This window comes from Carettochelys insculpta, chromosome 4 (assembly GCF_033958435.1).
Source record: "Carettochelys insculpta isolate YL-2023 chromosome 4, ASM3395843v1, whole genome shotgun sequence".
Taxonomy (NCBI): Eukaryota; Metazoa; Chordata; order Testudines; family Carettochelyidae; genus Carettochelys; species Carettochelys insculpta.
Genome location: NC_134140.1, coordinates 97,329,563 through 97,473,741, shown reverse-complemented (window position 1 = coordinate 97,473,741; position 144,179 = coordinate 97,329,563). Strand labels below are relative to the sequence as shown.

At 42.4% G+C, this 144,179-nt stretch overlaps 3 protein-coding genes across 12 annotated transcripts in view; 2 read left to right on the top strand and 1 right to left on the bottom strand.

Moving 5' to 3' along the window:
* The window catches only part of MFSD8 (major facilitator superfamily domain containing 8), a 28,647-nt gene extending 13,984 nt beyond the window's left edge, over window positions 1–14,663 (bottom strand). For both annotated transcript variants that reach the window (XM_074993317.1, XM_074993318.1), the window contains exons 1-7: window positions 14,199–14,663; window positions 7,386–7,477; window positions 6,037–6,080; window positions 3,771–4,011; window positions 3,353–3,466; window positions 1,770–1,914; window positions 1,158–1,213 (exon numbers count right to left, since the gene is read on the bottom strand). In XM_074993317.1, coding sequence (XP_074849418.1) covers window positions 1,158–1,213; window positions 1,770–1,914; window positions 3,353–3,466; window positions 3,771–4,011; window positions 6,037–6,080; window positions 7,386–7,477; window positions 14,199–14,287 — 781 coding nt within the window. In that variant the 5' untranslated portion in view covers window positions 14,288–14,663. The remainder of the gene's footprint in view (window positions 1–1,157; window positions 1,214–1,769; window positions 1,915–3,352; window positions 3,467–3,770; window positions 4,012–6,036; window positions 6,081–7,385; window positions 7,478–14,198) is intronic.
* A 55-nt stretch (window positions 14,664–14,718) lies between these two features.
* On the top strand, window positions 14,719–73,549 carry ABHD18 (abhydrolase domain containing 18). 7 transcript variants are annotated; one of them, XM_074993323.1, is made up of 14 exons: window positions 14,719–14,857; window positions 16,280–16,399; window positions 20,589–20,697; window positions 25,506–25,590; window positions 26,455–26,555; window positions 28,997–29,075; window positions 29,160–29,246; window positions 32,504–32,529; window positions 36,082–36,220; window positions 46,932–47,021; window positions 58,039–58,140; window positions 68,563–68,941; window positions 69,963–70,125; window positions 72,337–73,549. In XM_074993323.1, the coding sequence occupies exons 3-14, from the start codon at window positions 20,606–20,608 to the stop codon at window positions 72,386–72,388; spliced, it is 1,395 nt and encodes a 464-aa protein (XP_074849424.1). In that variant the 5' UTR covers window positions 14,719–14,857; window positions 16,280–16,399; window positions 20,589–20,605; the 3' UTR covers window positions 72,389–73,549. The 7 variants fall into 7 exon arrangements, with proteins under 7 accessions (XP_074849424.1, XP_074849423.1, XP_074849425.1 ...); XM_074993322.1 differs by having other exon boundaries at window positions 16,280–16,370; window positions 72,337–73,548; XM_074993324.1 differs by having other exon boundaries at window positions 14,722–14,857; window positions 16,285–16,399.
* Window positions 73,550–78,703: 5,154 nt separating this feature from the next.
* LARP1B (La ribonucleoprotein 1B) lies at window positions 78,704–143,885 on the top strand. 3 transcript variants are annotated; one of them, XM_074993315.1, is made up of 21 exons: window positions 78,704–79,500; window positions 86,485–86,546; window positions 91,469–91,528; window positions 94,431–94,596; window positions 104,636–104,779; window positions 107,148–107,291; window positions 107,556–107,724; window positions 110,383–110,527; window positions 110,996–111,064; window positions 118,358–118,532; window positions 126,007–126,179; window positions 127,703–128,077; window positions 130,052–130,175; window positions 131,831–132,000; window positions 132,410–132,516; window positions 134,250–134,407; window positions 135,092–135,236; window positions 139,624–139,733; window positions 140,150–140,277; window positions 141,829–142,054; window positions 143,253–143,885. In XM_074993315.1, the coding sequence occupies exons 1-21, from the start codon at window positions 79,200–79,202 to the stop codon at window positions 143,333–143,335; spliced, it is 3,234 nt and encodes a 1,077-aa protein (XP_074849416.1). In that variant the 5' UTR covers window positions 78,704–79,199; the 3' UTR covers window positions 143,336–143,885. The 3 variants fall into 3 exon arrangements, with proteins under 3 accessions (XP_074849416.1, XP_074849415.1, XP_074849417.1); XM_074993314.1 differs by having other exon boundaries at window positions 131,789–132,000; XM_074993316.1 differs by lacking the exon at window positions 110,996–111,064 and having other exon boundaries at window positions 78,753–79,500; window positions 131,789–132,000.
* The last annotated feature ends 294 nt before the right edge of the window (window positions 143,886–144,179 follow it).

Here is a 144,179-nt window from a genome sequence, read left to right as displayed (position 1 = left end):
GCCTGCACGGCTCTCGGTGCCATCTCCCCGGTAGCTGCAGGGCCTTGAGTGGTCGCATGCGCCACGGCTTTACCAGTGGAGGAAGCCAGCGTGTGCAGGCCCTTTGTTATACTCGTCCCGCTCCCAACAGTAAGGGGCAGGGATCAAGTAGGCGAGGCTCTTCTTTTCTTCTGCGCAGAGGAGGTCAAAGAGGCAGCCTTCCTCTTGTGTGGTCCTGAAGAGCCCTCCGCATGCGTTGCCTCTGATGAGGCAGGCTGAAGTGCTTGTCAACCAACAGCATCTTCAGCCTCATTTCTCTATCTTTTCTAGCTCTATTAGTCAACTTGGAACAATGGGAGCACTTCTGGGGAACGTGCGTCTCCCCAAGACACCGTATGCACCTGCTATGGCCATCCAAAGCAGGCATGGCCTCCAGGCAAGATTCACACTTCTTAAAGCCAGGGGATGGCATTGTTAAAACTTAACTCTGAGTCCTTAGGTGCTAATAGCACACTTAACAGTCTGTTAGGTGATGTTAATAACCGTTGGCCTTTGAAGGCCGACAAACAAAAGCAGTGGGCCCGCCCGGAGGCGGCCGCTGCGGTTTTAAGATAGTCTGTAACTTTTAACAACTTTTAACAGAGTAACTAACTATAATAACTATAGAACTGCTAACTATGAACTGTTAAAAACTATTAACACGAGAAAAAAATAAGATTTCTCTGTCTCAGGCGTTGGAGCCGGAGAGGATTCCGTCTGCAGCCGTTAGCGGTTGAGAAGGAACTGGCGGGGACCGGATCGCGCACGTGACCATAAGCGCGCGAAGAGCCGACGCGCATCGGCGCATGTGCGACCTGAAGGAGACTGCTGAAGATTTTCCGAGCTGCGGCGCCGGGACGAACCCGACACCTACTATGGAGCACCCACAGGGACCACTCGAAGAAGTTCCCCATCTATGCCCTAGATGATAACTTTCATTACCAACTTGGTCCAGATTTCAATCCATCTGGAGACAGAAGGATCTATATCTCATAACTAATTCTGACTTGCTTAATCCACCACCCTTTGTAATATTGCTAAATGAAGGCTTGACCTTAATAAAAAGGCACTCTTTATATACAAATCTGATAGTACATTAAAGTAACAAGGAATGTGCCAGTTTGCCGAGAAAATATTACCTTCTTCAAAATTGATGCTTTTGCATTGTCTTCCCATGTCATCCACTTGATGTTCTCTAAAGATTGAAAATTGTTCTCATTAACAGTTTACCCAATTCTTTTCTTTTGTACCAAGACACAGTTACATGTACCAAGCCCCACACTGCACAGGTTGGGGGATGGGGGAAGAGGACGCTCCAAGTCTTGTCACAGGCCTGATCCAGCCCAGGGGTAGGAGATTTCTCACCCCCGATCTAGGAGACAGACACAGAGACTGCCAAGTCTCTGCAAGTTATTATGATCTGGGAAGACCCCTATATGCATTTTGAATTCTATAAACTAGGTATATGCACTGAGTTATGATGCTAGCACCATAATGTTCTGCTTTTATTGTCTCTACCATATACATCACTAAGCTTTGCTTAGTGAAGAGTGAGAATGCATGTGCCATAGATGATAGTCACACTGAATAATAAATTATCTCTGCTCTTTTGACAATTCTATCCATTACTTAGTGTATCAGTGGATTTTATTCTGATAAGCAGCAGACTATTTTCAACAAAACTGAAAGTATCCACAACAGACCATCCACAATCTTCGAACAGTAACAGGTTATAGTTTCTATTTAGTTACCTGAATATAGCAAAAATTAGAATAATATTAATAATTCCTAGGAAAGCCGCCATTAGAACTGGTGCTGTGTACATGTTCACCTGGAGATGAATGATTTCCCACGTCACTCCTTTTTCTCCAATTAGAGAGAAACAAGTCTGAAAAACTTAAGACAATAAAAACCCATCACCTCAGTAAATTCCAACAAAATTATTAATGCATTTCTGTTTGGGTAATCCAGTTCACAGTCATCTGATGGGTATCAATAGAATCATAGCTATCTGGAAATAGGTGCACATATTTAGAACCTGCAATTCCTAGAAAACCATAGCAATATACTCAAACAGCAGTGTGACACTAAGAACAAGTCACTCAAGCTGCACAAAGGTCAAGAAAGGAAAATTACCCAGCCCCAGATCTACCAGCTACTAGCTGAACTTCATGTGCAAAGTATTAACCTCCTGCTATAGCAATGTCCCAGTGGCTAGTCCTTAAAGACTGTAAACTAGCTGCACCTTATTTAAGGGGAGTTGGCATTAAGTGCCTATGCAAGTTTGACCTCATTTCTTAGGCAGCTATCCTCCCACACTCGCCATATAATTATGACTCTGTAGTTGAGCTTTGTATGATAACTTCATCTACTCTTCCAGCCATAGGAATATCCTACTTTGGGACAGGGCTATCCCTTCTGCTGGGTCCAGCAGAACGAAAACAGGAAAACAAACAAACAAACAGAAACAAAAAACCCCCACTAAACAGGTGACACAAAACAAACAAAAAGACCCATTAAACAGTGGGAGCAGAATATGCATGCACATGTAAGAGCTCCTCCCCTGCCTAGCATATGATCATCAGGAAGCTGGCTGAGTTTCTATCAAAATGAAGAATGGGAAGGGAGAACGCACCCTGTATGTGTCACTCAAGGAGACTGCCTCTTCAGTTGTATGGCCTCTTTATGCTTCTTCTATGGTTGATAGACAGCCAACCAAGGAATACTCTCATCCACTGAAGTATAAGGAAATGCTCTAATCATGCTCAATGGCTATAATTTCCTATGGTAACTGAGTAAAGTGGAGCCCATAACTATATATGGAATGAGGTCAGGCTTGCGTAGCTACCAAAAACCAATACTTTCCTCTCCCTAAATGTAAGGTACAACTAGTTTGCACTCTTTATGGACCAGCTGGGAAGCATTGTGGAGATACCTTTTTCTTGAGGGATGGGGGTGAGGATCAGGGGACGCACTTAATTTTCTCAACCGCATCAATTAATTGGCAATGGAAATAAATAGTTTAAATTTACTTTATTAATCCAGTTACACCTGGTAAATTGCCACCAAAATTACACAGAATAGAAATGTACTCAAAACAATTACACTTTTTTTGAGGTAGAGTATTTTGGCTCAGTGTTATTTGAACAGCAGCTTAAGGATAAAGCACAGGAATGTGCTATTTATTCAGTTTAATATTACGACAAAATGTGCTTGTTTTTGTGTGCACTGATGCTGAGGAAATTCCCAGCCCCAAACTTAATGTCTGATTTTCTCCTAAATAATAAAAGGAGTGTTATTTATTTTGGAGGAATGAGGAAATAAAACATTGTACCAGGTCCTAGTATGAATCCTGTTGCTTGACAGGCACTGGTGTTGGCCATAGCACTAGTTCTTTCTGTCAGAGAAGTGGCACCAGCAATGTATGATCGAACTACTGCTACATTTCCTTGGGGAAAAAAGAAAAAAAATTTAAACCTCCATTCACACTTAGTTCAATTCCTCCTCCCCAGCTCCCACCATACTTTCATATCAAATCAGGCAGTTTATTAATGATACTCAATGTTTCCCTATTACATGCACCAAGAAAGTATATAATTGTGCAGCACCATACACAGTGTTAGCTAACTACTTGTGTTAATCATTTGGGAAGACATTATCTGCCTAATAATTATTTTGCTTAACATAAGCTAGAACCTGTTCTCTCTTAGATAAGACGCCATCTTCACTAGTTTAAATTCCGCTGCTATTACCTGCTCCAAATCCCACAAGGGAACGAGCAACCAGCATGTAGTATTTGTTGTGTGAAGAAGGTAAATGGACATAGGCATAAAGGCAATTAGCAGCCACAGAAATGGTAATAGAAACAACAAGCGGCTCTCTTCTTGGCCTGTGATTGGACCATAAACCAAACAATGGTGAGGCTATCATTTGTCCAAGGCTGTATGAAGCAATAATCCACCCCAAGAAACTTGCATCTGCTGTCAGATCAATCTGCAGAAACAAGTACAGTGATTTTAAGAAAATTAGCGTACTATTATCATCATATCAGCAAATTATCACAGGGGTAGCCCTGTTAGTCTGTATCTTCAAAAGCAACTAGAAGTCCTGTGGCACCTTATAGATTAACAGAAACTTTGGAGCATAAACTTTCATGGGCAAAGACCTGCTTTGCCCACAAAAGCTTATGCTCCAAAATTTCTGCTAGTCTATAAGGTGCCACAGGACTTTTTGTTGTTTTACATACCAGCAAAAACAATTTTGGAATCAGTACCCTACAACATGTAAGGTTTTGTGCTATACTTCTGAAGTGCATCGTGTACCTGATGTTCAGGGGGCACCAGGGCATCTTTAAGACATCTTTGCACATTCCTGAATCTGAAATGCTCTGGAGGCTAAAGAGGGACCCTTGCACAACTTTCACTGAGGGTCTGTCACAGTCATCTCCCCATGCTGCCCTCATTATCCTCCTACACAATACATATTCTGTCTGGGGGCTCAGAAGGGGTTTTTGGAAGGCAGTGATCTCACAGTTCCTATACTAAGGAACTTCAGCCATAGCTGAAACCAGGACTTTAAAAAGGTCCTTTTACACCATTCCAGCCCTAACACAGAGGCCAGAGTGAGGATGACACTATTCCTTCAATGTGAAAAAAAAAAAAAATGTAACATAATAGTTCTTGGCACATAGAGATTTTTAGCTTCAAAGTTTTATAGAAATATTTTTTTTTAAGTGTGGACACCTTGTCCTACATACGGATGAATAGGACTTACACAGCGGCTATGTCTACACTACAGTGACCTGTCGACAGAATTAACTGGCGGAAAAGATCTTCTGGCAAAACTTCTGTTGACAGATCACGTCCACACAGAAAAGCTGATGTGAAAAATGATCTGCTTTGTTGAGAGGGAGTGGCTAGACTGCCTGGCCACGCTCTAGACAGAGCGGCCAACCAGATAGTCAGCAAATAGGCTGCTGGGTGAACTGGAAATCCTGTATGTCAACAGAGGGCCCCCAAGGGCATCTACATGACTTTTTTTGTTGACAGAAACTGTTGATAAAGCTGTCGGACGAAGTGCTGAGTTTTGTTGACAGACTGTTCACAAACCACATTGTGTGTGTAGACACCCCATGAGTTTTGTCAATAAAACCCTCTAGTATAGACACAGACAGTATGTTCATAGTGTCACTATAAAAGTCCTTTTTTGGGAAAACAAATGATCTTAGATAGCTACAGTTTTCTCCCAAACTACAATACAACTTTAAGTGAAGTAATATTGGGAACCTAATGTTTAAAGATTGATAACATGAACCATTATTAATTTGGTAAATTAAAAGGACAAATTTTATGTTGTGTATTAAAAACTATCAGAAGTTAAGAAAGGAAGTTTACAGACTAGTCATACACTACCCCTTACTGATTTGATACAACTGTTTTGATTTGTTTGCATTTTTTATGAAGTTCACTGTTTTCCACTGCATACTTTTTAGGCACAGATCATGTCCCCATTTGTGTCTATAATGCATAGCACACTAGGATTTGAATGGAGCCTACTTCAACAAAGATAATGAAAAACAGTACATATCCTCAAATATCCTGATTTTATGCTAACACTGTTTAAACATGCAAGACAGTCACAAGTTTACAACTACATATTGCTTTGGCAGTATTTTCAAAGTAAACAGAATATCACAAATGTAATTACAAGTATGAAAAATCAGCATGCTATAGGGTAGTGCAAATTACTACTCTGGAAAAGTATCAGCCATTAAAAATAAAATACAACATTCCTACACAGTAAAGTGTGATTCAAGAATGGAAACAGAAAACTAATTAGTTTAAATATTATATATTCAGTATTTGGGGAGTTAGATAAATAAGTCCCAGATCCCTCAATGAAATCTACACAGAGTCAGCCTGTATAGAGCTTGTTGAAGGACTGGGTCATAAACTGTAAAGTAATCTCATGTTCTACTACAGCAGAAAATAAAAATTAGAATTATTGCAATTTACAAACCTTTTGCAGATATGGCCATATAGACATAATTACAATTGAAAAACCTGTGATATAATTAAAAAAAGAAAACAAAACTGGAGTTATTTTATATTGCTACATGTTATCAAATACTATGGGGCTTACATTTCTCCTTTTTAAAAATATCGAATTTTCAAACTCCCCATGGCAACCAAAACAACATTTTTGTCATGCTGAATAAAAGAGCAGTAATTTACTTATGTTAGAAAAATTCTTATTTAAAAACAAGGGTACCACGCTACACAGATGTATAAAAAGGCTTAATAGATTGCACACCTAGGTTGTGTCTACACGTGCCCCAAACTTCGAAATGGCCACGCAAATGGCCATTTCGAAGTTTACTCATGAAGCGCTGAAATGCAACTAAATACAATGTTGATATATTGTGGAAACAAAGTACTGTAACACCCCCATGAAGAAAAACCATCTGCAAATACTGTATTTTAAAATACATATATTTGTGTTCCAGCATCACAGAGAAATCCTCTTTCCTTAATACTAACAGTTACTTTTTGCTTTTACAGTCTACTAGCATTTTATACTTCATTTCATAACACGATCCTAGATCTGTCTGGTTACAAGTTACAACCTTACCTCATATGTCCTACTCAGAAATTAAAAATTAGAGTACAAAATTTTGGTCACTTTAGTGTTATGTCACTTTCTCTTTGCCAAAAATGCTGCATGAAAAAATCTGACTTCTTTGCACTAGGTTATTCATATGAAAGACAAACAAGGTGATAATTTTCCAAACTGATTTTATGAAACTTACCCTTCATTTTATCATCACTCTCAATTCACAAGTGATAATTGCATTTTATGATGTATAAAAGAAAAATAACTCTAGTATAGGTGGAACCTTACTGATTTAGCCCCTCAGGACCCTCAGTGATCCTGCAAAAGGAATTTTGCCAGGCCAAGGGAAGTTGATGTCCCCTGCTGGCCATCCTGCCATGGCTCGCCACTGCAGCCAGCCTTGCAACCCCAGTGCTCTGGCCCCAGTCCCCTGCAGTGGGGTGCTACTGTTGACTCTCTGGCCCCAGTACCCCACAAGGGGGTGGGAAAACGGCACCGTGGAGGGGAGGACTGTTGGGGGATGCCGCCTCAGGCCCAGCCTCAGCCAGCTGGTTGCCCCCCGGCTTGGCTCTCTGGTTCAGGAACATCCCTCATCCCTGCACAATGAGAGATGTTGATGGACCAGAGTGTGCCAGTTTTAGTAGGAGCAGGAATAGTTAAATACACAAGATTTCTTAGAATTTTCAAATTAAAACAGTATATCCATTGTACAAATAGAATCAAAATTCTGCTGGATGAAGATCAAGATTACTTACCTACACTGCTAAAAAACATTGTAAGATACATAACACGAATGGACCTCCACCTACTCCTATAATGCTGTTGGGTTTCCACAACATCCCCATTCCTTGAATAGTAAAAGAAAAAAATCTCATTGTTATTTATTTCTTAATTAAGAATATTTCAGTCATCAGTAGCATTTTTCACAAGTTACCTCAAATTATACAAATAGTGTATACATTATGTAGTTTACACTGGTCCTAACCATTCATTCATCAATATTAAATCAATCTAATTTACAACGTCAACATTGTTTCGGACATAAAGCTCATCTTTGCATGGAACAGCAGCAGGCTCTAAACGGTTTGCCTTTTCTAAAAAGGAACATTTACCCTGTTTTCTCTAGTTCTATTAATGATTGTTACAAGAACCTAGCACTATACACCTAATAAATGTGTCCTCCAGTATTTGTCTGAGTTGCAGCATTCTGTGATATATTTTGCTGAAATAAAAGACATCATCTATCACAGTGCATACTTGCTTTTTGATTCTAACTTACCTATTAAACCATGGTAGCACCAAAGAGAAAAAATTAGAATGTAATACGCCTTTCATTCACATGGACAATGAGGACGTAAATTAGCAAAAGAAAAAATATGCTGAAAAACTAAACTTTTGCCCACGCTGTATTTTTTTTAAATGAGTCAAGTCCACATTCATACAACTTGCCCAAGTGAAGACAGTGACTGTTGCTTGCTTATACCCAGATCCCGAATCCTACAAGCTTTTCACGTACGCAAAGTCTTTTGGGGGCACCACTTGACTTCAATGGATCTCCACATAGCCATAAGGTTTCTTTGGGCTTGTCTACACTACCACCTTCCTTCGAAGGAAGGATGGTAGTTAGGGTGTTGGGAGCTTACTAATTAAGTGCTGCCGTGCATAGGCAACACTTCATTAAGCAAATTCCCCCCGTGGCAACTTTGACGTTTTGAACTTCAAAGTACTGGCATGCGTCTAGCCATGGCTCACCCACTGGTACTTCGAAGTCTCCTTACTCCTCAAAATTTTGGAATTTTGAGGAGTAAGGGGACTTCGAAGGTGCCCCAGCACTTCAAAGTACTGGCGGGTGAGCCGCAGCTAGACACGTGCTGGTACTTCGAAGTTTAAAACTTCAAAGTTGCCGCAGGGGGGAATTTGCTTAATGAAGTGCTACCTATGCACGGCAGCACTTCATTAGTAAAATCGCAACACCCTAATTACCATCCTTCCTTCGAAGAAAGGTGGTAGTGTAGACAAGCCCTTTATGTCGTTATAAAACAGATCATAGGACTAGAGCCTAAACCATGACAGCTAAACATTCCCTTTCAGTATTACGAATTTAAAATAAACATAAAAATGAAGCCTTAGCAACTGAAAATAATGACAATAAAGAGTGAACTTGACAAGCCTATTTTCATTTTTCCTAAATTTTATGAAATGTAAAATATAAATAAACAGGTTAAATGTAAATATCGTTGGAGAGGTAGCTGTATTAGTCTGTAGCTTCACAAACCGCTATTACTGTAGCACCTTTTTCATCTGAAGAAGTGGGTGTTACCCACCAAAGCTCATAACCTAAATTTGTTAGTCTCTAAAGCTATGTCTACACTAGAGGATTTACTCAACAAAACCCATGAAGCATCCACACTAAAAATCAATAGAATCTGTACACAAAAAAGCCGTGTGGATGCTCCCAGGGGTCCTTTTGTCAACAGAACAGTCATCCATGGTTCATGCCCTATTCACAGCAATCACACCTCGATGCTCCCTGCCTCCAGCCAGTCTGAAACCTGCAGGGAGCCCCAGAAGTCCCATGGCAGAGAACCTGGAAACAGCAGAGCCACACACTGCCAGCTACATGTCCTCACAGCCATTCTCTGGGACCTAGGAATGATGGCCAAGGCTGCCTGAGACCCCCCAACCTCTGAGAAGACCTGCCTAAGGGGTTCCAGGACCCACCCAGGGTTCAAAGAAGCGGGTCTCATCCTGGACCGGGCTGGTAATCCAAGACCTCCTGGCCCTGTGGCCTGAGTAGGCCACACTGCTGGACTCCTTGGCAAAGAGGCACAACACCCTGGGGTATGCCCGTGCATCACCACAGCCCTGACTGACTGCAGACATCCCACCCACACTCCGGAGTAGATACGGCCCAAAGTAAAAGAAGTGTGCCAGGGTATGAGACACATGCCGTAAGTTGGGGGCAGGGATGGCCACCTACCCCTTCTACACAGAGATCCACCAGCTCCTGGGGGTGCAAGGCCAGCATCCCCAGCTGACAGACCATTGACACAGCTGAGGAGGCACCTGCAATGCTGATGGAGGGGCCAGGGACCCAGCCAGACCCCAACATGGACCCCAAGTCCAGCCAGGCGACCCTCATCACCACCCCTGGACTCAGGCCCCTTCAGTGAGGCAATGTCCAGGGCATTTCTGGAACTCTTTGAGGGATCCTCCAGTGAATATCCCACAGGTCATGCACCTCAGGGTGGGGGGAGCAGGTGCAGATGAGGCATTCCATGAGTCTCGCGAGGCTGGCTCTGGTGGGAACCTACACAGCGATCCCAGAATGTGCAACTATGTGTAAGGCAGCATCCCCAACCTAGACCCAGCAGGCAGCCCCTGGGCATAGGCATCAGCCCACTGACAGCCCCACAGGGGGCTCCACAAGCCTCTGGGCCCCAGGGAACATGGGGGATGGCCTGCCTGCCCCTGCCATAGCCGGAAGCAGGCCAGCCACACAGGCAATGGCCTGACCCCCAAACACACCACCAAGGAGTTTGGCTAGTGGCTCACAGGCACACCAACAGGCGAGCGGCAGCACCCACCCCATGGACAGTGCTGTGAGCCGCATGCATGTAGAGGGGCCCAAGAGAGGGCCAGGCTGCGCCCAGCACACCCACCACCCAAGCAGGGACTCGTCTGTGGCAGGACCGCCCCAGGCCACTAGCTCGTCAGGTGCGGGGGCACAGCAGTCAGCCCAGTCCCCCAGGTACCAAGGGGTCTCTGCATGGCACAGCCCACCATGCAGGGCACACAGGTGTCTGTTCTCAGGACATCCCTGTCCTTCAGCCCAGGGTTCAGAGCTGCTTCTCACAGTGGGAGGGGGGCAGGGACTTAGGGGCTGCATGGCAGGAATGAATCACCCTTTCTCCTCTCACTCCCTTACAGCTGTGCCATCTGAGGGCCAGGTCAGCCCCATCTCCCTGCCAGGGCCAGTGAGCCCCCTTCAGGGACTGGGGCCAGATAGCCCAGGAGCAGCGCCAGAGGGTAAGCACCCCATCACTGCCAGGGTGGGCCCGTGGTCAGAAGGACCATTACCCAGCAGATGATGACATCCTGTGGGCCTACATAGCCACGCTCAGGAGATAGGTTGCCCTCCTACAGCAGTGACTGTGGGAAGAATGGAAGCAGCAGATGCGAGTCCTGGGACTAACTAATCTCCTGGTGGGCTGCTGTCACCAGCACCTCATGGGACCAGCCAGCCAAACCACCCACGCCTACTGCCTCTGTTACCCCAGTCCCTTGCCCCCTCCAGCCCTGCCCCTACCAGGCAGCCTGCCAGCTGTCCTCGACCTGGCACAGTAGCTGCGCCCACCCCCTGCCATGCCTACCCCCGCTCTGAGCTCAACCCCACTGAACCCCTCCCAAACCCCCACATTTCCATCTCTCCCTGTGCTCCCAGCTCCAATTCAGCTACCTGAAACTAAGGCAGGAAGGGATCCAGGTGCCGGCACCACTTGGAGTCCCACTCCACCATGGAGTCATGACCCCCATCCCAAGCCCCCAATCTGAGTTCAGATATCCCTCAATGTATACAGTTAACTATTTACATTGCCTAATGATAGGTATTTGCACAGCTTTTATTTTGCACGTTTTGCTATTTTAAAGTAAAAGGTTTATTTGTTCACAATCCCCATGTCTCTCATAATTGGGGAGGGGTGAGTAGGAAAAGGGAGGGGTCACAGTGGGGACAGGGTAGGGCTGCAGGCCCAAGGCCCCCACCAGGGGTGCCCTGGGGAGGGTCACCGGGGGCTGTGGAAGATGTCCCTTAGGGCCTCCTGGAGCGGCACCCCATCTCTGCGGGTAGGGCAGACGGGAGCTGCACTTGGATGTTCATAAGCACAGTCAGCAGCCACCACCCCCATCCCAGGAGAAAAGCCTCTCCCTTCTCCTCCACAATGTTGTGAAGGACACCATACGCAGCCATGACTAGAGGGACATTGTGCTCCCCCATGTCCAGCCAGGTCAGGAGGCATCTGAACTGTGCCTTCAAACAGCTGAGGGCACACTGCGCCTGGTTGTGCTCCCATTAGAGGCAGCTGTTGAACAAGTCCTGACTGGAGTCCCGGTGGCTGGTGCAGGGCCTCATGAACCAGGGCATGAGGGGGGAGGTGGTGTCCCCCACCATGCAAAGTGGCATCTGCACGTCCCCAACCACCTACTCCTAGGCACAGGACAGAGTTGCAGAACACGTGGGCATCATGTGCCTGGCCTGACCATCTGATGCACATGTCGAGGAGTCATCCTCAGTGGTCAATCAGGGCCTGCAGCATGATGGACTAGTGACCCTGGTAATTGCTGTACTGGGCCACGCTTTGGTCCAGGACATGGATGCAAATGTGGGTCCCATCAATTGCTCTGAAGCAGTTTGGAAACCCCAGGGTGCTGAAGCTGGCCATGACCAGGTCCCGGTCTGCAATGCGGACAATCCTCTGGAGCAGGATGGCGTTGATGGCCGTCACTACCTGCAAGGTGTGGAGACCAAACACAGGAAGGACTAGGGGAGGGAGTCTGCCAGCTCCCCACCCCTTCCATCTCCCTTCAGCTCCCAACCCTCCGGCCCCCCACCCCTCCATGGAGCAACCCCCAGCAGCAGGTCTGTGAGGATGGGATGGCACGGTACCCTGGGAACAGGTGTCTATCCTCAACCCCATCCCTCACACCCCTGACCATGCTCCCCGAGGGTCCCCCTTGGGCAGAATTCCCTCCTGCCTCCTGCAGCCGGAGTGTGCCCTACCTGCATGAGGATAGCCCTCATGTTGGATTTCCCCATGCCAAACTGGTTCCCGACAGAGTGGTAGCTGCGGCGGGTGGCCAGCTTCCAGAGGGCGATGGTGGGCCACATCCAGGTGTCCTCCTTCCACAGAGTGGAGGTGAGCCAGGCGCCGAGCTCTAGGCAAGTGTCCTTCCTCATATGGAAATTCTGGAGCCACTGCTGTTCATGCCTCTACCCCATGACCAGCTGGTCTGATCAGTTGGAATTGGTGGTTTACCTCCAGACCCGTCTGGTCACCCTGGTGGGTAGGCACAGGTGGTGCCCTGGGGCACTGAGGGCATGCTCCTCGATACCACTGGCAGGCATGTCCCCCCTCCACCCCCCGAGAAGATAGAGGATGGCCATGATCAGCAGCTCGAGCAACTAGGAGTAGGTTCAGTACAAGCCCAGGGCCTACTCTGGCACCATGGCTGTCTGGAAAAGTCAAACTCTCACAGAAAGCACATGAGCCCTGCATTAGCTATGCTGTCCCTCATCTAAGTAGGCAAGCCTCAGCATAGGCAGAGAAGGTGGGAGGGAGCCCCTTTAAGGGGACGCCTGGCCAGGACTCCTAGAACGGCTTGCCATCCATGCGACCCTGTCTGATGAGGTTCTGGGGTCCATTCGGCTGCTCTCTGTCAACAGAGCAGATCATTTTTCCGATCCACTTTTGTGTGTGGAACCACTCTGTCAACAGAAGTTTGTCAGACAATCTCTCCTGACAGATCATTCTAGTGCAGACATAACCTGTGGCGCTACATGACTGCTTGTTACAGGTGAAAAATAAATGTAACATTCCAAGATTTAAATTATCGTTATAGTTACATGAACAAGGATTTATTTTTATATCATATACGCTGACAATATCTCTTGAGCATGTTTGTTCATTCATAAGGTTCTTCAGAGTAATTCTATTGTAGAGAGAGCATCTCTGTCATAGGTATATTGACCTAATCTATATAATCATTGTATTAACATAGCTTTCACTTAGTGAAGTTTTTATTTTGGGTGTTATGTTTTTAACTCCCATAAAACCTCATGTGGCTACAGCTATTATAAAGTTGCTTTATGCTAGCATAATTGTATGCTTTTTTCTAGCATAACTGAAACAATACTATTCATGTATACAGATAAGTCCTTAGAAAATGATTTCCAAACACAAGCACTTATTTAAGCTGCAGTCTTTTGTTGTGAGGATAGGGAACAACACACACCAGATACCACCCAAACACTATGGTACGAAGTGCTGTACAAAATACCTAAGACAGACAACTAGGGAGATAACGGAGTTAGGTGTATTATTTTAGCTAAATACCTCAGTTTGCTTGTTGATCTCCTGCCTGGCCGTATAAAATTAAATCAAAGGAGGTTGGAGTGGTCCCCCATCAAATATTACCGCCCACTCCCGGCCACTGGGCTCTGCTCGGCTCCTCGAACTCGATTACTCCTTGACTGCGTCCAAGGAGCCGGTTGCTGCAGTATCTCCCCAATGCCACTCCTAGGGGTACTGCGACCTGGAGCCGGGCCCTAACGCGTTGCCCCAGGGCTTGCCCCAGCTCGCAGAGACTCTGCGCTCGCCCGGCTGTGGCCCGCAGCCCGGCTCGCTACCTGCACGAGCCATCCCAAGGGCGCTGGGCACACCCGGACTCCAGGCGAGGCGAGGCGAAGCGAAGCGCAACGCTGCACAGCCTCTGGCCCAGCACCGCCCTTCTCTGGGGGGCGGCGGCAGCGCCCGCCAGCGCTGGCGGGGAGGTCTGACCGCGCGGCTTACCTGCTGTCGTCATCCCCTCCCGCGCCGAGCAGAGGCGCCTGTTCCTCCCCCTCAGCAGCAGGACCAGCATCGGCCGGGACCGCAGCCATGTCTGCGTCTCCGCACAAGCTTCTACCCCGCCCCCGGCCGCGCCCCAGACGCCGATTGTCCTTGCTCAGCTCCCAGCGGCCGGCGGCGTCACTGGCGCGCGCCCGAGACAGTTACACACACGCGCGCGCCCTCCTTTCCCTCCTGCTGGAGTCACGTGGACTGGCAGGGCGGTGTGAGACCAGTCACGTGTGAAAGCCGATGACAACGGCCAGTCTCCGCCCCTGTTCGCTTCATCAACTGAGCTGCGGAAGAGGCCGAGTGGTGGCACCGCCCCGGTAGCGACCTTCATTGCGTCCCCGCCCAGTACTGTCCAGGGCGGCTGGTTCCCTCGCTCTTCCCCCCATATGCTGCCGGTCCAGCGGGAGGCGGCTGCGGTGGTAGTGGGGAGCCGAAGGCCCGCCCCGTTGTGGGGCGCCGGGAGTCTCTGGCCGGTCTGAGCACCTGGCGCTCGTCCGTCCCAGACGGGGATTCGCTACCCGACGTGACTCCATGCGGGGCCTGGGTCGGGACGGTCGGCATCGTTTGCGACTGGGACCCGAGTCGAAGGAGTAGCGCCGTGTCCGCCTGTGGTCAGTAGCTCGCCGCCCGCAGCCTAAGGGTGGTGGGAAGCCGGGCTTGCCCGCCGCCCTTTCCCTGCCGGGTCACCGACCCGCCGTCCTTCCCGCTTCCTTGGCGGGAGAGCGCTCGTCCCGCGCTGGCCGATGGGTGCCCGGGTTGTGCGTTTACCCCCGCTCCCCGCGGCAGAGTTGTCTAGTGGTGCTGAAACACTTTGCATAGTGGGGTTGCTGACCCCCAAACCGGGGTGTTATTACCGTTCCAACTGAGCGCTGCTCCCCTGCCTGGCGGCTGCTTTCACGCGTGGCCATGTGTGTCCGTTTAAACTTAAATGGGCTTGTCACGTAGCGCTCACCTCCCATGTTCCAGAAACCCCCCGTGAAACTAGCCCAGTCTTATCACAGTTTTGCCTTCATTCTCCTCCACACCTGCAGTAGAAATTGGCGCCCTTCTCTTCCCCATGTGACCCATCCTCTAAAACTGTCATTGAGAAAAATATAGTGGTTTCTGCCTGTCATCCACCTGTAGAGTTCGGTTTGCGCTGTCTCTGGTACACCTACTTGCTTGAGGTTTTCTCTTTATCGGTTATTGTGCTAAATTTATGCTTCTCTTTTTGCAAGCATCTCTTTTTTTCTCCAGTTGATCTGTTTGTTTAGTTTGTACTTTGAACAGGTAAATGTTAAACTGAACTAGTGATCATGAGATATTAATCAGGACAAAGTAAAACAAGAGATCATGAATAATGTAATCAGAAAGCTACATGATAATGCTGCTGAATTATAGACTACTTTTTTAAGGACCTTGATTTCCCCACAAATATTTTTGTACCCAGTAGTGTGTAAACTGTTCCTCAAATGTAGAAAAAATAATTCTAGTGATCAGTTTAAGTTAAAAATTGAAGTACATAATCTGGAAGAGAGAAATATCTCATGTCACTTTGATGTGGTGGGTTACTTTTATTATGCTCTTGAATGATGGTGGGTATTCTGTGATGACCAGATTCTTTTGTTGGCCAGAACTGGCTGACTCTCTGTCACAGGAAACTATATTTCCATCTTTATTAAGCCTTTAGTCTCTGTATTGTGAGGTTGATTAAATAATTAAAGCTGTGTATAAAGGTAACAATAGAGTGAGCTGACTTTCATAGAGTAGGAATTTGGATAAACCTTTGTGTATAGAGAAAGTACACATGTATATTAGCAGAGATGTATTGTTAGTAGTCAATATAGTCAAAGACCTTGCTTCATATGAAGGACTCCAATAGTTGAATTTGGGGTAAACTGCATAAATTATCTTTCATTGTCAATAGGTTATAAACGAGGTTCTTTAAGTCATAAATGGGCTAGGGCTTTGGCAAAGTGCTGATTTCCTAAAACAAATGGTGAATTGTTTATAAATTTAATGATTTTAATTGGTATTAAATCTGTTTTCTTAAGTGCAGAAAAATTCCTGACACTTGCATTGGAAGATCATATGCCCTGCAACGCACATAACTAACAGCTTTAACTTCTTTGTGTGGTGTATCAGGTATGCAGAAGTGGGTCCCCATTATTTAAGTAAGTGTAACTTTAACAAAATGTCAGTAACCTACCAAATACTGATCAAACTTCCATGTAAGAAGTGCTCTTCATTGTCAACGAATTTGATGGAATAATTTTCAAATGTCACTCCTTAACCAACATAACTGTACTGGCAAAAGTCTTAATGTAGATGCAGTTATACCTTCAAATATGCCTTTTTGCCATTATACAGTAAAAGCTGTTATCCACCACTTGGATAACCAACCACAGGTCTGTTAGGGTTGACAGAGCAGGGACTGTTTTCAAAAGAACCCTTTCCTTTAAAAAAAAAAAAAAAGTGTGTGTGGTGGGGGGTTGTTTTTGAAAGACCCCTGTCTACACTGCTTTTTTTCTTTCCAAAGAATCTCTTCTAAAAAGATATGTAAATCAGCACATCATTTGCATTTCTGGCTTCCTTCATTTGCATTCCTATTTCTGACAGTGAGGAAGGTGAACGGCAAGCAGCAAATCTGGGGTGGGGAAGCTTCATTCCTTTACTGGCTCTGCCCCCAGCACAACAAAACCCAGTCATTGCCTCAAGTTATGATAAAAGGAAGCTGTATACCAAATTTGGTGGTTCTAGCTTTTATCATTTAGGAGGAGTTCTTCAAGAAGCAGACTAGATAGTTGCACAGACAAGCTGTTTCAAACGTAGAGTAGGATGCATAGTACAAGGTTGACAAAAAGTATTATGTTTAATAGATAAAAGAACTTTGAATGAAAAGAGGATTAATGATGGTGTCTTTGCTGATCTGAGAAGTATTTTTTTCCACTCAGAGTAGTTCATGTAAAATGACCTACCTTCAGTATGATAAACAAATGTGATTCCAAAAGCATGTTTGTTTCTCTTACCTCTTCATAAAAATCAAACTACTGGGATTTCATTCCTAAAACTTAGCATCTTTACTGTGGTCTGAGTAACCTTTGTGTGATCTGGGATTTTTCTAACACCATTGAGTAACCTACTTTGTGTACCCTACAGTTTTACCCCTTTATGGGACAACATAACCTAATTATAATTAAGATGCATTACTTCCAGATGATTTTCTTCATACTATTATACGGTTCCCAGCTCCCCTCTGCTTGCAGACCCAGGAAAGCTGGTCAGTTTCCTGGTGCCTTCTCCCTGCCTTCCCCCAGTGGAAGGCTTTTAGCTTATCAGGTTGACAGCCACAAGGCTGGGAGAAGGCAGGGAGAAGTGGCTGCAGAGCAGCCTTAAGTCGTGCTTAACTTGTGTTAAAGCTAGTTACGTGCAACTTGAAGGCACATATGTTGAGGGTTTACTCTACAACTAACCTTGTTTGCGGGGAAATAAGCACTTATTAGTCATGTAACTTTGGATAATTAGTAGGGCTATCAAACGATTAAAAAATTAATCGTGAGATTTAGGATTAATCACGCTGTTGATAACAGAATGCTGTATAGTTACAATTTTTGGATTTTTTTTGTGTTTTCACATGTATTAGTTTCTGTTACAATACAAAATACAATGTGCACAGTGCTTGCATTACATTTATTTTTGATGAAACATGTTTACAATGTAAAACTAAAATAGTATTTTTCAGTTCCTTGTTATAAGTATTGTTGTGCAATTTGCTTGTCACAATAGTTGAACTTAAATGTAGAATTATGTACAAAACACCTGCATTCAGTCTCCATATGTTTGGTAATTCCCTATGAGTGGCTAATGACTGGGTCTACTGCTCTATACCAATCCACATTTGCAGTGGTACTTTCATAAGTTTGTTTCTGAATTTTGCATGTTAGGGTTTAATTTCCCCCCACCATTACAGCTACTTTATTTTCTACTGTTTTGCTCGATGCTACCATCCCCTGATCTGTTTGTGGGGCATCCGACCCTTGATCCCCCTTATGTGTGCTTATGCACTTTTGTTGGGTGCCAGTATTGGGTGGATTGTGGAACCCAGGATCAGGGAGCACTCTAAAGGTAACTTTTCGGTTACAGTTAGTAGACTCCAGCAACACCGCATATGGTTCATGTGTTTCTGTGTTAAGAGTCAATCGTTTTTCAATCTGTCGTCGCACTATATCGCTCTTCTGGATGAGTACTTGCTGTGCTTGGGATCCGTCCTTTGTGTTCCATACCCAGGCCATCTCAAGGTTTAATGGGTACATGTCCACTTTTCTGTGTTCCTTGCGTTTGGCACACCATCTTCAAGGCCCTTCCAGCAGGATAAGCTTGACTGGACGCTGTAACAGTGGTGCTGTTTGCCGATATCTCAACCCATTAACTTGGGATAGTGGTGGTACCATCAAAACAACACTATGCATCATGTTGTCATTACAACCTGTTCCTGAACTTGGGTTGGAATCTACCTGGTGCTAAGCTGTTATCTATGGGGAGTGCATGGTACAAGCAGGATGTGTTCTTGTGTGTCATTGAGTGCTTAGCACTTTGGGATAATGTTCTAATCAGCCCTGTCTCTGCCAAATTCCTGTAAGCAGAATCTACCTACCTTACAGTTTTTGCTTTAATCCTTGAAGTGCTTTAGCTGGGCATTGACTTTTGTTCTAGGCCTTTAGCCTTACACCAAGCCTGATTGTCAGGCCCTCTCATTACTACACCCGCCACTGGTCAGTTTCCTGGCTCCTGCAAGCACAGGGGAGCCGGGAACCAAGCTGCCACCTGGTTCTTGACTCCTCCTAACTTGTGTGAAATTTGGGTTATGTGAGGTTGCCCGGGAACATAACCTTTGCATAACTTGGGGGTCGACTGTTATCACACAAGGACATACACTTTTTAAAAGTTTCAGAGAATCCTTGGAGCCTTTTCCTTATTTAACTAAAATTACTTGATCCCGAAATTGGTCAAGTTGAGGGCAGAACAGATGGAAGAGATTGAAATGTAGTTTCTGGAACATGAATCTGAATTTCTTCTAGCATTGAAAATTGAAGTTCCAGATCAGTGTCTCAAATCCAGTTTAGAATAGGATGTATTACAGTTGATAAAATTTCAAAATGATAGTTTTACTTCTGCAGTTTTCCTGTAGAACATGAGTGTATTTCAGGGATTGAATAGGGATAAAAAGTTTTACCTGGCTGAGCTTTCAAAATTATGCTGTACAGATTGTGCAGGCATTCTAAGTATGATCAGTTAGGTCAGTGTTTTCCAAACTAATTTGGCCACAGAACACTTTTGGGCTTGGAATATATTGACGGAACACATACACGGTAGTCAGGGAGGAGTTGGCGGGAGTGAGGAGAGTTGAAGGGTTTCTTACCAAGAAATTGCCTCACTTAACACTCAAAAGTTAATGTAAGAGTTTTTTAGGTATCTCTTAGTTACAAAGAACAAAATACAACAAGAGAACCATCTGAATGAACTAATGTCCTTCTCTTAGGAGGATGGGCAGGAACCCTATCTTTAAGTATAAAAATTAAAAATTAAGTAGAAACCCAAAACAAAACATGAATGTAACAGCCAAAAGAAGGATGGTTAGTGTTGTTCTTTTGTACGAAAATGGAAAGGATAGTATTGTTCAAAAAAGGACTGTCATTTCTTCAAGCTTTAAAAAAGAAATGTGTTAAAAAGAAATGCAAAGCAAATTAAGTATGCAAAAATATTTTTAAAGTTTGTTTTTATAGATGTTATTTTTACAGAAAACTACTGGAAAATAAAAATATGTAACATTTGATAGTTTTCTTAATGGGAAGAATGTTTTTGCATCTTTTGCTCACATATCCACTTAATATTAGGAATGATGCTGGAGAGTTGGATTCTCATATCATTCTAGTCAACTCAGATTGTTTTGGCGCAAGTCTCATAATAACTATACTATTCTGAATGTGTTAACTATTGATATACCTGCAATCTAAATACTGTTCTAATACCTTAATATTTTTATACACAAATAATTTCTTATTTAATGTTTTAGAAGTAAAAAATCATCACTAGCATTAGAATTTTTTCATGGAACACCTATTCACGTCACGTGGAACACAGTTTGGGAAACACTGAATTAGACTCTTTGCGTTTTGTTCCCCTTCACTTGGATTTGACTGGGTTCTTTGGGCTTGATTTTTTTCCCTGGGGCTGTGATGCCTTTTTAGGCTTTTTTGCCATGGGTGCCTCTGGCCTGAGAATTTAAAAAAAAAAAAGAAAAAAAAGCTACTCTTTCAAGATCATGTACTTGATACCTCATCGCTATCTGTTTTCTCCTTTTAGATGTTAGTTTCCTGCTAATGGGTCTGAGCAAACTTGATATTTTGTACCGACGGCTTCTCCTGACTAAACTTTTCATTCGAGGATGGGGAAGACCAGAAGATCTGAAAAGGTAATTATTTTTCCGCACGAAAAAATCACAGAATATTTAATGTTGTTCATCTAGTTAAATTCATTTTCAGGACTGTGAACAATTGCTTTTCCTATAGAACTAATCAACTTCAGAAATGAAATACTTTCTAATTTTTAATTAATACATTTATACACCAAATTATTTTGTTAGGGAAGAATAATGAAGCTATTAAATAGTGTTTAAAAACAGAGAACCCAATTAATAGGTAAATTGTAAATGTACTAGTAACAGAGAGAAAGCGGTGCTAGTCTATATACTATCAAAATAAAAGAGCAGTCAAGTAGCACTTTAAAGATTAACAAAATAATTTTATTAGGTGAGCTTTCCTGGGACAGACCCACTTCTTCAGACCATAGCCATACCAGAACAGACTCAATATTTAAGGCACAGAGAACCAAAAATAGTAATAAAAGTTGACAAATCAGAAAAAAATTATCAAGGTGAGCAAATCAGAGAGTAGAGGGGCAGAAGGGTTGGGCGGGGGAGTCAAGAATTAGATTAAGCCAAGTATTCAAAAGAGCCCCTATAATGACCCAGAAAATTCCCATCCAAGTTCAAACCACGTGTTAATGTGTCGAATTTGAATTTTTAACACTAATTTTGGCTGTTGAGCTGTTGTATGGCAAGTCATTTAAGAATTTTGGCTGAACACCAATTGACTTCATAGCTTCCGTTCAGCCCCATCTCTCTTGACTGAAAATAAAATAGGGGAAAACTTCAGAGCTGTTTGTTACATGTAAAATTCTATAAGAAAAGATCATACTTTTGAGACCCAAATTCACTTTAATTTGTGTGAAAGGAAAAGGGGAAACAAAAGCATTTGATGATGATATTTTCTTTGACTCTGTACCATAGTCACTTGTTCATATGGTTATAAACATATTTACAGAAAAATTGAATGGTATTTCCTAAATATGTTCAAAATAAAATTCAGGCACATAATCTGAATAAGATGCACCATATATATTGCAACACTTGTGGGAACTGCCTCTCAATACCTAATGCTCCCAGAAAATTAGTAGAGTCAGGCAAAGGCACTTGAATATTTTCCAGAAATCTGTCTAGTTATATGCGTCTGAAATAACGGGTTCAAATGAAAACTATTTTATTTTAAAAAAGCTATTATATAGAAATGTTAGCTAAAAATTAGAGATGATGTATTGACAGAAATTGGTTAAATTTTGGGATATATGGGGAGGGAAAAACAAGTTCTGTGCATGTAATAACATAGGTAAAACTAAGGAAGCAAGTGTCATTTGCAACATATCACATGTACATGTAATTACAATCACAGTTCTGACACTGCCATGTACGAGAATTTTCTTCCTGAGCAAAGATACAGAAAAAACTTGAGAGAATAAAAAGAAGTTGAGAGCGAGTCAATCACCAGTATTCTCTTTGGCTACATCTACACTAGCCCAAAACTAGTGGCCATTTCAAAGTTCACTAATTAAATACATATTCATCGCCTCATTAGAATGCTGGCAGCCGCGGCACTTCAGTAATTTCCATTTCGAATGCATGGCCATTTCGAAGTTTTGGGCTAGTTTAAACACGGCCTTTTAGAGACACGGATACTTTACATGCCAGTGGATTTATTGCCAGCTCTTATTCTTATATCCTAAGCAAAGGTCATAAGCTAGTGCTGGAGAAAATGTTAGCCCACATTCCCCTTGCCAGTGCAAGATCTGGTATATATGTAGTAGACTTAGCTCATGTTAATTTACTTTGCTCCATGCTAGAAATGTCACTTGAAGAATGTTCTGTAGTTGACTTCTCTATAGGGGCTTGTACAAGTGCTAGTATAGTATTGGAACTGCAGCTGGCAAGGGATGTGAAGAGTAACAAGAAGGGTTTCTACAGGCATGTGAACAATAAACAGGTTATCAGAGAAGGTGTGGAGCCATTACTGGAAGAGGGAGGTAACCTAGTGACAGATGATGCAGGAAAAGCTGAAGTACTCAATGCTTTTTTTGCCTCAGTCTTCACGGACAAAGTCAACTTCCTCATGACGGTCCTAGATGATGCAGTATGGGAGGGTGGAGGGCAGCCATCTGTGGGGAAGGAACAAGTTCTGAGCTATCTAGAAAAACTAGATGTGCACAAGTCCATGAGTCTGGATTTAATGCACCCCACGCTACTGAGGGAATTGGCAGAGGTCATTGCTGAACCTTTGGCCATTATCCTTGAAGACTCTTGGAAATCGGGGGAGATACCGGATAACTGGAAGAAGGCAAACGTAGTGTCCATCTTTAAGAAAGGAAAGGAGGACAATCCGGGGAACTATAGACCCGTCAGCCTTACCTCAATCCCTGGGAAAATAATGGAGGGAATCCTCAAGGAATCCATTTTGAAGCACATGGAAGAGGGGAAGGTGATCAAAAGTAGCTAACATGGATTCACCAGGGGCAAGTCCTGCCTGACCAATCTGATTAGCTTCTATGACGAGATAACAAGCTCTTTGGACATGGGGGAAGTCAGTGGATGTGATATACCTTGACTTCAGCAAGGCTTTTGGTACGGTCTCCCACAACATTCTTGTCCATCAGTTAAGGAAATGTGGACTGGATCCTTGGACTATAAGATGAATAGAAAGCTGGCTTGATGGTCAGGCCCAACGGGTAGTGGTCAATGGCTCAATATCTGGATGGAGGTCTGTTTCAAGCGGAGTGCTGCAAGGCTCGGTTCTGTGGCCGGTGTTACTCAACATCTTTATTAATGACCTGGATGAGGGACTACGTTGCACCCTCAGCAAGTTTGCGGATGACACAAAACTAGGGAGAGAGGTAGATATGGTGGAGGGTAGAGAGAGAATCCAGAGGGACCTGTATAAATTGGAGGACTGGGCCAAAAGAAATCTGATGCAGTTGAATAAAGAGAAGTGTAGAGTCCTGCACCTGGGGCGGAAGAATCCCAAACATTGTTACAGGCTGGGGACTGACTGGCTCAGCATCAGTATGATGGAAAGGGACCTAGGGGTTATGGTGGATGAAAGTCTGGATATGAGTAAACATTGTGCCCTTGTAGCCAAGAAAGCTAACGGCATACTGGGGTGCATTAGGAGGAGCATTTCAAGCAGATCTAGAGAAGTAGTTATTCCTCTTTATTCAGCACGGGTGAGGCCACATCTGGAGTATTGTGTCCAGTTTTGGGCCCCTCAGTATAAACAGGATGTGGATTTGCTAGAGCAGGTTCAGCGAAGGGCAACAAAAATGATTAAGGGTCTGGAGCACAAGACCTATGAGGATAGGCTGAGGGATTTGGGCTTGTTTAGTTTACAGAAGAGAAGACTTAGAGGTGATTTAATAGCACCCTTCAACTTCCTGATGGGGAGCTCTAAAAAGGAGGGTGAGAAACTGTTCTCAGTGGTGTCAGATGGCAGAACAAGGAGTAATGGTCAGAACTTGAAGAGGGAGAGATGTAGGTTAGATCTTAGGAAAAACTACTTCACCAGGCGGGTGGTGAAGTATTGGAATGCGTTGCCTAGAGAGGTGGTGGATTCTCCATCCCTTGAGGTTTTTAAGTCCCGGCTGGACAAGGTCCTGGCTGGGATGACTTAGTAGGGGTTGATCCTGCTTGAAGCAGGGGGCTGGACTAGATAACCTCCTGAGGTCCCTTCCAGCTCTGTGATTCTGTGATAGTATAGTATATTGGAGTGGAATTAAGTGTTTGTTCCTATACCTGTGCCTTGTGCTGCCCCCATGCTAAGTCCATAGAGCCCAAGCCCCATAGCCTGAACCTGGAAATCAACACAGCAATACAACAGCCCAAAAGCCCAAGTTGGTTAGCACTGACCAGATGCGACTATCTAGTTGTTGTGAAGGCACTTCCATTGTTGCACCTTGGCTCCTGAGCTTATTTGCTGTGGTGAGCAGACAATACCCATTTCACTCTTCTTTGGAGGCAGCATGGATCTTGTCCCTTAGCATCATAGGTCTTGCCATTAACCAGGCCTGCCAAGAAGGAAAGCAAAGGGGGCAATTGCCCCTTCCCCCAGTCCTGGTGTTTCAAAGGGGCTCTGTGCCCCTTTGAATCACTATAGCTGCGCTACTGTACCCGGCTCTGTGTGTGGGTATGTAGCAGGGGAGGCAGCACCGTGGACTGGGCTGTAATAAAGACCAAATGCTCTAGGTCCCACCTATTTTGCCATTGATGCTGCCCTTTCCAGGATGCAGAACCAGGCCTCCCTTGTCTCAGGGTATCTATTGGTGGTGGTGCAGGTCTATTGAGACATATATGGTAGTCATCCCCTCTCAGATATCTTATTCAAGAGGTCTGCAGATTCAGGAAGGTATCACTGCATCAGTTACACATGCTACACTTTTTAAGTATTTCTTTGCAACAATGAGGATGAAACTTAATTTTCCTCAAAATTAAGGGGGATAGTTTAGTGTGATCACATGACTCTGAATCTGTGATCACAAGAAAGCCTGTAATGCTTATGCCTTAGTCAGACTTGGGCTTATTTGGAAGTTGTCTTCATTTAAAAAGGTATAGTGGTTTTTAAACTTGGCAAAATGAAGCAGTGTAGTAAAATAATTCTGGACATTCTTTTTCTGAGAAAGCAAAACCAGTACAGCCCATACTAGGCTGGTTTATCCAGAAAATGAGAAGTTTGTTTCTAATTAAATAACTGCCTGTTCTTTGTGTCTCCTTTAATTTAGCCTTTATTTCGGCCAGAAAGCTGCACTAATTCAGATAAAAGCATGACATCTGATTTTGATATAAAGAAATGTTCAGTGTAAAAAAAGCTTGCTATGTTTCTTCTGTATCTTGCTTTTTAACAGAATATTTGAATTCAGAAAGATTATTGGAAACAGGGAAAAGTGCCAGAAGCTGGTTGCAAGAGATTATCCAGTGTTCATTGACAAGGTATTCAAAAGCAAATAAAAGCTCTAACTAGAATTATGTTTGCATCTAGTGTGTATGGGTGAAGTAGAATCTCTCTGTTCTGGAGAGGAAGCAAGTTAGGTTTGGTACAGTATGAATTATAGGTTTTATTGATATTTTGCCTCAGCCTAATTTCTATCAGCCTGTGTTTTTTATTGGAATCAGAATTCAGGGCATGATCATGGGCTAACAGAATGGCAGAGGGAATGTGAAAAGCAGTTGGGCTGGAAGTCACTAATAGCTCCTTTCTCTGACTGAGGGGTAGCACCGACAAATTCCAGAGCAGGGAAGGGCAGTAATCTTTTGGGGCTGGGGAGAGGGGGGGCACTCCACAAATTTTGGTAAGTTATGGCTGCACATTTCTACTATATGAATGGAGGGGATTACAGGGTCTGGCACAGGGTTTGCATGCTGGAAGAAGTTCTGGGCAGGGGGTTGGAGTGCAGGAGAGTGTGTGGGGTCTAGGAGGGAATTTAGATGACGAAATTATACTTTGAGAACTCAAGTATCCGGGGTAGCCCTGTTAGTCTGTATTTGCAAAAACAACAGGAGTCTTGTGGCATGTTTGCCCACAAAAGTTTATGCTCCAAAAGATCTGTTAGTCAAAGACCCACTTCGTCACATGCATCTAATGAAGTGGTCTTGGCCCACGAAAGCTTATCCTCCAAAAGATCTATTAGTGTATAAGGTGTCACAGGACTTCCCATTGTTTGTTCTTTCAAAACTGATTGTGGCTTTTTGTGCTAAAATTTGATTCCAGCCTAGGAACCCATATATTAATGTTCAGCCTTTGGTGCGTGTCAAGTATGCTGGTCCAACATTTTTAACTTTGAGTTATCTCCCTAGTTTGAGGAGCAGTCGGACTGTAAAGTGCTTGATGGACACTTCATTTCCCCTTTGATTCACTACATTCCTAATATCATGCCGACTGAATCCATCATAGCAAGGTAAGCTAAAGAAAATAATTTGATTCTGAAACTAGTTCCATAGAGAAGTCAAAACTATATCATAAAAATTAATTACACTACAGTCTTTATTACAGCTACAATCAGAGTACAGTAAACTCTTTAATATCTGGCATCCATGGGGCTGGGAGGTTGCCAAATAATCAAATATTCTGGATAATAGTGAGTAAATTACACTGGGTGGGAAAGCGAAGGAACCTGCCCACTGCACTCACGGGCAGCATGGAGGGACACAGGGCAGTGCTGAGTGGGCCAGCCCCCTCAAGGGGCAGGGCATTGCTCTCATGCTCTGTACACAAACCCCAGCCCTGATGCTGCTTCTCTACTCAGTGGGGTGGGGGGGGGCGGCAGCCCGCAAAGCACTGCCCTGCGTCCATTTGTGCTGTGTGAGTGCAACCTGCAGGCTCCTCCGCTCTCTCCGCACTCCTGCAACATGCCCCCTGACCAGAGTTACTTGGCTGTGAGTTATGCTGGTTGCTTGAGTGTACTGGTTATTCAGTACCAGTTAACAAGAAATTACTGTGCTCCATTTTGTTTAAAAATGGTACAAATGATGGTTTCTGTTAAATTATCTAAATATTTTTCTAATTAGAATGAAAACACAAGGCTCGGTAGCTCACGTGATACTTCTGTCCTTAAATAAATGGTTTATTTTCTAGGTGAGCTTATCTTAAATTAGAGGTGCTATTAGCAAAACATGACTTGTGTGAAAGAGGTGATTTAATTCTGGAAATGGAGATGTAAATCCATTAGGAAAAAATGACATGCTTCTTTGGTAAAGTTTTAATTAATGGAACAGCTGTAGTTTTATTTGATGCAGGAAAGACAGTGAATTCTAATTTGACTATAGTCAATTCTTAACTACCTTCTTTGTAAAGGGGAAAATGGATTCAGATATAGGCAAAAGTAGTAACAGCCTTATTTTTTTACTTTTTTAAAAAATATTCGTTTGTGAACATTCAATTCACATTGCATTTCCAAGATGCATATGAATTTTTGTAAAGGCCAACCGTTTACCCATGAAAGTAGTTTCTTATTTCTGTAGCTGAAAAATTGGTTATCTTCCTAATTATGCACTGTATGTTATTAACTTATTCCACTTAGAATTTAACAATCTATTAACTTCAGTATATATCATACACTGAATTTGGCCCACTTTTTCTGTTTGAAACCAAACAAATGCTGGTAGTGTATTAATGGGTATCCAGGTATCCAGTAAGTCCTGTTTTGGAGGTAGGGTGGGGAGCATTATTTTGAATAGGCTTCTTGCTAGCAGAAGTTTTAAGGTTTTCAAGGTTTTGCTTCAAGCATAAAAATTTACATCAGAGTAGGAGGCCTTCGTATCATGACATCAACTGCTGAGACCAGACAATACATTTTGCTTTGTTGTTACAGCTTACCTTCTCTGAAGATGTTATTCAAAAAATGCTTAATAGGCATGCATAGCATCTTCTTTTTAATCCCTGTTGTTGGCTACTTGTCACTACTTAAAACTCCAGGCTTGACTCATACCACAACTGAAAATGCAGTTTATTAAGAGTTTCTGCATACTGTCATGTAGTGGCTAATTAAGCTGTAGGAGCTATTAAAATGCTAAAATATATTATGTAAGATAAAGGGAAGTAGCTTTTCTTTCAAGTTCATAACATCATATTAAATCCTTTAATAAAAGTCATTTGAGTTTTAAGTACCCTTCATGCATGAAAGGCAGCACTGCAGGGGACTTGCTGTGCTTTTCAAATTTGGTTAGATTAGATGGTTGTGTGTGAATGCTTATCTTTAAAGAATCCATTTTTATTGCAACAGGACACCCCCTTGTGGTGAAATATACTAGTAGATCAGCAGAAGTGGTTTGCTAGCTTGCAGCTGGCCTGGGAAAAGCTTGGGAAGTAGGGGAGTAACTGGAAAAACCGAGTAATATTTTTGAGAGGTGGTAGGGAGCAAAAAGCTCTTTGCTTGACATTTTGAAACACTTGCTAGATGTGCTTTTTAACTTTATTGTTCCATTTAATTTTTCATTTCAGTTCTTCCCACTTCAGGAGAAAAGTGTGCGCTGTTTTGCGGGTTATCTAGCTAAGCTTGCCTAAACTCAGGTTCTACTTCTCTGTTTGACAAAGTTCAGAATACAGTAATGAAATGGTAATCTCATTTAGAGGATATCTTTTTAACTCATAACTCTGTCTCTTCTTGGTGCTTGTGACTTTCTAAAGGTGAAATCAACTTTTGGATGTGTTCTTAATTTCATTCATTGCTAGACTCATGGCAGTTTGCCTGAGCATAGAACAAAACAGTTTATTCAAGATGTAGTTTGTTGGTTTAACTTCCCTGGGTATGAATGCCATGCTATGTTACCCTGCTATATTAAATAGTTGTGTGTGTGTGTGTGTGTGTGTGTGTGTGTGTGTTTTTTTTTTTTTTAATAGATTTCAATTAATACTACCTAAGAGGTGGAACAGCAAATACAAACCTGTGTGCATTCATCTAGCAGGCACTGGAGATCATGTAAGTATATCAACGTTAAAGTATTTGTGAGAAATTAAAGTTTTAACAGTAATTTTTGAACTGTATTCTTATTTAAATTTTCAGTACTATTGGAGAAGACGAACGCTAATGGCCCGTCCAATGATCAAAGAGGCCTGCATGGCTTCCTTGTTGTTAGAAAACCCTTATTATATCCTTTTGTTTAAAACAGAATGTTTTAACATGTCTCAAAATGCCAACCAAGAGGAGTAAGAATAACATTATTTTATCAAAATCACACAGATTGCGTAGATGAGTAGTTTTCAACTAGGGGTACACAGAGGTCTTCCAGGAGTTCATCAACTCGTCTAGATATTTGTCTCGTTTTACAATATGATACTGACTTCGGAAGTGTTTTCTATGTACAAATTAAAATTTCACACAGTGACTTATTTATGCTGTTCAGTATTCTATACACAGAGATGAAAATAAAATATATTCCAATTGATTTTATAATATATGGTAAAATAAGTAAGCAATTTTTCAATAATAGTGTGCTGTGATGCTTCTGTATTTTTATGTCTGAGTTTGTAAGCAAGTAGTTCAAGTGAGGTAAAACTCACTTGAATTGGGATACGCAAGACAAATCAGATTCCTGAAAGGAGTTCAGAAGGACTGAGGGGTCTAGAAAGATTGAGAGCTAGTGGTGTAGAGTAATTGAAAATGGGGTCATGTTTTTTGGTCATGGAAACTTGATTCTTTACTGTAATAATATTACATCTATGAAAGTGTTTTCTCAAAATGCATAACCATGGAATACAATCCAAATGATGATGTGTTAGACTGGTTATTTCACCAGATGTTGTTGTTCTTCTGGACTTAAAAATACTTCAAAAATGCTTACTTTAGTTACTGAGGTGCTAGTGTGATACTGATCTCTCTTTATTCTAATTGTTAAAATACTCGACAAACTTTTCCTAACAGTGGCAATTAAAAAACAAATATCTTTGTGTGTCTTTTTTTATGACACATTTTTTTCCAAAAAAAGATTAATTTCTCAAGATATCACTTGTTGAATACAAGCCGTTTGTACTACAAACCCCTTTGATAGTTTTCATTTGCTTTATTGCTACCATTTTAGGCATTTTCCTTTTATTTCTTGACAAATGCTACCGTTGTGAAACCATCATCCTTTCCAGTGTTAAGTGACTGACTCCAAATGCCTTTACCTGCTCCACCCAGAATGATCAGTCAATTGCACTAGTTTTTTTTCTCTATCTTCTTAACTACAGCACTATCCCACATTATGAATGTCTGCATCACAATCTACACTTTGTTTTATTAGTACTAAATAAAATTATGTAATTGGGTAATAACTTAATATCTTCTTCAAGTGATATCCCTGTAGATGCTTCACTATAAGTGTCAGGCTTGTCCCAGCACCCCAGATTGGAGAGCAGTATAGAGTGTGGGTGAGGCTGTGGAATGGGGCTGCAGTACCTGCACAGGAAGTTGGGTGTGAAGGGGGTCATGTGGGGGTCCTGCTCCAGCTGCCATGGCTGCTCTGGCGGTGCCAACATGCCCCACACCAAAGCGGCAACCACTGGCCCCAGCCCACCCTATATAGAGCGGTGCACTCGACCCTGCCTCCAGCCAGGGCATGGGCTGGCCACTGACTGTCTCCCTGTGGCTCTGCTGCTGAATTTCTCCTAGCCCTGGTTGCTGCCCAGAGCTGCCTGGGAGCCTGCTGAGTTCTGCTACCCCAGCAGACCCCAATTGGACAGACTTTTAACTCCCTTAGACAAAGGGTCAATGGGCACAAAACAGACATCAAAACACTCCAGATCCACAAACCAGTTAGTCAACATTTTAATGGAATGGGGCATTCTGTCAATGACCTAAAGGTATGTGTGTTACTGAAAAGGAATTATCGCACCACTTTGGAAAGAGAAACATCTGAGCTGGCTTTTATATTCAAATTCGGCACATTAACACATGGTTTAAATTGTGATGGGAACTTTCTGAGTCACTATAGGGGCTTGTCTGCATACTTGGCTCAGTCTAATTCTTGACCTTCCCCCCCACTCCTCCACTCTCTGATTTGCTCACCTTGATTACCTTTTTCTGATTTGTCCTCCTTGCTTACTGTGTTTGGTTCTCTGTGCCTTAAATATTGAGTCTGTTCTGGTCTGGCTATGGTCTGAAGAAGTGGGTCTGTCCCACGAAAGCTCACCTAATAAACTATTTTGCTAGTCTTTAAAGTGCTACTTGACTGCTTTTTGTTTTGATCTGCCCACAGTGTTACTGAGATGGCAGCCCTGATGGCAGTTCCACCATATACAGTTTTTAGCAAGGAAGGGATAGTACTAAGACCTCACCCAGCCTTTGTCTCTAAAGTCTCCTCTGACTTCCACATCAAAGAGCCAATTATATTACCCTCCTTCTATTCTAAACCACGTGCTTCAGCATATGGAGCAGCGTTTCATTCTCTGGATGTTTGTAGAGTGTCGGCTTTCTATGTAGATAGGATGAAACCATTCAGCAAGAGAGACCAACTAATAGTCTCAATCACTGATTGCTCCAAAGGTGAAGCAATATCCTCTCAGCAAGTTGCAAATCTCATTACCTCAGGTATCCCTAAGTACTATTCTCTACGTCATAGGCCACTCCCAGCTCAACCTAAGGTGCACTATACAAGACCAATAGCAGCATCAACAGCTTTTCTCAAGGATGGTTTCCTTCAGGGACGTTTGCTGCGCAGCCATGTGGTCATCCCACTACATCCCATCCTACTATGTTTGTGAAGCACTGCATAATCTAGCACCAACTGGCTGCAGATGCTTCGCTGGCATCAACAGTACTTTCAGCTACATCAAAACCGTGATTCCAAGACCCTCCTCCCATCTTTCAGGGTACTGCTACTCAGTCTCCTCCAGTGGAGCACCCACGGGGACATCACTCAAAGAAGAAAGGAAAGTTACTCACCTCGGTGCAGTAATAATTGTTCTTTGAGATTTGTGTCCCTGTTGGTGCTCCACAATCCACTTTCCTCCCCACTCCAGAACTCTACCTTGCAAATCTCAGGGTAGATTCAGAGAACTGGTGGGAGCCAGACCGTGTGCATGTGCAAAAAGGCATGAACTCCATGAGGCACCAACCACACATGCGTGGTCTGGCTAACCATCTGTATGGAAAAGTCTCCAATCTGTGATGCTGGAACAAGCCTGAAGCTTACAGTGGAGCACCCACGGGGACACAAATCTCGAAGAACAATCGTTACTGCGCCAAGGTGAGTAACTTCCCTTTACAGAATTGACTTCATTGCTGTACTGCTGACAAATGATTGTGTTCTTTTTTTAATTTTAGACCCAATTTTAATGCAAGAATTAAAAAAAATTATCTGGTGATGCCTAGAAAATGAATGTACAGTGTTTACATTTGTTTGTTTTCTTTAACTTGAGTCTCTACATGGCTGCAGAAAACCTAAAGACCAAATGTAAGTACTAAGATTACTTCTCATCTATTTTCTGTCTTCAGTACACTGCATTTTTTAAGATGATCAGCGAGATAGAACATAGAAACCTTGATAACTTTTTATGGCCGTATCTACACGTGCCCCAAACTTCGAAATGGCCACACAAATGGCCATTTCGAAGTTTACTAATGAAGCGCTGAAATGCATATTCAGCGCTTCATTAGCATGCGGGCGGCAGCGGCGCTTCGAAATTGACGCGCCTTGCCGCCGCGCGGCGAGTCCAGACGGGGCTCCTTTTCGAAAGGACCCCGCCTACTTCGAAGTCCCCTTATTTGATGGGAATAAGGGGACTTCGAAGTAGGCGGGGTCCTTTCGAAAAGGAGCCCCGTCTGGACTCGCCGCGCGGCGGCAAGGCGCGTCAATTTCGAAACGCCGCTGCCGCCCGCATGCTAATGAAGCGCTGAATATGCATTTCAGCGCTTCATTAGTAAACTTTGAAATGGCCATTTGCGTGGCCATTTTGAAGTTTGGGGCACATGTAGACGTAGCCTATAAGTAGCATGGTAAACGTGATTTAGCTATACCTTGTTGAGGTGAAGTTATAGACACTTAGCTTGACTACTTTATATGGATTTTAATGCTTGTATGCCTAAGTTTGCACCTTCCACCCAAAGTAGATATATTTACACACACACAATTTAGCTGTGGGCATGTGCAAATTCTGCAACAGATTATTTTTCTTTCCAGTACTGGGTAACTTTGAAGAAATTAGCTTTTGGCCAATATTTAAGGGTCTGAAATTCGACAACTGAATAAGTGACTTGATTTTCAAGTTGCTAGTTACCTTGGAGCTCAAAATAGCAGGAGTTGCAGAGTACTCAGCATCTTTGAAAAATTAAGTAATTTATTCATTGCTGAAATACAGACCTTAGGGACAAATTCAAAAGACAAGACAACAAAAAAGTTGCCCTTTATATACACAAATGCTAGCATATAAATAGATAAACAGAGTCTGCATCTGGAGCAAAGTAAATGTGTTAGTTTGCCAAATGTTCCTTGCAGACCAATAATTATAAAGATATTTAATTAAATGGAGGTGACCTATTTAAAAAGACTGATTGATTAAATTCTGCTTGCTTAGCTATCTCCAAAAAGCAGAGGAAAATAATTTGTTTTTAAATTGCAATTCTTAGCGCTAGTTGCTTTCATTAGAACGTCATCAGCAACTGCTTCTAATTTAAATGCTAATTAAGGATAATACAAAAAAAAATGTAGCAGTCCTGCAGGACTTTAAAGACCTAACAATTTTATTGATGCGGTCATGACATTGCATGGGTAAGACCTTTTAAGGTGCTACAGGACTGTGTGTGTGTGAGAGAGAGAGAGAGAGAGAGAGAGAGAGAGATTTTAACATGGCCATCATCGTCAAGAACTGTGGGCTCAGCACCCATTGGTGTCTGATGCCTCTCTCACAATTTCTTTCCCTGTCCAGTGCAGAGTGGCTTAGTTTCTGTAGACTAGCTCCGCACCAATGTACTATATCATCTATCCATTCTCTGTGGGGTCTGCCTCTTCTGTTCGAACCATCCATTATAGTGAATACTTGAGACTGGCATGGAGCTTGTAGATCCTTCATGGTGTAGTTTAACATGGCTGCCCGTCCAAGAATTATACTGTTTGAGAGAAATGAAAGTTAAAAGCAGTTGTTTTTTAAAAAAAAAAAAAACATGAGTTACCTTCCAAAGTAGTTTGTTGATGTCTTATCAGTTTATTTGACTGGATAATTTCATGAACCTAATTCATTGTCTTATCAGGATTTTTTAGTTATTTCTGGGAAAGTGCTCTTTTTGTTTTGATATTTGGCATTTTTAAAAATCATGATAAATCACCTCAGTTAGGTATAATGCTGGAATATATTTAAAAATGTTTGTACTGCTGGGATTCTAGTCACCGCAGAAAAAAATCTGTCTACTATATAAATTCTGTGTACTAGTTACAGCTATTGAACTTGATAGGAATGCTTCCCTCTTGCAGGTAATGGGAAGTACTGTGCGGTCCCAAACTTCAGTGTGCACTTCAAAGCAATAATAGCATTTTGAGGAAGCATGACAGTCATAGTAAAGAACTGAAATATCTTCAAAGCAAAGCACTAAGCAGTAGGATAGTTAAAATAGCCTACGAATATTGGTCCACACAGCAATGAGTATCCTTCCTTCTCCCATGGCTTACAGAACAAGTCTAATAGTTTGCCTTTCTGCCTCAAAATGTATTCCAATACAGGGGTATTTTGGCACAAGAGTCCAAAATGAAAACATGATTATATGTGCAATAAGCTGTTTAGCCAAACAGTGTTCTTTAAGCCATACTCCATTTATGTAATAGTGTTCAGCACTGGAGTAGTTGCATCGTTGAGCGCAAGTGTTCAAACAACTATTAAACTGATTGGTCGCTGTGAGTTCAAACTGAATAGCTTTCAATTTTTCTTTTTTGTTTTCTTTAAATGTGTTTAATGCATTGTAGGAGACACTACACGGATTTCTCAGTGCAATGAAAAACTTCCCACTTTATAATTTCAGTCTTACAGTGACACTGATGGTTGCTTCCAAAGCTGAATTACTGATTGCTCTTCACATGTTGTATGCAATTTTTTCAATGGTGTAAAACAGGTAAATAAGAAAAAGGAAAAGGTGTTGTCTCTGCCAATGGCATCTTGCAAACCTAGTACTGTATCCCTTTGTTTGTTTTAAAAGAAAAAGGACCATTGTTAGTTCATAGCACAGAAGGTTACTTCTCATGCGTTTTGAGTGCCTGCAGTACTTCAGGTATTTGATGATATGGTGTTCCTTGATTGTTCATTACAGGTTGCAACTCTCTTATCCAGCATGCTTGGGACCTGACTGGTCCCAGACAAGAGAATTTGCTAGATAATTAGAGGCGTAGTGCTTCTTCTGGCAGAAAGCCCTACGATCAGGTGCTGCTGCAGCCCCAGCTGCTATTGAGCTCCAGACAACTCCTGGCTGCCATGGAGCAGAAGGGGGCTCAGGCTCCCAGCCTCATGGCCCCTGCTGCCACAGGGCAGGCAGGGACTCGTGCTGTGGCCTCCTGCTGCTGCGTGACTGGCAGGGGTTCTGGCCCTGTGCTGCTGCAGGGCAGACAGGGACTCTGGTTTCTAGCCCTGCAGGGGATCCTGCACCAGCTGCTATCATCTCATATGGCAACATCTGTGCTCATGCCAAACCATGGATGTTGCTGGACAAGAGAATACCAGATTTCAGAAGTGCAACATGTAGTAATTTAGATGGTGCTTACTTCTAGTCCTCACTTAGGACTGGCGCACAAAAATTTATAAGGAAAAGAAACAAACACTTCCCCTGACGCCCTAGAATGTATACACCTACCAAAGACATTGCATTGCTTCTGCTGTTAAATTCAAGAGAAACTGAGCCATTGGCTTCACTGGGCATGTGATCAGACTTTCTTTGCAAGTAAAAGTAGACTGATGAAATGAAGACTGTCCATACTTGATACTGGAAAAATAAACTGTATCTTTTTTTTCTTTTCTGGGGAGGAAAGAAGATCATGTTTGAAAAATGTCTCTGACCTGTTTGTGATGGGAGGAGCTCTTGTTTTAGAATCAGCAGCCCTTTTGCACTGGCTAGAGAGAGAGGGCTATGGACCTCTAGGGATGACTGGAATATCCATGGGAGGACATGTAAGTCTTCTTCATTGCGGTTGGCAATTTCTTCTAACATTTTACTTTATTTCTTGGCATTATGTGTGTGCACTAGTGAATCCTGAATATTTATGGTGTCCATGTGCTGATTATTTTCAAACAAACAGGTTTAAAACAACTAGCAACATAACTTGATGTTTAGGCATGACCTACACTTAGTGAGAATTTGCAGATATATTCTCACAGTATATATACCATAAAACACTTTGGCTGTGTCTACAGCACTTCATTAGTAAACTTCGAAATGGCCATTTATATGGCCATTTCGAAGTTTGGGGCTAGTGTAGACATAGCCTTTATGTATATGAATGTTCAGGTTGTTGCAGATTAATCTAGTAGTGTAATTCTCAGTTAATTTTTTTTGTCATGCCACTTAATCTGTTAATTTAGCTATTTACATTTTGACAGATTGTAGTGGTCCACAGAGTTAACCAATGTAGTGTTTAACTAACTAACTCCCAGTGACTTTATTTGGAATAGTAATTTCGTACACCATTCTCTAGAGAAGGTCATTGATTTTAATCATTTTACAAGAAACGGTGTTGATCAGATAATCAATGGTCGCTTGTGTGTGTGAGTGAGAGAGAGAGAGAGCATGCACTCTCCCCTTTCCTATGAATTATACTTTAGACTGTATTGATCAGTGCCCTAAATACTCCAGTAGAAACTGTGGATGAAACCAGACAACCATCATGCTCTTGAATGAACTCACACAGAAAAATAAGACAAAAATACACTATGACCTGTGGACAAACACTCTTCACAAAGTAATCACTCTGTCAGACCTAGCAGTCCTCATCCTCAAAGGAAACTTGCATTAACCTTTCAAAAGGCAAACCTGGGGATTCAAACTCATAATTCTGCAATACACTAAAAATCGTGGCCTGAACACGGTTACTGGATTTATGGTTATTATGAGGGCCATCCCTACCAATACACAAAACATATACAGCTGCATGGAGCACCATGAATTTTGGGGCAAAAAACTGTCTCAGATTTCTTGGTGCCCGCGTAACTGCATGATGTGTATGGACTCTGGGGGCCCTGGCTGCTGCCTCCCCACCATCCATAGGCTCTGAACAAGCTCCAACAGCCCCAAGTCCCTTCCCCCAGCTCTGCTCAACCCCTGCTCACCAGGAGGTGGCAAGTGGCACAAGCATGCGCCAAAGGACTCCAGAGGAGCAGGAGGCAGCTGTGCAGCTCTCCACCGGAGTGAAGTGGAAGTTTCACCTTCAAAATGCTGCTTCTCTCCAGCTGGGTGTGTGGTTACCTGCTTCTCCTCCAGGCTATGCTTGTGCCACTCATCGCCACTCACGCCTCCTGCCTGTTTACCTAAGGCTACAGGTGAGAATTGCTCCCTGCCCTGCATTGTCCATCAGGTTTGAGAGGTTTGGCAACCCTTGAATCCTCTTCTCCCGCTCAGCTTCTGCCCCTGCGGTCTGTCTCTCTCCCTTCTATCCCCACAGAGGAATGTGTGCCCCGTGTGGAAGTGGTGTTGCTACATTGCTAAGTAAAGGAGAAAAATCACTTCTTCATCGAGTGTCCCCGTGGGTGCTCCACAATAGGTGTCGGGCTCGCCCGGCGCTGCAGATCGGAATTCTTCCAGCAGTTTCTCCTGGATCGCGCGTGCGCCGCTCCCTTGCGCGTCCCTGGCCACGTGTGCGATCCGGTCCCCACCAGTTCCTTCTCAACCGCCATCGACTGCAGACGGAATCTGCTCAGGCTACGGCCAGAGTCAGATTTGCTAGAGTTTTACGTGTAAATTGTTGTTTTTTTCTTTTAAAAAAAAAAAAAAAGAGAGAGAAAGTGAAAAAAAATATAAAAAAGAGAGAGAGGAGCGGAGAAGACGCGTGGACATGTAGGCCAGTAGGCCTCCCGCCACTGCAGGCCGGTATCCGCGATGGGTAAACAGGCACGAATTGAGTGCTAAGTGCCCTATCAACAACAAAAAGACTCACCGCGATGTCCTCTTCAGGCTTTAAAAAGTGTGAGTCCTGCCGCGAAGTTATGCCAGCCTCCGATGGGCATAGCGAATGCATTCGGTGCCTGGGGGAATCACACGTTACCCAGAAGTGTTCCCACTGTGCTAAGCTCACAGCCAGGGCCAGGAAAGACAGAGCAATGCAGCTGAAAATGCTCCTGTTGGATAAGGCTCTCCAGCCTGACTTGCCGGAGAGGCCTCAACCAGAGGGGCCCTCAGGGCTCCACAAAAGGAAGGCGGCTTCCCTCACCCCCTTGGTGCAGAAACGAAGGAAGCTCTCCCCAGCCCGATCCCTGCCGGCAGTCTCAGCGAGCGGGACGGGCGGAGCACACAGCCCCCAGCCACATACTCAAACAAGCGGCAGCGCAGCAGCGCACGTGGCAGAGGCTGAGCCTCCGATTACCAAACAGCCGGCATGCGCGGCACCTAGAGCGGTGGCCAGGCAAGCGCCGGAACCGGCGGCACCAACCCCTGTGGCACCAGCAGTGCAGGGCTAACAGGCACAGAGCCTGCAGGCACCAGAGGACGTCATCCGCGCGGCACCGCAGCTGAGCGGGCCGAGCACGGCACCAACAGCGGGGCCGAGATCCCCAGCATGGGAGGGGGCAGTGCCAGCCCCACAGGGGAGGGGGAAGGCAAGAGCAAAAACCCGGCACCGCAGCCCTTCTCCGGACAGGGCTGCAATGCTGCTATCAACCAGCCCTCCCCTTACGCTGCACACGCCACCCAGAAGATCTGGGTCTCCACTGGCCTATCCAGAGCCGCCTCCTCCGTTCCTCCAACCTACATCACCATGGCTTGGGCCACCTTTGCCCTTTCTGGGACTGGATCCCCTGGAGTACTATCAAAAACCAGCTTCACCGTTATCTGTATCGTCGCAGAGATCTCGCTCTCCCAGACATCGGGGGTACGCACCCCGAGAGTGATCCAGGTCTCCATCCCCGGACCCGGGCCCGTGCTGCCATGGTCGTTCTTATCATGCTGGACACACACACCCCAGGCCTACACCTAGGGGCAGGTCCCCCCCGGCCGTCCAATACCCCCGTGGACACTCCCAGCCGGAGACGGAAACACAGCTATCTCAAGGGGAATTAATTTTAGAATCCCGAGACTTTCTTTCGCAACCCTCCAGCAAGAGGGTGTACCATTTGCCACAGGAACCTGAGAGTTCGAGGGAGGTTTACCCTAGTGGTTCCTCCTCGTCCTCCCCTGACGAGGCCACGGCCCCCAGGGACGTTGCTCCCCCAGACGACCTCAAACAGTTTCAGGAGATGTTTAAAAGGGTGGCTTTTACGCAAGGCATCCAAACGGCAGAAGTGCAGGAGAAACATCACAAACTCCTGAAAAATTTTGAGACCCCCGGCTTCATCCAAAATTGCTATCCTGCTCGACGAAGCCATTATGGAGTCAGCCACTACCATATGGCAGACCCTGGCCTCCGCTCCGCCTATGAACAAGAGAGCAGATAAGAAGTACTTCGTCCTGGCGAAGGGCATGGAGTTCCTTTTTAGTCACCCACAACCAAACTCATTGGTGGTAGAATCGTCTCAGCAGAGATCAAAGACTTGTCAGTACAAATCGGGGGGTTCAGACAAAGATGCTAAGAAGCTAGAGCTGTTTGGCAGGAAGGTATATTCCTCCTCCACCCTGCTATTGAGAATGGAAAACTATGCAGCACATCTAGCGAACCATAATTTTGATAATTACTCCAGGCTTACTTCTCTCACGGATTCGCTTCCGGAAGATAAGAAGCCGGTGCTAAAGGCAATTGTGCAAGAGGGCTACACGGCTTCGAGGACGGGAGTCCAGATTGCCCTGGACGTGGCGGACACGGCAGCATGCTCAACGGCTACAGCAGTGGTCATGCGTAGAGAATCCTGGCTCCAGACATGGGGTATCCCGAGGGATCTGCAGGCGAAGATTGTGGATCTTCCCTTTGACACGCAGAAGTTGTTTGCAGACTCAACCGACTCGGTCCTCCACTCCAGTAAGGACTCCAGAGCTACACTTAGAACTCTAGGTATTTATACCCCTCCATATAGGAAGAAAAAGTATTACCCTCAGCAAAGACGATACCCGTACCAACCACAGCGTGCTCAGTACCAACGGGGCTACAACCAGGGGTGACAGCAGCAACAGTACAGAACTCCCAGGCGACGTTCTCAACAAAGCCGTGCATCCTCAGGGCAGGCCCAAAGGCAACAAGTTTGACGGGCATGTCGAGGGCTGCACTATCACTACGATCGCACAATGCCACTCTCATCTCATGTTCCATCATCGCCTTCGACCGTTTCACTCCCAATGGCGAAAGATCACCGCAGACAAATGGGTACTGGAGATCATAGCCACGGGTTACGCGATCCCCTTCCAGTCGCTCCCACCGCCGAAACCCCCTCCCAGGCCCCATCTCAGGGACGCTTCCCACGAGGCGAGACTCAAACAGGAGGTGGACCATCTTATGTTCATAGGGGCGGTGGAAAGCGTGCCGGAGCAATTCCACGGGAAAGGCTTTTATTCATGCTACTTCCTCACAGAGAAGAAAACAGGAGGCTGGAGGCCCATCTTAGATCTTCAGGGCCTCAACCGGTATTTGCACAAACAACGTTTTCGGATGATCACAGTCGCCTCCATACTCACAGCACTGGACGATGGAGATTGGTTTGCAGCCCTTGACTTACAAGATGCTTACTTTCATATAACGATCCACCCGGCACACAGGCGCTTCCTCGTTTTATGGTTGGCAAGGAGCATTTCCAGTACAAGGTTCTCCCGTTCGGCCTCTCCTTGGCCCCCAGAGTCTTTACCAAAGCTCTGGCAGTGGTGTCAGCCTACCTGCACAGACAGGGGGTATTTATATTCCCATACGTGGACGACTGCCTCTTGAAAGGGGCCTCGAAGGTAGAGGTCCTACGCATGATACGCGTAACAGCAGACATGTTTTCTTCGCTGGGCCTAGTCATCAACCTCGCGAAGTCAAAGACCGACCCCACACAAGACAGAGTTTATAGGGGCACGTATAAACTCTATCACAGCAAGGGTGTATCTACCCGACGCCCGCTTTTGCGCCATCAGTTTGCTGGTGCAAGTCATTACATACAGCCCCACGGTGCCGGTCTTAACGTGCTTGCAGCTGCTGGGCCACATGGCGGCGGCGACATTTGTGGTGCAGAATGCCAGATTGCACATGCGCAGCCTACAACATTGGCTGGCGCACGTCTACAAACCGGCATCCCACACTGTCCGCAGGGTGGTATCGCCCACGACAGAGGTGTGCAAATCCCTGCAGTGGTGGGTAAACCCCAAGAACCTGCTAACAGGGGTACCCTTTCACCAACCACAAATCTCTATTTTTCTTACTACCGATGCTTCCCACATAGGATGGGGAGCACACATCAGCGACAAGGTGACGCAAGGACTATGGTCCCCTACGGAACAGTCGCTGCACATAAATATACTGGAGCTCAGAGCAGTGTTCAACGCCTGCAAACATTTTCGAGACCACATACAGGGCAAAGTAGTCAGGATCAATACAGACAATACCTCCACTATGTTTTATATAAATCGACAAGGAGGAGCCTGATCCTGTGCCCTCTTTGCGGAAGCAGTTCGGCTGTGGAACTGGTGCATCGCCAACAATATAACGTTGAAAGCCTCGTATTTGCCGGGAGCTCACAACGTGTAAGCAGACCAGCTGAGCAGGCGCTTCGCACTCACGCACGAATGGCAGATCCATTCTGATCTGCTACGACCGATCTTTCACACATGGGGGTTTCCCCAGATCGACCGACCTGTTTGCCACTCAGCACAACAAGAAGTGCCCCCAGTACTGCTCCAGGGCGGGATTGGGGCGGGGGTCCCTGGGGGATGCATTTGCGATTTCATGGAAGGGCCCCCTACTTTATGCGTTTCCCCCCACAGTGCTCATCCACAAGGTCTTGCAGAAAGCCAGAAGGGAGAGAGCCCGTATGATTCTAGTAGTCCCAACGTGGGATCGACAGCAATGGTTCCCCTGCTTCTGTGCATGTCGGACCGCCTACCGCTCCCCCTTCCGGTGGCGCCGGACCTACTCACACAGGCCCAGGGGTCCATAGTGCACCCACATCCTCAAGGTCTGCGCCTACAAGCATGGCTAATCCATGGCTCAGCTCCCTAGAAAGCACATGCACGGAGGGAGTACAACAAGTCCTGGAAAGTAGCCGAAGGACCTCCACCAGGAGGACCTACAAGCAGAAATGGACTCGATTCACTGCCTGGTGTTCCGCCAAGCAGTTAATTCTCCTTGACGTTCCTATACCTGTAATACTAGAATACTTATTGGACCTCAAGAGGGGCGGGCTTTCCCTATCCTCGCTAAAAGTCCACCTCGCCGCTATATCTGCTTTTCGGCATGCAGAGGAGGGGCCCACGGTATTTGCCCATCCTACTGTTACCAGGTTCCTGAAGGGGCTGGTAAACCTGTACCCCCTCGGAAACCGCTTCCACCATCATGGAACTTGGACTTGGTGCTCAGCACGCTAACGGGTCCACCATTTGAACACTTAGCCACAGTTCTCCAGCGTCTCCTTACGATAAAAACAACATTCCTCCTTGCAATTACGTCAGCTCGCAGGGTGAGTGAGCTCGCAGCAGTTATGGCAACGCCGCCCTGCACAGTATTCTTAAAGGAGGTGGTAACTTTACAGCTGCACCCAGCCTTTGTTCTGAAAGTTTCTTCAGAGTTCCACCTTAACGAACCAATAGTTTTTACCCTCTTTTTACCCGAAGCCTCACAGCTCCAGCAGGGAGGCACGTCTACATCTCCTCGATGTGAGAAGGGCGTTGGACTTCTACATAGACAGAACTAAGTCCTTCCGGAAAACGGACAGGCTTCTAGTCTCTCTCGCTCCCAGGTCAAAAGGAGAAGGTGTCTCTCCACAGAGAATCTCAAAGCACATTGTGTCCTGTATAAAAATGTGCTACGAACTTCGAAAGACTCCTTTGCTAGCCCCGCCTAGGGCTCACTCCACCAGGGCGGTGGCAGCGTCAACAGCCTTCTTCAAGGGCATCGCGTTAAAAGACATCTGTAGAGCGGCGACCTGGTCATCCTATGACACCTTCGCCAAACATTATGCACTACATCGGGTATACCAAGAGGACACCCGTCTGTCGACAGCAGTTCTTTCGGGGGCAAGCTGCACCTAAACAGATTACCCATCTCCTTACTTGGGTTACTGCTGGGTAGTCACCTATTGTGGAGCACCCACAGGGACACTCGATGAAGAAAGAGAAGTTACTCACCGTAGTAACGATGGTTCTTCGAGATGTGTCCCCGTGGGTGCTCCACCACCCGCCCATCCTCCCCGCTTCGGATCTCTGTTTAGTGTTTTTCAGGAGCATCCAAGGCTGTTGGTCAAGGAACTGGCGGGGACCGGATCGCGCACGTGGCCAGGGACGTGCAAGGGAGCGGCGCGCGCCGGCGCATGTGCGATCCAGGAGAAACTGCTGGAAGAATTCCGATCTGCGGCGCCGGGCGAGCCCGACACCTATTGTGGAGCACCCACGGGGACACATCTCGAAGAACCATCGTTACTACGGTGAGTAACTTCTCTTTCCCTAGATATGGTGGCAGTGCTCCAGCTGATTCACCCCTATATGCCATTAGCCTTGTTGACTACAAGAGCACACTGGTGACTCATATCCAGCTTCTCATCCACTGTAATCCCCAGGTCTTTTTGCCAAACTGCTACTTAGCCAGTCAGTCCCCCGCCTGAAACAAATGTTTGGGATTCTTCTGTACCAAGTGCAGAACTCTGAACTTGTCCTTGTTGAACCTTATTAGATTAGATTTCGTTTGGCCCAATACTCCAATTGGTGTAGCTCACTCTGGACCTGATCCCTATCTTCTAGTGTATCTCCCTCTCCCCCTAGCTTAGTTAGTGTCATCCACGAGTTTGCTGAGGGGGCAGTCCATCCCCTTGTCCAGGTCATTAATCAGATGTTGAACAAAATCAGCCCTAGAACCAACCCTTGGGGCACTCCACTTGATACCAACTGCTAACCAGATATCTAGCCATTGACTACTGCCTGTTGAGCCCAGTGATGTAGCCAACTTTTTGTTGATCTTAGAATCCATTTATCCAATCCATACTTATTTAACTTGCTAGCAAAAATACTGTGGGAGCCCATACCAAAGGCTTTGCTAAAGTCAAGGTATATCACGTCCACCACCTTTCCCACATCCACAGAACCAGTTACCTTGCCATAGAATCAGGTTGGTCAGGAATTACTTACCCTTTATGAATCTATATTAACTTTTCCAGATCACTTTGCCATCTTCCAAGTGCTTCAGAATAGCTTCCTGGAGTATTCTTTTCCTGATTTGTTTTCCAGGGCCTGAGAAGAGGCTGACCAGTCTGTAGTCCCCCAGATTCTCCTTCTTCCCTTTTTTTTAAAGATGGGCACAATATTTGCCTGTTTCCAGTTGTCTGGAACCTCCCCCAGTTGCCTCAAGTTTTCACATCAGCCATCCCTCAGTACCCTCACATGCATTAGGTCCAGCCCCATGAATTTGTGTATGTCCATCTTTTCTTAATAGCTCTTAACCTGTTCTTTCCCCACTGAGGGCTGCCCACCTTCTTCCCATACTCTGCTGTGTAGTGCAGCAGTGTGGGAGCTGACCTTGACTGTGAAGACAGAGGCAAAAAAAAGTGAGAATTTCAGCTTTTCCCACATCTGTCACTAGGTTACCTTCCTCATTCAGTAAAGATCCCAAACGTTCTCTGACCATCTTATTACTAGCATGTTATGTAGAAACCTTTCTTGTTACTTTTCACATCCCTTCCTAGCTGCAATTCCATTTGCACTTTGGCCTTCTTGATTACATCCCTGCATGCTCAAGCAATATATTTATACTCTTCTCCAGTCATCTGTCCAAGTTTCTACTTCTTGTAAGCTTTCATTTTGTGTTTAAGCTCACCAAAGATTTCACTGTTAAGCCAAGTTGGTCGCCTAGCATATTTGCTTTTCTTACTGCACATTGGGATGTTTTGTTCCTGCACCTTTAATAAGGCTTTCTTTAAAATACAGCAGCTCTCTTGGACTTCTTTCCCTCCTCCTGTTAGCGTCCCAGGGAATCTGCCCATTGGCTCCTTGAGGGAATCAAAGTCTGCTTTTCTTAAGTCCAGGGTCTGTGTTTTGCTGGTCTCTCTTCTTCCTTTGATCAGGATCCTGAACTTGACCATCTCTTGATCACTGTTGCCCGTGTTGCCACCAACATTTACATCCCCTGCCAATTCCTCACTGTCTGTGAGCAGCAGGTCAAGCAGAGCATGGCCCTGGGTTGATTCCTTCAGCACATGTACTAGGATGTTGTCCTTGGTATTTTTCAGAATCTTCCTGGATTGTCTGTATACTGCTGTATTGGTCTCCTAACAGGTGTCAGCGTGATTCAAGTCCTCTGTGAGAACTGGAGCCTGCGATTTGGCAGCTTCTGTTAGTTGTTGGAAGAAAGCCTCCATCTTCCTCATCCAGTTGATATAGTGGTCTGTAGCACCCCTTGCCACATCATCTTGTTGCTCCTGCCTCTTAACTTCACTCAGAGATTCTCAACATTCTTTTCTCCTGTTTTACACTGGAGCTTTAGGCAATCATACTGGTCTCTTACATACAATGCAGTTCCTCCACTTTCTTCCCTGCCCATCCCCCGGCCTCTCTTCCTTGCACAGTCACACAACTGGAGCAGTCACATGGAAGGGGGACTCGTCGCACGAAGTCTCTGTTATTTCAATCAAATCATAATTCTCCGACTATGCCAGGACTTTCAGTTCTTCCTGCTTGTTTCCAGACTTCTTGTGTTTGTGTATAGACACCTGGGATAACTGATTGATTGCCCTGCTTTCTCTGCGGCCAATGGGAGCTGCGAGGATAGTATCTGCAGGGGCCGTAGAGACACACCAGCTGCAGCTGCTTCTGGGAGTGACTGCAATGCAGGGCAGGGAGCCTGCCTTAGCCTGGCTGTTCCACCAAAAGGGAGCTGCCTGCAGTAAGCGCCCTGCATCACCTCCTGCACCCCATCCCACTTGAGCCTGCTCCTGTACCCAAACTCCCTCCCAGGTCTCACACATCCCTACCCTGAACCCCTGACCTTGGTTGGAAACCCCATCCCTCACCCATCTCCCTCCCAGACCTTGTACCCCCACAGAAGCTGCAGCACCTTAACTCCCTTCCAGACCCCACATCCTCAGCCCTACCTTAACCTCCTTTCTGTAGCCCACTCCTGCACCCCAAACACCTCATTCCCAGCCCCACCCTACAGCCTCCAACCTCTGCCAGAGCCGTAACTTCTTCCCACACTCCTAATCCTCTGTCTCATCCTGGAACCCCCTTCTGCGCCTTGTGTCCCTCATTGTTGGCCTGAGCCTCCATGCCCTCCCCAATAGGGCTGTGCCTAAAGCAGAAATACTGTTACTTTGTCTGTGAACCAATTTCAAAGCTGGTATCAAGGAAACTACTGGAGAAAAGAGAGTTTTCAATCTTTCTGGATTTTGTGGAGGAGAAGCATATAACTGCAAAGATGCTTGGCATTGATGCTACATGAGACAAGCAGTAACTGTGTGAAGAAATATTTGAAAGATGAAAATTCTAAAAATGGGTGAAAGAACTTTTGTTGAAGGACCTTATTAAAATGTTCAGTAGATGATCTGATATCTAGGGTTTCTTTTATTTTAACAGATGGCTTCTTTAGCAGTGACAAACTGGCCTAAACCATTGCCATTGGTTCCATGTCTTTCCTGGTCTACAGCATCTGGTGTTTTTACTACGGTAACTAATTTATATTTAGTTTTGTTAATATTCTAGAATATGAATAAGTGTGATATTTCAGAGGTTGATGTTGAGCCAATTAACATGATCAGGACATTTTTAAGGACACAAATGGGAGTTCGATGCCCAGCTGTTCTGAGTCTTTAAAAAAATCCCCAATATTGTATGTTTTCAGATAGAGCCTAGTTATAGAAAGCTGCCTTTTGTCTCATGCAAGAAATAATGATTATCAACTATTTAGAGTTTTAAAAATATATACATTTACAGAAAATATTTCTAATTCTAAAGTACGTGTAAAACTCATTTTTATGCCCAATGTTTAGCTTAGTAATATGCAACACAGTAGACTATGACTTACCAAAAGCAGCAAGTATGTTGAAAACCCTGAAATTTCACTTGCAAGGGGTTTTGGTATTTTAATTATTCCTCTTCCTGTAATTCCATGTTCCTGAGTAGTAAGGGAAATTTATATATGGTATCTTTTTAAAAAGGTTCTCAAACTATGACCACCATTTTGAACATGTTATCATTCACCCTTCTTGAATCACAACAGCTTCCCCTTTTCCACATATATTTAAAAATTCCTTACTTTCACAGCACTCCATAAACTTTACTTTCTGATCTTACAATCTTTCTTGCTCATTAAAGTGTTCCTCTTGTCTCTCTTAAATGAAATTTTGATTTATACTTTCTTGTATGCTGCCTGTTATCCTTGTCATGATTTTATAACATCTAAGGACATTATCGTCCCCGTGGGCCAGGGAATACACGCCTTTGGCTATGAAAAATCTGTGCAGGCACATGAAAAATCCAAAGTCTCACAGGCTGCCATTTGGCAGCATTACCAATGGTCACTTTTTGACAGTTGGTTTCCCCAGTAACCTGAACTCATGGATAATTCATAATCAGGTATTTGAATTCCAGGCCTCCTATTGGGCGAAGGTAAGACCTTTGAGAACCTTCTATGCCCAGGAGGACCTGGTTGAAAACCTCACCTTCAGATCATGAATATGTAAATGGAATGATGAATAATACATGAGGACACAGAATATAAGCAGGTGCTGCGAAGGACTCTGCGGCCCCTGGAGGTGCAGACAGGACTCTGCACTCCTACGTAGGAAGCGTGGCTGTGAGAGGAGCGTCCACTGAGTCCCTTAGGCCAGCCCTCAGTGGGCAAAGCACCTAAAATCACTGAGAGCTGACGTGAAAATCACTGAGAGCTGACGTGAAAGTCACTGAGAGCTGATAGAAATCACCTCAGCACTGCTCTCCAGCTGCAGCACTGACCTGGACTCGTGTGGTCCCACCGCTCGCAAGCAGCTGGATTGCTGGATGTGTACCCTGCTGAACTCCTCTACCACACTGGGAATTGAGTTTGTCCCTCTGAACCTGAATGATTGGTGGGAAGTTCTGGATTAGACCATAATTCTCATCTGCCTTCCTGTCTAATTGTTCTCTGTCTGAGTGTCAGCAAGTGATGGGTGGGTCTCAAAGTATGTAGTACTGGCCCAACAAGGAGGAGTTTGTGCTGTAATTAACCAATCTTGCCACTTTTAGGTAAACACTCAGAACAGATTAAACAGGATGTATCTGCCATCAAAGATGCAGTTAAAATCTTACATGCTGTAACTAAGAATGGAAAGATCTCATGGTTAAAATGGTTAGCTCAACAATTAGAATTTTCTCTTACTCCATTCCTGCATTCTATTGTAACCACTATTTTGATTGTTCTTATCATAGTAGTTGTGTTTTGCATAACACTGTGCATCGTTAGGAGACTAATTGACGTGGCTATCTCCTCCATGCAAATCCGATACATGGAGCTGACAAGTAATCCTAGCCAGTTCCGCGATAGCCCACATACTGATTGGATCATTGGGCACTTTTAGACTTCCCCCAAGGAGGGCAAAAGGTGCTGGCATCACCACCACCTTGCGTTCTGGGATGTAGTGTGGTGCATCAGGGGGTGGAATGTAGCCAGACAGAGTCTCCCCCTTACAAGCCAGCTTGCTCATTGCCCCCCCGCCCCCACTGAGGAGCACACAGGGCACGGAAATGGCTGCTGACAGCACAGTCTTTGATGCCCTCATTGAGGGAAGTCTAAAAGTGCCCAATGATCCAATCAGTATGTGGGCTATCGCGGAACTGGCTAGGATTACTTGTCAGCTCCATGTATCGGATTTGCATGGAGGAGATAGCCATGTCAATTAGTCTCCTAACGATGCACAGTGTTATGCAAAACACAACTACTATGATAAGAACAATCAAAATAGTGGTTACAATAGAATGCAGGAATGGAGTAAGAGAAAATTCTAATTGTTGAGCTAACCATTTTAACCATGAGATCTTTCCATTCTTAGTTACAGCATGTAAGATTTTAACTGCATCTTTGATGGCAGATACATCCTGTTTAATCTGTTCTGAGTGTTTACCTAAAAGTGGCAAGATTGGTTAATTACAGCACAAACTCCTCCTTGTTGGGCCAGTACTACATACTTTGAGACCCACCCATCACTTGCTGACACTCAGACAGAGAACAATTAGACAGGAAGGCAGATGAGAATTATGGTCTAATCCAGAACTTCCCACCAATCATTCAGGTTCAGAGGGACAAACTTAATTCCCAGTGTGGTAGAGGAGTTCAGCAGGGTACACATCCAGTAATCCGTGGCACCAGCGGCGGAGACGATGGACTGGATGGCATTCCTGAGGGGATGCTTAGGCGTGGCAAAGGTCAGCGAGGTTGTCAGGAAGATGACGAGGAGTTGAGGTGCCATGCTGTCAGCTGGGTTGAAGGTAGCTACAACACAACTAGGCCTATAGCAATTACTAAGAGTCTATTAGTATTAATATGGCATCTAGCAGCATGCATATATTATATACATTAAAGTTCTTTGGTGTGTACTGATGTTACAGGTGGCCGTTGCCTTGCTTCCTCCCAGGGAGGTGTGCATTCCAGGTGGTTCCTTCTTTTCTGGAGAGAAAACACAAGGTCAGCCGGTCTTGGATGTGATCCAAGCCTTGGTAATGGTTACTGGTTCCCTTTTAGGGTCTAAAGCAGTCCACACCCCCACCTTTGTATGAGTGCAGTACATGAGTCTGTGTTCACAGGCTAGGGTGTTTAATTACAACAGTATCTCCAGGATTAGATTTGGAGTCCTTGAGTTTGAGGAATTTTTCCCTGTAGGGAAGAATCCTCTGCTGATTGGACTGCCCGTAGGGGTTTGCTCATTGTTTAGTTGCTGCACCACCTTATTCAGCCTGTTTTCCCAAGTGTCAGCTGTGGGCTTCAGGTGGTTTTTTAACAGCCCATTCCAGCACTCGACTATGCCGTTGGACAGGGGTCGGTACGGGCGGTGGTAAGTCCATTGAATTCCATGCTTAGTAGCACACTCTTGTACTACTTTGTTTTTAAAGTGTGAGCTGTTGTCAGATTGGATTTCTCAAGGTGCTGGGACAATTGCTGTTAAGCGGTTTAGTCCCATAATTGTGGACAGTCCTGTTGCCAATGGGGCAGGGTATGCAAAACCAATTCCTGAAACAACTTCCATTCCAGTCAGGAGGTATTTACACCTTTGCCTGGTAGTAGGAAGTGGGCCAATGTAATCAACCTGCCAGGTTGCCCATAGTGTTTTCCCATCTCTTAGTCTGGCAAATTGCTGTCCTTCAGCTATGTGTTTTCAGGTTTTAGCACAGATAGTACAGGCTTGCAACAGGTCTCTGGCCTGTCGGTGGGTGATAGGCCACCCCCTGATATGTGCTTGCCGTACCAGCTCATCACTCCCTGTGTGCCCCAGAGTCTCATGCAGCCATAGGTACAAACATTCCCAATCTACTTGGGTGGCAGAGATCTGGGCTGCTGCATCTGCCAGGTTATTTAGCTGTGCAGCTGGGGTGTTATTCTTTTGGTGTGCTGACACATGTCCTATACTTAGGGGTTGCTCGGTGGCATGGTGGTACTCACTAGGCATTCCCACCTTCCATAGGGATTCCTTAATTAAGGTGGAGTTCTGTGCGGTATTAGCTTTCCAGCATGGACATTCCTCTACCCATCCCGAGAACAAACAAACAATAACCAGCACATTTTTAAAAGATTTACATTTGGGTAGCTGAATGAAGTTCATTTATAACTGCAGGAACAGTCCTAAAGGCAGAGATCTGGTTGCCAGAACTGTCTTTACAGGTTTGCCCACGTTATGGGCTTGGCAGACAGGGCAAGCCAGACAGTAGTTTGGGCTACTTAGGAGAATTTGGAAGCAAACCAATTTGCTTGAACAGCAGTAATCATTCCCCTGCTTCGCTTACATGAGTCAGGCTGTTAATAAGATAAGCACAAACATAAAATACAAAACCACATTCTTCATTTTAAAAGGAGATTCATGATGTTTAGGTTGTTCTTCAGTAACTACCAGCTTTTCCTGTGTTTCTGAAAGACAAAAGAATACTTTTCTACCCCCTTTGGGGTGGCAGGTTACATATTGGAATATTCCATTTACAAATATGCTCAGTTCTTTCTAAACTCTGCAGGCTACTCACTCTGAATTTTCTCCAGACCCTTTAGAGTTAAGGACTTACTCACTTACTCTTTACCTCAAATCACATGCTTATTTTCCAAAATGACATTTTATTGGATATTACCATTTTAAGTATTACAAAAGGGATTTAGATCCTTTGTACCTATATTGAAAGGTGTCCATATCGGAAGGCGTCCCCTCCTTATGGATGCACCAGCAGGACAAACAGACAGACAACAAACAACATTAAACAAAACTCCATGACACATACACATACACCACAACATAAATGTTTACATAACTACACTTTGTAACACAAAGAGTTAAGAACTTGAACTAAAGCTTTCAGAGTTGGGCAGTTTCTTCAAGGTCTTATAATCTGGGCTTTTGTCCAAGGAGCTGTATCTCACAGCCAGATACAAAACTACTCCAATATTCCTTTGTCTCTTTTAGTTTACAAGCAGTTCTCTGCTTACAGAGCTGCAACCGTGATTCCTCTGATTGTCCCCAGTTCTTTTCCAACATTTCCTCATTCCGCTTAGGGTCACGCCATCCTTCCTGGGTGAATTCCTTCTCTATGTTGGGGAAATCCATGTTGTTTATCATGACTGGTTTCATTTTGTCACTGTGGTACAGCCTGTGTCACAACCCTGCTCGCTGCGCCAATTCTGTTAGCCGGTGGCCAGGTAATGTGCGGTGAGGTACTCCCCTGGGTCCTAAGCAACCCAGTTTTTTACTGTTAGAGCAGGCAGCTCCTAGCACACTCACCCACGGCCAGGCTGTAGTAACCAAACGGTTAAAGTTCTTTTGTTGTGCCGGCTGTGTTGCAGTGACAAAAGGGTTAACAAAATAGTTAGGCTTGGATCTTAACTAGTTACAAGTTTATTAAGCTACAGTTATAAGCGTGCGGTTACAAAAGGCTATTGTTTACTTCTTATATGCTAGCAAAGTACAGGTGTTAACAAGTTACGTTACAATCCAATACAAAGATATCTGTTATCATCTAACACAATGATATCTTGATACTAGTTACAGAGCTCTAATTCTTTAGCTGTGCACAAAAAAAGTCAGAGACCTAGCATGGGTGTATCTTACCCTCTCTGCGTCTCTCGATACCAGCGTAGCCAAGCCGGATCGGTCACTCAATTCCGCGGAAAGACGAATACGAGGTTGGGCGTCCCCAGCTGTGGACCTCGGGAGGCAATCACCTGACCCGACCAGCAGGAAGTTGGTGGAATGCACTCAAAGTTAGAGTTCTGCTGGACCCATCTTTTATACCCCCTTTTGGGTTACGTATTCTCTTTCTTATCTATGGTGCCAGATCATACTGGTTTGTCTTTGTGACTCCAGTTTGTTACAAGGGCATTTCTACTTAGTTTGCACTTGTAAGACAAGAGATAAACAATTTAGGAGTACAGGACATTCTTTTGTGCGGGCGGGGCACGTCCCCTTCTGGGTGATTGTGTGTGCATCATATTGATCAATGCCAGCTGGGGTGATTTCTTGAGGGTTCACCCCCCCTCTCATGTTGACAGTCTGGCCTGTTAGCCTTCTAGCTGTACTTTCTGCTTCTCAGGGTCACGATAAGCCAGCATATCTGGGCCTCAATGAGGGCATCAAAGACTGTGCTGTCAGCAGCCATTTCCGTGCCCTGTGTGCTCCTCAGTGGGCGGGGGGGGGCGGCAACGAGCAAGCTGGCTTGTAAGGGGGAGACTCCCACCTGCGGCACCAGCGGCAAGTGGCCTCTGAGGAGCGGCAGTCGAGCGTCAAACTGGCCTGCCTTTGGCAGGTACTGCACGCTCGGCTGCTTAACGCGGAGGCCGCCATCTTGTCACCTCTCCACCTGCGGCACCGTTGGCTGTGACTACCTACCTGACAGGACACTCTCACCGGACTGGACTTTCTACCAACTACGACCTTCTTCTTCAGGACACGTAACATAACTTGCAAATACATATACAGACTCACACCTGGGACATCGGGGCCCCCAACGGGAGTGTTGGGGTCGTGCCCCTGCAGTGTGCCGGCCTGACGGGGTCGGCACAGAACCCGAGGGCCTGACCCTCAGGGCCGGGCCTGTGTGCCCAGGGTTATAATACAGCACATTTAATTATTAATTGTTTACTGCTTTATATTGATAGTGTTGTTGTTGTTATAGTATAGGTTTAACATTGAATCCTTTATTGATAGTTCTGTTAGGAAGGTATTATCCCCTACCTTGTGGTACCTATATTCTTCCACATATAGCGAGTGAAGGCCCAGCAGCAAGCTACCAACACAGTGCTTCCTGAGGAAGAGCTGAGGCCTCCCAGGAGCACATCATAAAAAGTGCCCACAAAGGGGGTATTGGAGGGCCTCCCACAAATAGAGGAGCTACCCTCGACTGACCCCCAGGGGCCTATCTTTGGGGCAGGTGTAGCGCCCTGCCCCTGGCCAGAAGCAGGGGTTAGCACCCCTCGCTCCACCTATAAAAGTTGGTAGCAGGGATAATATAAATTCCTTCATCCCTCTCACCTTTCCATCACTAATAAACTGAATTTTGCCTTCCGGAGAAATAAAAATTTATAACTACACCAAGGAATCTACGATCCAACAATGTTCATTGTAAGTTTATAGCTATAGTTATTGTTTAGTTCAGTATAGTTAGTTTGTTATTTAACAGTGTGCTTTAATACAATAGTTAATTTGTTTCACCTATTTCTGCCTTGTCCTTGGTCTCACCTTTCCTTGCCAGCCACTCCCTGCTGGGAGGCTTGGGCGGGGTCTAGTGCTCACTGGGGTGGGGCTCTCCTGCGTGGGTTTGCAGCAGGGAACTGATCGGGTCCTGGGATCTGTGCTTAGGAGGCTTGTGACCTCCTTCTAAGGGCTTATTTTAAATTACCACTTGTCCAGAAAAAAGCCCGGTAATCCCTACACTTATATTCTAATTAATATTTATCAAGTATCCATGCCTCCTGAAAACCATACATGAAAGTGTTTTCCTGGAGTGCTTGTCCATATATATATATTCCACTACTGCACCTGTACTCAAGTGAGGATTCTTTTGTGTGTTGGTGTCCTTTGGCGCCATGTCTGCCCTCTGAATCTTCTGATACCTTTCCACCTGCAGATATAAAGAGTAGAAGGGCCTGAACTGTTCCTCAGTTCCTTCTTACTGTCCATGGCCGTGAACGAAAACTTGCACTGTCCAAGCTTTTCCCTTTGTATAGTCTATCCATTTGTTTGTAAGTAGACAGGTGCTTAGCAGGTAGTTGTTAGGATTAGGTTTATTTATTTTATTTATTTATTTTCAGAGGGGGAAACTTCTTAGTCCCTTAACTCTTCACAGTACTCAGTCCAGTTGTTAGGAACGAACACACAAATATTCAGGCTTCAAGTCTGCTGCACTACCTGTCTGGCAGTAATGACCCATAAAGGAGGATACACACTCGATGCTTTAATGTCTAGACAAGAGTACATACCAGATAGGTTTACCATTTGCTAATTGTTCACAAAGGACAAGGCAGTTTCACTAGCAATGGTCTTCTGAGGGATCAGGGCACCTCTTCAGATCGTGGAGTGGCTGGGACTGAAAATCCTGAGCAGTTCTCAGAAAGTTCACCTGCTAGTTCCTGTGCTTGCATATGTAAAATTGACATTTGAACTAATCCTCTTCCTCAAAAGGGAAAAGCTCAGAGACTGTGGGGCGAAAGGAGCAACAAGAGTTTTCAGGGCAAGTTGTCTGGGTCTCTCACTGGATCCTACTTCTAAATCAAAAATCACCTGGTTGCCTTTCAGAAGAGAATTTCAGGCTTGAAAAGGGATTCACTGACATTTACTTGGGTTTTGGTCACCATGCTCCAGTACTGGCCTATTCAGTTAGTCAGAAATAACTTTGTATTGGTGGCTTGGCTGTGAGGCCCCATGATAATACACGTCTTAGATACCAAAGCCTTCTGTTTGCTTGCCTACAATGTCAGCTAACTTGGTCCTGAATGCTTATGTCAGTGGAACTGTAATTTCTTTGGTACCAGACTTGCAGCTCTTGTATCTCTTCCTGTACTGACTGCCACCCTTAATTCGGTATTGAGCACATTAATAGTATGCATTAGGAACACATTTTATAATGCACCCTAGTGCTTCAGTTGAGACTGCTGCACCCTTACAAGAGAAGTTCTCCTTCTCCTTTGGCTCAGGTAATGGTAGGAAGTCATCACCAGTAAATTTCCTGTTGTCTAAATATTATGATCCGTTCATCTTAGAGAGAATGACAAAGGTTCACTTTTATTAGCCCAGGCTAATAAAGGATACTGCTTTGTGGATCTTTGCTTCATATACATAATGGCCCTGAACTAATTGGGCATCATATATGGCATTCCAGCCCATAACTAGATCTTCTGCTACAGGGGTCTGCAATCTCTGGCTCCAGAACGACCTGCTGCTCTTTAAGGACTTCTTTGTGGGTCCAGATGCTATAATTGCGAAGTTAAAACAAAACTGTCCTGATTATTATCAATAAGCAATGAACATATAAAAGCCCAAAAATAAACAATGCCTATCTAAATAGCAAACAATGTGTGATCTCAACACGTTGGATAACTCCCCCTAGTGTCCTCCAGAGAGAGAGAGAGAAGGCTTGGGAGTGAAAGTCAGGAAGACTGGTAACAAACACGCACGTGAAGTGTGAGGAAACAGAATATGTGAAAAGTTTGTGAACGTCCTGTCGTAAACTAGTATCTCATTACAAATCATTGTGTGTGTTCTGCTCTTAAAATAGGGGTTACAAAAATACTGTTTGACATTATTTATTAAGGACCATCCTGTACTCAATGCATTGTGGCTCTTGAACTCTGAGTTTTTGTCAAATTGGGAAAAATGGCTCTTCTTGCTGTTTTTGGTTGCCAGCCCCTGTTCTGCTATGAAGTACAAAGGAGCTGAGCAAACAAGATGATCAGAGTTCTGGTGAAAATTTGCAAACAGATGGTCATTCCATCGCTAAACCTCTCTTCTTATTTCCTGATAAAGCTGTGGCATCTGCAGTACCTACCTCATACTCCCATGATTTCAAAACTTTCCAGTGCTTGCTATGCAAGATGGCAGTTCCACTGAATTCTCTAGTGGAAATTGACAGGAGAAGTCACGCTAGTTTCTGGACACTTGACACACCTGTAAACTCTTGCGGTGCCCATAAATGAAGGAACCACTGGAGTCAAATAGGCTACTTTGCGGACCCTACCTTCTGTAGTTCTAACAGAAACCAGATTGCTACTACCCACTGCTTTCATCAGGCTTTGAACAATTTTATATGCACAGTGTATGGGGGTTGTTGGTTGTAGCAGTGGTTAATGAAAGAACCAGACATTGTTTGACCGAAATCTATACCCCGAGAACAATGCAAGAAAAAAATTTTTGGTTGTTGCTAAAATTTATTCATCAAGTTGGCAAATAAGAATCGCCAATTAACAGGCGTTATTGGCAGATGTTTACTTGAACTGGTAATCCCTCTTTAAATATGCTGACAAAATTCCAGAGAATAACAGATGCCTGAAAACCTGTGGTTGTGGTGGAACAACTTGTAGCACACAGCTCTGAGTATCTATTGATGCTGAGCACATGACATCACGTTCCATGGCCACTTAGATTGACATGAGAAGATCCTCTTGGCTTCAGCTGTCTGAAATCCCCAAAAGGGGATGGATAGATATAGTGATGAAGCTCCTAATTATACACAGTTGGTCCTGCACTACATAGATGGAGAGAACTAATACTCAATCTGTGGGAAAAACTTGCAACTTTCAAGCTAATATATATATATATAATATATTAAAAACAATAGAGGATTCACCATTTGAAGGGTGAAAACTCTTTAATGCTAAGATTAATGAGTAGTCACTGAGGCAAGCAATTAGCTTGAGAGTTCCAGTTTTCCCCAGATGGGGAGAACTAATACTCAACCTACACAGAGTGCAGGACCCAACTGTATATAATTAGGAGCTTCATCACAATATGTATAATATACACTCTCTTTCTCTTCAAGAATCACACTCTCTCTCTCTTCTTCAAGAATCACAGCTACTATTAGGTACAGTACCATTTTGTCAAAGTATAGTAGCCATATGCCATGCAGTTCTGTATTGCTCCTATTCCTCTCTTGATTGCAAGCACTCTGTGGAAAGGAGTTTGAATGATTTTTTTCACACGTTCTTATTGTAGAGTGGACTGACTGAAATACCTGTGAGGGATGGCATTTGTGGGCAGTATGTTTTTGTAATTAAAAATTTAGTAAAACTTTCAAACAAGAAATATGGTAAAGGCTTTTCTTGTCTGATATATCCTATGGAATTTGCTACAGCTTCTAAGTCCAGACTGGCTGGAATAAAATTTGGGAATCTTAAGTTTAACATACACGGATTTAGCTATATTCTGAATCTTTCCCCAGTTCTATTACCTGGGATTTCATTGACCACCTCAGAAAGCGTTGTTTGGATTTTTTCTGGTAATTTTTGTTTGCACTGTAATTTCAGGGTGTGTTAAGCAAAGCTGTAAACTGGAGAGAGCTAGAGAAACAATACTATACACAAACAGTCTATGAAGAAGAAATCATTCAAATGCTTGAATATTGTGGAGTGAGTACAATTTGTTTTTCCTATTTATTTTTTGGTGAAAAATAGTTTGCATCCAAAATCCAATCAAATACCTAACATCATGTCTAGATAATTCCAGCAAATATTCATTATACAAAATGTTATTTCTGGTTTCTTAAATTTTTTAGTTTAACAAAACTTTGAGGCAGAAATAACCCTTAACTAAGCAAAGATTAATACCTCAGTGGCTGTGTCTACACTATCCCAAAACTTCAAAATGGCCATGCAAATCTAATGAAGCACTGAAATACATATTCAGTGCCTCATTAGAATGCTGGCGGCTACGGCTCTTTGAAATTGCCGTGGCTCGCTGCCACGCAGCTTGTCCAGACGGGGGTCCTTTTGAAAAGGACCCCTATCTGGACAAGTCATGCGAGGGCGAGCCGTGGCAATTTCGAAGTGCTGTGGCCACCAGCATTCTAATGAGGCGCTGAATATGTATTTCAGTGCTTCATTAGATTTGCATGGCCATTTTGAAGTTTTGGGATAGTGTAGACATAGCCATTGTCATAATGCATATGTATAAGTGTTGAATTCTCTTCAAATTACTGTTCATGACCAACTACAAAAGACACCTGTTTATTGTAGTTCTCAAAACACAGGACATTCCCAACTGGCAAACCAGTTGAGTTCAGGAGGTTGCTTGTAAGTTGGTAGTTTTGGAACTAGGAATGCTTTTTCCCGTAGAAACAATGTTCTAAATGGTGATTAATTCGTAGGCTAGCCCACAAAAGCCCATTTAACCCATAATGTAGCTGAAATACTGTATATTTGCAATGAAAAATGGTAGAAAATACTGTTGCAATACTATCAAAACAAAAAGCAGTCAAGTAGCACTTTAAAGACTAACAAAATAATTCATTAGGTGATGAGCTTTCGTGGGACAGACCTCCTTCTTCAGACCATAGCCATACCAGAACAGACTCAATATTTAAGACACAGAGAACCAAAACAGTAACTGGTTCTCTGTGCCTTAAATATTGAGTCTGTTCTGGTATGGCTATGATCTGAGGAAGTGGGTCTGTCCCACGAAAGCTCATCACCTAATGAATTATTTTGTTAGTCTTTAAAGTGCTACTTGACCGCTTTTTTGTTTTGATGGTATATAGCCTAGCACCACTTTCTCTCTGTTACTGTTGCAATACTGGTAATTAAACAAAACAGAAAAACATTAAAATTCACTAAGAAATAGTTGTTTGTTTAACACTAAATGCTGGTGCTTGAGGAAAGGCAGGTTTAATTAGAAGACGAGGAGGTGTGTGGAGATTCTGAAGGGGACTTCTGGGCATCCCCCGGTCACAGGGCAAGAAACTCCTCTGGGTGCCTGGGGCTGTTAGATTTTTGGGGGCCTCCTAGGCTCCAGGGTCAGACCAAAAGTGAGGGATTCAGAATGCAGAAGAGGACTATGGGTTGAGACGCTGTTGTGTGTGGAGGATGTGAGGGCTCTGAGTGAGAGTGTGGACTCTGGCTGAGGATAGACATTTAGAGTGCAGGAGGAGGCTCAGGGAAGGATGGGATGAGGTTGTGTGCAGGGTCTGGGTGGGAGTCAGTGTGGGAAGGGGCTCAGGGCTGAGGGAGAAGATTTGTGGCTGGGGCGCTTACCTGGGGCATCTCCCTGCTGGTATCACAGGCTGAGGAAGGGTGAGGGGGCAAGTGGCTCTGCATGCTACCCTGTACATTCATGTAGGCATCATTCCCTCCAGCTCCCATTGTCCCAGATTCCAGGCCAATCCAAACTGCAGGGCCTGATCCTGCAGGTGGGGAAGCTTCCCAGCACTTGCAGTTGCAGTCCTGCGGGGGGCGGAAATGGCAGAGTATGGAGGTACACCCCCTTCCCACCAAGCAGGACCAGAACACTGGGATTTTAGTGGCTGAGGCACAGGTTCCTGGGCTAAATCTTGGGGCACTAGGAGAAATAAAAAATTAAGAACCTTCAGAACTGTCTTTGAAATGTTTGTTCTTCTTTGAGTGGTCCCCATGGATGCTCCACATTAGATGTCGGGCTCACCCCAGCGCCGCAGATTGGAAATTTCCAGCGGTATCTCGTCGGGTCGCGCATGCGCCGATGCACGTCGGTTCTTCGCGCACTTCCGGTCATGTGCGCGATCCAGTCCACGCCAGTTCCTTCTCAACCGCCAATGGCTGCAGACGGAATCTGCTCCGGCTCCAACTCCTGAGACAGATAAAATCGTTTTTAATATAGTTAATAGTTACTCGTTCGTTTATTAAGACTGTTAAAGTTGTTTCTCTTCTTATATATGGTTTTTAGAAGAAGAAAAGAAGGGGGAGGAAAGAAAGACACGGGAAGGAGGTGGCTGCCTCAAGCAGTCCACTATCTTAATGGCAGTAAACATTATCCTCCTTTGTGACTGTTAATAGCTGCTAAATACCTTATTTAACATTGAAAGGAGTTAAACGCCTTGACAGAGATGTCTTCGCCAGGGTTTCAAAAATGTGAATCATGCTGCGAGGCCATGCCTGCCTCTGATGGCCACAGTAAATGTATTTGTTGCCTTGGAGAGGCCCATGTTCCCCAGAAATGTCCCCACTGCTCTAAACTAACGCCCAGAGCAAGAAAGGACAGGGAAATGAGATTAAAGATGATCCTATTTGACAAGGCCCTCCAGCCTGAACCGTCGGAGAAGCCCCAAAGGGAAGGGCCCTCAGGGCCGCTTAAGAGGAAGGCTGCCTCCTTAACCTCCTCTGTGCACAAGAAAAAGAAGCTTTCCCTAGCTCGATCTTTGCCAGTGGTATCTGTGAGCAGGATGAGCGAGGCACAAGGCCGTGAGCCGCTGACTGCTCATAGCAGCGGAAAGGCCATACCTCATACAACAGTGCCAGGGGCTCCAGCCACTAAACAGTCAGCACCGAGAGCACCGCAGGCACCGACATGGCAGGCACCGGAGGCCATGGCACCAAGCCTTGTGGTACCGACGGCACCAGCACAGGGGTAGCCAGCACAGGACCTGACGGTGCTGGAGGAAGCTACCCGTACAGGACCGCGTGCAGCAGCACCAGGCACGGCACTGACAACTGCGCTGAGGTCCCTGGCACCGGAGATGGTGGCATCGACTTTTCATGGGCTGGGCAAAGCAAAATCCAAAGCCCGGCACCGTAGCCCATCCCTGGACATCATTGAAATGCCACTGTCCCCTAGCTCTCCTCCCGAGATGGACATAACACAACGGGCAGCAACACCAACAGCTTGTCTAAGACCCCCATCTCCCTTTCTTCAGCCACTGTCTCCCTGGCTTAGGCATCCTTCACTAGTCTCCAGTGCGGAACCTTACGAATACTGCTACAGAGCGTCCCCGCCAATGTCAACATCATCACGGCGGTCACGCTCCTCTAGTTGCCATATGTACAGACACCGGTCTTGGTCCAGATCCCCATCATTGGGACCCTCCCCCTGCTGTTACGGCCACCCATATCATGGTGAACACCGACACAGGGTCTCCAGATCCAGGGGCAGATCCCCACCTCAACCTCTAGTACATTCCTACATCCATCCTTCTTCAAAAAGAACCCAGCCTTCTCCAGCGGGGACAGGTCCAGAGTCCTTGGACCTCCCCCCAGAACCCTTAAGGGAGCAAACACACGAGGGGGCTCAGGAACCAGAGGAATCAGAGGAGGTTTATCACAGTGACACCTCTTCGTCCTCTCCTGATGAGGCGGTTGTCCCCAGGGACGTCTCTCCCCCGGACGACCTTAAACAATTCCAAGAACTTTTTAAGAGAGTGGCGCACACTCAAGACATACAAATTGCAGAAGTACAGGAGAAACATCACAAACTCCTAAAGAATCTGAGACCCCCAGCATCATCTAAAATAGCCATCCCACTAGATGAAGCTATTATGGAAGCAGCCACCAACATATGGCAGACCCCTGCCTCCATTCCACCTACAAATAAGAGGGCAGATAAGAAGTACTTTGTTCCATCCAAGGGTATGGAATTCCTGTTTAAACACCCCCAGCCAAATTCCTTAGTGGTCGAATCCTCACAACACAGATCTAAGATACCCCAATACAAATTGCGGGGGGGGTCTGACAAAGACGTGAGGAAACTGGACTTATTTGGAAGAAAGGTTTACTCCTCCTCCACGTTATTACTGAGGATGGCCAACTATGCTGCCCACCTATCAAATCACAATTTTGATAACTATTCTAGACTTACCTCCCTTATGGATTTCCTTCCGGATGACAAGAAACCGGTTTTGAAGGCGATCGTCCAGGAGGGTCATGCGGCCTCTCAGACAGGAGTCCAGATCGCCCTAGACATAGTGGACACAGCAGCATGCTCCACAGCAGTAGTAATATGCAGAAAGTTGTGGCTCCAGATGTCCGGTATCCCCAAACATCTGCAAGCAAAAATTGAACACCACTAGCCATCACCTACAGTCCTCAGCTAAAACCTCTACAGCGCATCATCAGGGATCTACAACCTGTCCTGGACAATGATCCCACACTTTCACAGGCCTTGGGAGGCAGACCTATCATTGCTCACAGACAACCTGCCAACCTAAAACAAATCCTAACAAGCAACTATACACTGCACCACAGTCACTCTATCTCAGAGACCCATCCATGCAACAAACCTCGTTGCCAGCTCTGCCCACATATACACACCAGCAACATCGTTACAGGACCTAACTGGATCAGCCACACCATCGTGGGTTCATTCAGCTGCACATCTACCAATGTAATTTATGCCATCATGTGCCAGCAGTGCCCCTCTGCCATATACAACGGACAAACTGGACAGTCTCCACGTAAAAGAATAAATGCACACAAATCAGACATCAGAAATGGCAATATACAAAAACCCATAGGAGAGCACTTCAGTCTCCCAGGACACACAGTAGCAGATTTAAAAGTAGCTATCCTGCAGCAAAGAAATTTCAAGACCAGACTCCAAAGAGAAATTACTGAGCTACAATTCATCTGTAAATTCAATACCCTCAGCTCAGGATTAAACAAAGACTGTGAATGGCTGGCTAAATACAAAAGCAGCTTCCCCTCTCTTGGAGTTCACACCTCCAGATCTACTGACGACAATACAACTCAGCCTTCCTGACTGAGCTAACGTCGTTATCCCCATCCTTGCTCTGGCCTATTTATACCTGGCCTTGCAGATTTCCAGGACCAGCATCTGAAGAAATGAGTTAACTCACGAAAGCTCATGCTCTAAACTTTTCTGTTAGTCTGTAAGGTGCCACAGGACCCTTCGTTGCTGCAAGCAAAAATTGTGGATCTCCCATTCGATAAATAAAAATTATTTGCTGATTCAACTGGTTCGGTCCTACACTCCAGCAAGGACTCAAGGGCCACATTTAGAACACTGGGCATGTACACCCCCTCTGTACAGGAGAAAGAAATTTTATCCCCAGCAAAGGTGCTATGCATACTAACCCCAGCGCTTGAAATACCAATGGGGTGACGATCAAGGGCGCCATCAACAGCAACAACAGTATAGGGCCCCCAGACGGCATCCCCAGCAAGGGCATACAAGCTCAGGGCAAGCTCCAAGACAGCAAGTTTGACGGCTGTGAGAAGGACTGCAATACCAAGACCATCACTCAATGCCAATCACAGCATATGTTCCACCACTGACTCAAACCATTTTATCTTCAATGGCAAAGCATCACGACAGACAAATGGGTGTTGGAAATTATAGCCAAGGGATACTCCATCCCTTTCCAATCACTACCGCCACCAAAACCCCCTACCCAGTCCCTCCCCAGGGACCCCTCTCACGAGACAAGGTTGAAAAAAGAGGTAGACCACCTCACATTTATAGGGGCAGTGGAGAGAATCACGGAAGAATTCCAAGGGAAAGGCTTCTACTCCTGATACTTTCTAACAGAGGAAAAAAAAAAACAGGAGGCTGGAGACCAATCCTGGACCTACGGGCTCTCAACCAGTACTTGCGCAAATAGCGCTTCAAGATGACTACTATTGCCTCCATAGTTACGGCACTGGACGATGGAGATTGGTTCGCAGCCATCGACTTACAGGACGCATATTTCCACATAACAATCCACCCGGCACACAGATGTTTTCTTTGCTTCAAAGTGGGCAGGGAGTACTTCCAATACAGAGTCCTCCCATTTGGTCTTTCTTCGGCGCCCAGAGTCTTTACCAAACGCTGGCAGTAGTATCAGCTTATCTACACAGGCAGGGCGTGTTCATTTTTCCATATCTGGACGACTGCATACGAAAAGGGGTCTCAAGAGCAGATGTCCTGCGCATGATAGACGTTACTACAAAGACCTTTACTTCACTGGGCCTAGTCATCATTTCCTGAAATCAAAGACCGAGCCCACACAAAACATAGAGTTCATAGGGGCACGCATAGACTCTACTACATCAAAAGTATACCTGCCCGATGCCCATTTCCGTACCATCAAATCCCTGGTGCAGGTAATGATGTACAGCCCCACAGTGCCATTCCTAACATGCCTACAGCTTCCGGGGCACATGGCGGCCACCACATTTGTGGTACAGAATGCCAGGCTACACATGCAAGGCCTATAGCAATGGCTGGCGAGCATTTACAGGCCAGCGATTCACACCCTCCACAAAACAGTATCACCCAAAATGGAGGTGCGGAAGTCCCTCGCATGGTGGGTACACCCCGAGAACTTACCAGTAGGGGTGCAAATTTGCGGTTTTTCTCACAACGGACGCATCCCACATAGGATGGGGAGCGCACATTGGCAACAGAGTGATACAGGGGCAATGGTCCCCAGCAGAGATGGCAGTGCACATAAACATACTGGAACTCAGAGCAGTGTTCAGTGCATGCAGGCACTTTCAAAAATATCTGCAGGGCAAAGTGGTCGGAGTCAATACCGACAACACCTCCACAATATTCTATATCAATCGTCAAGGAGGGACCAGATCTCATGCACTATGCGCAGAGGCAGTCCAGTTGTGGAACTGGTGCATTACCAACAACATAACTCTCAAAGCCTCATACTTGCCAGGTGTCCACAACGTGAAAGCGGACCAACTAAGCAGACACTTTGCTCTCATGCACAAGTGGCAAATCCGCTCCGATCTGCTCTGCGAAGTATTTGACAGATGGGGGTTTCCCCGAATCGATTTGTTTGCCACCTACACCAACAAGAAATGTCCACAGTATTGCTCCAGAGCAGGCATTGGGCAGGGTTCTTTGGGGGATGCCTTCATGGTCCCATGGAGGGGTCCTCTGCTGCATGCATTTCTTCCACAACACTCATTCACAAGGTTCTAGAGAGAGCCAGAAGGGAGAAGGCACGCGTGATACTTATAGTTCCAACGTGAGACCAACAGCAATGGTTTCTCTTGCTCCTGCGCATGTCATGCTGCGCGCCACTCCCCCTCCCAATAGTACCGGACCTTCTCATGCAGAGTCAGGGGTCCATAGTGCACCAACATCCTCAAATGCTCCGCCTACAAGCGTGGCTAATCCATGGCTCAGTGCCTTAGAGAGCACATGATCAGAAGGAGTAAAAGAAGTTCTGGAGTGCAGTCGACAGGCCTCCACCAGGAGGACTTACACACAGAAATGGAAACGATTTATATCCTGGTGCTCGTCCAAGCAATTGGATCCTCTAGATGTCTCTATTCCCGTAATTCTAGAGTACCTGCTGGAGCTGAAACAAGACGGACTTTATCTATCTTCATTAAAGGTCCACCTCGCAGCTATATCAGTGTTCCAACACAGAGAGGAAGGGCCAACCATATTCGCCCATCCCCTTACCACACGATTCCTAAAGGGGCTTGCAAACCTATACCCTCCTTGGAAGCTGTTATCACCTTCATGGAGTTTGGACTTGGTCCTTGACCCGCTGTCTAGACCACCCTTTGAACCATTGGCCACGGTACCCCTCCGGTTGCTCACCATAAAAGCAATATTTCTTCTTGCAATTACATCAGCCCACAGGGTGAGTAAACTCGCAGCAACAATGGCAATGCCACCCTACACAATATTCTCAAAGGAAGCGGTGATCTTACAGTTACACCCAGCCTTCATTCCAAAGATTGCCTCAGAGTTCCACATTAATGAACCAATAGTTTTACCTTCATTTTATTCTAAACCGCACACCTCCAGCAAGGAAGCGCAGCTGCATTTGCTAGATGTGAAGAGGGTGTTGGCCTTTTACATAGACAGAACTAACCCCTTCCGGAAAACAGACAGACTTCTGGTGTCTCTCGCACCCAGATCAAAAGGGGAAGGCCTATCCTTACAAAGAATTTCAAATAACATTGTATCCTGCATAAAACTGTGTTACGAGCTCCGTAAGACCCCTCTGCTAGCTCCGCCCAGGGCTTGCTCCACTAGAGCAATGGCGACATCGACAGCTTTCTTCAAAGGAATTGCATTAAAAGACATCTGCAGAGTGGTGACTTGGTCATTCTACGACACCTTCGCCAAGCACTATGCGATGCACCGGGTGTTGGATGAGGATATGCGTCTATCGACAGAAGTCCTTTCAAGGGCAAGCTGCGCATAATCGAGTACCCACCTCCATATTTGGGGTCACTGCTGGGTAGTCACCTACTGTGGAGCACCCATGGGGACCACTCGAAGAAGAAAGAGAAGTTACTCACTTGTGTAGTAACCATGGTTCTTCGAGATGTGTGCCCCTGGGTGCTCCACTATCCACCCGTTCCTCCCCGCTTTGGAGTTCTGCTTGGTGTTTTTCAGGAGCATCTAGGGCGGTTGATCGAGGAACTGGCGTGGACTGGATCGTGCACGTGACCGAAAGTGCGCGAAGGACCAATGCGCATCGGCACATGCACGACCCGACAAGATACCGCTGGAAATTTCCGATCTGTGGCACCGGGGCGAGCCCGACACCTAATGTGGAGCACCCACGGGGACACATCTCGAAGAACCATCTTTACTACACAAGTGAGTAACTTTTCTCTTTTTTGTAGGGCCAGGGGAATCAAAATATTGAAACCCAGATTCCCAAATGTTAGAAAAGTAGTCCAGGTAGCTTGGAGTAGCATTTTGAAATGCCAAATAAACTCTTGAATCCATTACTTTGCTTATTCTTTAGTTGAAATATTTATATAATGATAAAAAGCAATGAAAAAAGACGTGACCAGGTGTGAGTATCTGATTTATTAAGAAATAATTATTGGTTTATGGGATTTATAACAGAATAAGGGCACTCATTTTTTTAAATTAAATTGCTTTTTAAATTGCTTGATTTTTCGATTAGTTAAGTAATAACAAAAAGTAATTTGCATCTGACATGTGATACTCTGCATTTTAGTAATTGAGTACTTACCGTTACATGATAGGACAGATCCAAAACTAAGAGATAAGGCAGGGGAGGGCAATGTGCGGTCAGATCCAGACCTCCACTACTATCCTGCAACCCATCAGGAACCTTGGCAGACTCCCTGCCTGCCCTGCCCCATATGCCACTTAGTGACTGGCTACCTGGGACAACTATTTTGTGTGCTGTGAGGTGGAGGAGGGGATGTTTGCCTGTTGCCTCTGCCCCTAGCACAATCTCACAGCTCCTGTTGGCTGGAGACCAGCCAATGGGAGCTGCCCAAGCCATGCTTGTGGATTGGGCAGCACGCAATGCCTGCCACTCCCTGATTAGGGCTTTGTGGCATGGAGAGCACATGGCACCTATAGCCAGCCACTCTGAGTGCTGCATGTGGGGCATGGAAGGTAGGGAGCCTGCCTGAGGCTCCTGCTAGGTTACTGGCCAGGAACGCCTTCTTGGCCAAAGCCTGCACCTAGCACCTCAGGCTGTCCCTTCCTCAGGTCACAACCCAAGCCCCTTGCATCCATAGCTCCTTCCAGACCTGGCATCCCAATCCCCTGACCCAGTTCACAACGCAACCCCCTGCATTCCCGCCCCAGCTCACAATCCTCTCCTAGACTGAACCCACCCCCTGCACCTCTGCTCTCGGTCACAATCCTCTCCTGCATTCCTACTCATATCCTTCCCAGGCTGTGCACCCTTCCTGCACCCTAATTCCATGGTCCAGGATCACACCACTATCCTTAATTCAAACGCCATCCTAGACCTCACACCCTCTCCTGTGCCCCAGTCACCTATCCCCGACTCCCTTCTATACCCAACTTCTCTCCGAGACCCTGCACTTTCTCCTTTAATATCATGGAAGAGTGTTCCTTGACCACTTCCAAATTCTATGAGTGGCTCCCCATCAAAAATCATTGCCCACCCTGATATACGGCGTGATATAGGTTGAAATTTAGATAATGGACCAATCTGTATGCTAAGAGTTTGAGATTGCTTGTGCAGCACTCTGCCTGGCTCGTGCCAGAGGTCTCACTGTGTCATTAGCACTGGATTCACTCACCTTTTATTTAATAATGTTGATCAGAAACGTGAAAACTCTTAATAAAAGGCATTTATTTCTGTTTAGACAGACTCCTTCAAGATGGGACAAGACTTCGTTAAAAATTCCCCCAGCAGCGTGGACAGTCTGAACAAGCTAGCTCTGTCTTCCAGAATGTTAAATCTGGATACCACAAACAAAATTCTGTCTACAGATGCCATTCGCTGCCTTAGTACCAGTAAAAGTACTGTATGTGCCTCATCAGAAAGACTCTTACTACAAGATGCTCCAAAAATGCAGCGTATAAATGAAACATTTTCAACCAACAGAAGTAGTAATAAGAACTTCACCAATCAGCAGGAGCATCGGATAAGTGAAGAAAGGAAAAGGGATACTTTACAGAGAGAATCACTAAGGTTCATGAAAGGAGTTATGGATGAATGTACACATGTAGCTAATTTCTCAGGTACTTTATTTTAATTTGGGGATTGGGACAAATGTCTAGAATAATCTTTTATCTATGCAATAATTTTGCAGTTGTACTGTTATCCCAGAAAGCTTTTATATTTGATTAGAAAGGGTGTCGTGTATCATCACAGAATGGGCATATAAATGGACATGTCTTTTTAAAAATGTGTGTCAGACTTGTTATTAACACATCTAGTTTCAGAGGAACCTCTTTTTCACAATTACTCTGCCCGTTCAAAACCACTTAACTATCTCAATCTAGATTTGCATTGTTCATGAGCTCCACCAAGTCTCTATGCCCGGTTTCCATTTATGTTAGTTTTTCTCTTAAGAAGTATGTGAGTTTCTTACACACAGTCTGATTACATCTAGCAAATGTGTTTTAACATGAGCTTGTTTGCTTCAGGTATTGCTGGGTCTCTTAAATGAGAGAACATATTTTGTAATCTTTCTTCTGTATGCAAGCACATGCTGTTATAAAGCCAGAAGTTGTCTTCAAAGAGGATAAGAGATGGCTGTGCTGAATATTGCCTTATTCCCTCAATTTGTCATGTTATAACTTCTATAGTTCTAGTGCTAACTGTGAGGCAATCCATAACTTAAATTGCTGCTGAATTACATTATAAAATTGATTTTTGCCCTCCCGTCTCATCTCAGAGCAAAGGCACCAAGAATCAAGATCTAGTTATGCAATACATCTTTTATTTTGCAACTACATTATGGAATATCTTTGCCTTTGATCTGAAAATACTATGTCCAAGGATAGTTGGATACCTAATCTTCTATTTAAACTGTTTCTATAGTCTTTTCCATGCAGAGAGCTGATTGAACCTGATCATTAAGGAGACTTGCCACTGAATACAAGAGACCCTCCCACACTCCACATGGGATTTTTGTATTAGATGGATAACGTAGCTTTATAAGTTACTGAGGAATACTGATTTGGGAGTAGAAAACAGTTTAAGCACAAAAAATAAGCATTTCCTGGGGGGGGGGAAGAAGTAATTTTTTCTGTTCAGTTCCAGTTGACCCAAGTCTAATCATAGTTGTTCAAGCCAAGGAGGATGCATATGTTCCACGTAGTGGAGTGCGCAGCCTTCAAGACATCTGGCCTGGATGTGAAATCAGGTATCTGGGTGGAGGTCATGTCAGTGCCTACCTCTTCAAACAAGGACTCTTCAGGTAAGAGGTTAAGTATAAACAAGGGAGCAAAAATATGGTTGTGATTTTTTTCCATAATACCACATTGTTGAGGGAATTGGTTTTCTATGTTGGCATCTCTGTCTTCAAAAAAACAAAAATAGCTTTTATTCCTCTTCATTGACACCATTAATTTAGTGCATGTATGTTCAATGGTCAAGAATTACCCTATATTTATTTTTGCAAGGGTGGTTCTTGTCAGAATGAAAAGTAGGTGAAGACCAGATTCAAAATCTTAAATTATCTTTCAGACAAATAAGTTAATGTAATTCTAGACTTCACACTGTATCTCAAACTTCTCAAATGTTGTTTATATAAATACAATTCCTTAAATTTTAAGGAGTTACAGTAAGGTAATACTCCTCACGCATACTGAGAATTCCCTTGCAGTGCAGGAGTTAATGAGGGAACCTAAACAAAAAAGGAAACGATCTACTTATCTAAGCATCAGGATCTGTAACTGTAAAATTAGCAGTTTTTGAAAGATGTTGCAGTGATAGAAAATACAAAAGAGGTAGTTTTGGGATCAGAATTTCTTGAAAGAGTTGAGTACAAAAGGCTTTGATCCAACAAAGCGTGTGCTTAACTTTAAGCATTGCCTGCTCGCATTGTTTCAAAAGATTGAGGTCAAAGAGGACCCGGTAAGTGATGCGGGGGGGGAAAGAATTCCTAGTTCCAAATTAGTGCTGAAGAACAGTGTTCTGAAGGTGTAGGACATCTGGTTGTTTTTGTTTGTTTGTTTGTTTGTTTTTTTAAGTGTGGCCTGGACACGATCCTCTCCTAATAATATCTTAGATTTAATTACATGAGATCAAATAGTCTTGAGAGCTGTTCCAATCAATGTAAATAATTTTTTAAATGTGACTCTGAAAAGAATTAGACTCCCTGTATGAACAGTATATACATAACTGTTTAGAATGACTGGTGGTATTCTGTATATAAATTGAAAGGCATTTCCCTGCATATTTAACCCATAATTGTTGCTGCCTCCCTTTCCTTTTTTTTGCAGTGCTTAGATTTCATTGAAAATGTAAGTTTGGTAAAATTGATTGGATATTTGTGGGCGGCCCTCTTATGCAAAATGTTTCCTTTCTTTTTCTGGCTTTCTTTTTTACAGTATGTGATCTGTTCATTTCCTCAATTAGTTATATTGTTTGTTTACAGTGTTGTAGCCATGTTGGTCCCAGGATATTATAATGAAATGTTGCTGAGGTAATATTTTTTTATTGGACCAACTTTGGTGACAGAGACAAGCTTAGACATGAATATGAGTTCAACAGCTTGTCTCTGTCATCAGCGTCCTATCTCCCGGGGGTCCAGAATCAGCTGGCAGATCACCTAAGGTGACAGTTGCTTGTTCAAGAGCGGTCAGTCAGCGTGGATTTCCTCTACTCTGTCTTCCAAAAGCGAGGTTTTTCCCTGGCTGGACCTCTTCATGTCCCAGAGCAACTGCAACTGTCCTCAGTTCCATTCCTTCCAGGTCGACAGAAGGACCCCCTGGAATGTCCAGACTGGCTTAATGGGGAAACGACAGAACACTGTTGACAAAAGTGCCACATTCTGCCCATTTACTGTTGACAGAACAACTTGAGAATGTGCCACTTCCTGGGTTTAGTTGACAAAACACCATTTTTTTTCAACAAAACTCTCTAGTGTGGACATAGGCTTTGTGAGGATTCTGACACTACTGATTCTTCCTGCATTTAAACCAAAGTCCTTGAAATGTGCATTATGCCATTATTAGTTCCCTTTGAGTCATTCAGCCCCTTAATAAGTAAATGTTAAATTTCCAAAAAGATTGAGGGCTCTGAATCTTTGCCTCATTTTAGCTGCATTGTACTAGTGCAAAGTAGGCTTAAATTCAGTTCTTAGAGAATCTTTCTAATGCATGGAGATCATTAGGTGTCAACAGAAGCTCTTACGCCATCCTGTCCTGCCATGGGTGTCTGGCTTGGTTCCCTGTTGTAGGCTGATTGCCAGTTGTTTGTAGGGATCCTTGTGACATTTGGCAGTTGGTTCAGATTAGAGCTTGGGGCTCGAATGACATCATGGATTTGGGAAATAATGAGTTCTGGCTTTCCTCAGGTGTACCAAGCACTCTTAAGTCTGTTTTTACAAAGAAGAACAAGTAACTTGTGTCTGCCCCCTCCCAAATTATATTAGTAATACTTTCTCTCCGTATTCTCTTTTTAGGCAAGCTATTTATGATGCATTTGAGCGCTTTCTCCAGAAATATGCTGTTTAATGATCTTCATTATGAATTTGCTCAATGTGGTCTCATTTGAGCTTTCTGGATCTGGAATTTTACACTGGCATGTTTTGTAAAGCCAGCCAATTACACCAGTTCTAAATGGATGGACACGAACACTGAATGTCAGACCCAGCAGTTGTTAATGTTTTGCCAATAACAACAGTAGTTTCAATTCAACAACATGCCAGTCTAAGACTTATGTGCATTAATTTGAACCATGAAAATGTTGGCAACTTTTCTTCTTGTTGACAATATTTTTTCTTACCCTGAGTGTTTTGCCCACATTTTCCTGTGCTATTGTTAAAGGTTTGTTTTTTAAAAGGGTTCCTCCTGCAAGCCCTGCTTTATGTGTTTCATTGCCATTATTTGTGGTGTCCCAAATTCATCATTGTGACTTAAAACAGCAGGAATAAATAAGAGAAGTTGGACAGGAATGGGAAGAGGAAAAATCTTCCTCAAAGTATTATCTAGAAAAAAAGTAAATTAATATTTTATGGACATGTTTGAAAGCTTTCTCTATTATGAAAGTCCCTTTTTTATTAAAAAGTAGATAATTTGCAATAACTGTATATATTTCACAGCTGAAAAAAAGAGTAACAGAACACCCAGTAATTGATTTTTTAAAATTTATAATTGGACAATACAGAAGTCTGGTCCCATCAGCATTTTATAACTGAATTACTTTAAATGAAAAGAACTTCTGGGGAATAATCTTAATGCAGAATATGATAGCACAAAGACTAATGATTTTTATGCACTGTTTGAAGCACCTTTTTATTCTGCTGTAGAATTTAGATAACCTTTAATAGATTGGTGGAAGAAGTTGCAGTAGAAGTAATTTTTAACAATGTGTTGATGCAGCAGATGACTGGTTGTTTTTTCAGTTCAGTGCAATTGTATTAGATATGTACCTTTCACCTTTCAACTAGAGCATTTTACTTCATTAAGTTTAAATGTGGAATTTTTCTACTTTACTTGTCAAGGATGTGCAGTGAATAAAATTTTGCTTGTACAAATACACTCTTGAAAATTCATCTTGCACATGTGTATAGTAAATATGTCAATCTGTAAAATGGGATACCAAATCCTGAGGAAAAAACTGAAAGAAACATTTGTAATAAAATTTATTTCAAATTCCAAATGTGCTGGAACTCTGTCATAGTGTTCTTCTTTTAATTGAAATGTTTAAAACAAATGTCACTGTTTCTTTGATGCGGTGTTAGAAAATGTATAGTATTGTGAGCAAGTGATAAGCTTCACCCCCTGACTAAAGCATTCATGATGCTAACATCCAGAATGTTTGTAATTTAGAAAATACAAGTCTTCAAAAGTAATCACATTGAAGATTAATTTTTAAATTAAAGATGTAATTTCAGGATCAAAATGCAGAGAAATTACCTGATACACAGCTTGTTGTGTGTTTCTTTTTGGTTTTTGGTGATTAGAATATTTTACAAACGAAAGTGGTTTAAAAATTAGTTAACAATTGTGAATATCTGGACAGATGGCCCACATTCTCTACTTGATGATTTCTGTACAATACTGTGTCTACCATGTTCTTCTTCCACCTACAGAAGGGGAGATTCTGTGGCGGGGAAAGTCTTGAGTGCCTGGAAGAAAGAAAAGAAAATTGAAGGGTGTCTTAAATGAACTACAGGTTGAACCTCTCGTCCAGTACACTCAGGATCTGTCCGCTTCCAGATGAGAGAATGTGCCAGACAATGGGAGGTCAATATTTTCTAGCACATTACCAACACTTCCATTGTTTACTGGACTCTTAGAAGACATTTAGGGGTAAATTAAAGCTAAATAACAGCACAGAACACTGAGAGCCAGGACTGGTTGCTGTAAACAAACTCTGAGACCACAGAAAACTTGGCCACACGGTTAAGTGGTTATCCGGCTAACTATATTGAAAATATTGACCTCCCATGGTCCAGCAAATTCGTCTGGCACCAGTCAAGATCCAAGGGTGCAGGGCTTGGGATGTTCAACATGTACTATGTTTGTTCTGCAATGCTCTTTTACTTTAAGAATATAGCAAGCTTGTGTAGGAAGCATGGTAACTTACAACTGTTGATAATCACCGTTATCAGTCTCTGACGAGAAAGCAAGCAGGTGGCTTTTGATAATGTTTGTGCTAAGAAATGCATAGTGAGAGCAGAGAACTCTGCAACCTAGAAGTAGCCCAGTCTGAATCGGGAAGGACGTGTGACTCGACCCAAGAGGGGCAACAGCTAGAAGTCAAAAGTGGGTGCCCTTACTCAACCACTGAGGGAAAATGCTGTGCCCTGAGCCGTGACAGTATGACATATGATGTAAAGTTTCTTGATTACCTTTTCATTTTGTAAAAATTTACTCACAATTAAATGTTTGGATCTTGCTTCCACGGAGGCAATTTATGGAATTTCCCACCTATCAGGTGATCAAAGACTAAATGGTTATTAAGATTACAGTCTTGCAAGCTGGTCTGGATGGGTGGACAGTTTATAGCTGTGGAAAGTATGGTTCTGTAAATGTCACTGCACCCCAAATTTGACTGAAAAATTGGCTGGTCTTATATTAATAAAGCTAGTGTTGTTTCACGATTCTTGAGAATCCCAGGGTTGTGCTACAACTATGTGGTGTAAGTGGGAATTACATGGCTTCTTTCCACCTGGCTTTTGAAGACACATGGTTTACACAGTTGGGGTTTTCTCTATAGTCTAACCAGAATTAAGATATGTTACTAAAAACAGCTCTTTTGTCTTTTATTAAGCTTTTTATGTTAATTTTACTGAATCAGTATTTAAACCACAGAAGTGGTGACTTCTGGAATTAATCAGTTCTTACTATTATTCCACTTAAATGCGATGTGAAGTGGTTTATTGTCCTCACAGTCTATTACAATTCTGAAAGTGTTAAGGTTAAATTGTGCTGGTCTTTTAAACTACTTTGGCTGAATATCAGCTAGCATTACATGCACATTTTTAATGGTTTTCATCCACCCACTAAATTCAGCACATTTGGTTTGTTAATCGATCCTAATTATTTACAGTTGGTCATTGTCCCTTTTCTCTCCTCAAACCTCCATCTCTCACTCCCAATTACTCAGAGAGGAGCTGCATGCTGGGTTGGCTCAGGATTCAGCCCAGGTAGGAGAGACTTGTACTCCAGTTTTAGTGTAGCAGGGGGCTTGGGACTTGGCTTTTTGTCCTGCTTCCTCTCTCCACCCTCCTTCCCCTCCCTCATGAGTCTAAGGCTGGCCTTGCTGTCTGGTTTATTTTGGTGGACCTTTTGAAAACTGTTCAGAATTCTCCTGGGGGTGTTAGGTCACCCATTGCAAAACACTGATGTGAGGGACAGAAGATAACTGACTACTAGCACATGTTCCCTTATTTATTCCACAAGTGTCCCACTTTGTTATATTCAATAGTAGTAAAGACTATATAAGGATAATTATGAAATAGTTAGCTTAAGCTTGGTTAACAATAATATATCTACTTTATGGTTTGGCGCTAGTATGGAAAAGTGCTAATGAACAAATAAAAACCATGAAAAAATGGGGGAAAGATGTATGATTCAAAAAGTACTTAATAAAATGAAAACTAAGGCAAAGGAAAACTATTAAAGACCCCAAACAAACTTTCACACTGTGATAAGCAAGGACGGGGAGAAGATAAGGCCTTAGAATCAGGAAAATTACAAGTATAACTTTCAGACTGGGTTTTTGCTATCCTCAGAAAGTTAGCTGAAGTGTACAAAGAGCAGTTGAATCTAAAGGTTGTCAGATGCTATTTGATCCTGCTGGAACATACCATAATGAGAGGGATAACCCTGTGTATGGCTTATTTGTAAGTATACTGATCACATGCTTATGAATACTTTGAGTAGTGGACATAAATGATTTCTTTTAAGCTGTTAGGCATGTCTAGCAGTGTTCCTTATAAGATGAATTGCAGGGTAGGGTCAAATGAGGTAGATTGGACTCTTCTTTTTCCTAGTGATTTATCCTTATAGCTACATCAATGAATAAGACCACTGATTTCATGTTGGAGTATCAGACCTTGTATTACTTACCAACTCACTATTACTTAAAAGTTTTCTATTTATTTATTCCTCCCCCATTTAAAAACCAGGAGAAATAAATCAACAAACTAACAAACCAATGTGGGAAACTTTATGGTCCAAGAACCATTTGATGAAAACTTGCTGCCTCTAAGAAGGCTGGCTGGACTTCTGAAGTAACAGAGGCTGCATCAACAGGAGCAAAGAAACCTGGAGAAAACAGGAAGGCTGTGTCTACACTTCCATTCCACTTTCGGAAGAGGCAGGCAAACAAGGAAAATTGGAAATGCAAATGAGGTGCAGATTTACGTATTTGGCACCTCACTTGCATATTATTTCGAAATAGCTTCTTTCAACAGAAGAAAACCAGTATAGACACTGCTCTTTCAAAAGTAAGCCCCATCTTTGAAAGAATCCTTCCCATAAAAAAAAAAAAAGGCGGGGGGGAGGATTCTTTCGAAGATGGGGTTTCCTTTTGAAAGAGCAGTGTCTATACTGGTTTTCTTCTTTGGAAAGAAACTATTTTGAAATAAGAATATGCAAATGGAGTGCCAGATATGTAAATCTGCACCTCATTTGCATTTTCAATTTCCCTCATTTGCATGTCTCTTTTGAAAGAGGAATGCCAGTTTCGACAGCCCAACTGTGTCTCTTATAAGTGATCAGACAGGATAATAGAAACAATGGGTCTGTGCAGGATCTGTGGCTGATCCATATATTGCAGTATATTAAAGTGTACATTTTGGATTCAGAAGCCAGTACAAATAGGATCACTAGATTAACTTTTGCAACAATTTCCCAACTGGAGGCCAGAGTGAAAATATATTTTGACAGGCTTCCAGCAGAAAATCAATTCTGATAAACAACCTATTACAATGTGCTTGGTATGCTGATAAGATTAACGTGAAAGGATGTTTAAAATAAATTTATTGAAATACTCAAATTGTCTACTTGATGTGAGTATTTAAAAAAAAAAAAAATCAAATTTCCACAACTGTTTTGAAGTGGGAGATTCAACACCCAAAATAACACATGGGTACTGTTATGTACTCATCAGTTCATAACATTAAACAGGGCAAAAAGACACTAGAAGCTGCCGTCTACGATCGCAGAGAAAAAGGTGCCAAAGGAATGTATTCTAGCTGGTCAGGCACAAATAAAAAATGGGAAATACTGTGATCGCCTCAGTTAGGGTTGATCCTGCTTTCGGCAGGGGCCTGGACTAGATGATCTCCAAAGGTCCCTTCCAACCCTAGGATTCTAAATATCCGATGGGGATATTAAGCATTTAAAAAAACTGGGTGTAAAAGTCACATCTACCAGTCTTAACAATTGTGGAAATATAAAAACTACTGCAACTACTATTAGTTATCAGATGGTCATTGATGAAAACCAGAATTGCAAAACTAACAAAGGTGCAGATACAGAATATATCTACGGCATAGCTGTCCTCCCTCATGCTAAATGAAGGTGAGAGGATGGGCACAGAGATAAAATGCAGTTGTATAATATAATCTTGCTCGTCTTATTTTCTACCTACCCTATCGTTGCAAATGTAGATTTCTACTACCTGGCTGTTTGCAAAGCCCGGGAACAGACTGATGCATTAAAATAATTAAATAGAAAAGCTAAAGCTCCTTGCATCTCAGGCAAGTGTGTTTGTAAGCACATCCTTTGGAGGATGATAATCAAAATTTCCTGGGGGGGGGGGTGCTAAAGCAAATAGTGCCCTCCTCTCAGACGGAAGATGACAGAGGCTGGAGCTCACCGTGGCTTTAAAGAGCTGAAGGGCATTCCCCTGTGAGTCTGACAGGAGGGGCTAGAGGAGTCTTGCAGCAGGTGACCAGATCTGCTTCTGGAGCGAACCAAGCCCCCCACCAGCCTTATTTCCATGCCACAGTGCCACCTTGCTGAGTGGCTCCTGGAAATGGGAGGGCTCAGCCCTGTTCGTCTGTAACTTCACAAGTAACAAGCAGGCCTAGGGTACTAACACACTATTAAGGCAGGAACTTGCCTGGGTAAAACCCACTTCCGCGGATGGGACCCAAAGGGTGCGCTGCTGGACGCGCAACCTCTGTGCCCCTACAGCAGCTCGCCCCTCGGGGGAAGAGACGAATGGGGACAGGAGATGACGCGGGCGCGGCCCCACGGCTGTTTACCTTATCACCGGGAGGGGGAGCGGGAGCGGGAGCAGCGGACCTAGCCCGCGGCCGAGCACCGCCAGGCCGCTACTAGCGGCTCCGCGCTCCAGTGCCGGTCGGAAGCAGGCGCGGGCCGAGGGCGACGCACGCGCCCGGCCGTTGTGAGGTCATAACGCACTGGAGTGGTCGCAGGCTCCTCCTCACTCGAGCGCTGCGGTTACAGTCGCTGCGTGTTTCCCAGTGCGCGCCTCCGCCCCCAAGGCGAGGCGAGGCGAGGCAGGGCAGGGCCCGGCCGGCTGCGGCGCTAGGGAACAGTCAGGCCGGGAAGAGGAGAAGGAAGCAGCAGCCACCCCCCTCCCCCAGCAGCGGCTCGGTGGAGTGTGGCAGTTGAACCGGCCGCGGTGAATGAGCGACGCCGGCCGCGGGCCGGGCTGGGGGGGCGGGGAAGGTTGACGGGGACCCCTCCCACCCCGAGGTCCTGTCCGGGCTGGCCCGCGGCGCCGAGCGGAGAGGACGGCCCCCCTGCGTAGCGAGTCCGTCAGCACGCCTGAGCCGCGCAGCTACCGCCCCAGCCCCCGTTGCAGCCCGGGGGACCGGTCGTGGCCCGACACCTCGGCATGTCCGCCACCGCCGCCCGAGTGTCCGCAGCGCCCCCAGTGCAGCAGGTGGTGGGGGCAGCGACTAACTGGGGCTCGGGGGGGCTGGAGGAGCCCCACCAGGTGCCAGCGCAGGTAGATGAAGCCGAGGAGCGCAGCGGTTGCCGCGAAGCGGATCCCCACAGACAGGACGAGAAACGATGGGTGCGGCAGGTGGTCGAGGCGCCCCTGCCCAAGGAAAACCCCTGGACCAGGAGGAAAGCTGTCCCCAGCAGCCAGTCCCCAGCAGAGGGGGACACCCGGCTTGCCCTGCAGGACTCAGGTGCGGGCCGGGAAGAAGGGAGCCGTGCAGCGCGGGGGGCGCGAGCTGAGACACAAACTCGGCGTCCGGTGGGAGGCTAGTTGTGCGGCTGCTGGCTGGGCCCAGGGTTGGGAAGCTTGTTTCTTGAAAACCCCACCGTCGCTGCGGCTTGCGGCGTAACAGCGGCTGCCTTGGATCGCTGGCGCAAGCGCCTTGTTGTATGTCAGGCCAAGTGTTTGTTTCCAGGGCTCGACGCGATCTCTCCCTGGTGTTTTACATACATGGACTGATTAGGAAAAGGAGTGTGGAGAGGTGTGGTCTGTCCTTGTCCTTTACTCCGCGAAGGGAAGTGGGCGTTTAAGAGATGGAACTTTTATTAGCGGCTGTTGGGGAAGAGCAACCAAATAAAAGGGGATGATGCCTTGTTTTAATCCCGAGTACAAGTTTGTGCAAGCCATGTGGGTGAGTGCGTGAGCGCAAGTCTTTGCCCATAATTTAATTCTCTTCTGACTGTTTGAAACGTATAATATTTAACTCTTTGTTTAGTAAGTCTAGTAATTTCAAATGAGTTGGTAAATATGTTCATAAACGAACTGTGTTTGGAATACTACCCATAATTCCCTGTAACCCAATATCCTCTTAATAAGTGTAGGTTTTCAAAGCAGGCCCTAATATTTAGTCTGGTTATGTAAGTATTTTGAAGTTAATGAACAGAGATCAGAGAGGCAGCAGTGGTAGTCTGTATCTTCAAAAACAACAAGAAGTCCTGTGGCACTTTAGAGACTAACAAAAGATGCTTCAAAATATCTCTTAATCTGTAAGGTGTCACAGGACTTCTCGTTTTTGAAGTTAATGAAAAGTCACTTGGTTAAAAAAGAGTTACTATCAAAACTAGTTAGAATATGGAGCTGATAGTACATTTATGTAGGATATAGATCTTGTGAATTGGTAGCTCCTACCCCAACTGCGGGTGTGGGGGGGAGATGATGCTGCAGTCTTCAAGTTGCAAAACAGGGATTTCTGCCATGTAGCTGTAGCAAAATAAGAAAAATGTCATTGTTATACTTCATTTATTTTTCCTTTAGTAAGCTAACCCAATTAACTTCTTTAGATCTTTTTTAATAAAAATAAAGTTCTTAACAAAATCTATGGCTCAGGTTAAAAGTTTTAAAAATTATTTCTAAGTGTCAGTGAAAGCAATTGACTTGGTAGCTTTTGAGATTTAAATTGTTTATTGGTTTGGCAAGTATATATAGTACAGACAATTTTAATGCAAGTTTCCCTTCAAATGTTCCCACTTCTTTAAAGTGAAGGGGCCTATAGGGGTCTTTAGAAATTGTGATTTAAGACTGAAATCACTCTGTAGCCTTTGCTAACTGTGGAACTGGATTGAAATTAGAGTCAGCTTTAGGTTAGTAATTCTCATCAGTACCACCTTGGGCCAGCTGCAAACCACTGACAGGAAAGGATCTCTGTTTCAACTTGAAATTTTTGCCACTGGGTCTATTTCAGGTACAGGGCTTGCCCCTGAATCTCCCTGTCAATTTTTGTTTGTTTGTTTTTACAACTACAATTGGAATGGCTTTTAAGGTGTATTATCTGTTTCTGCTATGTGAGGAGAGAAAGGGGATTGTATAAACATTATGGTCAAATAAAAGGGGGAAACTGTTTCTGAACCTATCACTGTTTTATATTTAGCAGATAACTCTGGTCTCAACAGCAAAATCCTTTACCTAGTTTGATTTTCAAACTTGTAGGCATTCATTGAATACCGCTGGACTTACTTCTTCTCTGCCCTTTAATCTGTTTTTATGTAGATTCCCAATTTTTTGAGTGTATAACTTGCATCCTCATAAATATGACCTTACTCTGCCTCACACACAGTAGAGGGAATCTGCCACTCAATATCCTCAATTGCTTCACCAGTGACGGTGTTGGTGGCACTTACTTTTATCATGGCAGTGCTCTGGCCCCAGTCAGAATTGGCATATGGTTGGGGAAGGTTCTGTACAAATACAAAATGTTCTGTTTCTATGAAGTGTTCACTTTCACATTTAAGACAAGACACAAAATGAAGTAAGTGAAGAATAGTGTCCCTGAAATTGGTAGCTAGTTGTACATTTGGAACGCCTTTTCTAGTGTGTAGCTCATTTACTATAGGGGATACCACAGCAATGTTTATTTGCAAAGGCTATTATAATGCTTGATGCCAATTTTTATTGCTGTGTGTGAATATCTCTTCACCCACCATTGAAATGTAACTCCCTTGAAAGACGAAAATCAGCAGTATCGTACAGCCCTGTAGGTCAGGAAGCTAACTTTTTTCCATTTACAACTGCATATGTACTTTTTGTGTGGGCAGAATATAATTAACCAAATCAGGCTTGTTTGTTTGAATATTGCCACTCCACTGATGGCAAATACTAGGGTGAGATGTGAAACAGTGACCATAAGCAGGCTGTTAAAATGTAAGTCTCATATCAAAGTAATGAGTTGGCTCAACCTTGTTTGTTTACCTTGTACATCATGGCCCAAAGTTTTATGAGTACAGGTGATTGAAAAGTTACTTTTTATCTGTGCAGTGATAATTGCAAAAGAAACTGAAAAGAGGGTGGATTCAGTCCTGGAAATTAATGCATGGGCCACCTTTTTGTCAGGGCTGAGTCTGACCTGGAACATGTTTGGGGAAATGTAGGGAAAGGAAATTTGCTGCTATTACTTCCTCTTTCATTCCCCTTAAAAAGCTGGAATTTTAGCAGAATACTGATCCATACATAACCAGCAAAAAGTAATTGTAATACCAAAATGTATATGCAATGACTTATTTCTGTCATAGAATTTATTACATAAAACTGCTTCCACTTTATTCTTATAGAAAACTAGTAGAACTTTTTAATAGGGTATTTCCTCTAAGTTTGCAGTGAAGGAGGAATTCAGCTGATGAGTTCTGTCTTTGCACAAGTTTTGTATAACTGAGTCAGCAATGATTAACTGGCTAATTTTTTGAAAATAGCATATGAAAGCAGTGAAAACACTTCACAAAGTAAGTGTATTGAAAATGTGTGCTTCTGAAGTGGTTAAAACCTTTTGGCCTTGTGCTTTATGAAGTGCTTTAACCATAATGTTAACTTGTCGTATGGCACACTTCATTCAATCATATGTTATGCTCTATTTGCCTAACTGTTATGCATTTCTAAATTACTTATTTGATTGCTTCTGTAGCTGAGGCATATCACTAACATTTCTGAATAACTAGGTTCTGAATTGTTCATAAAGCAGTTTGTGTGTTCGTCATGCAAGTTAGAAACTTATAAAAGTAACTTCGTAACTATATTGTCCTGAGGAGTAATTTTTCTGGCAATATTTAGTAGATGTCTACTGTATAGTTATTTGGCTGGCTCATAATTATTCAACTGGTATTACTAATACAAGACATTTCTATTGGCCTGAGCCTTTGTTAGTTCACTGAGGGCTGGAACAACTTAGTTTTAGTTTACATAGCCTTAAATTCTGGAGTTATCAGGGGACATTCCCTTGTCAGTTATCTAGAACTATTTACCTACTGTCAGGTGCAGCCTTTAGTTTTGCACGATAAAGGTTTGTATGCTGCTGTTTTTATTGAATTCTGATTTGGGGATCTGATAAAAGGCAGGGTAGATAAAAATTGATTATCTTTAAAATATCAAAAATCTGATTTTTAATTTAAAATACATGTTCATTTTTGTAAATAATTTAAAATTAAAGTTGAAATAGACAACATATGCTGAGGCCTAAATTAATTGTAATCTATCAGCATTTGAATTATTAAAAATTAAGATGTATATGTTTGGTGCCAAGTTTTAAAGCAAGTTACTGGCTGAGCACCTCACCCAGCATTGGATAACTCTATCCTCTTTTTCAGACTCGGAGAATATATTTTTTAAACCTTTTTCAACTAGTTCAGTGATTTCTGTGGAAGTTCAGGGAGGACTCTCCAGCCAGTCTGTCAGATACTGGAGAGTTTCAGAGGGCTCCCCCTGCTGCTGCAAGGCTGAAGCTTGATCCCCTGCATGCATAGGATTCAGGGAAGACTTCAGCCTATGACTTGGCAGGGTTTGTCCTGAGGTCTTTGCTCTATTCCTGCTAGGGTTAGGTGTCACTGGCCCTGTGCAGTGTAGAGAAATTCTCGACAGCCCCGCTGTCGTAGGAGTGAATGCAGCATGCAGATCAGAGATCCCCTAGCCAGCACTGAGGAGGAAGACCTGCCTTGGCCTTTCAAGAGCTGAACACTGTTATCCAAATAAAATCTGTGTCTCATGCTATTCAGAAAAGTAGGAGTATACTGTACACCCTTGGCTTAATTTTACTAAATTTTATAAATAAAACATTTGATAAATATCTTAAAAGCAATGGCTGCATAAGAAACTTAACTGTTTGGGTTTTTTTTGTACATTTTAATGGAATTTGAATTTCTGTCCAAATAGAGATAGATACCAATCACAAGTTAAAAAAAAAAAAATTGAGATATAAATGAGGTGATGTAGCGGCTTTTATTGGACCAGCTAGTATGGGTGGAAGGGACAAGCTTTCATCTTCACAGAGATCTTCAGGTCATCTGAGTGTTCTGTGTAGCCCGAAAGCTTGTTTCTTTCACCCACAGCAGTTGTCTCAATAAAAGATGCTACATCACCTACCTTTATCTCTCATATCTTGGAGCCAGCATTGCTACAACACAGTCAATGGTAACCCCAAAAAGAGAATAAAGGGAAATTAAAAAAGTGTATTCTCTTAGATGTTCCAAGCTGCTTACCTGGTAAAATACACTGGGTTAATGGCTGTGGATGTTGACCTGAAGGAGGATGGATACACGGGGATCGAAGTAGTGGACTCAGACTGTTTAAGTAGTGTAATGTTTGGGAGAGGTGGTGTGAAGTTGTTGCGTGCTTGTTGGCAGCCACAGGACATGCTGCAACTGTTCAGAAAAGAGGCTGAATTAGATGACTGTTCTGTTATTTCCCAGAATGGTGGGGTTTGATGTACATATTGTTAGACCTTCAGTCTTTTTAAAATTCTTCTGAAACTTTTTTGTCACTTGGAAGATTTTTCATCTAAATCCATACAAATCTTATCCACCTTGCTACAGAGATGGGTTGGATAATGAAATTTAAGATTAAAGGTACAGAGAAAATTTTCCATATAATCTACTGAAGTTACTAGGATTTACAGTTTTACCTATGGGCAGTTGTCAGAGAATTGTCACCTTGAGACAAGTTTTTATAAATATACTATGGTGTTTGGCACTTATTTCCTATTGCGTGAGTTTCACTTAGTTTACAATGTGTTTATGATTAGCTTTATTCAAAAATCATTAAAATACAGTATAAAAACTGCGATTTTCGACATGGCCTTTGTTACCTGGGAATAAAAGTTGCCTTAACACAAATAGCATTAGAAAAAAATAAACCTGTAGTCTCCTCTTCCTCCTCTCTCCACCCAATTGGAATTATGTTTCTTTAGACGTTTCACACAATGACCCTTCATAATAAGGTATTCTCTTCTCCCCGCACCCACACACCCCCAAACATTGCTTATAGTTTTCTGTACAGTATTGAAGAGTGGAGTAATATTTTTGGGAAAAACTTGTACATGTCAGTCATGATTTTCTGATCTCAGTCATCATGCTCTTTTCGCTCTTGCCTCTGTTACTACACACTAAATCTAACCCGAAGAGTCTGAGATTTTTTTCATCTCAGTGTCTTCCAGAAAGTGTCAGTTGTGCTAGATGTTAAAATAACTTTTTAAAAAAGAAAACGGTAACTTATTTCAGTAAGTAGAGTATAAGTTTGAAATGGTCATGTATTATAGTACTTGTACGCAAGTCCATACCTGCTTTCCAAGTGTGCGTGAAGCTTCACAGCTTGAGTAAAACCTATGAAGTATTGTTGCCATAGTCCATTAATATTCTGAGTCAGGATGTTTGTCAGACGAACTTAGTAGGGTTTGTAGTATGGCTAATGAAGTTGTGCTGAAATTACATTTAGGATTAGTGTGGTAGGTTTCCATCAGTGAGATTATTACCATCATATGTTAGTTCCATGTTTTTAAATATATTTGTTATATGCAGTGGCTTCCTGTTTGTGTTGTCAGTTGTTGTGTCGGTAGCAGCAGCTCTTCTCTTCTGGAAGATGATTTTTATATATATATTTATTTTCAGGTCAGTAAGGCAACAAGTTGGTCAGTAGAAACTATCGTGGCATCTCCCGCTTGGCAACGGCAGGGAAAATCTTAGCCTGAATCTTTGCAGACCTCCTCCTTCCACTAACTCCCCCTGTGTAATTCTGTGGCAAAACCAGCATATTAACTACTGTGGAAAAGATGACTAGGAATTTATGAACATGCAATAATTAAGAATTTCATCTTCAAAATATTAGAGTCTAATAAGATACACTTTGTTTTACAAATTTGCTTATTTAATCAGTCTTCTTTAGGTTTAGGTACATACTTTTAAAGTCAGAACTTATGTGATGTAAGAACCGAGAGAGTCACTTTTCAGAAGGCAGAAATACTATAAATTCCCAGATTTCTTTGGAAAATTAGGTTTAGATTCTTAAATCCAGTTACGCATTGCAATGCTGAATGCTGTAATGCTTAGTTTCCTTTTAAAATATGGACCTTAAATCTCAACATTTTATGATGCAGACAATTATGTCAAAGATTTTTATTTTCATAGAATAGTTTACTTAATGTTGTAAATATTTATGAAAACAAATAGTGCTCCCAATTTAGCACAGCACTTAAACATGTGCTTTAATTTAAGATTGAGTAATCTCAAATATTTAAAAATATACTGACTACAATGGAACTACTTACATCCTCAGCTTTATTGGAGCCACAGAGAAGAGCTTCAATATTAAGAATCTGGGAGCAAATTTTTGGGTATATTCTTCTACTCTTGATTTTTCTCATATAAAAGCCTAATTAAAACATAATTTCTTACCTGGAAATATTTTTCTTCCTTCCCTTTAGAACTGCCAACATCCACTAAAATTATAAAAGCAGGAAAACTGAAGACCAGGAAACCCAGCAAGGTTTGTATTTGCCAGAAAAACACTGCACTGTTGATACAATAAGAAATGTGAATTGTCAGTAGAGAAATATGTTTTCTTAAATATCTTATCTGTGTAAGTGGTCGGTGTCATTCAATTAAATGTCTGCTGCCAAAATTTTTAAGGCTGTACCCTTCTTTGCTTGCTTTCCCCACAAAGCCCCTCTCCCTGCAAAGCTCCAGCTGCTGTCAAGTGGTCCCTCCCTGTTGAGTCCTTTTGCACCAGCATCTGGAATCTCCCTCAGTGAGCTTGTGTGTACTCATGTCCCCCACTGAACCACCTGTACCCAGATTGCCCTTATGCCATACCTGAATCCCCACACCTTAAGTCTCCCTCCACATTTTTGGATTTTACTGTACTGTGCCTATCTGACCACACCTGAAACACCCAGTGTGGATGTGAGGGACAGCCCTTGCACTGTCGGAGTTGGATGTAGCCTCATTGTCAAGTCGCTGTCTGAGAGATGAAGTACAGCAGGGTGATCTCCTACCTGGATGCAGCCAGAAGCCTGTGATCCCTACTGCCATGCTGGAGCCTCTACATTTATTTATTTATTAAAAATTTGTAGGAGTTTGCAGAATTTTTTTTGGTGCAGAATTCCCTCAGGAGTAATCTTTGGCTCCTGATAATTAGTATTGCCTTAGAGTTCTTTTATTCTGCTTCTACAGTAAGAATAAATTTGGTTGGTTTATTATATTGTATATGTAACAGTTCATATTCCTGGTGTCAGATTTTAGCTTTACAAACTATTTTGAACTCTAAGCATGAAGTGGCAGTGATGTTTATAACCCGAGGTTGGAGAAGTATTCCCTCATGCTCCTGCCATCCTTTATTTTATTTTAATGTATTGGTTAGTGGCTGGCGCATGTTACTGTGCTTCGGTACACTCTCTCATTGCTCTGTGAACAGAAAAATGCTGAATATAGTAAGGATACTTGAATATTCACTTTTGGACATTTTGTTTGTTTGCTCTAAATCTGTAGGTTTCTTCAGGTTTCGTTTGATACTGGGGAGCCTGTCCAAGACTGCTGGTTTTCTTTTGCCTTTCTCCCAGTGTCAGAACTTTATGGCTCAGTGTTACATCATAAGCAGTTGAACAAGTGAGGGCTGAGGACTCAAACATTTTATGGTGACTACTAGTCATCTCCAGAAGAGTCAGTAGCAAGCACTTCATGGCCCACATTTTGATTGTTTTTTTGCTTTTGAGTTTAAAAAAAAAAAAAAATTCCTATTTTAATCACTGAAGTATCGAAAGCATTTCTAAATCCATACTTTTTTAAAACCATAAGGCTTCCTTACCCCACTCTAGCAATGTAAAGGAGCCTTAATATTTTTCTAGTGAATTCCTTAAGGCATATAAAACAGCTAAGAACAATGGGAACAATGCATTAAACAGGCAGGTTGCTACATTTTGTTCTTCGTGAGGGGGCAGTGCCTGCCCCACATGTACCCCCTTAGAAACACCCCAAGTCCTGCCCCTCCTCTTCCAGTGGGCCACAGGCATTGTGTGTGTCTGTCTCTCTCTCTCTCCCCCTCCCTCCTTCCTTCCCCACACCCTCCCAGGCAGCGATTTTACATCTCTGCCAGCTGCTTTGAGCACCCAAGCTGTCCTGCCTACACTCCGGGGAGAGTCTACTGAATGCTGTCTGGATTCCTGTTACTTCCCAATGGGAAGTAAATTTTCTCTGGGGAATTTCACCAGGAGTAAGAACTCATTAACATTTCTGCACAGTTAGGGAAAAGGCCATCCAGTTTCCTAAGTGTGTGGCAGATTATCACTGAAGAGAATGGGTGCTAGGCATGGTGGAATCAGGATAAGCCCAGTAGCTTCTTCGTATTCCCCCTTCCAGTTCCTTTTCATGGACTCATCTCACAAGTCCATGCTAAGGAAAGAAGTGCAGACTCTGTATTGCTCAGGCGCTAAGGAAGAGGTACCATGTCAACATGGGATCAGCAAGTTTTACGATAGACAGTGCTTTTTTTGTGCATGCCAGTACTGAGCACCAGCACTTCAGCTCCAGCCATGGGATTGGCTGGGGAGACGGGGTCGGAAGCTGGCTGAGTACTGGCACCTCTCCTTTTTACGAAAAAGGCACTGACTGTAAGTATTTCCTAACGTCAAAGGGCAGTCTAATTCGTGTTCTAAAACTTCAGAGTGTAAACAGATGTACAGTAAGTCCTCGAAGTGTGTGATTTCAAGTTGTGCCTAACTCATATTAACACAAGTTAAGTGCAACTCAAAATCCCGCTTGCCCACACCCCTGTACCCTGAACCCTCCTGCTCACAGCCGCAACCAGGCTTAACCCTCCCTAACTGCGCCCCCAATCCCAGAACTTGCTTTCAAAAGGAGCTCCAGGTGCTGCGGCTGCTTCCTTGGCTGCGGAACGTGCATTCCACCAGAGGGAGAACGTCACTCCCAACTTGTGCGACATTCAAGTCAGGCAAGGGTGCATGGGTAGAACCATTCAGGTTCTGAGTGATCACACCACAGTGGTTTATATATAGAAGCAAAGAAATGCAAGTGTCCTTTGCAGATGTTTTCCTGGGACAAAGAATGGCTCTGTGCATACCACATTCCAAAGGCACAGTGAAGCCAAAACAAGAATGAGGCAGAATGATTTTCATAGTCACCTCCGCCAAGCTGGTGCTCTGGTACTCTGATTTGCACAGACTATCCCTCAGGGAGCCCTTACTGCTGCCACTAGGCAAAGACTTGATTTCCAAGCATTACATGCACAATTTACACCTGAATCTACTAGGGTCATTAAAGTTTAACCAGTAAACCAGTAAGCTTACCAGTTATGGCTAACCAGGATGGGCTGAAGCAGCCCTCTTACTTACAGGCACGGGAATGCTCCATCCCCATGGGACCTGCTGTGGGTGGGGGGCACTCAAGCCTGGCTGGAGCAGCCCCCATTCACAGCAGGCCTTGGCACATTGCAGACAGGAGTGCTCTAGCCAAGCTGGAGCAACCCGTATTCACAGCAGCCCTGTATGCACTGCAGGTGGTGGCATTCTTGCCCAGCCGGAGCAGCCCCCTGTCTGTGGTGGCCCTGGGTGTTCCAGAGCAGCTCTGGTCCCTGGCCACCCACCTCCCCACATTTAACTGAGTAACCAGCTAAACCTAACCTGCTAAATTGTCAGTTTTAACTAATTAAATGGGATCTTAGATTCCTAGAATCTATAGGGGGTGCTTCTTATCTTGGTTGCTGAGTGCTTAAAACCAGAGAGGCCACGGTGTTCAGTTGACAGTCCAGAATGTCAGGCTCAGTAACAGAAAAACCTTCCATGAAAGTGCCTTACTTCTGTAAATGTTTCTGCACCTGAGTAGCTAGCCATGTCTGCTATATATTTTACTATTTGAAGGAGTTTGGATTATATTTTACATGATAAAAAAATCAGATCCAGAATTGTGCCATTAAGGTGCATTTCTTAGAAATTTCAGCATTTCACCCTTATATTGTTGTTACTAATCCTATGACAACCATGCTCCTAAAAGGATTAGATAAACTGTTCCAACGTATTCGTGATTCACGTTTGCCTTCAAACATGAGTCTGGTTCTGTCAGGTTGTATGGATCTTCCATTCAATTGCTTCTCTTCTTGCTCAAAAGTTACATCTCTTGATGAAGGTGCATTTTGGTGGCCTTTGCCTTTGCAGACAGAGGCTTGTGGCGAGGTTTCTTGCATCTGGGAGAAATGGCACCATAAGTGGTTATATGCCCCCCAGCTGGGAGAAGCTAGGGGCTTTGTGGCTGACCCCGACTTCCCCCAGCTGGGGGAAGCCAGCTGGAGCTGGCATGGTGGCTGTGCCACTTCTCCCAGCTAGGGGAAGCGGGTGGCCAGAACAGCAGTTGGAGTGCCGCTGGGGAAAATGGGGGAGCAGCAGAGCTCTGCAGAGGCTCCAGACACCCATTTCACCCAGCCAGGGGAATTCTGGGGATCTCTCCACCTGCAGTTTACACTAAATTTGATTTACGTGACAGTTGCCCAGGATGCAACCTCCGCATAGATCGAGGGATTGCTGTAACTTATTCAGGAATAATGCTGCTATGTAAATACAGCCCCAGAGAAGACAAAATGGTTAGTTATCTTTTTGCAGCTATTGCTTTTTTGAGCTGTGTTGCATATGTTCCATCCTGTATGCTTTCTGTTCGGAGCATAAGGGAAACCAGGGAGCACGTATGGCAGACCTATCAGTTGCACTGTAGGAGAACTTTCCATTTACAGTGCACAAGGTGCATTCTGAAACAAAATGGACATTTGCAACACACTTTGAAAATCAATACTTATGAGGTGAACAACCTTTAACATTTCTTAGGACTGTTAAAGCAGCTGCTTAGGAATCCATAGGCAGAGGAGAGCGCGAGAGATTTAAAGAGCGAAAAGGTTCATAAGTTTAGCCCCCCAGTTTGCTTAATCTAAAAGATTTTTACGTAAATGCAAATACACCTATCTGGTAGCATGTCATAACTGACATGCAGGGTTTTTAATTAATTGGTGTGGTTTTTTGTTTTTGTTTAAATGACCATATCTATTAAAGAGAAGCTTTGTCCATCAGGGAGTTAAGCTAAACATTATGGTAATAGCAAGCTAGAGAAGCTTGTCCATAGGATCCCATTTTGTAACAGTTTAATTTTTTTAATCTTGATGTACTGTTTGTGTAGAAATTTTCATTGGAGGCAACCAATGTGAATAGCTGTCTGGATTACATATTCTTTTCTTATAGTTAAAGTAATGTTGTGAATGACTTCTTTCTCAGTTCACATGTCAAATAAGAAGTGATTTTTACTTCTGTGAAACGTAATTTATCTCTTACCCTGTGAGGCATGCCATACTTCATCCACTCATTCTAAAATAATAGTCTGGTAAATAAATAAAGTGTATGTTCTGTAACTTCACAGGCAAGTGACTTCAATGATATCGCAAGTTGGCCGACACCAAGTGAAATCGCCAACAATGAAGTGAGTATACTATGCTGTTTATATACTTTTGTGTATATTATGTATAGTCTGAATTATGGTTTTTTATACCTACATAACTTGTGGACTTCTCTGTGGCAAGCTCACTGTGTGGTGAATCTGACTTAGGCATTTTAGGGTTGCAGCAGAAACACTGGAAAGTATTTTGTGGTATGAGTCAGAGTTGACGAGGTACAGCTCTTCATGATTCAGGTGGTACATTCCTAGCGGCTCTCCATCCCACAGCGGTGAAACAATACTGATTCCACTGATTCTAGTATCCTCCTGTACTTGGAAGTGTGCAGGATTTACCCCATAATTTTAAATTTTTAATTCCCCTTTAAGTATTGTCAGTATGGATCTTCTTTTTAGGGATGCATATGCGTGGAATATGAATCCTTTGCAACACTAGTCTTTGGGGCTGCTTACATGCTTGCTCATTGGTCTGAATATTTGGTGAAAGGTTCTGTAAGTAGCCAGGGCCCTATCTTCATTTTGCTTTCTTCATCTGCTTCAAGAGTGAACTGAGATTTCCATTCCCTGGCAATACAAAAGAAAAAGCAGCTTTGGTTCAGGTCAAACCAAATCCAAAAATGCTTAACTTTTGTTTAATTCAAAGAGATCTTAATTCAAACATTTCCTTTGACCCAGAACAAGGTGTGGTTTTTTTGTTGTCTCTTGGTTGAATGGCTAGACCTTGCATTAATATTTTGAGCCTTTTTAGCTGCATTCCAATCAGTTGGCAAACTTGTATCCCATCCTCATTTCAGTCTGAAGAAACAGAAGTTTGACACTGTGTAGATTCAAGCACAAGACCTTTATTATACACAGCTGTTGGAGTGTCACTTTGCTTGTGAGGCTCGGTGATACTGACAAACAGATGAGTGAATTACATAGGGTGCCCATGGGTGGAGAGAAGCGAGGGTGAGAGTTCCCAAGCCCCTAGATAGGTGCTAGCAGCAAGACATTATGAACAAAATAAGCCAGTATTCTAAAAGATCATAGAAGTGCTCTGTCCATGGCTTATGTTTACATGCGAATACAAAGGTGTTATCCATTAAATTTTCTCTTGTAGAAAATAGGTTAAATTCCAATTCCAGGCCTTCAGTAATGACAGGTGGCACTCCCGGTAAGTTTTTCCGCAGGTACATTCTTATGTGGCCTCGAGGAAGAAAAATAAATGGTGCATATATTGGCAATAGTATACAGTTATCAATGCTACCCCTTTCTGGGTTCAGATTGGCCTCTGTGAGGGGTAGACACCATCACTCATGCTGACATTAGATCTTTTCCTGAATTTAGGCTAGTATTTCAAGGAAGACACAACGTTATTTCTACCTCAACTGGGGAAAAGGCTTCCAGGCCCCTTTTCAGTGAGTTATGAGTTTGTAAATCAAGATAAGTCCCAATTACTGCTTTCACACCCATGGTTATACTGTCTCAGCTCTTGTTTTATGCCTAGTTATGCACAGGTTTGTTTTGCTATCTGTGCTATGCTGTGTCCATTTAGGCCCCAGGCCTTCAGGCTGCTTTGTCTGGGCTTATGCTAAAGATTTTAAACAAAGACAGGTCAGCATCTTTCATAGTATGTTGGGATCTTGGCCTTTTAAGTTTCTACTATCAGTATTCTTACACCTTCCTCCGCTGAGTATTGTTTCAGATGCCCACAATGGCATACCTCTTGGAACCAGTGCTAGAAGAAGGGGAAGTTACTTATCTTACTGGTTAACTACCAGTGTTCTTTGTGTCAGTGTTAACTAACTAGTGTTCTTTGAGATGTGCAGTCCCTAGCTCCATTCCATTATTCACGCTCCTTCCCTTCTGCTTTGGCTCTTGACAAGATTCACCATCAAGAAGGAGCTAGAGGTGTCAGTCCACTTCACCCTTTTATATTCCCAAGGTGAGGCATGAGAAGAGCAGATGATGCTAGCGAGAATTCTGTGGTCTTAGGCTTGTGGTCTACAATCTTACCCACTGTGGGGAGGGGCCACACATTTTGAATATAATAAGGGAGTGTTTCCCAAAGTGTGGTCTGCAGCACAGTACCGGTCCTGAGGGGCAAAAAGAATACCAGTCCTTGGAGGGGGGGGAGGGAAATCACTATTATTGTTGTGAATAAAAAACAGTGAAAATGTATTAACTTTTCATTTTATGTGCATTTATATTTTTGGGATGCAAAAAAAGCTGCTGAAAAAACTGGGTCCCAGCTATATGAAATTTGGGGGAAACTGCAGTAAAGTAAATTTTCGTTTCTTATATTTTGCTGTAAACTAGATAATTTCACTTTAAGATGGTATAGTAAATGCATAATTGTATATTCTCCATTGTTACATATTCATCACATCTAATTGTAGTAACTGTTTGCGTTCTAAAGTGATACTTGTAACCAGGAAGACTTAAACATTTGAAAAATGAAAACTTAGACTCTTAGTAAAAACTGTTTATAAGAGTGGTGAGCAGAGTGCTGAAATTTGACTTCTTGACCTCTATGTGTGGTCCAAGTGCCAATGATAGTTTTTAAAGGCTCTAATAGTCCTACTTACAATAGCTTTATTATTAAATAAATGGTAAAACTCTGCATCTTAATTTAGGTGGTAGTTGGTGGCGTTAGGTTTTGTTAATCCACAAGTGGCACGACTTTGCTCAAGCTCACAGCTGCATGGGGGAAGCAGAGCAGGGCTGAGCTCCTGTCTCGCATGCTGATGAGAATTTGTTCGTATGTCACTTTTGGCACCTGTACTGGTGGTTTCTGACCCCGGTTTATAGTTTACGCACCTCATAATTTTGGAGCTTGTCATGCTTGTAGATTGAGAACCACTTAAGTATGGAAACTTGCATTAAAAGTAACTTATGCTGTAAGCATCCATAACATCATGAAACCTATTTAGCAATATCTCTCTTGCAGTGCAAAATTGTAAATCATCAGAATAAAAAGCCTGTAAATAAAAAAGAAAATGAGGAGAAAACTGAAGAGAGCGCGCGCATTGAAATTGGGAATCTGCAAGCAAAGCCAGGTGGTCCTGGAGAAAATGTCAGTGAAGACGAAGCTCATAACAATCAAAGGAAAAAAGGTTGGTTTAGGTACTAGCCAAAATCTTAATAACAGACTTATTGCACTATTAGAAATGCTCAGTAATAAAACTTCTTCCAACAGGGATGAAGGTGGCTGATTTGAGTGTGTTATACTTTTCTATTTTTCTTTTCAGTATTTGCATGAGATTGGATATGTTATTTGTAGTGTAAAGTTTTAAAACTATTTCCCTGCTTCTTCATGTTTTTGCGGCAGAGGGATAGCTCAGTAGTTTGAGCATTGGCCTGTTAAACCCAGCATTGTGAGCTCAGTCCCTGAGGGGGCTATTTAGGCATCTGGGGTAAAAAGGTTAAAAAAAGAGGATGGTGCTTGGTCCTGCTAAGAGAGCCGGGGACTGGACTTGATGACTTCCTGAGGTCCCTTCCAGTTCTATAAAAATTTTTGGGTGGGAGGGATCTCAGTGATTTGAGCACTGGCCTTCTAAACCCAGGATTGTGAGCTCAATCCTTGAGGAAGCCATTTAGCGATCTGGGGCAAATTAATTTAAAAAAAAAAATCTGCCAGGGAAGGTTTCAGTCCTGCCAAGAGGGCAGGATTTTGGACTCGATGACCTCCTGAGGTCCCTTCCAGTTTTCAAGATGTGTATCTCCATATATATCATGCCCTGTCAAAAAAAGAGTCAACGTGTGTGTGCTACATGATCTACTGCTCTTCCAGAGCGCCATCTAGAGCTGGGATTCTCAAATTGTGGGTTGAAAGCCTTCAGGGTTGTGAAGTTGTTAGTTGGAGGTTGTGACCTGTGAGCCTGTATCTCCAAACCCTGCTTCTCTTGTAGCATTTATAATAGTGATAAAAAGTGTGTTCTTAACTGAGAATGGGCTGCACTCAGAGGCTTGCTGTAGGAAATGTACACTAGTACAAAAAGTTGGAGCATCACTGATCTAGAGAGAGAACTTACTGAATTTGTTGATAGTATTTCTTTCAGTTTCCTGGCTCCTGCAAGCAGAAGGCAGCAGGGAGCCAGGTGCAGCTTCTGGGAGCTGGGAATGCCAGGGCTAAGCTGTCTCCTGGGTTCCCAGCTCCCCACTACTCACAGGAGCCAGGAAACTGACTGGTGTAGCAGCGCTGATTGATTTTTTTTTTTTTTTGACTTGTATTATTCCAAGAATTGCGCCAATCGAAGTTGTGTAAATTGGAGGTCTACTGTACATGTAGATCAGTTTTTTGGACAACACAAATTGAGAAACTGTAAGTCTGAAGTTGGAAAATAACTTTAAGGTCTGTAAGCCTTCAGCTTTAAGAAATTCTGCCTGGGATGTATACTAGCATTTAAGGCAAATATATACAGAAATCACAGACTGCTTTCTGAAAAGATTTGATCTAAAGTTGCAAATTGAAATTTCCGCTTGCGTGTGTGATTTATAAGATACATGAGTTCTTTAGTTAGTGAATAACAAGTTCCATGTTCTTGGCTTTTTAAAACATACACCAGGCATGCAGCAGATTGAAAATGCTAATGAGGAGCTGATATGAATATTCAGCTCCTCATTTGCATAATAATAGCCATTCACCATGCCAAAAGTGCTGTTTTCAAAATGCAAAATAGCTGTATAGATGGTGTTCCTTCAAAAGGAAGCCCTGCTTTCAAAACCACCCTTCTTCCTGAAAAAAAAATTACTTGCTTTTTGAAAGTGGGAATTCCTTTTGAAGGAACCCCATCCATATGGCTATTTTGCATTTTGGAAGCAGCAAGTGGCTGTCATTATGCAAATGAGGTGCAGACTGTTCATACCAGTACCTCATTAGCATTTTTGAGCTGTGGTATTCACGTGCCCTGTCTGAAAGGGAGGGGTAGCGTAGATGCATCCATGTATACCTATGTAAAACTGATGACAAGATCATTAAAACAGAAGTCCCCAATACAGGGATGAAGGCCTTGGTGTTCTCTCACATTGAAATTATTACTTTTTGTAATAAGGAAAAATGTTCCTAGACTTCTGTTGATGCAGAAAATATTTGTCAGCTTTAAAATATATTTTCCATTGCAAATATGAAGAACTTAAAATGAATTATATAATTTGTTGATCCCCCGTGGCTTTTTTTAATGTAACTCTCAAGAGGTAGCTCCAACCTCCTAACCAATTACAAAATAGCAAATTGTAGGGGGTGTCAGCTGGGGAGTGAGCCCCCTCTGGGCAGAGCGAGTCATAACACTTCTCCAAAGTCTAGGCGCTGCCTGGTTCTTCACTGGGTCTGGTCCCCTTTAACAGGGCTTTGGGGGGCAGTATGTGAATCCCTCCCCTGGGCAAGGCTGGCCATACCCCAAACAAGCAGAATATAAGGGGCCACAATCAGTTAGTCAGGCTCAGCCCCTACAGCAGGGCAGAGCACGCACAGTCTATGCAGGAGCCTTGGCTCTGGTGCAAGGCTTGGCCTGCCTTTAATCGGGCTCAGCGCCTTCTTAGCAGGCCTGAGGAGTCTAAACCGTATACAGGCCTTGACCGTAGGGTAGGGCAGCAGTTAATGAGGTTCATTCAACCCCTTTTAGCAGGAGTGACCAATTCATACATTATGCTAGTAGGTTTTCCCTGAAGAAGAGTAAAGCAGTTATCACACCACTGAAGCAGGCTTGTGGTTTGGCAGAGGCAAAGTGCTACCTCTCCAGGAGGAGGATTAGGGGGTGCAGGCCTACCCACTCCACTGTGCCTCAGCCCATGACCCTAACAACTCATGCTAGAGCCAGTCAGTGGGGGTTTAGGCTGAGACACACTGATGTGGGCTCCGGTGGGGCATTCTTTAGGCTGCTTCCTACCTCTACAGCCCAAGGCTCGGAGTCCTGCTTTAGGTCATCTGGGAGGTTGGGCAGCTCTACCTCCTCTGGGTTACTAGCCACCAGCAGGTCAGGAAGGTCACATCATCAGGGTAGTGGACTGGCCTCAGGGCTGTAGGCTCAGGCCAATCCTGGGCCCTTGGGTAGCTGGCAGGTTCACAAGCTCAGGCAGGTTGGGGATGTCTGAGCTGCAGGTTTGCTGGTCCAGGAAGCTGGCAGCCAGCAAGTCAGGACTTTCCAAATAGTGAGTCTGCAGAGGGGCAAGCGGGAGCTTTGACTATGCCTCTGGGGTCCTGTCAGGGTGGCTGGTGGTCACTTCTGGCCTGTCAGTCAGCTGGGTATGGAGCCTTCAGCTCCTGCTTCCAGGAGCCCAGCCAGGCCCCTTTGCTCAGCCTTGAGGCCACCCTTTTTAATGAGCCCTGCATCCTGTCTCCCATGTCAGTCTCCAGGAGCGGGGGAGACACTAGGTGTTCTGGGTGCACCCACCAAGGCCTCGTGGTGGGGACAGCCACCTCACTATGCAGCTGTTATGACTGAAGAGCTAGATGGTGTTACAAATCTTTATTCTTATGGTATTTGACATTGTTGTGTTATGCCTCATTTTAGTGTTGGTTATACTTCAGCATACCACAACTTAACATTGTCAAGAAAATAAATTTTCATTGCTTGAGACTGAAGTCTTTTTTTTTTCCTGTTATGACGGTATCCCACATTTTTCTCTGAATGATGATTCCTATGTGTATTTCACAAGGCCATAGGTATGCATGTATACCTTGCATATTAAATCTAGAAATAGTTTATACCAGCATCCATTGAGCCATACATGCACAGTAATGCTCCTTGTGCTTCCAGTGATATGAGAAGGGGCAGTATGGGTCAGTGCGTCTCTGTCCTGACACACACACACCCTGACTCAGACTTGTCCTTTTCTTCATGGCATAATTTGTAAAGAAAGCATTTACAAACAGTTGTATACTTAAGTTATTTAAAACTTGTAGCAAAGTGTAGAATATTTTTTTTTCTTTCTATTTGGCAGATTTCTCCCCAGCTCTGGGACCATACCCAGAGTCCTGGGATTCAAAAAATGCATCTCCTGCCCTTGATCTTGTCCAAGGGTGATAAATATTAATGATATCTGTACTGTCCGGGAAAGGCATATATCTCTGTCAGTTGCAATATCTGTTGCTCCTTCCTGACAAGGAGCTTTGCTTATGGAGGAAACTGATGAAGAACTCTCGAGTCCCATTCTACTATGGGCTACTGGGATGTCTCTGTACATCAGACCCACTCAATTGACCAGTATTATCCCTGCAAGTATGTACCCGGGAATGTAGCCCTAGCCATCTAAACCCGTCTTTGCAGGGCACTCTCATAAAGCAAGGACAAATCCCCATTGAGGGCTCTGAGCCTGTGCAGGGGGGAGTAAAATATTACATACGAAACCAAAAAAAGGGTTGTAATGAAGAACACCTGATCAGAGAGCAAGATGTTTAAGAAGGAAGATCTGTTGTTTTGACAACAGGTGATCAGGGCTGTAACTAAACATTTTAGCATCTGAGGTAAGGAAGCATTTTTGAGTCTTCTAGTAGAGCCCTGTGTGTGACTTTTTTTAATCCAGTCCCACCCTGAAGTACCCACTCCCACCTGCTCCTGCATCATTTGTTGAATTTTTATCCCACTCTTACATTTGTGCTAGTGCATCTTGCAAGATCCCAGTCATATACTGCCTTCCCTGCTGTGTTCCTGCTGGCAGAGGTGCTGTCTTGCGAGCTTTGCAGCCAGAGGGCAGGAGCTGCTGGTGGGGCATTTCATGTTTGCAGTGCAAGAGGAATATTTTTTTAATCCTGCTTCCATCCTGCCCCATAATTCCCAATCCTACCTATTCCAGCATTGTTGAATGAATTTTTATCCCGCTTCTGCTATTATGGCAGCAGGTCCTGCAGGATCCCAAACCTGTTATAAGGCTCTATCCCCTGTTTTTTCCACGCCCCTCCACCCCGCCGCTGCTCCTCTTCCCCCTCAGCTTTGCACCTCAGGTGGCTGTCCTGCTTACCATGCCCTACTTCTGGGCCTATGAATCATCAGAATAGATGTTCACTGGTTCTGTCTGCAAATGCTGCCGCCTCCATATGCAGATTGTCAGGTCACTGCAGACATACTAGAACCATCCCATTTAACTCTGGGAATCACTCAGGCATGAGGGCATATCAAGACTCATGTCACACCAGAGGAACTATTCCTTCCTTATTCATGGTCTCCACTTCTTTCTGGTCTGGCCCTCAAAAGGGATGCCTTTATTTAGAGGAGGTGTCTATAAATAATTAAATAAATATTCATTAGTCTATAAGGTGCCACAGGACTTCTAGTGGTACTTGCAGACCTGGTTTTACCATCACCCTTCTTGAATGCTGACAGAACCAGCTGACAAGAAGAGGAGGAGTGATTTGTTTTGAAAGAGGCATGGATGTCCTGCCATAATGTGGCCATGTAGCCAAATCAGGCCAGAAAGTGGGACCTAACAGGTATTTTAAATAAAAACTAAAATAATAAAAAAATTAAATGTTAGTCTATAAGGTGCCACAGGACTTCTTGTTCTCGAAGATACAGACTAACACAGGTACCTCTAGTTACACTTGTTGGCTCTTGGTTAGAGAAAGCGGCCACTGCTTCCTCAGATTTTGTCAGGTCAGTGACAGGGTTTTTCATACAACTTTTAACTGTCCTAGATGTTTGCATATGTGAAGAAAAATCTGTTTATATGCAATTGAATAAACTGTATAGGAGCAAAATTTGGACTCAGTTTCCATGAAAGTATTCCTCACGTTAAAGGGTTTCATATAATGAACAAACACCCACACATCATGAGCCACAACACACAAGTGCTTTTGCTTTTAGGCTACCTCTGTAACTCCTTTGGCAAGACTCCAGATGCAGTGCCTGTGGGCTTTGCTCTGCTTTATCTATCAATCACACAAGAATCACTGGATCTCCAGGCTGGTTGCGCTTGTTGGTGTTGTCACCTCCATAACTTGGTGGCCAAACACAGAAAAAGTCATAGTGGTAGTTCCTTTCGGCACTTACTTCCTCCAGGGAAACCAGTAGGACTGATGTTTCCATTTTGGGGTGAGGTGTCCAGGGTATCAGGTTCCCACGAGAGCCCAGAGTAGAGTGAACTCTTTCATAACCAGCAGCCACAGGATTGGGAGGGTGTCGGATATTCAAATATTCTGGATAATAGAGAGGGATGTCTAGCAACGCATAACACTAGAGAAAAACAAGATTAGATATTAAGAGACAAAATGTGTGTAGAGTATTTTATTTACCAACAGCTGTAGTATTGTACACTCTAAACGTACATTGTATTTACTTTCGCTATACCATACTTAATGGACAATGTACCAAATTGGCTTATGGTTTAAAATGTCAGTCATTTGAGAGTTCTGGGTGATAGAATGTTGGATATGAAAGAGTTCACTATACATATGAACTGAGGTCAGTCCTTGCATGCGAGGCTTTCTTTCACTTATGTGCTGATTATATACATGTAATAGCGAACATTTATCACCATGGTGGTCTATATAAATGTATGGAAGGTGTGAAGACTTGTCCACTCTGCCAGGGATTTGTCAGATTTTAGAATAGGTGTGTTGGGAATTTCAGTGCAATACAGGCTATGTATTCACAACTTTCCTGGTATAGAAATAAGCTGAAGTTTTTTGATAGGCTACAGGCAGGAGGTTCATGATATAGTACTAAGTGAGATTTTATACAGTGGTTTATTTTGAGTCACAAACTAGCAGAAAGCTTGTCCTATTACAATACTTAGAGATCATGAGCAAATGGCATCTGATGACTTTCATCCCATTTTTCTGTTTTTGCAAGTCACAGGGAAGATGCATTGCAACAAAGAACATCCTTCTCCTTGTACTTCAGTGTGTCTGATAGTTTTGGTTCACAAAATTTCTAATTATGTCTGCCCTCAGCAATCAGAGTCTGCCCATTCCTGGATCTCCTAAACCCAGAGAAGGGTGATAGTAAGCATGTGAGTTTGGGTTTACTCCACCTCACAACCTGGTTTTTGGATGGACATTGGAAATAGAATGTTCAGCCCCAGTCAGGGTATCCTTAACCAGAGTGGAAAAGAGTCTCTACTAGAACCTATCATCAGACTAAATGGAAATGCTTTTCAACCTGTACACAAGTATACCGATGGTCTCCAATTAGTCTAGAATTGGAATGGTTGCAGCATATCCTGTCCCTGGAGACTTCAGAGAGTCTCCATTGGGTTGCCAAGACTACACCTAGCAGTGATTACTGCCGTCCTTCTTCTAGTGATCTGAACTCTCCAAGCTACTTATGATTCATGAAAAACCTAATTAAGACCTTTCCACCAGTGTTTAAACCTACCCCTCAATGGGATGGTGTTTTCATCTTATCCATGCACCTCCTCTTTGTTGCATAATTTATAAAGAAAGCATTTAAATACAGTTGTATTCATAAATTATTTAAAACTTATAGCAAAGTGTAGAGCATTGTCGTCTTCCTGGTTGGCAAACCTCTCCCCAGCTCTGGGATTATGCCCAGAATCCTGGAATTCAAAAACTGCATCTCCTGCCCTTGATCTCTTCCATGGAGTGATAAATATCAATGATCCCTGTACTGTCCTGGGTGAGACACATACTTCCGCCAAGCGCAATATCTTTTGCTGCTTCCTGCCGAGGTGCTTTTGGTTATAAAGAGGAAGAAACAACAACAGAAAACATGGAAATGGCAGAGGTACTTAATGAATTCTTTGTTTCATTTTTGACCAAGAAGGTTGATGGAGACTGGAGGCCTAAGATAGTGAATGCTAGTAGAAATGGGGTAGGTCAAGAAGTTAAAATAGGGAAAGAAAAAGGTAAAAATTATGTAGAAAATTTAGTTACCTTCAAGTCACCAGGACCTGATAAAATGCATTCTGGAATTCTCAAGGAGCTGATAGAGGAGGTATCCAGCTCACTAACTGTGATCTTTGAAAACTCATGGAAGTCAGGAGCGATTCCAGAAGACTGGAAAAAGGCAAATGTAGTGCCCATCTATAAAAAAGAGAAACGAGGACAAACCAGGAAATTACATACCAATCAACTTAACTTTGGTGCCAGGAAAGAGTGTGGAGCAAATAATTAAGGAATTTATCTGCAAACATCTAGAAGATAAGGTGATAACAGTCATCATAGATTTGTCAGGAGCAAATCATATCAAACCAACCTGATAGCTTTTTTGATAGGATAACGAGCCTTGTGGATAAAGAGGGAGTGGTGGATGTGGTATACCTAGACTTTAGTAAAGCCATATGATACAGTTCCAGATGACCTTATCAAGAAAGATGGAAATGCAACCTAGATGGGGCTATCAGGTGTGTAACTGATTGTACAACTGTTCAAGAGTAGCAGAAATGTAGCAGTTGTTAATGGTTCACAGTCAGGTTGGAAGGGAATAACAAGCGGTGTTTTGCAGAGGTCAGTTTTGGGGTCAGTCCTGTTCAACATCTTCATAAATTGTTTAGATAATAGCAGAGAACATTTACCAGATGATACCAAGTTGGGAGGGGTTGCAAGTGCTTTGGAGGATGGGGGTCTGCATTCAGGGAGCTCTGAACAAACTGGAGAAGTAGTCAGAGGAAAATAGGGTGAGGTTAAATAAGGACATGCAAAATACTGCACGTGGGAGGAACAATCAGTTTCATACATACAAAATGGAAAAGGACTCCCAGGGAAGGCGTACTGCATAAAGGGATCTAGGGGTCATAGTGGGCAACAAACTGAGTATGAGTCAACAGTGTGACACTGTTGCAAACAAAGCAAATGTGATTCTGGGATGCACTGATGGGAGTGTTATGGGCAAGACACAGGAAGTCATTCTTCCGCTCTACTCTCTTTGAGTAGGCCTCAGCTTGATTGCTGGGCCCCACGTTTTAGGAAGGATGAGAAGAAATTGGAGAGAATTCAGAGAAGAGTAACTAAAATAATTAAAGGTCTAGAAAGTATGACTTATGAGAGAAGATTAAAAGAATTAAGTTTGTTTTGTTTGAAAAAGAGAAGGCTGACGGGACATATTAGCTTTCAAGGATGTTACAAGGAGGAGAAGGAAAAATTATTCTCCTTAGCCCCCTGAAAATAGGACAAGAAGCAATGGGCTTAAATTGCAGCAATGAAGGTTTCAGTTGGACATTAGGAAAAAATTCCTGTCAGGATGATTGATTACAGAAATAAATAGCCTAGAGTGGTTAAGAATCTACATCATTGGAAATGTTTAAGAACAGGTTAGTAAAGATCTAATTGGGGTGAAACAGATGGTGCTTGGTCTTTTTGTGAGTTCAGGAGACTGGACTTCATGACCTCTTGAGGTTCCTTTCAGTGCTAGGTTTATTTGATTCCTTGTGTCTTAAAGTGCCACAAGATCACAAGCATTCTTTCCCCTGTGGAAGTGACAGTTCACTTAATCCCTATCAGAATTTCTGTGGGGAGGCCATCTTGAGTGTGTCGCACATTTGTGACACACACTATCCTAGATCATGCCGTAGCTCTGGATGTAGTGGTCTGATCAGTAGTGCTGCAAGCATCTTTGCTACCAGCTTCCTCTGACCAGCCACTGCTCTTCATGCAGTAACTAGAGATTCTTGAAGATCGGTGGTACATATCGGTATTCCCCATCACCCTCCCCTGCCATCCCGCTGTACTTCTTATCCTGTTGTATTTGCAGTAAGAGGAGGAACTGGAGAGGTGTTAATCCATTCTGCCCTTTAAGACCTTGGTAAGGAGAATAGAACAGGTGTGCATATGCAGGCCAATGGACACTGCTTTGAAGTAGTTCTTGACTCAGGCACATGTCCTGCATGCATATCCAAATATGGAAAATAGATAGGGACCTCTGACTTTTGAAGAACCTCCAGTTACAATAAATAACTTCCACTTGTGGTTCCTCCTTTAAGCTTAACCAAACTTACTTCCCTTACTAGATTCAAGGCTTACTTAAGATACGTCTTGTGAAACTGAAAATTTACTACTTATTTTATTTAATCATGGTACATTACAGCATTGGTATTACGATATTTTTCTATGGTTGAAATATTTTTGGTGAACTAATAATTGAAGAGTTACTAATTTTTCCTTTCATATGAATTTTACAGAGTATTCTAAACAGCTAAATTAAAGTGAAGCACCTAGCTGCACCATATTTCAGGTTCAGAATGTTTTTCCACTCTTTTAAGGTAATAAGCAGAAGTGGGTGCCGCTGCATTTAAATGATGTAAAACCAGATAGCCAAGAAGGAACAGGTTCTCAAAATAGTACAAGATCTCAGCCAGAAACAAGCAAACCAGTGCCATACAACAACAGACGAAATGAGACAAGAAGTAAGTGGTTTCAGTCCTCCTCCTTTTACAATGATTCCTGTTGTTGTGGTATATGAGTGCCTAAGTGTAACTTAAATTTTGTTGTTCAAACGTTAATGTCAAAGTAAAACGCTGATTAAAAAGTAGGTATGTTGTGAGACTGTGGGTTAAAACCTGTCCATGTGACTAAGGGCCTTTTTTTTTAAATTGACCCTAGTATTTGAATACAAAGTGTCTCCTGAGCAGACTTCAGTATCATGGTTGTACAGAAACTTGACTTACAATAATTTCTCTGAATGAGCTGAATTGTAGTTAATTACTCTGACTAGTTGAATTGTGAATGGGGAAAAAAATCATTTTAAAAGCCTGGTATAAGTCTGTCTCACTCTCACTCACTCTGTCACTGCCACATAAACTGTTGACACCACTAAGGTTGTTTAGCGCTGACTCCTGCCTTTTCCGAATGTATAGAATGGCCAAACATAAACTTTCAAAACCAGAAACGAAGAAGGTAAGGTCATGTCTCACTCACTGCTACACCTACAACTTTAACACTGCTCTTGCAGAGAGATGCTCCAGTGAGTGCTTGTGAGTGATTGTAGGCTCATGGAAGTATGCGATAGCCTTCTCATGTGTCTGATGTCAGTTGAATCTGATGATGAATACAGTTCAAAATAAGAGTTTTGAAAGGTGTGGACAATTCCCTGCAATAGCTGTCTTCATCCCCATTCCCTTGAGTTCAGTATTTCTATGCCTGTGCTGCCTATGGAGCATGCCTATTCAGAGCTTCTCTCTCTGGGTTCAGATTTGTTTGCCAGGTATTTGAACCAAGCATGCCTGTTCTCATGCCTTTGGTTTGTCAAGTCTAGTGCTTCCTAGCTAGGACTCTTCGATTTGGCTATCTGATCTGCCTGTCCAGCATCTGGAGTGTCCCATGTAACTATCTGTATCCAAGATGCAGTATTGCTCACCATGCTGTACCTGGGTGCAAAAGGTGTACTTACAGGGTGCCAAGCTTCCTCAGAATTGCTTGCCTCTCTCACATTTCTGAAAGGAACTGTATTATGGCTGCAGAGACCAAGCAAAGACACAGCACTAATGTGTATGTACTTGGTTCAGATTTCCAGAGGAGAGTTGTGGCTCTTGGGTTCGGGGCAAGGTAGTCGGTGCTTGTTCCACAAATCTACCACACTACTCACAAAGACTTTTTAATTCAGAAACATTAGCTTATAGAGAAACAAACTCTAAATATTTGCTTAAGCTTTTACAGTGCAAATAACTTCTAAATTTCTAAAATGGTTCATGGCACTGTTAGTAACTGAGCTTGGGAGCAATCCAATTTTATATACATAGTTGAGAGCTGAAGCCTTGTTTTACTACTTCTGCACCAATAAAAATATAAAAATCTGAACAGCTCACTTTTGGAAGAGGAGGCACTGTATTTCAGGAATCTCTTGGCCAGAGTCTGCTCTAAACACTTGTGGCACATCTGCTTTAAGATACTTTCTTTATATATGTGAATTTTAGGTCCCTGTAAGCAGGTGATTTTATCTGCAGGATATACTGGTCAGAGGATCTCAAATTTGCACCACTGATTTTATTCCTAGCCCAGATGGGGCATTGTGAGTTTCAGAGCAATATGAGTATGCATATAGATTTGAGAACACTAGGAACGGCACGCATACACAATGATTTGTACTGGTTAGAAAGTTTACTTTCACACCTGGATTAGGGAACAAATGAGGACAAGGGATGAGGCTGTGCCTGCAGACTGGCTGTCAAGCAGGAAGGCGCAATGTTTGCCTCATCCCTCTACACCATGCACCTCTCTCCAGGGTATACTACCCCTTGGGCCACAAACTGCACCCCCATCTTCTGGCTTTACCCACCTCAATCCTCAGCCCCCATATGTGCCCCCTATCCCCCCAGGCTAAACCTGCCTCAGCCCCAGACTGGCTCCCAGGACTGACGCATCCATGGCACTAGCTAAGGAACCTATGCCAGGCAGCCATGTGCACCCAGCAGAAGGAAGGCTGGCATGGAGATGTCCTGCTGGCAGGAGTGAGCCAAGTCACCCCCACCAAAGGAGTGTGACCACTCGGGTAGTGGGGTGAGTGAGGGGCTCTCTGCGACTCCCTGCCTCACCACCACTGAAAGAATGAAACTAAATTCCATTGGTTTAATGGCCAGATCCCTCCTGCTACACTGCCGGCCATTAAACAAATTAAATTCACTTCTTCTGTTTCAGCAGTGGCAGGGCAGGGAGCTGGAGAGGAGTCAGCAGCAGCATCTGGAGCTGCAAAGGACTCCTTAAAGGGCCGCATGCGGCTCTGGAGCTGCAGGTTGCTGACCTCTGGTCTATACAGTGCTGTTTTTTCTTTTTTTAAAGCTTGGCATCGTGATAGAGAGAGGAGAGATGACCATGATGAAGTTTCCAGTGTGAGAAGTGAAGGTGGCAGCATTCGAGGACTCTTTAGAAGCAGAGGAAGAGGGCGTGGCAGAGGAAGAGGACGTGGCAGAGGAAACCCTCGAAGTATGAGAGTAGATATCACAGATGGAAAGTAACTTTTTATGTCAAAGGTTTAAACATTTAAGTTGTATAACCCTACTTGCCACACATCTTGTATATTAATCCATATGGTTTGCATGTGCCATGGCAAGATAAATATTGCTTAAACATTTTCTCAAAAGATGATACTGAATGCCTGTTGCACAAAGAATACAATTTATATCCTTCACAATACTTTTATATTGAATTTTTCTCTTCTTGTGATTCCGCTCTCCATTTGTTTTCAAGTGAACTATGAATATTCATTTGGTTACCAAGATCCATATGGTGAAAGGACCAATCAGCCATTTCAACCAGAACTTAATATGAGTATGATGTATTATTATGATGATGGAACAGGAGTGCAAATGTATTCTGTGGATGAAACACTGCTCAAAGAATACATTAAACGTCAAATGTAAGTAAACTGCTTAATGTGTGAATATTTTGGGACATAGTTTAGGCATCTACTTAAGATAAAATTAATTTCGGACAGTGTTTGGCCTCTGTCTTTGTCATACTATTGAAGTAGTGCTAAAGATACTAGCTATCAACCATTTGAGATTTATTTATTATGAATAAATGTCTGCTTAATTTTGCTGAGTAGTTGAAGAGTTGAATATTTCAGACAGAGGAGCTTTAAGGAAAACCTTCAACTTTATGGCATTGTAGTCTGCCTTTAATTCGTGTATCATCTTTATTTATTGTACATACCCTCCTTTAGTTGGGCTTAAAAATTGAAGTATGTATGTGTCTATTTGTCCTTTTAAAATACTGTTGTCAGCATGTAAGAAGCCTTCCCAGGTATATAGCTGAAGTTTCTGAAAGCCCTTCCCCTTGTTTATTCTTAATTTCATTTAAAAAGTCTTCTTAGCTCTTTATTTTCTGTCTTTCATCTGAAAGAAACTAATTTCAAAACATGTTTTTAATTAGTCATATACTTAACTTTTGATAAACTGAAATACTTTCCTTTGTACACTATTATGGAACCAGCTAGGTCGCTACTGAAAAGGAATGTTCTTCATCACCAGTGAACGCCAGCGCTGCTTCAATGCCAGTGGTGCTTCTCTGTGATTCCTTTGTGGTGGACTATATTGCCTTTGCATTCCATGAAACAATTTGCTCATTTTCCTCTTGCTGCTTTTGTTACAGTTGTGTTTGTCTTTAAAAAAAAAAACAAAAAAACCCTCTTTAAAGGCTGAAAATATGACAAATGGCTATCAATTTCAGCCTCTGTTGCAGTCTTTTTGTAACTCTTGCTGCCAGGCCCCTCTAAGACCTGACAGTGGACATACAGCTCCATGTCAGGATATTCTCTGTCCACTGTCCTCAGAGAGGTGAGGGAGGAGTGCACAGACACTCTACTGTGGTCAGATTTCTTAGCATGCAGCATAGAATCCAGCTCTTCTAAGGTAGGACACGTTGTCCCACTCTGATGCTCAAAGTGTCGGACACATTGGTGACATCTGGCTTCTGATGTTGCTAAAAGAAAATGTGAACAAGTTGTTGGCAGATGTCAGTTAAAGGCTTGGCATGACTGGTTAACCAGAGCCATTCGTCACCTGGCTTGTTGGAAATCCGTAAGAATCATTGGCTGTGAAGCTCTCCTTTCATGAGAGATTCTGTTGAGCAGATTTAGAATATAACTTCTGTAATTTTTTTTTTCTCATTTCAAAAGGGTCTGGAAATCTGAGGTTCCTTAAACTCTTCCTTTTTTATTGCATGTGATCAGAGGGATGGAAAACTATCTTTCCTCTTCAGTTATTTATCAAATATCATCTAAGTGGGCGTGTTTAACATTTTGCTTTTTTATACTTTTACAATTATAAATTATAAAAGCTAGAATGCCAAAAGGGAACATTCCTGCAAAAGGACATTTTGATTGAATAAAGTTGTGTCCGTGTATATAAATGAGTTTTAGAACTATTAACCTCATTAATACAAAAAGTCTGCATATGTGATCAAGAGGATTTCTGATTGCAGTAAAGACCAGAAAGTCAGTATAAGAACAATTTATGCCTGCAACAGAACCAATTAAATTGGGGAGGAGGATTATAGATATAAATATTAACCTTTTTTTAATAACATTTAAATTAAGCTTATGCTGCCTCAGACTTAAGTTATTGCATCTCTGAAGGGGAGGGAACATATGTTCAAAAGACAGGAAGAACATAGAAATAAACATTTTTATTAATAGTCTTGCAGAAATTTAGGGAGCATGTAAACAGTCTCATAAGATCTGTTTTACCAGCTTTTTGGTTTCCATGAGGAGCCTGAGCTTACTCCTCCTTTTTGTAGGACGTCTTTAAGTTTATATCTTCCGGTAGTGGCTCCCAGTTATAATTCCTTCATTCCTTTACACCATCATTTGATCTGGTAGATCTTGATATCTTGGTATCATTTCATAAAGCAATTTAATAACGATAGAGATCCCTTCCTATATTTCCTGAACCTTATCCCTCCCTTGACATGAGGTATCCTCTTAATATACTTTATTTTTGAAGACCTTCACTTTGCCAAGTACCCTTTGGAGCCTTCAGGCATTGTGCCTCAGTGTACTAAACAATGGAAAGCCTGTTTTTCTACTCTCTCTCTTTCTCACCTGAACATGCATGAAGATATGATCGAGACTGTATGTCTGTGCTTTTGTCTGCATTTTAGGATCAGGCACATAAACATTTTGATCTGCTGGGTACCTAACTAAGAGGAAAAGATACAGATTAGGATGGACGCACATTGACATGAATGCTCTGTGTTAGGAGCAGACAGTGATCAGGAAAGGGATATTACTTTTCTTTCATTTATGCTAATTGGGTGAATGAGGAATGAGGCCTTGATTGTACCTCTGAACGTACTATACTGAACAACTTTTAAAGTGTTCCACTTAGCTACTTGATTACCTAATTTGTTTTTATAACTTATTCCATAAGTAACATGAAGTGATGAACATCAATCTTGTTGATGATAAAATATACCAAATTTGTAATATAAAATTTTGACAAAGATTAACTTGGATTAAAAATAAAGATGCTGAACCCAATGCTAGGCTCAGATTTACATGTTTCTCTCTCTCCAGTGAATATTATTTCAGCACAGAAAATTTGGAAAGAGACTTCTTTCTGAGAAGAAAGATGGACCAACATGGATTCTTGCCTATATCTTTGATTTCCAGCTTCCATCGTGTGCAAGCTCTGACTACAAATGTTAACCTGATTTTAGAGGTAAAATGATTTAGATACATGTAACACATGTTAAATCATAGTTTAAAATGTATTGCTATCAAATATCAAAATTGATTCTTCTATTTACAAATAGCAGGGTATAACTATTCCTTCATGAATGTTCCATCTGTGGACAGTATAAACTGATACAGAGCTGTGTACTAGCAAATTGCACTGCTACTGCTCAGAACATTGTCAAGAAGTGGCAAAGTAAAACTAACAGATGAGCTTCACTACTGTTGTTCAGAAATCTTTGGGCAGTACTCAGTCTGTTTCACATTGCTATTAGTAAAGCTTCATAGCAACAGGTAGACAAGTAGGTATTCACAGAATGGGGGAAGTTTCAAAAGTCAGACTGGAGGTGGTGCAGAGTAGTAGAAACTTTCCTCTCCCCTTCTTGCAGCAGCCAAGAATCTGGGAGAAGGTTAGAGGACTGAAGAGCCCTTCCTTTTCATGTCTCCCCTTCAGCATCCAGGAAGCATTCTAGAGGGAGAAGACCAGAGTGATGCTTCTCGCAACAGCTGGTGGGGTTGTGTGGTGAGCTTCAGATTTATCAGATATCTGCTATCAGAGATTGACCCAAAAATGGAGCCACAAGCTGGGAAAAGCGCTCTAGTATAAATTGTAATTACATGACACAGTCTGGAAACTGCACTGCTCATTGGTGCTAAATCTTACTGGGATATTTTTTTCCTCCCCTCCCATCTCCAGTCTAGTAGATCTCCAGTCAGCTAGTCTTCTATCCACTAGGTGTTTGTCAGTCCATGCTAACAAGAATTGGGTTACACTGTCAAGGATCCAGTAAATACATCACAAATGGAGAGGGGTTTTTTAATTATTTTAAGTGGCTGCCACACAGTCCCACTTTGGGTTGCACCAGCAGTGCAGTTCTGCTGGTGGAATGATTTATAGCCATACCCACTGGAGCACTCTAGCACCCCTTCCTATCCCACCCTTTCTGTCCGTATTCTGAAGGTGAAGCTATAAAGTTGGGTGGCACTCTAGCTGTCTCTTTCTTCCAATTGTAATTACAAACAGACTGGAACTTTTCCAGGTCTACCTTCTCAAGCAACTTGCTGCTTAACTAGTTTTATGAGTAGCTTAATTGTTTTATTGTGTTTTTATTCAAATTTGCTTTCATTTTACAATAGTCAAAATAGTCATTGGTTCTGCACCCCATGCTGGGTTTCCCCTGTTCTGAGACAGATCCAAAGGGAAAGTGTCCAGGATTTAAGATGGACCTCTTCACCTGTTTGCTCTTAGATGTCTTGTGCTATTTTATGGATATTTTCCTTTCCAATATACAGAAGTGCAATATACAATATGCAGGAATTTTGCTCCCAGGACCCATAAGGGAGTGTTAAAATCTGCTTCAAGCCCTGCTGCTGCAGGAGGTCCTCTAAACAGAGTCCTCTAATTTGGATGAATGTTCACATGATTAAAGAGAGGTCTACGTTATCCCCCATTCTTTTGAAATGAAGAGGTAGCATCCTAATTTTCTGTTAGATAACAACCTCTGATGCAGGAAGAAGGGTGGTAAAGGCCTTGGTACCAGCGGATCCTCATTTCTTATGCAGCAGAATGGTACGTGTGTCAGTCTTGGCAGAGCCCATCTTGTTATGGGCACCCTTTTGAATCCCCTACTTCTGGTTTCAGGAGGAATTGCGCCACAGACCATGTGAGTAGGTCCAATCACTGTTGCAATTTTGCTCTGGTTTCTCTGGATTGGGTCCTTACAGCATCCTTAGATCGTAGACTGAAGACTAAAGTAACTGATTAGAGTGAATCCCTAAAAGCATGTCATACTCTTTGTGTAACAAAAGCTGCCACTCTAGTTTATTTCCATAATGCTGTGAGTAGGACATGTTGAAATTCTGTCACAAGAAAATTCTTCCTTCCAAAGGAAAGATCCTTGGTTGAGTATGAAATTATCTGTCTTCAGGGGAACCCCAAACCAACAGTAGTGGTTTTCCTCAGGCTGAGCTGTCTTCAGTAACCAATATAATCCATATGCTTATCTCAGAATGAAAGCTCTGTAATATAGGCTGAAAAACTACAGTAAACTTTCATAGCCGGCATGCTAATATCCAGAATTCTCAAATAACTGGCATGTTAACTAAAGTAAACACAAATAAATGAAGCAAATACAATATGTTTACAATGTACAATACTACTGATGGTAAATAAAGTACTCTGCATACATTTTTTTTGTTTCCTAATCTCATTTTTCTTTCGTGTTATGCATTGCTAGGTATACCTTTCTATTATCCAGCATATTTGAATATCTGGCAATCTCCCCGTCCTGGGACGACCAGATATGAAAGAGTTTACTGTACCTGCCAATTTCAGACAGCATGTCTTTAAAATATATCTCCCAGAAGAGGAGCATCTGTCTCTTACAAGATGGACACAGAGTCCTGAAAGGAGTGACATTTGATCATCCGCTCCCATCAGCAACTATCAGTTGGATGCATCCAATCTGAAATGGGAGTGCACTTCAGTGACCTAATAACCCACAGTCATTAGAAATACTTAGAGAAACTGCTAAATATTAGTGTACTGGAATTGAAGGCAGTCTAGCTCTTGGATCCTTTATGCCTCACAAGATAAAGTACTCATTAAAAAGTCAACAGGGAAGATCTTATTCCGCACAGCTATGTAAAGATGTTTCAGCATTATTGGGCTGGTATATCCTTCATATTTACCTGATAGCCCTTCTTCACCTAATAGAGAGCATGGTGAATTATCTCTGTTGAGATGAGAAGTTAAGTGTCTAAACAATGAGAAGTTCCTGTGGCACCTTGTAAACTAGCAAATTAACAGGTGCATAAGCTTTTGTGGGAACAGACAAACTTGGTCACGTGGTCTTTGCCCACGAAAGTTTATGCTCCAAAATTATATGATAGTCTATAAGGTACCACAGGACTTCTCATTTTTGCAGATGCGGACTAACAAAGCTACTGCTCTGATACTAGTTTCTAAACAGATCAGTGGCAAAGAAAAATCTTTGCTTTCTGGTATCATTCAGGTGTAGGTCTGGTCACAAGGAGACAATGCCAGATGCCTGATCTTTTGCTCCATTTCAGACTCATTCCTACTTGTGTGGAGAATAGGTCTCCTCCATATTTGATCCAATTTTCTTTTGATTAAAAGAATTATACAGAAGATAAAATAAGAGTATAATACTATTTAGTCAAGCATGGTCAAGACAGCAGTGCTTTCCAAACCTCGGCCTCCTCTTCAGGATAACAGTTTTCTCCCAACAACCACATCTTCTGCAGAATGGCTGGATTTTGCATATGTGCCTGAGGTACATCTTGCACCGAGGTCTGTAGGACTTACTGATTTAGAGACATTCTACATGTCAGATGCACAACATATTCTGCTAAACTTCAGCAGGTGTTATATTAATCAGCGCTATTAACCCCTTAAAGAGTTTAGACAGTCCCTAGAGTGCTTTATTTCTTAGAACTGATTGTCATGAGCAATTTGATTGCAGTACTTCTCTAAATGGGTTAGGCTACACATGGAGGAGAATTACAAACTAACTTCTGTGCCTCCTGCTGCAAGGGTAAGGGCACATTTCACTAGGGCTAGGTTGATTTCTATAGCCTGTTTCCATTATTGAAATCTGCAGAGTTGCAACATAGAACTCTGTATATATTTGCTAAACATTATCCTCTTGATTTAGGATCTTGATATGTAGTGTACGTTTTGGTAGGGGCAGTACTGTCACTATTGAAACAGAATGCAGTGTACCATTTTCTTCAGTTGATAGTACTGCTTATTGAAGATCCCAAGAGTGGGAATATAGAGAGGTCACTCCAAAAGATATGAAGGTTACTTCCCTGTAATGGGAGTTGAAGATGGATTCAACACATTCACACCCCATGTCCACTTTCTTCTCTTCTACAGAGTCCTAATTTAAAATCTTTGGATCTAAGAGAGAATGGGTAGAAATTGCGTTGGATGTGAGAGCCATACTGCCTTTTTAATAGGCTTGCTCTCAGCATGTTCAGGAACAGTGAAAGGGTTGGGGGAGATGAGAGAGTAGCACTACTATGGGCAGATTTCATTATCACAGTTATATGCTTTTAGGAAGTGTTAGCAGTGTATGTGTAGCGTCCATCTTGAAGAACTGCAGTTAAGTAAGGCTATGCTACGGTTTCTATTTCAGGATACATTTGTATCCAGAAATAGAAGCCATGCAGCCAGACACCGTGCTCAAAATAATAGGGCTATTAAGTGCACAGTATTTTGTTCCCAGTACCCCCCTCATCATACAAGGGATACCCAAAAGTTCAAAACAGCACCTTATTTCAAACCCCAGTGCAGTGTAGCCTGCACCTGATTTCAAATAAAGTAGCTCAGAATAACTTACACAATTTGCACACAGCAGTTTGCATAAGTTATTTTGAACTAGGGCTGCAGTATAGCCCTAGCCCAGAGCGTTTAGTAATTTTCATTTTATTAGAGCAGTTGCTCCACAGCATTTGCAATACTTAAGGTTACAAAATGGTTTTCACCAATCCTCTGTTTAAAAATTCTCATATTACTCTGAAAACTTTCTGCTAAATCTTTCCATGCTTGGTTTCCTTTTGGGAGAAGGGGCAGAATTTGAGCTAATTTTGAAGCATGTTTCATTGTATATTTTTTTTTTTTATAACAAATCTTTTATTGGGGTGGGGTGGCGGGGAGCAAGGGATTCTGAGTAAAAGTTAAGTTGAAATTTTGCACGTAAACAGTGCTCACTGAGAGGAGTACTCTTTGCAGATTTCAAATCAATTAGTTTGGATTAAGTACGGGGGTTTGATGTGTACATACTGTGAAAACATTTAAGTCGTGATACACTTGCATCACACAGGAGATGCATTGAAAATGTGTGTGAAATTAAGTAGGGCCTAGTTGGAAACTTACTTCTAATTTACACTCTGTTTTAAAGGTTCTTGAAATAAATAAATCTCCACCCAGTTCTAACAGTAGAATGAGGAGTAGAAACTGCTGCCTGAACAATGATATTCACTGAGACCTCTTGTTCACTGCTGATTTAGCCCACCATTTCCACCCTTATTTCTGCACTGTTACCATCCCAAGGCTTGACAGCCAGCTCCTTGCTGCTTCTGGTGGAGGATTGAGAGAAAGGGGAAAGAGTCTGAGCACTGTCTGTCTGCCTCCATTGTTCTCGCCTCCGGCATATGCACAGCTCTTAATGAAAAGAAAAAGTGCACTGTTCATGCTTTCCTGGACACATTCCCACCTCTCCTTTTGGGAAGCTTCTCCATAGTTTGAGAACTGTTGCTATAAAGCATACCGTACCTTCAAAGAAACTAAGTTTGACATTGGAATTCAGGCTGACGATGTCCATTAATGCTTGCAGTTTATGCAGGGCAGAATTAACACATTAAAAAAAATTCATGTGTTAATTGCAGGCCTTAACAAGCGTTAATTGACAGCTCCACATTAAAGTGCCCACACCAGTGGGACTTGGTGTGCCGGCTATCTCCCAGGCTTCCAGGGTTTCTCTGGCTGGCTCCCCACAGCTGCAGGGCTGCAGATGGAACTCCACGCCCTGGCCAGCTCCCTGCCCCGAGGCTATCTGGTTTTCCTGGGGCTGGAGCAGCCATAGGCCTCCCAGTTGCAAAGCTAAAAATGCGTTCTTTTTAAAAACATTGACATGTTATGATTTAGATATAGGTTGAACCTGTCTAATCTGGCACCCTGGGGACCTGACCAGTTCCAGACGAGAGAATTTGCTGGTGTACAGGTCAATATTGTCTAGCAGCATTACCCACTCTTCCACTGCTTACTGGGCTCTGAGAAGACATTTAGTAGTAAATTACAGCTAAATAACAGCACAGAACACTGAGAATTAGGACTGGTGGCCACACCTATAAGTGTTTGTCTAGCTAACTAAAATCACGTTGGATTACAGATGTTGGTGAATGAGTGTGTTTCAGATTAGAAGTTCAACCTGTGATAAATGGCATGTTCTTAGGTAATTTCACACTTGAAAATGAAACTTTTAAAGGTTAGATGAATTAACCTTGATAAAATAATAAGTGAATTGGACAAGTAATTTGAACTCAATTAAATTGTTTTGAGAGTTATTTCATTAATGCTATTAGCAACCAGCATTTTACTTTTTATGGCATGTCACAGGTTAGTGTTGTGATTTATCTGTTTATTTTAAATTTACCTCCCCCACAAGGCACCTAGCTGTAGGGTGTGCTGAGTTTATTGGGTGCCCTTTAGAGCTTCTAACTTCCTGGTGGCTTGATCTTGTTCCTGACAAGTAAGTTATGCTCCTCGATTGTCCAGATTCATTCTGTACTGGCCATTGCGGTCTCAGTACAGGCCATTAGTGTTTCCCCAAGAGAGTTTGGATTTACTTAATAATTTAAAGGGATGTCAGATCAGTTAGCTTGGTTTACTTTTATTAGTCTATATTCAACTGGACAGGTGAATAACAGATACATTGCTGAATTTGTGAGTACCTGTTTTTGCTGTTGATGATTTAGCTTGCACTCTTTTTTCCGGAATGGAATTTCCCAGCTATCGCCAATTACTGCATCCTCCCTCATGTCAAATAACTCAACCATCAAGCAGCACAGCTACCAAAATTGTAAACTTACTAGCAAAAAGGGAAGGAAAACCTAACCCTGTAGCTCAGTCATCAGATGGTTTTTATCTTCTCATTTGTCCTGGAGTTTAGAGGAGATGAATACCACTTACCCACATCTCAATACACTAATCAACTCCATATGACAGACCAGTCCATTATACAGACAGCCTAAAATTATTTACTTTGTGACCCAGCTCTTTATCAGCTGCCAAAAATGTAGTTAAGCAACTTCAGAATCCTTGCAAGTCAAGCATTATTTTTTTGTTTGTTTGTTTGTAACTTTGTCATGTAATATAATACTAGATAATAATTGCCGTAATCAACTTTGGCAGTTGCTGAATTCCTCAACTTCTTTTCATTAATTGTCCGCAGAAGCCATTTGCTTCATAGTCCAACTCAACTCTATCACTTAAAGTAGGAATTGTAGCGAATAATCAGTTTTGATTAGTTCGTATTCTGTATCTGAGTTTTAAAAATACAATGAACAGCTGTATTTGAAACTGTATGCTGCAATAATCAAAATTACAGTTCTGAAAATAGTTGGAGAGTCATATACTGATACCCCCCACCCCACCAAGGTTGTCATAATATAAACGAGTTTTCTCCAAAGGCATCATTAATGGTATCTCTACACAGCAAAATTATTCTGGAGTAGTTATTCCAAAATAAATTATTCCAGAATAATGCATCTGCACTACAGCGAAGCCCTGGAATAAGCAAAACGTATTCCAAAATAGTGTGTCCACGCACATTAGAGCACATTTCGCATCAGAGCCCCCGGAAGCACATACAAATATGTATACACAGCTGAATTATTTCAGAAGAAACTATTCTAGAATAGTTTATTTCGAAATAGCTCCTATTCCAAAATAGCTATATATCTTATATCTATTTCATAAGTAGTGCTATTTCTCATAGAATTAAGGTTGCCAATTTGAAATAAGTGGTCTGCTATTTCAAAATAATGGTTGTGTAGTGTAGGCACTTGTAAAGTTATTTCAGAATAGCAGCTGTTATTCCGAAATAGCTCTGCTGTGTAGATATACCCTAACATCTGGCATGCAGGTGTTTGAGTGCGTGACACTCATTTACATTGAAAGTGTTCCTGATCATGTCAGAAAACAATGAGAATCACAAAAGACATGGTTATCCAAAATGATGTTGGCTGATGTGTACATTTTGTAATGATAAACATGTTTTTCTCACAGGCCCTAACGGACAGTACAGAAGTGGAAATAGTGGATCAGAAGATGAGAAAAAGGGTAAACCCAGAAAAATGGCCGATTCCTGGTCCAGCTTCATGGAATCAGACACAGACAGACTTCTCGCAGCTTATCAACTGCCCAGAATTCATACCAGGGAAAGCTTTTGGTTCACATACTGGTAACCAATTTCTTTCATAGAAACAACATTTTAGGACAAAATGCTGTCTAGTCCAGCAATCTGCTTTTCATTTTTCATTTGTTTGGTTTTGTAGTAGGAACAGTAGGCATAAAATTCAGCTGTACTAATTGGAATGACAATTGCAAGGCTGGCAGTTAGAAAGGCAGTGTACCAGAAGACAGTATATTTGTGTTTTGGTGTTTTTAATCCAACATGTTGTTTTTCCAAGAGAGCTGTGTGCTTTTTAGGATTACATTCTGTTTGGTAAATGGAAATATAGGTAGAAAGTCAGAGTTTCAGCTTAATACTTAATTTTTGCTTTTCATTTTTGACATTAAATCTGTTAAAACATATATCTCCCCTACCCTTCCCCACCCCCCAATGGAGCCAGCCATAATATATCCCTTCCCACATGACTCTATCTCTAGTGTATGACTGATAACTTTAGTTTCAGAATAATCCTTATCGATTCAAAGTCCAAAAAGAGACCATTGTAATAATCTACTCTAATCTCCTGTGTGGCACAGGCTATGGAATTTACCCAAAATAATTCCTAGAGCATATCTTTTAGAAGAACATCTAATGTTAATTTGAAAATTGTCAGAGGTGGAGAATTCACCATGACCTTAGCATATTGTTCCAATGGTTCATAACTGTCACTGTTAAAATTTATTCCTTGTTTAACATCAGCATTTGTTCAACTTGAATTTCCAGCCATTGGATTGTTATATTTTCTGCTGTTAGATTGAAGGATCCCATTATTAAATGTTTGCACACATACACCCATGTAGGTACTTACAGACTGTTATGATGTAATCTCTTAGCCTTTTCTTTCTTACAATATATTGAGCTCATTGGGTGTGTCATTATTAGACTTTTTCTCTAACCCTTTCTTCATTGTGGTAGCTCTTCTCTGAACCCTGTCCAGTTTATCAATATCCTTCTTGACTTGGAGACACCATAACTTGCACACTGTATTCTAGCAGCAATAGAATCATTGTCAAATATAGTTAAAGTAACCTTTTTTGCTTCTCTTGTAGTTCCTGTTCATTCTGAAATTATATTTACTCTTTTGGCCACACCATCACACTGGGAGATCATTACCCCCAAATCTTTTTCAGAGTCACTCCTGCATAGGATAGGCCGACAAGATTTGAACATAAGAATTCCCATGCTGTGTTGTCACATGGCTGGACTTCTATATTGGGTTTGGAAATGATTTAATATGCCCAGTATGGCTATTGGCCCCAAATATTGTGCTTGGAGTGCCATGCGAGGTGTCAGATTCAGGGCATTGCTAGCGCTCATTTATGTATGCTAATTGTATGCCTGTATTATGTATGTAGGTAAAGTTATAGATTCCTAGCTCTGAAGCTGTGTGAGAAGTGTTTCAGTGCTGAGGCTCACAATAAGAGGTGGGGCTCCACTCCAGCCAGGACAATAGACTGAGCAAAGGCCCAGATGGCCAACACCCATTTTGCGATGGTGACGTTTTCTACTGGGACTGCAACAAATGGAAACTCAGCACAGTGACCCCACCTGGTCAGGTGGTGTGCCAAGGCCTATGAAGAACGGAATTTTTCCTCCGCACATGAAAAGCTATAAAATGGGCCCTGGCAAATACTTTTTTTGTTCTTCAGTCCTCAGCCTGTCTGAATTGGGGGTCCATCCCTCAGATAGATTATGTGGATTTAGCAGTGTCCATCTTGGATCTTTTATCTTGTGGTCTCCAGGGGCCCATGTGCCAGCATGTGGACCCCAGCAGGCCAGATCTACAGTGTTCCAATGCACCTGAATCTGTGTAACCTGAAATGAACTTTCAGAGACTTAAAAGAATCAGCAAATAACATTGCTGGCCTGCATCAGTAGTTATGACTGATGTATGTAAAGTATTGTTTTAACAGTTCTTCTCTCTAATGTTGTTCTTTCTTTTGTACTTCTAAACCCTTAGATATTAGATCTAAGGATCTGGCTTGGATAAGATCCAAGTACATATTGAGTGGGGGCTGGGGCTGGGCCCTTTGAGGTCTGGAAGAAACTGTGTGGTGTTCGGTGAAATAGGCTCAAGAGCCTCTCACCTGAGGTTGGGGGTTGTTGATCTGGGCTGGTAGAGCAGCTGAGAAGTCTGTGGGCTTGCTTGTGTGGTTTCTGGCTGGCCAGTGGGGCTGGCAGAGGTACTGTGGTGGCTGGTTGGATTTGCCTTAGTAAAAAGGAAATCCCAGCCTGGGGCTGTAAGTGGCCCAGATTTTAAGCAAAGGTACCTTGGGTTGATTTCTCTAGCTGTGCCCAGAAATCACTGTCCTATTACATGGGCATGTCAGAGCCATAGTCCATCTACCCATCCCCTGGTGCCCCTTCCCTAGGTTCTGGCAAACAGACTAGGGACACTTGAGAGCATGCCTTTGCTCCCTTCAGCTTAATTCAAAACTTGCATTGTTTACTTGAACCCAGTTTATCAACTGAGAGGAGTAGCCTTGGTAGTTTTGTAGCTTCACAAATAACAAGCAGTCATGTAGGACCTCTGAGACTAAAAAAACTCATTTATTAGATAATGAGCAAGCTACCTCGTAAATTTGTTAGTCACGAGTTTATCAAGCAATTCAAATAACTCCGAATCAGTGTGTTTTGTAGAGGACTAAACTCTTCATTTTTTACCACTCCAGTTTTTTTGTAGCTTGCCAACTTTTATCAGTGATTTTCTTCCAGATCATTGACAAAAATCATTCGGCTAGGGCCAAAAACTACAGGACCCCTCTGGAAATACACATCTGGAGATCTCACTTTGTCATCATTAATCCATTTAAAGTGTGCCATGTTAGAATCATTATGGATAACAATTCATTCCTCTAATATGAATATGGCATTAGGAATATCTTACCGACCACCTAACCAGGACAGTGATAGTGATGCTGAAATGTTAAGGGAGATTAGAGAGGCTATCAAAATAAAAAACACAGTAATAATAGGAGATTTCAATTATCCCCATATTGATTAGGTACATGTCACCTCAGGATGGGATTGAGATTAAATTTCTTGATGCCTTAAATGGCTGCTTCTTGGAGCAGCTAGTACAGCAACCCACAAGGGGAGAGTCAGTTCTCGATCTAGTCCTGACTGGAACGCAGGATCTGGTCCAAGGAGTAACTGTTACTGGACCGCTTGGAAACAGTGACCACAATATAATAACTTTTAATATTCCTGTGTTGGGAAGAACACCGCAACGGTCGAACACTCTGGCATTTAATTTCAAAAAGGGGAATTACACTAAAATGAGGAAGCTAGTTAAACAGAAACTAAAAGGTAGAGTAACTAAACTAAAGTCCCTGGAAGCTGCATGGAAACTGTTTAAAGACACTATACTAGAGGCCCAACTTAAATGTATACCCCAAATAAAAAAACACAGGAAGAGACCTAACGAAGAACCACCATGGCTTAACAGCCATGTTAAAAAGGCAGTGAGAGAGAAAAGGGCAGCTTTTAAAAAGTGGAAGACAAATCCTAGTGAGGAAAATAGAAAGGAACACAAACACTCCCAAATTAAGTGTCATAATGTAGTAAGAAAAGCCAAAAAAGATTTTGAAGAACAGCTAGCCAAAAATTCAAAAAATGATAGTAAAATGTTTTTTAAATACATTAGAAGCAGGAAGCCCGCTAAAAAAGCAGTGGGGCCCTTGGACAATAAAGATATAAAAGGAGCGATCAAGAAAGACAGTGCCATTGCGGAGCGATTAAATGATTTCTTTGCTTCAGTCTTCACGGCTGAGGATATTACAGAGGTTCCTAAATCTGAGCCAGCCTTTTTAGGTGACAAACCTGAGGAACTCTCCCAGATTGAAGTGACATTAGAGGAGGTTTTGGAGTTAGTTGATAAGCTGAATAGTAACAAGTCTCCAGGACCAGACGGTATTCACCCAAGGGTTCTGAAAGAACTCAAATGTGAAATTGCGGAGTTATTAACAGTGGTTTGTAACCTATCCTTTAAATCCGCTTCGGTACCCAATGACTGGAAGATGGCCAATGTAACGCCAATATTTAAGAAAGGCTCTAGAGGAGACCCTGGCAATTATAGACCTATAAGTCTAACATCAGTACCAGGCAAATTAGTAGAAACACTAGTAAAGAATAAAATTGCAAGGCACGTAGAAGAGCACGAATTGTTGGGCAAAAGTCAGCATGGTTTCTGCAGAGGGAAGTCGTGTCTAACTAATCTATTAGAATTCTTTGAAGGGGTTAATAAACATGCGGACAAGGGGCACCCAGTGGACATAATATACCTAGATTTCCAGAACGCCTTTGACACGGTCCCACACCAAAGGCTTTTATGTAAATTAGGCGGTCATGGGATAGGAGGAAAGATCCTTTCATGGATCGGGAATTGGTTAAAAGACAGAAAACAAAGGGTTGGAATAAATGGTAACCTTTCACAATGGAGGGGGGTAACTAGTGGTGTTCCCCAGGGGTCAGTCCTGGGACCGATCCTGTTCAACTTGTTCATCAATGATCTAGAAAATGAGGTAAGCAGTGAGGTGGTAAAGTTTGCAGATGACACCAAGTTGTTCAGGACAGTCAAAACCAAAAGGGATTGTGAAGAACTACAAAAAGATCTCAGCAAACTGAGTGATTGGGCAGCAAAATGGCAAATGAAATTTAATGTGGGTAAGTGTAAGGTAATACACATTGGGAAAAAATAACCCAAATTACACGTACAACATGATGGGGTCAAATTTAGCTACGACAGATCAGGAGAGGGATCTTGGAGTTATAGTGAATAGTTCTCTGAAGACATCCACGCAGTGTGCAGCGGCAGTTAGTAAAGCAAATAGGAAGTTAGGAATTATTAAAAAAGGGATAGATAATAAGACAAAAGATATCATACTTCCCCTATATACAACTATGGTACGCCCACATCTTGAGTACTGCGTGCAGATGTGGTCTCCTCACCTCAAAAAAGATATATTGGCATTAGAAAAGGTTCAGAAAAGGGCAACTAAGATGATTAGGGGTTTGGAACGGGTCCCATATGGGGAGAGGCTAGAGAGACTGGGACTTTTCAGTCTGGAGAAGAGGCAATTGAGGGGCGATATGATAGAGGTATATAAAATCATGAATGTGGTGTGGAGAAAGTGAATATAGAAAAATTATTTACCTTTTCCTATAATACAAGAACTAGGGGACACCAAATGAAATTGATGGGTAGTAGGTTCAAAACTAATAAAAGGAAATTTTTCTTCACACAGCGCACAGTCAACCTGTGGAACTCCTTGCCGGAGGAGGCTGTGAAGGCCAGGACTCTATTAGGGTTTAAAAAAGAGCTCGATAAATTTTTGCAGGTTAGGTCCATAAATGACTGTTAGCCAGGGGTAAAGTATGGTGCCCTAGCCTTCAGTACAAGGGCAGGAGATGGATGGCAGGAGATAAATCACTTGATCATTGTCTTCTGTTCTCCTTCTCTGGGGCACCTGGCATTGGCCACTGTCGGCAGACGGGATACTGGGCTGGATGGACCTTTGGTCTGACCCAGTATGGTCATTCTTATGTTCTTAATCAAAATGTCCTGCAGTATCGAGTAAATACCTGTACAGAATTCTGTATTATATCAACAGCACCCTTATGAACCAAGCTTGTAGACCCATAAAAAAGGGTATTAAGTTAATTAAACTGGATCTGTTTTCCATAAAACCAGGTTGATTTGCGTTAATTATATTGCCTCTTAATTTTTTTCTTAGAGACCCCAGTTAGCTACTCTGTTATCTTGCCTGGGATTAATATCGGGTTGACAGACAAATAACTTCCTGAGGTTTTTTTTACTCTTTAAAAAAATAGCACTTTAGCTTTCTTTAGTGTTCAGGAATTTAAGTGCTACAATATTTAGTGAAAATCAACATTAACCTTTCCAGTGAGGTTCTCTGCCAACAGTTTTTTTTTTTTAGAAGTTTTGAATGCCAGTTATTTGCGTATATTGATTTGATGATGTCTGACTTCAGTAGCTTTTGTTTTAACATGCTCCAAAGATGGAAAAAGTGAGATGCAATATCATGAGACTGCATCTTCTGTTTGTATCCCAGAACTGCCTTGCCAGTGGGTCCCATGTTCCTACCAGTTTTTGGAGTTCAACAGCTGATCATGGCTTGTGCTTTTTCTTTTTGGATGGATTTGAATCTTTTCATTATGTTTTAATATTGGTATCCAACACCCTTGTTTGCAAAACTCTCCCAGAGCTCCTTGATATAACTGCTTTTTTGGCATGTAGCAAATCTTGTTGATTTCAACTGATGCATTCTTGACTCATTTTCAGGCAGCCCTTTATAGGTCACAAATACTGTCCTTTGCCTTCCCCAGGCTGTCCCCCACTTAGAAATTTATCTCTTTCTCTGCAGACATTTCTCCATTCCATCCATGTACGTTCTCCTTCTATATGTTTAACTTGATTTGAAGAAATAAGAGTATTTAAGTAGAGAGGTGCATATTTAGTTTTCTGTAGCCACTTGACCATATAAGTGATGTGGTAAGGCAGTCTGAATTAAACTTCATGAGTGTTCACTGGTTAGCTGGATGGTGCCATGTGTTGCTGGTGACGGAAGACAAGTAACTCTTCTTGACATCAGAATGACCACCTTAAGACTTTTGTACAGTTCAGTTCATAGGTGGCTCCTCAGCCCTCTTCTAGCTTGTGCCATAACTCTTTCCACTTCCAGAAATGACTTTTAAGCTAACGTAGCCTTTGGGCAAAAGAAAGACCTATAATGTGAGAAGGAACCAAGTGAAAGGGCCTCTTCCAATGCATATTAGTGATCTGACAGCATCTGGAGTTGAAGGAGACTGATAATGTGTCTGGTATGGCAGAGGGTAAAATGTGAGCAGTTAATGTTTACAAGCCTTACATGTGCTAAGGCTGTAGGTTCTATTAAGGCGTATGGTAGGCCACCAAAGGATTCTTAACCTTTTTCATTTTTTTCTGTTTTACAGAGACAATTGACTAATTGTCTGAAGATATTACTAATGGAATAAAAGTTCTTCACTTTTAGAATCTTGCTCAAGTTCATAGTAAACAGAAAGGGTTATTTGATGGTCTCTGCTACTACTTGGGAATTAAATTCAAGCTCGTATTAGTGAGACATTGAACCGTATGTACGTAATGAGCATTAGTTGAAAATGTTGGCGAAGATCAAGGGTAGAATACGAGTTGACAGTGAATTACTTGCCCACCCCAAGAGTGGAAGGCAGTTTGGGAGAATGTCGCTAATCATGCTGTTTGATAGGTAACTTCCATCTCGGCGGCTGTCAGACGCTTTTACTTTATACTAGACTCATCCAGTATATAGTCTTTAAAATACAGAGTAATAAATAGAGTCTTTTTTCTGATCAATGTCATACATTAATTAGATAGAAATTATAGCTACAATGAAAGTAAAATCTCTGTAATACAACAACAATAAAAATAAGAACTTAAATATACAACTTATTTACATTTCAGAGTCTGCGCCAAGTTCTCCAAGAATGGGAAGTCCACTAAGCCCAAAGAAAAGCACTGAAACAAGTAACCTTCAAACAATGTCTAAAGGTTTGTCTACAAGCTTGCCAGATCTGGACTCTGAGCCTTGGATAGAAGTAAAGAAGAGGCATCGCCCGTCCCCAGTAAAGCTAAAGGTACTTTTAGCTACCTTTTGTAAGTGTTAAAACACCCTTCCGCACAAAAAATATTCTTTGTGCCTGCTATAAAATACTATACCATCAACTATTATATAGTGAAAGAGAGTGCTGATATCCTCATGTAATCCTAATTAACATTCTTCAGGATACTTGCAGATTGTGAGCAGAATGAACTAACTTTACTCAAGATCATAAACCAAGGATTATTCATATTATAATAGATCACCTCATTACAGTATACATAATTAGAATAAATTATTACATATATTACAAATCTGAATAGTATTTTAAGATCTTCTGCAAGTAGAAGGAAAAACTAAAAAAGGCACAGCTGGATGTGTTTAGTTTCTGTTGAGAAACTGTGTTTTAGTGTGTAAGAGAATTTTGTGAAAAGATGATGGTGTCAGAATTCTCTACAGAACTTAGTACAGTCGTACCCTGAGATACACCCATTCGGGTTATGAGAATTCAAGTTTACAAGGAGTTTGATTTAAAACCCCTACCTCATCTTACGAGGCATTTCCTTGAATTTACGAGGACTGATTTCAATTTCGTGCGCCTCAGCGGGACACGGACGCCCCGCAGCGGGAGAAGGGCTGTGGCTCCAGGCAGCGGCATCTTGCCCGGCGCATCTCTTTGCAGCACCTGGTGGCAGTTTCCTGGAGTCCCCAGCCCAGCCTTTACCTGTGGCTGGTCTGGGTCTCCGCCTTGGCTCTGCAGCAGCAGCGCATCCTGGCCCAGCCAGTGGCCGTGGGCTCCCCGGTGCTCCTACAAGGCGTGGCTGCTGGGTGCATAGCCCATCCGAGCCCCACCCCTGCCGCTCGCTCCCCTGGTGGCTAGTGGGCTGTCTCTGCACTGTGCCTGTGCCTCGGGCGCCACTTGCCACCTGTGGCATTCCTTTGCATTTAGTGTCTCGGCCGCTGCTGGCGGGGTCTCCCCACTGCGCAGCCCCACATGAGTGAGGCATCACCCGTTGCCAACTGGAGGCCTCCTGTGCCTGCCTCGCTCCCCGCGCAACCAGCCCCTGACACTGCACCCTCCCCACTTAACCTAAGCTGTGCTTGGGCCAGGCTGCCTCCCCATGCCCTGCTCTGCTCTGCCCTGCCCGCCTCCTTGCACTAGCCCCGCTTCTGCAGCTACAGGCAGCTACCCGGCTTTGCACCCCCCTCCCAGGAGCTCTTCGATTTCCGTTCCCATCTCTGCAGGTAAACAGACATATTGCAGAGTAATTAATGAAGGGAAAGTGCCTTGTTAGTTTGTGTTATGATAACTAATGTTAACTATTGAAGTAATTGTGTTCATTTTAATGGGTTTTGGTGGTGTTTAGCGTAAATGGGTGTAAATTTTGGGGCTCAGGAATGCATAAAATTTTTTCCCATTGAAATTAATGGTAATTACATTTTCGACTTACAAGAATTTGCCCTGAGAGGAGTTTTTCAGGAATGAATTACTATCGTAAGGCGGGGGAAGACTGTAATTTGTTTCCCAACGAAAATGTCATATGTTGTCTTATCATTCAGGAGTCTTTGCGGACACTTGATCGCACACCAAACCAGCAACAACAGGCCCTACCTTCACAGGAACAAGAACAAGAAGAGCTTGATTTTTTGTTTGATGAGGAGATGGGACAAATAGAAGGTCGCAAAAATACATTTACTGATTGGTCAGATAGTGAGTCAGATTATGAAATTGATGACCATGATGTAAACAAAATTTTGATTGTAACACAGACTCCACCCTATATGAGAAAACATCCTGGTGGAGATCGCACTGGTAACCATGTGTCTCGTGCAAAAATAACATCAGAACTGGCTAAAGTTATTAACGATGGCTTATACTATTATGAACAGGATTTGTGGATGGATCAGACTGAAAATGATTCTACAGCCATGAAGGTAATTTTTAGACACACACAACATAAATAGATGTTTAACACAATTAGCCTAAAGTGGACTGTTGTTACTGCTACATATATCTCCTAATTTTGTGGAAGAAAATAGAAAGTTTTGTGTGTTTGTGTGTGAGTGTGTTGGAATTATTTTGTTTATTTTTAACTTCTGATTGAAATGTAATAACTTGCAAATGGTTGCATATCATTTGTCATGCGTTCTATTTTAGATCCTATGTAGCAGAGGTTGCTAAATTCAAAATAAATAGATGTCTTCTGCCTCAAACTTAGATCTAAATAAGTGTATTTTAAACGTTAAGGTATTTTTAGTTGGTTAGATAGTGTTTGAATGCTAAGAGTATGCCATGGGCCGTTTAGACTTTATGTGGTGCTCAAACAGCTTTTGTATTTAATAATTTTAAATGTTATTACAGGAAAGATAAATTTGATTTCCTGATTTTGGGGTAGAATTGAATGAAGACTGAACCTGAAGTCAGTGCACTGCAAACTTCCTTAAATATTTTGATCATCTATAAAAGTTAGTTGGTGTGAAAGTGCAAGTAAAATGACAGATTTAATACCCACAACTTCATTTTAGTCTAGATTTCTATTTCCTTGTCTATCTACGGGCTCCTAAAACAGGAGTGAATGTGGAGGTTTAATCCACATACTATAATATGGAATACTACTAAGGTGGCCTACTCCTTTAAAGAGCAAACAGCCCTGTCTATACCCGATGGATTTTTAAACATGTTAGTGGTTTTATACCTTTTTTTTATGCATTTTGTACCAAGTGACTGAATAGTGAATGTGGCAATAAATTTAACAGAACACCGATGCCTCAGGAAACCAGATTTCTACTCCTCCCCTGCCACATGTTGCTCCTGGATCATTCATTCTAAGGAGCCCTTCTGCCTTTGGTCCTCTCAGCTCATTGTCAGATTCACTTCTGACTTAGTGCTGTGAGTGGAAAGTTTACAGGTAGCTTAAGATGGATTGCCATCATTGAGGATAGTGTTTGTACTTGGATCTTTTTTGCACCCTTGATGAGCCCTGGATTGTGGCAGATCCTGGGGCCAGGACCTTATTTCAGTATGGGGAAAGGAAAGAGGACAAAAGATGGAAGCTAGCAAAGAAAAGGGGAGCTAGGTTAAAGAAAAAAAATTCAAAAGTAAGGAATAGACAAGGCTAGAAAATTTAAGGCATGTATAGATTGTTTGGTAAACTGGGAAAGGACAATACGAAGAGTAGGGGTAAACGTTTTTTCCTCACTCCATCCTTTTAATTGTTGGCCATGATTTTCAAAAAACATTATTTTTTGTGTCCATCTGTTTGGGTGTCCTCCTTGAGGTGCTTGAGACGTTCCTCATCTTACAGAAAGATTTAGCATGCACCGTCCAAAAACGTGCAGCTTTAAGGGCATTAAAGTTGGGCATCTAAAGTTACTGGTCACTCTTGACATTCTTTATTTTTAATGTTGAAATGGGGGGATGGGTTTTTTTGCTTAAGCGAGGATGGAATGGGAATCTATTTGCATCCCCTTCACCCTCCCAAAAAAGGCTAAAAGAGGTACCAGAGCCTACCTTGCTGAAAGGAAAGACTGTTTTGTTATTTGAGCAAAGGCCAGGACCTCGTAAAATCAGGGTATGGGTCCCTATTTATGAAAGTAGGCTAACTTTTTTCTAGGTTGATTAATTTGGTCAGGACAGACAAGCACATTTTGCTTCTATAAATCAAGATAATTGCATGTGTTTGGGGTAGTTTCATCTTCCATTTTCTTTCACAGATTTGCGTGCAACCTCTCATCCTTTTAAAGTCAACAAAGAACTGTTTGTGCAGGATCAGATGCGAATAAATCGTACTTGACGTGTTGCATGCTAGTGCAACCCTATTCTGTGAACTTCTCAATTTTGAGACTATACAATTTGCCACTTTTCTGCTGTGCAGTTATGCTTTTTTTTTTTTTTCTTTTCAAATTCAGCAAGAGGTTGAAAACTTTAAGAAACTAAATCTCATAAGTAAAGAAGAGTTTGACAGTCTTACACCTGAACCTATCATTGATCAAAACCAGGAAGTGCCTCCAGGTCCTCCAAGATCACAACAAGGTAATATAATTGTTCTGGCTGTATTATTTTTCATATTTGTATTATTGTTGTGGACTAGAATCTTGCTGTACTAAGTATGTACGAACAAAGAACAAAAAGCCAGCCCCTTCCCATATGTGCTTATAATCTAAATATAAAACAAGTGATGAGAGACAGGGAAGGAAACCATGAGCCAGTACTGGTAATCATGATCAGCAGTTGTTTTTGCACACTTGATTCCTATCAGTTTTTTGGAATCATCTTAGCAAAGTAGAGTTTTCAGGATGGTGTTGAAGGATAGTTAGTTTTGTGAATGTTCAAAGGAAATTTCTCCCAGGCATGAGGGGCACATGGGAAAGCACAGAGGTGCTTGTTTGAAAATGTAACAAGTTCTCAAGGGAAACCAATAATATGGGCCAACTGGAGATGAAGAAAATAACTGAAATAACAATGGAAAAGTTGTTTAAAAATCTGATTGTAGATTGAAGCTTCCCACTTGAAGATTTAAATCATTATTGAAATCAGTAATATATATTGCCTTGATTTAAGATAGTCTGTCCTGCAAGAAAAGGTGACATGGTCAAAAACAATTCAGAATGCTGCTGTAAGAAGCATTACCCATGTGTTGAGGCTTCTCACAAATTCAAAAGATGTGACATGAGCTGATGAGAGGTTTAGCTTTGTGATGAGTAGGAATGGCCATATGTAAGAAATCAGAGGAAAGCCAGCAAGACTCAGAAAATATGCTTGAAGTGAAGACCTAGAGAAAGTTTCATGTGAAAGGTGGCTGCCAGGTTATACACCTCAGAGTAGAATGATGGAGTTGTCAGAGATGCAGGAGGAAGTTATGGTGGGGCCACAGCATATGTGGAGGAAGAGTAAGAACTCTGTGTTAACCATGTTGACCATGTGCTGGCAGCTGGACAGCCACAAGAAGATGGGGGAGGGGCTGTGATTTGAGTTGGGACAGCAGGAAACCAGTGGGGAGTACAGATCTGAATTTGCATAGAGGTGCAGTTGAGTTTGACCCCCATAGGTATGCCTTTCTTAAAATGTGTTCAATTCGTTTTTATAGTACTCTTTTTGTTCTTTGCTAACTTAGTTTTTTACGAAATATTTTAACTATTGCTTTTCTAATATAACCAGTCTGCCCTTTTCTATTAAAGCCTTTTCTGATTTTTGGATGTTCCCTGGGTTGATTAATTGAATCATTTTGGTAAACTGGAGTTGGTAGTCCAGACACAAGATTACAGTAATTAAGGCAAGAGATTTGCAAAGTTCGGACATGGTCTTTAGCAGTGGATATAGTTTAGGAAAAGCAATTTTATAGTGAATTAATATTTTTTAAAACTTTTTGCTAGTCATCGCTTTCCAGCAAGTTTTGTACCAATGGATTAACAGCAACTGTTTTAAAATCCAAGCTGGATTTAATATATGGGGTTAATTTAGATGGAGGTTAAGCAATATGGGCTACCCTAATAAACTCCTTACTTTTGTCCTTTGTTCAATGTATAAAAGTTTTAGTTTGAATACAAATAAATTTCTAAGATGTATTTTCCATTCAGTGTGAACTGAAGATGAAACATTTCTGTATACATGCATTTTAGTAAGCTTAAGTCTTTTTCTATTTTCAGATTTAAGAGATGAGCTAGCTTGTAAATTGTTTGGTGTTGCAGAAATACCTCCAATAACAATGGCTCGTTCACTGCCAACAGCAGTCCCCGAATCTCCAGGCGTTCATCCTGTCAGGACCCCCAAAACACCTCGTACTCCCAGGTTACAAGACCCTAATAAAACACCACGATTCTATCCTGTTGTTAAAGAAACAAGATCCATTGATGTAAAGGTAAACAAAAGTGTCTTGTTCCTAGTTTCATCAGATCAAACTTTGTCACTAAAGTAATTCAACTATCTTGTTACTTATCTTCACTTCTGGTAACAGGAAAGATGGCTTACACTGTTTTAAACAACTTAACTTACTGATGTTTTCTCTGTTTCTGAGAATTGGCATCTTTGAGTTGAGTAAATATAATTAGAAATTCCATTATAAAAAGACAAAGCATCTAAATACATTGGGTTATGATGCTGGAGTTTTATGACTTCGTATGACTTCACAATGAGTTACACTCAACATGAAACCTTGAGCCTGAGGGGAATGGCAGCTTACCTGATCATTTTGTGATTGTTTTCCAGTTTCCGCAAAGTGTCTGCAGTTACATCAGTGAAATATTTTGAAATGTTACATTTGTTTTTAGACTCCAAGGAAAAGAAAAACAAGGCATAGTACAAACCCTCCGCTAGAATGCCATGTTGGTTGGGTGATGGATTCCAGAGATCACAGGCCAAGAACATCTTCTCTGAGGTAGTATTTTTTTCTCCTGGAATACTTTGCTGTGATGTATTCAGGGCGTAGAGCCAATGGAACAGTTATTGGTGAGAAGTGTGTTTAATTTGCAAAATATGTACACTATTTAAATCATTGATTTAAATCCAGTTCCCCATTGATACTACTTCACATTTCTTAAAACAGTGGTGCAAATCTGAACATTTAAACGTGTTAATTTAGAGGTCAGTACAGCATTTTACAATATTTAAGAAGGTATATTGTGTAATATTTCTAAATAACTTGATTTTTATTAATTTAGGATTTGTGTTTATACAATACTTGTGTTACGCTGCAGAAATAGCAGCAGTGCATTAGGAGTGGTACGAATTAAATAATACATATGAACAACAGTACTATGGGTGCCATTGAACAGGTGTCCCATTTTCTTTCAGCAAAGGTCCACTGTCATGTGTCCTGGTCTGCTACTAATATACTGTCTGGGTCTCCACTGTGTTCCAGTGAGTTCAAGGCTCTATCTGGAGATGCCCACTCTACCCCCTTGAGCTTATGGCCCCGCCCTCAGTCTCTGTTCCCTGGCCACCTCCTCTTGCTGAAGCCTGGCCAAAATTTTGATCCAGCATTAAGTACAGATGTTTCTCATTCTCTGCCTATACCCTACTGTAACTACTTTTCAGTTGTGCCAACTAGTCAGTAATCATCTTGCATCCCCTAGTTCTTGTTACTATCTTTCTAGATGACCCAGTAAGCTCACCAGGTGGTCGAGGGCTTCCTCTTGGCCTCCATTGCTCCCTCTACTCTTGTTGCAGTCAGCCTTTGACTGGAACGTACATTTGAAAAGGGATCCTTGCAAATTCAGTCAGCTTTACTGACCAGGCCATTAAGAGTCCAGTTGTTGGTGCAGGCAGGCTCCCTGTCTGGCTCTGCATAGCTCCTGGAGGCAGTGACATCTCTCTGGCCTCCTAAGTGTAACGGTGCGCATGGGGACTTCATGCACTGTCTCCACCCCAAACACTAGCTCTGCAGTTTCCATTGGTCAGGGATCATGGCCAGAGGAGCTGTGGGGGTTGGCACCATGAGGCTAGGGCAGCTCGCAGATCCTTCTGGCTTCATCTCCACCTAGGAGCCTAAAGACTAAAGAACATGTTGTCGCTTCCAAGAGACAGCCAAGATAAGTGTGACCTGGAACATAAGCTGCTGCCTCAGCCTGAGGCCCCTCAGGTGCCCAGCTCCTTGGCCCCAACCCAGGGTCCCCTCCTACGCTCTGAGCATCTCATCCCTGATGCCAGCCCAGTGAAAATGAGCTGGTGGGGGAAAGTGAACAACGGAAAGATGGAGGGTGCAATGATTGGTCGTCAGGGCCTTGGAAAAGACATGAATCCTCGGGAAGAGTCAGGGCAGGGATGGAGCTTGGATGCTCAGTTTTCTGCAGTAAGGAAGATGGCAACCCAAACTCTTGATTCTTGCTGTCCTAGACAGCTGTTCTACTTTCCCTTGCTTTTTTGCATTTTGATTTTGATTTAATTTTCTGCCACTCGCATCCCAGATTTCTCCCTCTGCATGCTTCTCTCTGGTGTGATCCCTTACTTTTTTTCAGTGGGAGAACATGTCTTGAGGCCAATGTAAATTTGTTGGGCTTGAGGCCATATGGTAACTACACCATTCTGAGAGTAGTTAGAGCAAGATGACTGGCAGTTTTTAAGTTGAGCATGAAAAATATGTTTGGGATAACAAATATTTTTTTTCAACAGTTCGAATGCTTCACCTTCAGAAGGCGTTTCACAAGCAGGAAATTATGGGTGTACCCCTCACTCACTCCCCAAGTTTCAGCATCCATCTCATGAACTTCTGAAGGAAAATGGCTTTACACAACAAGTATATCATAAATATCGTCGAAGGTGCCTTGTTGGTAAGTTTTTCAAATGTCTTCTCTTAAATTTTATCTGGCAAGAATCAGATATTCCATAATACTATTTTTCTATTTTTTTAATTGGCATGCTTTTTATATCATAAGCCCAGTACTAAGAAGAAAGCCTATATGATTATTGGTGCCCACCTTAACTTTGCTTGGAAAGGCAGTCCAAATTATCTTTGATGTATTGTATGAGCAAGTACATTTTCCATATAACTTGTAAAGTAAGCACCCAGTGTTGCAAAAGAGAGTAATTTGGGGCAATTTATATACTATTGGTTAGTTTTATTTTAAATTCAGTGGCAGTTTAGGAGAAAAATACTATATATGTATATTTTACATCAGTTTTTTGTTGTATCACCATGTGCTACTAATGTCAGTGGGTTAAACTTCAGTAAAAATTATTTAGCCTTTGAGTTTGCTTACTTTAAGTTTGGGCAACATTTTATATATATCAACTTGACATATAATATCTAATAAATTTAGAAACTTCATTCAAATTTACTTCATAACTAGAAATGTTTTGAGCTGCAATGAGAAGAGGTTAAATTTACACCATATAAGCTTTTATTGCATATTTAACTAATACAAACTAGATTTTTTTAAACAGTTTGTTTGAGATGATAGATTTATGTAACTAAAATTAGCTGTTTTATCAGTGCTTTTGTATTTTTCTTCCAGAAAGAAAAAGATTGGGAATTGGCCAGTCACAGGAAATGAACACACTTTTTCGTTTCTGGTCATTTTTTCTCAGAGATCACTTTAACAAGAAAATGTATGAGGAATTCAAACAGCTCGCTTTAGAGGATGCCAAAGAACACTACAGGTATTACATATATTCTGTAAGTTTAAAAAGAAACCCGGATTAGTCCTACTTTTCTTTTTGACAAGTGGAGTCCATGTATTCAGAATAAATTTAAATAGCTTGAACTTTTTAAAGTATCAGTTTGACTCTTTATATAGCATTTTCAAAATTAGACGGCACAAAGTTCCTCTAATAACAATGCTGTTTTAGGAAATCATAATGGTAGAAACAATCAAGAATAATGCTGTTATGGATGAAATTAGACATACTGTGATGTCACATCTCCCGTTATAGACCAACTATCAGGGAAATGCAAAATAAATTTTATTCAAATACTGTAATCTTTTTTAGCTCTAAGTCAACCTGATTATTTAACTTCATGGTTAATGGTGCCAGTAGGATGGTGCTTCTGTGAAGGTCATGAAATTTTAAGAAAGCTCGAAATTGGTGAAAATTAATTTCTTCTCCTGGAGCTCTGGTAACGTAATAAAGAAAATTGCCACTGTGTGGTTTTGATACCTTTTGTTTACTCCCAGTTCTGAGCTGTGTGTTGCTGTGGTCACCCTGGTGTAAGTTAGTGTACCCTAAGAATTTCTGTAAGTTGTACTGGATGCCAGTGGTACTAAGGGCTGACACAGCAACTGAAAAACAGTGGGGTGAAAGAGTGCCACTGGTATCCCCTTTTCTTCTGGTCATGCCTTTCTTGCCAGAAGTAGGGAGGACTTAATGTGCTGTCTCTGCACAAGAGAAGAATTCTCTTTTGTAGGAGTGATTTCCCTGCATCGATGAACACCTTTGATTTGACCTTTCTATGAATGAAAATCTGTGGCTTGTTATGATTGAAAACATGTCTAATCTGGAAAAGAGAGTTTCTTCTCAATGAAATTGTTTTCAGAATAACATTCTAAAAATCCTGTCCAATGTCTCTCAGTTCACAAAACTACAGGTAGAAGTAAAACTTCTAAGAGGCACCCCTTCACTGACCATAGAAAGGTCTGTGAGTATAGTAACATTTGCTCCCAGCACATCCTTAATGATGATCTATTTATTGAGCTACACTTGCATCTTTTACTTATAATATTTTCAGTATACAGTAGCTCAAAATTCAGGTCTATCAGTGATTATTGTAAGACTTGACAAACTCAGGTCTGTGTCAAGTGGAAAGATAATCCCTTTTCATATTATTCACTGCAGCAATAGTCTTAATGGAACAACATGCCCAAAACCAAAAATGCGTTGGAGATGGTCATTCATCCCACAACTGTTTGCTTTTTCCATCATGTTCACCCTCTGTCTGAAGTGAGAGGGATAGGAATGGTCTGGGACCCATAGAAGAGGACAAAACAGCCAAATCTGACCAAAAAATCTTGTCGTTTATTACCAAGATCTGAGCTAAGTTGTACCAATTTGAAATCCACGTATTTGTCATCCTCTGATACGGATTATAATGTCTGGGGTGATGCCTCTTTACAGCAATCATTGGGACTCAAGAAAAAATAGGCACTCAAGTGGTTTTAGGAGCAAGAGAAAAGCTGATTGAATTTCTTTTCTAAATACAGTATTTTAGTCTATACAAGGTCTGGACTTGTTTGGAAAGGGTCATTTTCCTGTTGTAGTGGTCCTTTGTAGATCACACTTTGCTGGAGATTTTCTTTGTACCATTATCTTTCTTAAAATGGACATTCCCAGTTTAAGTTGTGGGTTACTTTTTTGGGCGTGGATATTGCCCCCCTGAATTTTGCTCCTTTGATCAAATGGACGTTGGGCGAGTTCTCACAGATACTGTAGTGGTAATGTACTGTTAAAATGCTGGAAGTATTTTGTCTTCAGATTTTACATCAAGAAGCAATAAGTCGCTGGGAGTGGCTTATCCAAAATAGAAATGTTTTTCTCATTGGTGCACCTGACAAGCATTTAAAAAAGGAAAATGTCGCAATGCCCAGTAAGTCACAGAATTGTAAACCGCTATTAGCAGAAGTTGGTAGTAAAGTAAATCTGTGATAGGGTCATCCGGCAATGGGTCTTTTTCCTAACAGATACAGCATCAAAAGTAATAATTAAACTGTTAGGTCCTTGTCTGCTCTTAAATTTGTTGACTTTCTCTGTATGGGGCTGTGGAGTAAATGTAATATACACCCACCACAATTTAGTGCAAGTCCCAAGTTCTCCAAAAGGTTTAGCTGAATAAAGTACGTGGAACTCTAGAATATTGTATGGAATGTTGCTAGCTCATTTTCAAAGACACAGTAGGGCATTAGAATGCTAATTTCCTGTTTTCCCCACTCTGAATCCAGAGGGTTGGGTTCAGAAGTGGAAAGTGCACATCCAGAGCTTACATGTGGGAAAACCCCCAAAACTTTTTGATTTCCAAAATCCTTTTTAAAGTGAGATTCTGACTTTAAAATATCAACAATATGGAGACACATCCAGCTCTACTATATGTTTATGAATAAAAATAAGTACTATTTCTGAAGTATCCTTGAGCCTGAATGAGATCGGTTGTTGGATAAAGAACAGCTGTCTGAAGCAGAACTGGAAAAGTGGATGTTGCTGATTAGGGAAGACAAATGTTTTGAGCGACTAGTTAATACCTTGCCCATCATCAAATTAGTATGCAGCCTGGGTCTTGCTGAACTCCTTGTTGATGCCAGTTACAGTAACAGCCAGAATGAATTGTTTCTGCCTAGTGTTGGCCAGGACACCCCACCTCATCTTGATTTATGAACTCTTGGGCATGCATTAGCTCTTTTTCAATTTGTTCAAATAGTGGTCTTCATATTTTTGCAATCCTTAGATTTAGTGTCCTACTCAAGGTAGACTGTAGGATCTGATTACATTTGTTGTGATTTATCCACCAAAGATTTTTCCCATGCCCACAACACTTCATTCAATTCCTTTAATGTAGTATACAATATTATTTTACCTTTGTAATTGGAAAGTGCTGCATCAACACTGATCCTCACAATAACCACTGGAGGGTAGGTAAAGTATTATCATACTTGCTGATTGTGAGGATTATGAAGTAGAGATGCTGCTGTGGCTTAAATTCATAGGTTTTTTTTTTTTGTTTTTTTTTTAAGGTCAGAGGGAACCATTTAGATCATGGGTGTCCAACCTTTTGGCTTGCCTGGGCCGCGTTGAGTGAAGAGGAATTGTCTTGGGCCGCATGTAAAATATAGTTAATGTATATAAATCACATAATAATGTTAAAAGTTTACGATCTTGTGGGGCATTACTAGCTGTCCAGGGCCACATGCGGTCCGCGGACCGCGGGTTGGACACGCCTGATTTAGATCATCGAATCTGACCTGCTGCATAACAGGGACCTAGAATTTCAACCAGTGATGTTTGGATCTAAGCCATAACTTCTGTTGTAAGATAGACCATCTAGAATATGAAACTTTGCAATATTATTTCTCTGGTACATCTTACTCAGAACTGGGGTTTTGAGTTTAGGTAGATTTGTTCTCAATTTGGGATAAGTGAAGATGTACAAAACAAAGCTGTTCATTGGTTTAAAAAAGCTCTTTTGGCGTGCTGTCTTAATTTTTTTTTTTAAATTGCATAAAAGAAGGTAAAAGTTGTATTTGTCTTTTATCAGTGATAAGCATATTATATAAGAATATTATGCTGTGTTTAAGGATAATGTGCCATGTCTTAGTTTGACTCAGACCTTGTTGAGAATGTCTCCAGGTAAGCCCTTGATTAGCATCTACAAGTTCCATATATTTGATATCTTCAGAAGCTCAAGGATTCAAGTGACTAGGCCTTTTAGGAGTAGAGATTATTCCACAAGGCATTCAGGAGAATGTGTAGAGAATGAGGTCAACTAGCTTTTGGCATCATAAAAGTTTTCTGCATGTTTCCTCACTACAAAGTTTAAAAACCTTAATGAGTAGTGATAGAGAGAAAGCCTTGTTAGTCTGTATTCTACCAAATAGAATACATGTAGCTGCTTTTTTGCTTTGATAGAATACAGACCAACATGGCATCTCTCTCGTCACTATTCAACATGCAAGGCGCTACATTCAGCTGTTTGGAATGGAGATCCATCAACTACATTTAAAAAAAACTCAATCTGTAGTAAAATAAAGCATCAGTCTGTCTCTTCCATTTTGATGCACAAACAGTTGCTGTGGGAGCTGAGGGGGCCCTCTGAGACCCATTGTCAGTAATGTGTTTTTATAAGAACTGTTGTGTTTGACTCCTTGAACATTTATTATACTGATGAAAAACGTAGAAGTAAAAATGGAAGGAGGAAGGAACGGATCAGATGGGTTAGAGAGAAATTTAAGCCATGTGTTCATTTTACTCAAATGTAAAAACGAAAGACGAAAAAATTTACATCCTTTTGATGGAGTGCAGTATGTACTTACACAATTTCCTTAAGTCATTATTCTGTTTGCAGGTATGGATTGGAATGCTTGTTTAGATTCTACAGCTATGGTTTAGAGAAAAAATTCAGACAAGAGATCTTCAAGGATTTCCAAGAAGAAACAAAAAAAGACTATGAATCTGGTAATTCCCATTTCTTAAGCTCTGTAAAGATAGGGAAAATTGGGAGAAATACCTGTTTACAGTTAGGTACTTAATATTTCTTTATGGCTGTGTCTACGCTATAAAAATAATTTTGAAGTTTCTTACTTCAAAGCCGACCATCTACACACACCCTATTTCAAAGATAAACTTCAAACTAGGGCACTACTCCATTCCTGGGAATGGACTAAGGACTTCAAAGTTGGGCTCCCTACTTTGAAGTTAATTGCAAAGAGCTGTAAGAAACTTTGAAGTTAACTTAAAAATAACTTCAAAGTAAGGGAAAATATGTGTAGACTCTCCACTGGCGACTTCGATGTAGTGCTTAACTATGAAGTTAGTTCCTAGTGTAGATGCACCCTGTAACTTGTAAAACTGACAACTTTTTCTCCTATTAGGCCAACTATATGGATTAGAAAAATTTTGGGCTTATCTGAAATATTCTCAGTCCAAAACTCGAATTATTGACCCCAAACTGGAGGAATACCTTTGTAATTTCAAGAGACTGGAGGACTTCAGAGTTGATGTAAGTTTATAAGCTTTGTTAATGAAGTATTCATGGACTGTTGCTAAAGGAACACTATCAGGTTTATTTAGGTTTTGTAATACCAAGATTTGGCAAATCCTGAAAACATAATGTGTTTTTTCTTTTGTTTCCAAAATCTAAATATTTTTCTTTAGATTTATTAATTTGTAATATTTGCAGCATGGTACTAAAGCCTCGAAGCCAGAACAAGATAGTAAACAAAACTGAAATAGATGAATCCATTTTCACTGTCTGGGTCTATGCTGGCATACCTAAAATTGCATAGCAGCTGTCGACGTTTCCGGTGAGTGTAGAGGTAGGCCAGGATAAGTGAAGTGCCAAAACAAAATAGAATTAATGGGGAAAAAAGTAGATTTAGAAAATACTCATCTTAATAAACCTAAGCTAAGAAGGACATTTTAGTTCTGACAGTGCTCTTTGTTGAGAGAATTTCTCAATAGCTAGTTACAAGAATGCAGCAAGTCAGTAATGTCCAGTGAGCAGTTGTCCAGATTGCACTGATAGCCATCCACTCGCTATTTAGTGACTAATATTAAATAATAAATTAATATTAGTTTAATTTACTTTTAGTTTATTCAGTTAAACTATTTAATAAACCAATACATTTGTCAGACTAAGATGCCAGGGGACTGCTTATTTTGGCTAACACGGCTACTTCTCTGAGATGTTTCACCATTTAATGTGTAGTGATTCCAATTGCTGTTTTGAGTCTGTCTTGTGGTGCAAAGAAAACTGCTTTTTCTTTCAATGTTAATTTTACATAAACAGCTTGGCATTAAGACTGTGATATTAGGTAGCCAGTTAATGTTCCTGCTTATGCTGCATGCTTACTACTCAGTGACTTGGACAGGTGATGGTGATTGCACAGGATTGAAAGCATTAGCTTGAGACAGTTTTGTTTGATTCATGTTTCTCTAATATTTTTATTGTGTATTTTGTTGTTATGGCCTGACTCTTTTTTTTAATGCCATGACTGAGTCAAATACAGAACTGGAAATTTAGTTACATTACATAATCTCTAGGGGAGTGGATATTACCTATAAAGAACTCAGAGCACTGCTGAGTTGTTTGAAGGTTTTTCATAGTACAGGTTCAAACTCTCTAATCTGGAACTGTCTTGTCCAGCAACATCTGTAATCTGGCTTGAATTTAATGAGCTGGACACCCATTTATCATGGGTGTGACCAAGTTTCCTGTAGTCTCATAAAGTTAGTTTACACCCACCATCCTGGCTTTGTTTTCTGTGCTATTGTTTAACTGTAATTTACCCCTCAACATCTTCTAAGAGCCCACTAAGCAGCAAAAGTGCTGGTAATGTGCTAGACAATATCTACTTCCTGTGTTCCAGCAGATTCTCTCATCCATCACCAGTCAGGTGCCAAGGGTGTGCTGTAGTCAGTAGCGTTGTTTTAATGTGTTAATCTTCCTACCTTTGAAGTATGTCATTGTAATTGGATCTTCCACTATGAATGTAAAACTTGTAATATCCATACTTGTAGAAAAATAATAAAGTTAAATTAATGTTTGCAGCCTCCTCTTAGTGAAGTATCTGGAAGAAAAAGACCTTCAGCTTCAGTATGCGAAAAGAGTGGTCTTCATAGACATCAGCCTACATCCTCTTCCAAGACATTAATTGCTGCTGAACCCACAGCTGCCAATCAGTTTGAGATCCCAGTATACTTTCAGGATGGAAATACTGCACAGGAATCAATTGACCAGTTAGGCCAGAACAGCACTGCCACAGAACCAACAGAAGGTGACATATCTAAAAAATAGACTTTAAGACAAGCTAGTGCTCTTGAGGTCAACTTCTTACCTATGTTGTAGTTCATAGATTTTTCAGGGGAAACTGTTCTAATGCTTGATTAAAAACAAATGATTGGGAAGGCAAAGGATTGCATTTTCTCTTTCACAAGAAAATTGAAAAACATTTCCTGTGGTTGGGAGTGGCTGGTTCTGAGATGGAAGGGTTTCTAGGGGAATATCTACGGTTTCAGTATTGCTTTCCTTGAGCTATTGTTTACAAAAAATGGTATTCCCATATATACAAATATTATTTTGGGGATGCCTTACATTTTTAGCTCATACTTCTTAAAGAAGATACAATAGATCCATATTACTTAAAATTAACTTTCTTCACCTCATTTGCCCCATTATGAGTTAATTGTAGGTATCAAAGCCAAAAGAGTGTAATTTTTTTAAAATTACAGAAATTATCTAAGTTTGTATGTTCCTTCTAACATTCTATAACTATGAAATATTTGCTTTTTTGTAGAGTAAAAACACATTTAAGGATGTGACTCTGTATAGAAAAGTTTGTGCTTCTGGAGTCTATTGAATTACTTTGCTTTCTGTTTTTCATTTTAAGGTCTTCATAGTTAGTTTCGTTAGCTGTGGAGTTTTCTGAGTGGACCTCAACTGATTTAGTTTTAAGGAAGTTTTCAACACTTGCTCTTAGGAGCGTAAGCAAAAGTAAAATAGAAGGGAAAAGTGGGTATGTTGATTTATGTACTGTCCTAAATTCACTAAATATCTGCAGTTTTTGCAGGTTGATAAAATAGTACATAACATTCAAATGATCCTCAGTTTCATAGAGGGTTTTGTTTTGGTTTTCATTTCTCTATTTCATGGTTATAAAGTGTGCTAGGAAATTTAGCAGAATAATTTTAAAAGATTTTATTTTCATTTCAACCCAAATACTTAGTTTTACTTTAGAGAGAAATTTTAAAAATTAAAGCTCTCTTTGTAAATTTGTTTTTCTGTTTTAGAATGTATGTGAATGAAGTTATAATTTTAAATTCTGCAAAGTATAAGACTGCGATTTCAATAAACAGGTCAAGACATCAGTTTCATTATATGTAAATAATTCAAATAAACATTCTTTTCTATGGGGACATGCATAGAATCACAAGTTTTATTGTCTACAATTACTAATTTCATTTATTTCCATTTAGAAGATTTACTATTACTGAAGAAATTATTTCCTTCTAAGGTAGGTGAGAAAACGGGAATGAGTTCATTTTTGTTGTACTTGTGAACTGCCGAACAGTCTTCAGTAAACTTTATAACCACAAGAAATTAACACTGATGCCTTAGTGTACTGGGAGATATCCTAAATGACTCAGCATCCAAAGAATGAATTTTAAACTTGTAGTGGATTTTAGAAGTTGATGTAATTTCATGTCCATTAAAAATTTTCAGTCATGTTCCCTTGTGAATCTTAATAAAACAATTATGGACATCTGGAGCAGTGGCCTTCCTAGTGGTTAGAGTAATTTCAATACAAAAAGACCCTTTTAAAAATAACCAATTTGAAAAGGAAAACAGGAACAAACAATTATACATCTAACAATTTAAATAGCATCTTTTTAACATATTAGTAATACATCTCAAACCTATTTGCTTGATCTGTGCCTCTTTCCATCCGTGAAAATGATGCAAATGTAAATTTGGATTGAATCTGTATATACAAATTATAGACTTAGAATTTTTACTTTTACTTTTTCATTAAATGAAATATGTGCATATTTAGCTTTCAGTGTGTGTAACTTGTGGTATATATTTGTAAATTTTATAAAAATATCAAAACCCCAAATTGTGTTGTGTTTTTTGATCTGTAAAATTATACGTGAAAACATTGCTTAAAGGTAAGATTGCAGACTTGTTGTGAACTTTACTTTCATGCATTACCGAAGATATTTGTTATGGAATTTAATCTTGTTGAAATCAGGAACTGCTTAATTTATCAATTCATAACCAATTTTCTGCAGTTTTGATAGAATCATGTGCATGTAATGCTGCTGTTAGTTCAAACAAAGAGGCAGGTACCAAATATGTCCCTATGCAGAAGACCAGTACTCTATTGATAAGGCTTAGTTTTT

Coding starts and splice junctions, on each gene's coding strand:
- ABHD18 (XM_074993323.1), top strand. CDS start 20,606: ATGGGTCTGAGCAAACTTGATATTTTGTACCGACGGCTTCTCCTGACT. Junction 29,076..29,159: donor TAGCAGGCACTGGAGATCAT/GTAAGTATATCA, acceptor TTAAATTTTCAG/TACTATTGGAGAAGACGAAC. Junction 47,022..58,038: donor CATCTGGTGTTTTTACTACG/GTAACTAATTTA, acceptor CTGTAATTTCAG/GGTGTGTTAAGCAAAGCTGT.
- LARP1B (XM_074993314.1), top strand. CDS start 79,200: ATGTCCGCCACCGCCGCCCGAGTGTCCGCAGCGCCCCCAGTGCAGCAG. Junction 110,528..110,995: donor ATGTTAACCTGATTTTAGAG/GTAAAATGATTT, acceptor TCTCCCCTTCAG/CATCCAGGAAGCATTCTAGA. Junction 126,180..127,702: donor CGTCCCCAGTAAAGCTAAAG/GTACTTTTAGCT, acceptor CTTATCATTCAG/GAGTCTTTGCGGACACTTGA.